General features: G+C 32.5%; 1 protein-coding gene across 1 annotated transcript; it reads right to left on the reverse strand.

Moving 5' to 3' along the window:
- Positions 1-905: 905 nt before the first annotated feature.
- LOC129231226 (sugar phosphate exchanger 3-like) lies at positions 906-65721 on the reverse strand. Its single transcript, XM_054865488.1, has 14 exons — positions 65508-65721; positions 51385-51490; positions 50059-50151; positions 46768-46851; positions 33076-33221; positions 32354-32450; positions 28226-28310; positions 23293-23444; positions 15086-15227; positions 12911-12936; positions 12744-12819; positions 8835-9034; positions 6553-6618; positions 906-3898 (listed from the first exon to the last, which is right to left on the reverse strand). The coding sequence occupies exons 1-14, from the start codon at positions 65636-65638 to the stop codon at positions 3755-3757; spliced, it is 1548 nt and encodes a 515-aa protein (XP_054721463.1). The 5' UTR covers positions 65639-65721; the 3' UTR covers positions 906-3754.
- Between the last annotated feature and the right edge of the window lie 41767 nt (positions 65722-107488).

Raw genomic sequence — 107488 nt, forward strand, 5'->3', positions numbered from 1 at the left:
AGATAACCCAGAACCTGTTATCATCCGTCAAACATCCGCGAAAGAGATGGATACGAAAGAGGCGGTGTTTGGGGTGACATCTCTTTAGATGGACGCACAGACCTCAATGTCTTTCCAAGGGGAATCATGAATACTCATGTTTATAGAGCTTATGTCCTTGATGAACGATGTCTATTTACATCCTTGATGTTACAGGAGGATATTGCAAGATCACACAGAGCTAGTATCGTAGTTTATTATCTTCAACAAGCTACAATTTTCCGCATGGAGTGGTCAGCTCAATCCTTGGGCTTGAATCCTATGGAGCACGTTTGGGATGCTTTAGGGAGGCGTCTAGCTGCTCTCAACCTGCACCCTCAAACCCTTGCCGCACTTGATACTGCTTTGCAAAAGCAATGGCTCTCGTAATTTCCACACTGCCTTAATTGTCTGATAATTTCTTTTTACATTATTTTATATCTTACTATGTGTTGCATATTGTGGGTAAGTTTCATAAAATTCTACATGTAACTTTTTGAGCAATCGTCATTTTTGTGATTTTTCCTTAATTTATGATAACCAGTGTAGTTTTTTAACCTTTGATTGATCCACATGCAGAAGTATCAGATTAGTTTTTTGTGATAAATAATATTGTACTAGTAAGGGAAAAAATGATGCCTATGAATAAAAGGTGGAAACTTTCATTTCTTATTTTATATAAATAAACAATATTTTTCCACGCTTTTCATTATTCACAACAAATAACAGAAAATAATATGAAACGCTCAATTCACATATTTAACATAACAGTAAATAACAAATAAAATCCTAACACATTAAAATCACTTCATAAACAATGATTAAAGGAATGTTTTATTATGTTTTTAACAAGATCATGAAAATTATCTTTTCCATTTTAGCATGAATTTTTTTTTTATTTAGTAAAAATGTTTTTAATTGTCTTTGAATTTAACAGATTTAAAGTAATGCAATATTTTTTGATGAAGTCTAATGTAGACTTTCTGATGCAGAGAATAATTTTGGGCCTAAGTTAAGAAAATAAAGTATGCTTTTTTTTGAAGAAAAAATTTAGCTATATGAAATCAACCCTTGCTTGAGATGCAATGCTTTTCATTTTACCTATTCAATTGATGGAAATTTTTAGATCAGCATTGAGATCTATAGGAACTTCAAACAGAGATTAATTACAAAAAAAAAAAAAAAAAAAAAATAGAGAAAAAAAACTTTCAACAAGATGCATTTTTAGAACATAATGTAATTCAAATTCAACACCAAAGTATAAATGTTTTTTCATGTAGTAGAAAAAAGAATAATTATTTACAAAATGCAAGAAAAATTAGTTTCCTTGAAAGTAGTAGAGCTGTTAGATACATACTAAAATGATATTTTAGTGTTTCAGTATTTCAGTTGAAATCCAAATGACCAACCATTTTGCGGATTTGTAATCTAGTACTTTAGGCATTAATTGAATGCATGATGTGAAACAATTCATATTCAAAATCACATTTCCTCCATAATAGGTAAAATTTACTAAATGGACTACATAATACAGTGGTGGTAAAAAAAATTGCATCACCCACGCAGCAAAGGAGAGGAATATGCAGTCAAGCATCCCGTATCCCGCATGATTTGGAGATGTATTTCTGATCAAGGAGTTGGTGGGCTTCACTTTGTGCAAGGAACAGTAAATGCTCAGGTGTCTATTGGCATTTTGGAGGAGAAATTGCTTCGTACTATCCGGGATCACTTTACTTCAGTTCCAAACGTCATTTTCCAGGATGATTCTGCTCTGTGCCAAAGGGTAAAACTGGTAAGTAACAATTTATCAACCTTTATCCTGCCATTAGACTTAAATTGACATGGGGTTAAGTAATTTTTTTTCTCTAAACTCACACGCAGGTTCAGAAATGGAAAAATGAGCATGGGGTCAGCAGTTTGCCTTGCCCCGGAAACAGCCCTGATCTACGTAAACAATTATCAGATTACTGCTGTTAAATTTTTTATTTCATAAGTTTTGCAGAATTTCACATACATTCATCGTTAATCGGTCGACCAAAACTTCTCACATAATCCCATTGTTGTGAAAATGTGAGGGTGATGCATTTTTTTACCAGCACTGTATGTCAGTTAACTAGTAAAAAAGTGGATCCATTCAAAAAAATTAACATTAACAAATTATATTTCTCTATACTAATAACATGCACAAAATTTAACTATAATAACTTGTCTTGAAAGCGTTTGACATAAAGTTCCATAGCACTGTCAGAGAAACCTTAAATAATACCTAAATTGTAAGTGTAGTTATGCTAAGTTCATACATTTTGTCATAGTTATTCAACATATATCAGTTTCAAACTTAAACAAACATGAAAGAGCTATAATGAACAAAGTAAACTCCCGATTATCCATAGAATAGGGTGGGACAGTAAGCGCGAATAGTCCCCACATTAGATAAAAACCATGCAGGTGTATGCAATAGCTTAAGAGATTGATAATACTTGCATTGTAACTAAGTTCACTTCAATTATAGCTAAAACAGTGTATGTAAAAAATGGGGGGAGGGGGGGGGAGATCACTCATTATTGCAAACCGATTGTACACATGGAAGAAAAAAAATCATGCAATTGCAACAAATCAAGGTAGGTTTCACAGAAAACGCATAGGGGAGGGGAATTTTTCCAAGAAACTGCTCCAGTCACTCATTTAGGCGCATAAGTATTGTACATTCAAAATTCAGAAAGTAAGGTTGATACAAAAATCAGCAAGTAGTATAGGTCTTTAGCAGTAAGATTAGTGTGGATTCAAAAATCAGAATTCAACTAGTCAAATTTCGGTGACAGTGGAAGGTTTGCTGCCATTGAAAATGTGGAAAAAAGAAAATGAATTAAAAAAAAAATAATTTTACACTTGTTAAGTTTAAATGTGGGCATTTATCTCGGTTCAGTTAATCATCACAAACATTTGTTTGTTTTTTTTGAAAGTGAATGCCCGCAGATAATTGGGAGTTTACTGTAACTTCAGTTTAAGGATATATTTTAAATTCTCATTTTCTTTTTAAATAAATTATGTTTCATAGAAACAGTGGAAAACAAAAATATCTCAATTTCTGAAACAAACAAACTAAAGCTGAATAATTTTTAAATTTAATAATTTTTCAGGAAATATTTTTTCTTTAATAGCTAAAATGTTCATGTTACATTATGTGTTTAATTGCTTTAAGAAACATCAACTGTTTCATCAACAGATGTTTTATTAATGGTGCACAAGACACAGAACAAACACTGAAAAGATAAATTTCTAAATGATACATATGAAATAAATAAAAGAAAATAAATTTAATAAGCTACAAACTGATTTAAAAAAAAACTATAGAAATGAAGTATATGACAATAAGATAAATTCAAATGTGAAAAGAACTTCTAGATGAACAAAAATCTTGTGTAGTCTAAAATTTCTGTACAGCAAGTGAAAACTTAACAAGAAATATCTTTTTAAAACATTAAATATGCAGTTAAGAAATAAAATTCATATTTTTGATACATTTTATCTAAAAATGAAATGAGCCTAAAGGAATTCAACATAAATGAGTATTAACTTAAAATGATATGAACTACTAAAATCCCATTTAAAAAACCTAATGTATAATTCATAAAATAACAAAGTATTTGACTAGGGAAACTTCAAAGGCACTTATATTGGGAAACATGGCATTATCCGTGATTGCAGAAGTTAAATTTATAAATCTAGTCCATTATCAATGTAAAAACTCCCTCTTAGCATTTATTATATGGTCTTCAATCTTTTCAGAAATTGTAGCTCTCCTGTAGTAAATTCTCTTGAACAGCTCTATAGTATCTCTGATAACCAGGTTTATAATGCAAAGAAGAGTCAGAAGAGTCTGGGGGAGAAAATCAATGCATTACAATAAATAAACACAGTATTTGTAATGATTGCAGGATGGCATCAGTAGTATTAGAATAAGAAAAACTATTGACCATCAAATAAAATTCTAATGTTATGAAATGTGTATTAAAATACATTTTTCAAACTGTATAATGGAAATGTAATTCTCAGTTGAAAATTCCCTTCAATACAAATTAACGAAATATCATAGGAGTTAGGTTAAACCTAAAGCACTCAGAATCTATTGTAAGACCCAGCCCTTACTGGGATTCGAAAGCTTTCCTAGGGATCACCACACATAATAGAAACAATATACAGTTGGTTTTCTATTTAACTTTAGAGGACCCCTCCCCCCCAAATCATCCCAATGAGAAATTCTGGCAAACTCTTAAAGAAAAACATGATTCTTTGAACTTTTTTGTCTGACTCTGATGAGGGGTTTCAGAGAAATCTAAGAAACTTTAAATTTCATACGCTGCGGCTATGTAATACAACTTGAGTCAGCCGAGCGATACGACACAGGTCACATGGTTTTGCAGTGAATGGTGCGTTTTCTTGATGGAGGGGTCATGTCTGGAACAATATTTTATTCTCATGGCATCGGATGTTTGATTTTCATGGCGCCGGCTGTAAATGTCAGCGTAATGTCAATGGTTTACGTTTAATTAGAATTATGAACTGTGTTGATACCTCCATTGGTAAATTTTTAATTGTTGCATTAAGATGCTTTTTTAACTAACGCACATTCAATTTTCAGGGCTCACGAGAGGTCATATCAGCCTTGTCAGAAACTAGGGGTGCGGTTCTTAGAAGGTCCCCGCTCTTGAAAACTTTTTAGGGGGATGGGATCTGGAGACCAATCTGACAATGGGTCCACCTTGACCTTCGGCAGCCCTGTTAGTTTTCCCTCGTACTATAATTAAAAATAAAATAACTGATTGAAGAATGCAGTTAATTTCTTGAAATTTCAAGCACTCATCCATCATATAGAACTTTAAAAAGTTATGTATTTTTGAGTCAGTATTTCAATTTCTCCGTAGTTATGTCCTGCATTTCTGTTTCAACCGATATATCGGAGGGATAGAAATCTAAATATCGTTACCGTGGTAATAGTTATATATCGATATATGACGATATATCAGTGTATCGCCCAGCCCTAATATGTATTCTCAATCATGAAATAAAAATAAGCCATATCAAAATGAATTGATAAGGCAGTCTTAGATTGCGTTTCTAACCATTTTGACCGGAGGGAAGTTCTCTGCTTACTTGATAACTCAGTACCTCTGTCAGCAAGCCTCTTAGTTTAGGACGCCATGGCTGCGCTTACACTACTCTGCTTGCTATGTATAGGACCTTTATAAAACCGATTATGACTTATTGTAACGCTCCTCTTATTACAACATCAGAAACAGGTATACATAGACTGGAACAATTTTACAAATTAATATACATTGTCTTGTCACTGAGGCTGTCAAGACCACACCTATTGAAGCCCTCCTTTTATATACCAATGAATCACAAGCTGCAATTCTTGCCATTTGAAACTACACTCAAGACCCTGGCTCTATGCCCGTGATGCAGAGTAGGTCCTTAATGAGAGGGCTGGGCGAAAAGTATAAGATGATTGTATTACAGTGGATCCCCTCGCATTGCTGTATACCCAGCAACGAAAAAGCGGATGCGCTGGCCAAAAAGGGCTGGTCTGTCTATCAAGCCCCATATAACCTTGCTAGCTACAAGTCCTCTTTATCTATGATAAAGCAAGCACTTAAGACGACTCATGAGTCATCATTAAAAGATCGTATAAAAGTAAAACCGTGGAGAGACAACCTTTTGAACATCCCTGATTGTCCAAGAAGCAATGCTGTTGCTGCCCTTCATCTCATAACCAAGCACAATTGCTTATATGCCTATCTTTGAAAACTTGGAATTGTGGATAGTTCTGCCAGTCCCCTCTGCTGCAGTGTTGTACCGATGGATGCCGATCACCTCCTTGTCTGTTCCGCCCTATCACAGACCTGTATTTTTCTCCCGCTACTGAGAGGTCAGGGGCTTGTTGAACAATTTGAACACTTGATTTTTATTTTGTTCGTATGTTTGCTTGTTTTGTGTTCATTGTTTCTTTTCTTTCATTGTTTGCTTAAAATTTCCCCCCTTGTTTTTGTCTCTGTATGGTGCAAGGATAATGTTTTAACCACCTGCTGCATTGGAAATAATTATAAATACCTTGAGAGAACAGTTGCAAAGTCTGGTGCAACCCAAGAGTTTATTGGTATTTTTATTGTGTTTCCTTTAAAGCACGTTTTGTCCCTATGAGATACGACATTGGTCCCAACAGACATGCTGTAATTCTTTAATTTTCTAGTGTGGAGGGCCTGGGACTGCAAAAATAATCCTTACAAAGAGATTGCTATTAAGCAGAAAATTCTTCTACTGAGAACCAAATGTATTTTATTTATTGAAAATCAACATAGAAGTATTTTGAAACTGTAACATAGCTATTATTCGTAAGGGGCTACAGACTAATTTATCAAGTAATTTTTGAAACGTTTCACTCTCAAGAAGTCATGAACTGAAAAACATTGTGAAAATACTACTGCTAACATACAGAATTATCATCCTATCAATAAAATACAAACACCTTACCATGACAATGAATAGATAAAACACAGATGACCATCCATATTTGTTCATGAAGACAGGCACTAACATCTATAAGAACACAGAAACTAAGAATACTTATGCTAAACAAAACATTAGCACAGTTAGGCAAGTTACAAAAAAAGTGATAAATTGCACATAAAAGATTATTTGCATCTTAAAGAAAGTTTTGAATAATAATCATTTTATGTACATAAAGGCACATTTCTGGAAGCAATTTACTTCAGTCTTATGGCCTGATTCTAACCGATATGAAGATGATTATGACCGAAGAATTGAATTTTATGAGTAGTAAGAAGCAAAATTGCAGACTAATGAGCTCAAAACAAGGGTGAAACTGGAGCCTATAGATGCAGGCTGTTTATACTTTTGTTTATCTCACTTCCAGATATGATTGCATCTCTTTAAAAAAATTCTCTAAATAGTTTAAAAGACACAATGTACATTTTAGTTAGTAAAAAGATACTTTTCATATTCAAAGTAAATTAATTCTTAACTATTATGACATAAATAAGAAAACATAAATTTGGTCTTTTTTGCAGCCATATTTGATTTATCCATAATACTTGATACAAAGACGAAGTCACCAATATTCGTTTTTAAGTTAGAAATTTTGAACACTAAACAATACAACTGTACAAGCAAATGGAAGAGTATATTTTAAGAAATATTTTCAAATAACATATAAATAGTACAGGATTAATGATTGCAGGAAATAATGGGAGAACCAGGGTTCGCGTTTACGCGCTATAGCGGGTTTTTTACGCAAATTCGCGGAAAAGGGACGCAACTTCCGCGAAAAATCGGGTCCCAGGGACCCAGAAAACCCAAAAGATAAGAACCAGAAAAAAAATGGGAGAAAATGCTAAAGATCTATTTAGTAAATGCTGTTAAGCTTCAAAATGACCAGGAGAATCAACAGAAAGGGACTAAAAGGACCCTATCTGTTTATCAGCTATTCAAACACACCCCAATTGTGGACCAGTCAATGGAATTTTAGTGATAAGACTGGAGCTTACAGTGACCTCCTGGGCAGAGCTCAGGGAGCAAGTTCACAAATAGCCCATTGTACTGTATTCTAAGAATAAGCTTTCCCTCAACTTTTATCTTGAGGAAATTCCTAAAAACAGAAATGAAGACTAAAAATGAGAGAGGTTTTCAATGCAATCTTCAGGATTAATACAAGACAATTGTACAGTAAAAATATTGCAATTTGGCATTCATGTAACCAGAATTACTTTTGAAAAGCATCATTTTGCATCCCCAATAAAAAGACAGGAGAAAAAAATGGCGAACATTTTCCAGATCGCGCTAAACACAAATAGTTCGGAACTTTACATTTTTCTTGTTAAATTGCTTATGAATACTTGAATTTTATACAAAAGCACTTTAACTTTGTTCTTTTTCTAGTAATTCATCTCTTTCTGATGGGTTATTTTTATTTGGACTTGCAAAAGTCGGGTATTAATCGATCGCGCCATTTTTGCGCGCCATTTTCAAAATGGCGCGATTTTAAAAATAGAACAAAAATCAAAACAGATATTTTGAACAAGTTAAAATAAAGTCAAATATACTGATTTAAGATTGCAAATGAGCAATTTTCACACTCATATGAGAAAATGTTTCGTTTTTGCGATCGCGATTTTTGCGTTGTGTTCATTCGCTTGCGATTTATTATTATTATGTAATTGCCAATGATAATTGGGAAGGGGGGGGGGGGTCTGTTTGGTTTTTTCACTAAGAAAAATTTCCAGGAAAACAAAAGTTAAGGGAGTGCTTTTTGCTTGATCAATCAGAGGCACTTGTTTTATATTTTATGGTAAAACCCATTTTTAAAGTAAATTTTGAGTTAATCTCATTGTAACTGACCAAATAGTTTCTCACATAACTGATTCTTGCAAGTGTATTATTTGAAAATAATTTTACAATGATAAAATCACAAAAAAATTAGGGCAAAAATAACCAATTTATTTTATTTCATGCCTTCCCCCCCCAAGTATAAATATTTTTATATTATTCATTTACACACTAAGATTTTCTGTTTAAAATTTAAGGGACTCATTTTTTCCACCAAAGAACCCAAATCTATTTCATTAATGGGTCCCTGGGACCCATGTTACGGATAGTTGAGCGCGAACACTGGAGAACTATTAATGAATACGTCTCTATATTTTGGAAGATTTGATAAGATTTAAAATCCATTATGAGATTTTTGAAAAAATAATAAAAATAAAACTAAATGAATTGTAAAACAAAATTATATTTACTTGACCAAGAGCAGCTCCTGCACTTCCAGTTCCATCAATGATCCCAGTAACAGTAGATAATGCTTCCTTGCTGTTTGAAAGGTCAGGATGTCGCCCTAGATCAGCTGAAACTGCAGTACTTATAAGACTTGAAACACCTCCAATAGCAATACCCGTAAGAGTCATCAAAGCAGCATTTGGAACAAGACTATCTGGAGCATCTAAAGAGAGAAAACTGATAGGTTGGTTCATGCTTGATGGAACTGTTGATACATTATCTATAACTACAAGAATTAGTTTGGTCTACAACCTGTTACTGATCATCCTGTATTTGTACTGATTAAAATTACAAAAAAAAAAAAAAAAAAAAAACCCAAAAAAAAAAAAAAAAAAAACAACTAATGTGTAACATTTTGGCTATAATTATAATTTTAGATCCTTTCAGCACATATGAGTTTTACACTTTATAATTGTATTCAAGGGCTACATGGAGTTGATGAGTGCTGCATGAAGATTATTGGGAACACACCGACTCCCATATAAATAAATTTTGCACCTCGGATATTCATTATTTATTAGTTGATTAGAAAAAAGTTTTAAAATATTTTATGTCATTTTTGGCAAATTTCATATTTTCACCCCCCAGACCTAGGGCTAACTAAATTAGAGAGATATTTTTTATATCTAACTGTGTAGAAAATTCAATTTCAATCATGAGAAAAAAAAAATCTGAAATAGAATATAACTTTTGTATTTTTTATGAAGCATAAACGTTTTACCATCTTCAGAAGAAAAAAAAAAGTTTAGAACACATGACACATGCTTTACGCACATTAACATGTCGATGGTGTCACTTCCACGTGATCTAACTGTATTCGCCTGCCTTTTCTTTACTTTTTCTCTCATTAAGGGATTTTCTTCCTTTTATTTTAATCTTTTTTTCCTCTCTTCTGGACTTTTGCTACATTTATTTTATGTTGTACATTAGTGTGCATTTTATACAATAAAAGTAGCCACTTTTTTTCTTTTGTAAATGCTATTTTCTTGCATAATATGGGGAACAGAAAAGCTTTTTGTTCAACTTTAATTAAATACATAAAACATGCATTTTTTGCATGATATTTGTTTTTGTTTGGGAATAGGATTCATAGAAATCTATAAGTATAAATTTTGAGCCATGTATAGATCGTATGGATAGATAGATATTTAGATAGACATATGTATATTGACAGTAAGAGATGAGGTACAGATAATGTTACATTCAAATTTATATTAAGAAATACAATGTCAAAAAATTTCAAACTAATATTTATAGTAGATATAGTTTGATAAATATGACCTTCAAATTTATGTAAGCAGCCGCCAAGGAAGGCAATCTTGGCATAAAAAGCAACTAAAAGAATGTGCACTTTTTGTCTCGTTCTTGCCAGTAATTTATCACATGTTTGTTGTTTAGGAGCAAAACATGTTCAAAATTTAATCACTACTTGTGCAAAAAAATGTAAAAATGGAAGGGAGGAAAACAGTGTGTGTTAAGCAAAAACAAAAAGTTTTAACAATCCAAAAAAGAAGAAAATCATTTTGGAGACTGTAGATAAAAGATGAAGAAAGGGGAAAATCATGAAGAATTGCAACATTCCAGCATCCACATTATCAATAGTATTGAAAAATAGATACAAAATTGTGAATGCCTTGTTAAATGTTTCAAACAGTGCAGGGACCCTAATGTCCCTCTTGGAGCCAATATGTTAAAATAATAGAATAGTTTTCAGAAAAGTTGGGACACAAAGACTTCAAGAATAGCAATGGGTGGATGAAAAATTTCAAAAAGCGTCAAACCATTGTTTTTCGAAAATTGTGTGGTGAGAGTTAGTCAGTGACGAATGAACTTGATTCTGATTGGATATTAATATTCTCCCCAAACTTTCAAAAGATTATTTCTCAGATGACATCTACAATGCTGACTACATGACTCTTTTTTAAAAGTACTGTCATACAAAATTGCAGTATTCAAAAACGAGGCATGTCACAGCGGAAAACAGAGTAAATATTGGGTGACTGTTAAATGGGAACACGAGCGGGACTGGTACGTTGACGTCATTTATGATTAGAAAGTCAAGAAGCAAAAGATGCTTCAAAGGAAAAAAAGTCTTTTCCTCTTCATTATAAGGTGAATTAAAAAGGCTTGGATGACAAACAATTTTTTTGCTGACTGGCAAAAGCAATTAAATAAGGACATGTGCAAAAGAAAAATCATTCATTGAAAATTGTAAGGCACACTGCATTGAGGCCCCTAAACGCATCAGCTTAAGATCAGCCATTTTGGATCTGAGCGCACATTTGAGTGGTTGTCTTTTCTGGCGAGTTATCACGTTTGGTGATTTTTCACTGCGAGGAATTATTAGCAGTAGGAGGATTGCTTATTAAATAAAGTATTATTTTTGGCCAGTTAGGATGAAAAATTCAATCCAAAATGGCTACACTTCAGCTGATGTGTTGCCCTATTCATATGGCAGCTCTACATGGCATGATTCCCGAAATGCAAGCAGTAAAGTAATTTTCCTCCTACCAAATACTACTTCAAAGCTACAACCTTTTGATCAAGGGGTATTTGGAAATCTTAAAGTTGGATACAGGAAAGAGGTAGTGAAGAAGATTGTAGATGCAATTGATAGGGAAGCAGAAATTATGCCATTAAATATTCTTAATTGCATGAGGATGGCTGACCTTGCTTGGAGGCATCATTGTTTCAGAAAAGTTGGCTTCATGACAGAAGATGAAAATGAAATGAAATTAGGTGGAAAACATTGCTGAACCTGAAAATGAAATGCAGTGTGAAGAATGGAGAAAAATTTCAAAATACTTCAGTTTTTTTGAAGCTATATCATTTGAACATTTTGCTAAGTTAGATGCCGATGTTGAAGCCTGTGGATAGTGGACTGATGATGAGATCATTTCCCAATCAATATTTTCTCCCTCGTTTGATGATGAGGGAGAAGTGGATGTTCCCAAAACAGCCCTACCGTTACTTTACCCCAAGCAAAGGATGCTGTTCATACTCTAGGGCACTTCATGAAATGATCAAAAAACATTGGAATTGTTCATATTAAACGGTACAGGTTAAAATCAATATCAGTAAATATATGCATACATATTGTATATACAAGGGGGGATTGATAAGAATTCAATAGTATAAAATAAGTTTCCAAGAAGGAAAAATAATAACAGATAAGAAGGATAAGAAGGAAGGAAATTTATCACTCAAAAAAAAAAAAAAAATACATATTGAAACTTTATTTCTCACCATAGTCACCATTAACAGTTACACATCTGTTCAATTATTCTATCCATTTCTTCATTCTGTCCATGAAGAAAGTTTCCAGTTGGCTGTGTACTTATTTGTGCACGGCTGCCTGAACTTCGGCATCCATTGAAAAATGTTGACCTTTCAATGTCTCCTTCAATTTTAGGAGCAATTAAAAGTCTGATGATGCTAAATTTGAGCTGTCAGGAGGTTGTGGAACCACTATGAATTTCAATATTTCCATGACGTCCTTTGTACGAACATTAGTCAAAGTACTCATTACTTATGTTCATCTAGGAACATTCAGCATTGAACTGAAACAACACAGGAATATGTTTCTCCTCCCACTACTAGTAACATCTCTTGGTAGGGGACCTTACTTATGAATTGTTGTATAATTAAAACTTAAACACGCATTTTTGTTTACATCAATTCTATTTTACATTGAAGTCCAATTTCTTATCAAAATTACAAATGCATAAAGTAGGCAATGACAAATGAGGTCAGGAAATTGCTGGCAAATTTTAAAATCTTACATTATCAAGATCTTAAGTAACAAAGTGAGAATAAGGAACATGGTTTAACATACAGGTAACAAAACACTCAATAAGAAAAAAAATAGTTACTTTTGTAAAGAAGCAATGCCCCTGGTGATAACAACAACATCAGTCCAACCACTGGAGAACGTGTTTCCAGTCTGTCCTTAACAACAACAATAAATCAATTACACATTGTGAATAAAGAATGATATTTTGAAAAAAAAAGAAAAAAATTAATTAGAACATCCACTTACTGACAAAAAACCAATGAGAATGCCACCTATAAAAATCCAAAGGTAATTATGATGAGTAATGAAATAAGCAACAAGTTTTAAAATTACATTATAGTAAAAATTAAACAAGTAAATAAAAATAAAATAGATAAACCTACAAATACTCGCAGCAAATTCATAGCCATCACAGTAGCATTTGTATATTTTTATTATCAGACAAGTGACCCAGTAAGAATGAATAATCTTGAAATATTATGTGCATGTTTTTGGTTATTTGAAAAGATGGACCTGATAGAAATTAGCACATTAGGTTAAATATGTGGTGTCAATGCATTTTACCAGAACTTGAATTGCATTTACACTCTTATTATCGCTTTTTCTTTGTTAGTGTGAAACAGACTAGTAAATATCAATAAAAATTGTATTGATTAACTAGCCACCAGAGTGGCTGGATTAGCCACCTTTGGTTAAACAAAACAACTTAAGTAGAACAAAAATATGATTAGCCTCATACTCTCTAATTTGGTTTTACTGGAAGTTAAAGAAGCATGTCAAACAAAACATGAAAATTTTTTTACCTTTATGAAAGACATTTCAATAATCATTTTAATAATGATGATTAAAAAAAAACATTTAAAATAAAACTTTTTTTTGGTAGTTTATATTAATTGAGCATTGATAATTTTTGTACTAACACCAAGTTGATTTCCAAAAACATTTTCCATTTCTTCCGACTTCTTTTTTTCCAACACATTCTTTTCTTTCTCTAAAGCTTTGTGATATCTTATACATGTTAGTATACCAAAGTAAATCTTTCCACATTGAAACATTAAGACAGATTCATAAAAGCAGAGCATTGTATTCCATTCTCAGGCTGATCAAAGAACTCAAAATATATTCTTATTAAGGTAAATCCATTTTCCACAGCTGCATTGCCATGTGACACAACTTCCCAAAGATCTGCACATTCCTTCAACTTCAAAACATCATGATAAAAGTCATCTGAACTTCAAAACACTTTTTCATTTGAAAATGAATGAAGCTGCTCTTTTTTTTTCAGTTTTACATTTTCCAAGAAAATTCCGACTGCACTTTTGTGCATTCGGAGCATGAGTAGAAGAAATAAGCTTCTTCAATTTAAGTCATGAATAACATTGTTTTATTTTTAGAGCTGTGCCTTTGATAGCCTATCTTTAAAACAATTATAGTAATTGACAACTTTCAGACTAAAGTAAAATTCCTTGTACTTTTCTGGTTGTTATGGAAAATTTCAAAATTCCCTTGATTATTTTTGAATTCCTTGTATTTTTCCTGTCTCTAAGGTTTTCCCTGCAGTATGGTAACAGCTAATTAGAAAAAAACTTGCATTAACATCTATACTAATAATGTAAAGCAGAAAAGTTTGTTTGTTTGAACGCGCTAATCTAAGGAACTACTGGTTCAAATTGAAAAATTCTTTTTGTGTTGAATAGTCCATTTATTGAGGAATGCAAAAGGCTATTTCTTAAAAAAAAAAGAAAAACAGATTGACCGAAATATTTGTAATGGCAAATTAAATGTTTAATTAATTGTTTAGTTCTATGAGTTCCTAATAGATGGCGGAGTAAGTTGACTCATTGAGAGGGCGCTGGCCTATAGTGTCAATAGCTGCAAGAAACCATGTCGCACGGCTTAGACGCTACGCTATTGTGGAACTGTTGTGGACAGCAAACTGATTTTTGAATGCGTTTTTTTCGATATATTTTGTTCTTATAGTTGAAGAGATTATTTAATTGTGATTGTTCTTTATAATGTTTTTACTATAGTAAGGTTTATTTGGCGAAATATTTTAAACTAAAGGAAAAAACCTGCTTCACTCGCTAAAGGGCAGGGTTACGGTAGTGTGGTTGCTTGGCGCGTTAAGAGATGAACTATACAGTTGAAGGATTATTTTGAGTTTTAATGCTACTGTTCATCTTTTTATGTGTTTTGGAAAACAGTTTCAAATTCTAAAGGGACTTTAATATGTTTTTTGAAAAGGTGTGTATGCCTTTTTGTTGAAGAAAACTGACGATTTCACATCAAAAGGGGGGGGGGATTTTTTTATTCAATGGACTTCTTTTAAACAAGTCCATTGAATCCCAAATTCTTAACACGATCAGCACTGTGCGGGTAGTGATAAAAGAAAGAGGGCACATGGACACAAATTGCACGTACCTATTATTCCTCCTACATCATACCATACTGACAGCTGGTCTGCAAGTGCTTCTCTCCATCCATACTGCTTTTGTAAATAGAAAGGCAACCAAAAGAAGAATGAATAATTCACAAACTTCAAACAGGCATACGACAAAGAGTACTGAAAGGAAATATTATTGAAATTAAAGTAGGATGGCAAAATTAAAAGCAAAAATGAATTTTTTATCCAATATTAAGAAATGTAAGTGTCAACTGTATAAAAGCTACTTATCTTTATCTTAAAATCAAGAGCACAAAAAAATACAGTTCTCCCCCCTCCTGTTTGAAAAATGGGACAGTCAAATCACTTTTGTAAATTTCTTTCAAGTGATTTTAGTTCGATTGCTTACATTTCATACTGCCTTGTACCTACACACAGGACTGCTTTGTATGTCAGTTTAATAATCACTTTTTTAAAAATAAAGAATACAAAATGGGTACATGTATTCATATATGCAAGTTAGAAAATATACTTAAAACATATTTTTTAACGAAATTTTATAGATTTTTCCCAACACCCAAAAATTATGGTAAAACTCCTTGATATAAAAATTTTCACACCAAGAAGAAGTAGCCAGAATGAAACATAATTTTACAGACGTGATGGCAATATTAATAGTACAAAAACGTTTACAAAAATAAAACAAAATGATAATTTATTGCTGGAAAAATCCCAAATGAATGGAGGTTTAAGTACCTTGTTGAGCCACTTCTAGTTTGAATGCATGAGGCGATACAGCCAAGAACTGAGGCAAAGAAGTCTTGTGCAATACCTTACGTCTTCTTGTAACAGTTACTGTAAATGCGACACTAATTCAATCAAATTCATAGGCTGTCCTATTTACTGTGTCAAGTGATCCCAGATATGCTTAATTTATAGCAATTGAGTGCATTGCACAGGAGAGGTTGAAAATGTCGAAAAAGAAGTCCACTGACACTCTTCCTGCGTGTGACCGAGCATTGTCCTACAGAAAAAGGGTTCTTGGGCACCCTACCATAAGTACCAACACATGTGACCATATATTACACAAATCTAAGGTTAGGCTGTTATAGTGTTCAATAGGGTTCCCAATCCCGAAACTTTGATCCCGCAGGATTGAGAGTGAAATCTTGTGGGATTTCCAATCACACAAAGATTTTCCATACAATTGTTTTCTAACTTTTACCCCTCATAAAACAAATATTTTCAAAAACATCATCTGAAGTTTGAATCACCCTTCTTATAAATTTGCAAGAAGAGCAAGAAAAACTTGGTCGCCTATGATGAAAAGTGGATTTACCATTTAAAAACACAATAAAAACAGAGTATCTTTTGGGATTCTCATATGAGGTTTCGGTTTTCATTCGTTCAGATATTGGGAATATGTGTAAAAAATACAAACGTTTTTGAAAACCATCATTAAAATTTGAATTCCAGAAAATTGGGCTACAGAGAAAAATTGAGAAAGTGTATTACAGATTGCAAAACTCATTGGTGTAGCCTAAATTCAATATTGGAACGCTTATATAAGCATAATGCACTCAAAACTTTAACGTACTAAAAGTGCACAACAATTACAATGAAAAACCTGACTTTATGTTATCCAACATGTAGAAAGATTCTGCCGATGTCTTATCATGGTGAAGCTCAGGCTTGGATCCATAAATTTTGGGTCTTTCTGCAACAAAATCTGCTGGGCCCCTCCCCACAGGCCATCAACATTAATAAGCGTTAGTGCTAGTATTTTTCAATCATGTTTTCAGTTTCTTGGGCTGTTGGGCCCCTTAAAGACATACACCCCCTGCACTGCGTTGTCTGCGGGTAAGCAGATCCGGGCCAGGTGAAGCAATATTATAAATGTGAGAGGTAACGTGAAAATTCTGTTGTATAAATTATCTGAGCAATTTGCAATATTTGGCACGACTCTAAAAGGGATGACTGAAATTTTGATGAGACACAGGAAGACGCGCATGCCAGTGCATACGTTAATCTGTTATGAATACTGAAGTTATCCAAAAACTTTTACTGAGGTTACGATTTGATGAAACCAATCAACATTTAACCCCTGCTCTAATAAATCAAATGGACTAATACAATGACCAATGTTAATGAAGCAACAAGTGTAATCTCAGTGCAAGTTATGTAAGATATAGTAAGATATGCAAATGAAATAGACATAGTTTTTATCCAAAATTTGCAGTTCTTGAACAAAAGCCAAACATACCTTCATTGGAAAAAGAAAATCTATTTTAGTAGGTGTTGAAGTTTACTGGGGATCTTTTGTTAAATGTCCATTTATTTAATCCCTGTAAAACCAAATGCAGTGGAGCCACAGCGTGGGTTTTCATCAAGCGCATTAGTTTTCCACAAAATTGTTTCCGATCTCATACGAGCGAAACTTTGTTAAGATGCATGGGACTTTTTCAGGGCACACTTTTGCGTGCCAAGGGATAATTGAATGGGATGTGAATTTGTAGTACTCTACAATTGACTTACGAAATTTGAAAAAAACTACTAAGTAACAATCAGTTATTCCTAAAAAGCACAACTTTTTCTATTTGAAATTTAACATAATTTTTTGAGGAATAAAGTTGGTCCCATGGGATTGGTTCTTTACAAACCTGAAATCTCACAGGACTGATGTCAGCATGGGATTGGAAACCCTTTTTGTGAATCAATATTAGGTATAACCATGTTTTGCATACGATAACACCCCATAACATCACTCCATCTGTGGGTGGGGTGTGCCAATGAAAAGAAAAGGCATTATATGGAAGTTCAATACGGATTCTCCATAAGCGTACAAAAATGTCATCTTAACCTAGATCCGATCTGGATTCATTGCTAAAGATAATGGTGCCTTTATACTTGAGATTTTTTCAGTTAGAAATGATCATTTTGTAATCACTTTCTAATATCAATGTTGTCATCATGAGTGTTAAATTTTCATTTGGACAACTCTTTCTTTGAGTGCAAATTTTTATGGCAATGAGTGTAGCTCTTTTAAATTTAGGACAATTTGATGGCCTTGTTGGAGTCTGAAATCTACAATTACAACAACTACATAGAATGTGTAAAAGAAATTCATAAAAACATAAAAGCACCTTAGAGTGAGCAGAAAAACATTCTAAATGCTTACAACCTCAATGTTATTTCGATTCGAATTTGGTAAGAATTTTGCAGACTCTCATTGGAGAAATTGCAACGATGTTTAACATGGTTTCGATGGGAATCTCCCTAAATATTGCCAGACACTTAATTTAGTATCTCATTTTTGTCTCTAACGACCAAAAACATGATGATACATCACCAGGCGATTACAAATTTAAGATGTCATTTCAGCTAACATTCAAATTAATGTTGAGTTGAGAACAAACATGAGTGCAGAGCTTTTTTGGAAGATCCAATAGTATCATAAATTACTTTAAAAAATACCCATTAACTAAAAAGCAAAAAATAACTGATTACACTTACATTCTATTTCCTACCCAAACATAGATATGAAATTTATTTTACAATTCCAGTTCAAAAATCAACTAAAATAAACACCGAATTATAAAATAAACATTTATTTAAATTACTATACCAGAATTATTTTAAATACCTAACTAATTATATACGATCTCTTAATTTTTAATAATCTTTTGAAGTCGGGGCCTCCTATAAACAACTACATAACGTAACTGACAACCCACCGAATCCTGAATTAAACACTAATTTAACTAAACGCGAAATTAGTCTTTAAAACTAAACCTACTCAGTTAAGTTATGTAGTTGGTTATAGGAGGCCCCGACTTCAAAAGGTTAATAAAAATTAAGAGATTGTATATAATTAGTTAGGTATTAAAAATAATTCTCGTGCAGTAATTGATTTTTGTACTGGAATTGTAAAATAAATTTCATTTCTATGTTTGGGTAGGAAATAGAATGTAAGTGTAATCAGTTATCTTTTGCTTTTTAGTTAATGGGTATTTTTTCTTGAAGGCGTTTTTTTAGTTCAATAGTAATGTTTTTTTTTTTTTTGCTTTTTAGTGGTGTAAATAACATGGCGAGCGTCTCGGAGACTTCCGACGACTGTGAAGAAAGGCTTTTTCAAATGCGTAACTATGTACAAAAATAATTGTCTTCATCATTAGTTCAACTTTATCAAAGTTTGCTTTTGGAAAATAAATGCACGAATCACTAAAAAAAGAAAAAAAAAAGAAATCGCTTTAAGTCTACATTTGTAAATTGTAATTTATGTTTCTCAATACGTGTCATGTAACTCGTGATAAAAGTCGCATGTTTCTTCACATGGCCCCACTATAGATGAAGATTAAAAATTCCACTAGAATGAATTTTATGTTTGCTTCAGAGAATCCTAAATTCAAAATTTTCATTATCATTACTCTTAATAATATACTTTTTTAGTACTTTCTTACTTTTAATTATAGGTAAAGAAAGTATATACCTTTGTTTTATGGCCTTTGTTTATCAATGGGTTTTATATTTAATCATTTGTGAGGGAAATTGGACGAAATTTATTGTTTTACCCATAACTTTTCCCTAAAGAACAAATAGGGTAAATCAAGGATTTGGAACCTAAGTTATACCACCCCTAAGCAAAGCCACCACTAAACAAAAAAAAAAAAAGCATAAAAACCAGTTCACTAAGTGAGACAATGTACAAAGTTAATAAAGTACAAATCGATTTAAATGCGAGTATGATATTTGAAGAGTTCCCTCAATTTCATCAAACCTGAATTTGATTACCATTAGACAACCGAGGAAGTATACCGTTTCAAAGAAAAGAAGAATTTTCCTTTTCGGTACAGGCAGGGGCGTGCACAGAAATTTTAGAGCCCATCACAAATGACTTTTCCGCACCCCTTTCCATATTGTTTACCCCTATATTTCACCCTTAGTTATAAAAATATTGGGCCCCCTTCAGGCTGGTGCCCGGACAGGTGTCCCCCCCTCCCTGTGCACGCCCCTGGGTTCATGTGTCTTCGAGTATTATGGAACATTGTACAAAGGAAAAATCAATCCGAGTTCAGAACCTCCTCCTTTTTTTTGAAGCCTGCTAATTAATATAACCCTAATTTCAAATTGAACTGGCGGCTTCGTGAAATAGTAAAGCCAGAATATTGGTCAAACTTCAGAAATCATACACAGTTATAATGATTATTATTAATGAATATAAATTAAATCGTGGGGGAGGGGTGTTCTGTATTCAATTCCCCCTCAATTGAACACTAAATATATTTTAAAACTGGAATATTAAATAAAGAACTTCATATTTTAGTGCCTAAGTAAAGTTATTTATTAGTAAATAAAATATTAAGGTAATTGATTCAACTATTAAAGTAGCAAAATATATTTAATTTACTGCTTTGCTACGCAGTAAGAAATACATTAGTAACACCGAAAATAAAAAATTAACAGGCGGAGCCGCGTTGCAAAAATCAATCATCCATGTGCCGCGAGAAGTAAAGATCATTCAAGAGAAAGCCAAAACCTTAGGCGTGAAAATACACCGATCACAGCAAAACCACATGACGGTGACGTATGAAATTTAAAGTTTCTTGGATTTCTCGGGACCCCTTATCAGTTCCAAACCAAATTACAATGGGACCATCTGGGAAGTATACCCTTCCAAACGAAGAAAAAAAATTTCAAGTCGGTCCAGTAGTGTTGGAATAATTCGAAAACACACATAAGAAGCCGCAATACGAAATCATAACCTCCTTTTTTGAAGTCGGTTAACAAAGGGAGAAGCATAACGAGTTCTAAAGGGTGTCCCAAAATTAAAGCAAGATTTGAATTTGCCACCATTTTTTTCCTAAATTGTTGGCATCCGTGAAAAAAAAAAAAAAACAATTTGACAACGGTTAGTAAAAATGCAGTGTTATGCTACCATACAGCCAGTGAAACAATTCAATTACTGCATGAGGCATTTCCTGGTAATGTATTCTCTCATTTCTGAGATCAGAATTGGAACCTAGATAGTGTATTCTAACATCATTAGATTTCTTCTTATGGGGTCATTTGAAATTAAACGCCTATGTCAACTAGCCTAGAACTGCCTGTGCATTACCCTGTTGCAATATAGAGTGCCAACAACAGTAACTACTTGACCAGTCTCAACTTTCATTATTTTTGAAACAATTGTTCAATAATGAAAACGCTTTATTGTAACGTATAACACTCCATATTTAATAACCCTAAACTCTCAGCTGTCAAATTGTTCTTTTTTCACGGTTGTCAACAATTTATTGCAAAAATGGCAGCAAATTCAAATCTGGCGTTAATTTTGGGACCCCCTTTATACTGCTTTTCATTAGGTGGTTCTTTGTGAGATATTTTACACAACTTTACACTATGGTCACTTGTGATTGGGAAATATTTTTATTTATTTATTTATATATATTTTTTTTTTTGAAAAAGTAGCATCTGAACTATACTGTATGGAAGCTTAAAACTTTAAAGAGCTACATTTCAACTTTTATGGCTTACCATTTTTAGTTATATGAGATAAGTACAAATGTCATGAGAAGGCTCATTATCATCAGCTATGGAGATTGTGAAGATGGATGGCTGATTTTTTAATCAACATCAATGGCTGTTTGAGGTTTGTTTTGTATTTGAACATAAAAAATATCATTAAAATAAGTCATACTCATGAAAATAGCTACTATAAAATATGTAGCAGTTATCAGTTATTACAAAAAGTATCCTATTGAAAAGAAAGATAGTCATCTAAAAAAGTAAACATTTCAAAATGTTGACAAACACCTTTTCTCAAAAAAATGTAAAGAGAAATTAATTACAAACTAATTAACCTAACAAAGTAATAGTTTGCCAAGTACTGTTTAGTGGCAGAATAATTGGAAAAATTTATGAGCATGGGCATGCACAGAAATTTTGGGGGCCGTCAAAAATTACTTTTATGGGCCCCCTCCATATAGTTTACCCCTACGTCTCTACATATATTTCGTCCCTCATTTTAAAAATCTGAGTTCTCCTTCAGGCACGGGCCTGGGCCAACAGGTATCTCTTCTCCCCCCTTGTGCAAGTCCCTGTGTATAAGCATGTTACTGAAGCTACATGTGGTAGACTAAAATAGTTTAGCATCAGGTAAACAAGCAAAGGGGGCTCGATGAAATTGCTTACAGTTCTGTTAGGTTAGAAGCAATGCCAATTCAAGTAATTTATAATATAGCATTTTCAATTGTTATTAATTATTTATTTTTTATGTGTTGACAAAAGTTTTGATCGAAATGAGCAAATTAATAAGATAAATGTGGAAAGAGTGAACGAGCCTTAAAAAACAAATTCCTCAAATTAAAATCCTGCAAAGTTTAATTAGCATTGTTGGAACTTAAAAGACTATGTTTCTTCTACCATAAGTCTTTCATTTAAATATTTGATGGTTTAGTTTCTGTACTATCTAGATAATAATCATTTAATAGTTGCGATCAGATTGGATTAATCATTGAAAATTGCAGTTTTAGTTTTTGTATTGTTCAGGGGAAAGATAAAAGCTATCACATATTATTTCCCGTAACTTGTGTTAATATTTTAATATTTTGTATTTGAAAAATACACATCAAGCTTTGTATTACCTAATCATACATCAATATATATTTAATCATTATTGACTTTTATTTGATAGTTCATACATATTGGTTATGCATTAATAAATACAAACTTCCAAATTTATTCATTTTTACTATAAAAGCAATATTTACAGGTTATTAATGTAGGATTATGCATTCAAAAAAAGCTTGATGTTTCAAAATCTTGAAGTAAGTTTAAACATAGATGCTCTAAACCATCAATGTTTTGTCATGGATGTTGCTCAACATTTCAAAGTTTTATCAGTTTTACAAGCTTTCTCAGACATGAAGAAATTTAATTTTGCATAGCAACTCTGCTTTCTACTTCCTGATATTGCTCAGCTTTAAAGCTCACAAGGCATGAAGAAAAACATACGCAGTTTACATAAACAAACAGAAAATGGGAGATGTCAAGCTTTTAAAAGTGCTCTACAAGAATTCATTTGAACTATTAGAGGTGCTGCATTTTAAAGTTCTGGGACTTGTTGAAAATAAGAGAAAACAAAGCAAATAAGATACAAAACCCTAAAAAAGTTCACTAAAAGCATTTCATGCTAAAGAAAATGCTTATGCATTGCAATGAAACAGTAACAAAATGTATAACATACAGCAATAACACCTGGAATACAGCAAGCATTACACAAGCCAATGGCTTTTGGTCTATCTGAAACTGATCTTTCAAAAGTTCTAGGCTGAGTCTGATCCTGAAGCAGTGGTGCTCTATCAGAAGCTTCTTCTTCTTCATCAGGACCAAGAAGACCTAATCCACAAAAACATTTTTAGTTTCACATTTTAAGCAAACCAAAAAAAATAATAAAAAAAGGAAAGAAATTGCGAACCATAAAACATTCATGCAGCATCATAAAAGTACAAATTTGCAGATAAGGTTTTTTAACATCAAGAGTTTTCCATTGAAAAGCGAGTCTTACTAACATTTTAAACAGGTCACACATACTTCAGCAAGATGGAACTTGAGTTATGTTTCCGAACATCTTACACAACAAGCATATAAAAATCTAATTTTTTGTAAATACACACACACACACACATATACATATATATATATGTTTTTTGTCTATAAATGTCTCACTAACAGGTTTGTACAAATGTAAGTGTACATTTAAACAACAACAAAAAGAAATTAACATTTAAAAATATGAATAGATAAATATTTAAAAAAAAAAGGACAATCTTCAGAAACCTGAAACTACACAGTAACATATCAACTGCTCTTGACTCTGTCAACGAAGCAGTTTACTACCCACTTTTAGTTGTTAAATATTTATCTATTTATATTGTTAAAAGTTAATTTATTTTTATTGAAGCTTAAACAGACCCTTACATTTGTACAAACCTGTAAGTGAGACTTTTACAGACAAAAACATACTTAGAATACATTTAACATTTTAGCTGAATTTTATGCTGGTTAAAATGTAGACCATTTCTTAATTTTTTTTATTCTTGCTAATTATATATTGATCTATTTTATTTAATACTAGCTTACTACCCAGCATTGACAGGGTGCTTCTTAGTACCACATATCTCTTAGATAATCAAATGGAAGAACCTCACCTCTGCTGTTCATGTTGAAAATACTGATTAAAAATAGGCTTGAAAGTTAGGATAAAACAGGAGTGACCTCAATGAAACCATGAGGCTTCATAGAACGCAATTTAAGAAATGCAGAATTGAAACATTTCTTATAATTGCAGTTTTCTCGCCAAATATTTTCCAAGCTTGTGGCTGATAAGCACTAAAATCAATTGTTAAGCATATTCTTGTCTGCTGATTATTTTTGAAATAATTCTTAGTCGTTATAAGCTGTAAACTATTTTTGCTTGCTGGCAACAAAGGTTCCCAAATTTAATAAATCTTTGAAGATACTTCATCTGGGATAGTTTTTTTTTTACTGGCTTTTCATTCAAATCAAATTTGTAACTACATATATATTTGTTCACATAGAAAAGAGCAATTTCATAAAACCAAACCTACAGCACAACAGCCAGTGAGGGCCAGGGGCTCTTCCTGACCAGGGGCTCTGGGGTGCAAGGCGCAGATGTTCCGGTTAGGTGGTCAGCTTAACCCCTAGTGTGACCCCCCCCCCCAGTGTTTGGTTCCCAAGTATGCTTAGCACTCATTTTATTGACCCACTGAAGGGATGAATGGCTGAGTCAACCATGCCCAACGAGGGAATAGAACCCTGCATGGGCGTCGCGGCCAGGGGGGTCCAAGGGGTTCGGACCCCCCCAATATTTGCGGACCGGACCCCCTCAATATTTGAAAATCGGACCCCCTCGATAATTGTAAAGATGAAACTCATTATTTTGGGGAAATTATTTTTGCTTTGAAGACTTTAAACAGTTGCATAATACATGATTTACCATGTTTAATTCATATCAAATAAAACGAAATAAACATCGAAAAAAAGAAAGAACAAAAAAAAAAAAAAAACAAAATAAGTGATGTGTATAGTGAACGGAAAGTCGGAAAGTGAACTCCAATGACAAACCATTTCTCTGCTCTCTTCACACACTAGCTTTAGTGGAGGATACTAGAAAGGGGACACCTTCTCCCGAGTGCAATGTCAATCATCCATAGTCGTGTCGCCGGCCTCCCTAGCTTGAAAGTTATTTCAGCGTATTTGTTGCTATTTAGGGGGAAACAACGGGACAACTTTAAGATAATGAAACTAGATGGACATCCCTCCCCCTTTTTTTTACGACTCTCGTGCTGATAAGTCAACAGAAGTCAGACGGGGATCTGAGTTTGTGCCCCTTTCTTTCTTATCTCGTTTCTCGGAGCTTCCAGGTTTCTGTTTTGAGTTTTGCAGTGTTTGTTTCTCCGATTCGATTCAATTCATAGCGACCCCGATGTTAGCCATACAAAATGAGACACCAGACCTCTTTGGCGGATTTTTGCAGCTGTCAACAACACCCTGGCCAAAGGATGCAAAAAAATTTAGAAGACCACTTAGCTGGTCAAAGGTTGGGGTAGAAAGGGAAAGGACGTGTCATGTGTTTGACATTATTCAACACGTGGCTTCAAAGTACCTTACCGAAGCGCGGTTTCTCAAATGTGTTTGCGGCATCTCAAATTTGACCAAAAAAGCGTTAGAGAAAAAAAAAAGAGGATGAGTCTAAATATTAACGTGCAATTTCAAAAGCAAATCGTAAGCCAGCATAACGATGGATACTGCAATGTCACTTCCGATAGACTAACGAAAAAAGAAGCGCAAGATGACCAGAAAAAAAAAAAAGAAATAAAAGGAGTTTCCCTATTTGGAAACGTTCCGACAAAAATAAAGATATGTGGTCTCTTGGTCTCCTTGAGAGTAGGTGACCTGAAGAGCCCTCTTTTTTTGGTAAAAATACTTTTTTTACATATTCGATTACGGCTATGGAGAGGTGGCTTGAAATGGGAAAATGTAGCAAACCTTCTACATCAAATAAACCTGAGCAATTTTTACTACTGAATCATCATCAACATCCACGGAACCATCTTCAAAAAGTCAAAAGACCGTGATGGGTAAGTACCATTCTGTTTAGTGTAATACATGCAGGGGCTCCCCGATTTTACACTATTCAGATGGGGTTACTTCTCGATTTTTCGAATGAAATTCCTAATTACCCACATCACTACATCTAATGAGAATATCTTTTTAATGCAATATCTCACAAAAACTACTCGAAATTTGAAGACTTGCCAGACAAAATTTTCTGAGAAAGGAAAGTTTATGAAAGTTCACAGTGACCTCCTATTGAGTAGCCCCTGAATGCCTGCTAATCAAGTATGCTTTACAGTCAATATTTTAACATTATGAGTCCTATCGGAGCTAATGCGTTCAACTTTGTCGCTCTTTTTTTTTGAAATGTTTCATCTTTTATAAATTTTAATGGAATAAATAATACTCCTTTTAGTTATTAAAGCTCAACAGAAAATTATTCATTAATAATCCTGCTTTACTGAACAAATTTTATTGAAATAACCATTTTAAAACTTATTGTCACGTGTCAGAAAAAAGCAGTTCATTTCTCTATCTCTTTCAAATCGTCTGCTGATCAGAATTCAATCATACACCAAATGCTGTTTGTTCTCTGTGTAGGCCAGTACTTTTCAATCTGTGGGGTGTGCCTCTCAAGGCAGGCCTGTCACTTAAAGAGGATCAGGAGGGGAACTTTCCCTGCTGACTTTGAGAAATCTGAAATTAATGTATTTACACGGGCATGGTTTTTGCTGTTTTTTGGTTTCATATTGAGTGTATGGAGGATTCAATAAAAAAGCAAAATTTTGGTGCATTTGTTACAAAAAACCTTAAAAAATTAAGAAAATGCTTTAAAAGGTTGCATTATTAAAGTATGCTATCATGAGAGCTTAATTATTTGTGTCTTATTTTATTTTTGTAGTTGTGTTTTTCGTAGGTTCGTGAATGTCATAACGGTGAATTATATACTTTAATTTTTTAATTAAAAAACATCAAATTAAACTCCTTCAAATCCAACTTGGGCCAAGAACTTAGAGCTACAGGGTTTATCACTATGTAGTATAAAAATTTTTCAGTTGTCGCGGTTTATATGAGTCACATTTTGTTCTAAACAGCTTTGATTCTATAAAGAGGCTGATTCAATAAAGCTGGATTTCGTTTTTGATGATTTTATTCATTAAGAACGGTTAATTCAATTGTCCACTGTTTCAAAATGTTGAAAATTTGATGTGGCTATTCTTGGTGTACCGCCCTTTGTCGTGTAAAGCTGAAAGAAGCTTCAGTGCGCTGAGAAAGCTGAAATTGTATCTAAAGTCGACTATGACACAAAAGCGGTTGAATCATGTTGCTTTATGTTACATTCACAAAAACAACTTGGACGAAATTGATCACAAAAATCACACACACACACGGATATTCGTATCCCATGTGCAGTCTTGAAAAAAATGTATTTGTTGGTTTTTCTTTTCTTATTTTGTAATATGTAAATTAATATGTACCCGTTTAAAAGTATTGTATTAAATGTAAACCCATTTCCTTTTTATGTCAAGTTTTAGTCTCATATATATATATATATATATATATATATATATATATATATATATATATATATATATATATATATATATATAAACACACAAATTTTTCTTAATGCAACTTGAAAATGATAGAGTCAGAATGGACCCCCCAATAAATTTCAGCTGACGACGCCAATGGAACCCTGGTCTGTGGCATGGGGGCGTGAAGCGCTACAACTGATCCACTGGGCTTGAGCAACTTTATATCTTAAATGTAGAGCATTTTGGATTTTAATAAAATCCCCTATGCGAATTCCCGAGGATCAAAGGACCTCTGCGCAAAATTTGGCAAAGAGCTGACGTAAACTGGGGATTTGTATAAGAAATGTACAAATACGTATAAGGAACATACACAGACACATCCAGTTTTATATGAATAGATAATATCTATTATGAATACTGAAAGAAGAATCAAATTTTAAACTGTCAAAATTAATGCAAAATTTTACTACAAAATAATAGTAAATCTTGACATATACTTACCTACATCTCGTGGTGAGGATACTAAACCAAATAGAATAACTGAACTGGCAGCAAACGTTACACTTGCAGTCACCAAAAAAGAATACTGTTGAAAAAATTATTAAATTATTAGTTGTAACACAAAAGACATCATTTGTCATGGAAACTTAATAACTAAATGTTTAAGGAACATAAATATGTACTACACAATTAGAAGCAAACACTGGTAGGGAGAAATTAAATGAAAATACCCCTTGATTTTTAAAGAGAATTGTGTAAAATCAATTTGTGCACAAGCACACACATATAGTTTATGAACATACTATTAGCATTTCAATTAAAAGTTGATGCACGAAGGAAACGTTTTGGACAACAGATAGGATATTTTATAAATTTTCTGCATCTTGCTAAAGTATTAAAACATAAAATACTGAAGTGTAAAAAAAGAAGTGTTAAAAAACTACCTAAGTCATGGCCTCAAAAATATTTTAGTCCCTTGAATACTTAAAGGTTAAGTGTTGGACTTGCCAGTCAAAGGCATAAAATTCACAGAAAAGTATAGAAAAGTCATATTATATTCACGTGAAACAAAATTTCCCATTAAATGATTACATACTGAGAGCTTTCCTTTTACCTTTTGGTAACAGAATCGATCAAAACAAAACCTACTCACAGGAACATTATCTAGCTTTTCATCAAGAAGATCAATAAGAAACATATTTTAACTCTTTCATGAAAAGTGAAAATTAAATTGTGAAACTAAATAATTGAACTTCATACTTTATTTTGTATTGCAATGTATATGCATTTACTGAACACAGAAACTTTTCAACTTATATCATACGCTGAGTAAAATTTATGTACAATACTCCTCCTAGAATTTAACTATTAAAAACATATTGGTGATGAATCTTGCAGATGCAAAAGATTTTAATAAAAAAGTTAAAAGAAAAAGTTCAATTCGTATTAGTGGTTTTTAATTTGGCCAAACTATAGCACAAGATATTGAGTGAAATGAAAAATATCCCCATCAAATAAATACTTTTTTAATTAAAATAAAGGTCGCATTACCATTAAAAGTTGCAAGTTCAGTAGCAAAACATGATTAAGAAAAATTAACAGAAATTATATATATATATAAATAGGATATGATATAATGAAAATTTAACTTTTGATGATATTTTGTGGTACAGTCAACTAAGTAAAAAGTTGAAAATTGAGAAGTTATACGTGCATAAGCACCAAAAAGGGCTAGGTATAATGAACAATGAAATCAAACATTTGAAAAATTCATTTCACTGACGAAATTGCAGCTATATATTAACAAAAGAGATTTTTATTGGTACACGGGAAACAGAAAACAGAACCATTTTGACAGATATTTTCAGTAAGACTATTTATTCATCTTTGAGAAAAATATTTCCTTCAGATTTTATTTTTTAACATCTAGCGAGAAATATGCTGAAACATTCTACCTTGGGATGTTAAAGGGCAGTATCTGCAGAAATGAGTTATTGAGATGTTTGAAGAAATGCGCTCATAGGGAAATGTAAGAATTTGAGGTTTTTTGTGTTTCATTTTCAGAGGAAACAGAGCAACCAAGATTGTCCATCAAAACTTAAGTACAACAGAAGACAAAAAGACATTTGCAGACACTGATCTTTGCCGTCTCATGGCAGCATTTTACTATAAACATTCATTTAAAACTCGACAAACCCACTCATAAAAACATTTATTTAACTTCATAATTGCATCATATCTATTTTTGCCTCATAAGCATATAAAATATTCATTATACACAAAATTGTTTCGGATTGTTACAGGATTGGGTTTCTTCCAGGGACATGGAAGAAAGCAGTAGAAAAAAACCCCCAGCAGAAATGGAAGGAACTGGACAAAACAAACTAGTTCAAAATAACAATACAAGAAATAATAAATTAAAGCATTTTCAAAAACAAAACACAGAAAGATTTCGATAAAAACATTATGCAATCTCAATGTTTCATGGTTTTTCGATTTTTTATTTTAGCAATTTTACATGGAAAATTACATTTTTCTGAATAACCAAAGTGCAAATTTTAATAAATAGCTTAAAATGTTAAGTAATGATGATTTTTTTTCAAATTCCGAGTTTTTCATTTTTTTTTTAATTTTCTGCGAAAGTTTTTCATAGTGTTGTATGCAGGGTGTTCCGTTTTAACCTGCAAGACCTTTATTTTCCCAACGGTTAGTCCTAGATGTATTCTTCCAGTTGCAAAAATGTTCAAAATCAGATGCAGAGTTAAGATATTGAAAGTTTGAAGCAAAAATAAAAATGAATAAAAAAATACAAAATTTAACTTTTTATACGGCCCTAGGTCCCCTAACTAATATTTAGGGAAATAATCTCCATTGAAAACTATTACTGACGCAAAAAACTTGACATTTGTGCGACCAAAACTCAAGGAGGTATTCAGTTCTAAGTTTTAAGGTACCATACAGAAGATGAGATTGGAACTTATCGCCCTTTCAGAAGAATGGCAAGTTGTCAAAGTAAGAAAAACAAGGTATTTATATTTTTCATTGCTCTTGAAAAATAAAAGCTAATGTTATGCCGTAATACGCAAAAACACACTACAAAGCTTCGAACAATTTGAAAAACCACTCTATGTACACATGTAATTTTAAACAGTTATTAACTGCTATATTTTCCTCCAAAAGGTGTTATTGAGGGCGAGTGAAATGTGGTGTAAGTCGCAAAATGCTGCATTTCATATCCTGGTGAATGTTATTCATATCCATGTCAAACTTTTCATGTTGGAATTATTTTTCAACAAAGATTATTTCAATAAATACAAGCTTGGGGACCACCTAGGGCTTGTATAAAAAGTTACATTTTGTATGTTTTGACTTATTTTTACTTTCACTTCAAACTTTCAATACCTTAACTCTGAATCTGATTTTGAACATTTTTGCAATTGGAAGTATACATCTAGGACTAACGGCTGCGAAAATAAAGGTCTTGCAAGTTAAAATGTAACACCCTGTATATTAATTTATACCATCGGAAAGTAGAGTCCAAAAAAAAAAAAAAAATTACTCACACAGACTTTTTGAAAAATTCAGATAGTTTGACATGAGATTTTTTGATTGAAAATCATGATGTTTTTTTAATATTAAACCACATAAAGAAGAATAAATAAACATTTTAATCAAACAAATTACAGTGAATTTGAAACATAAAAAGAAATTTAAATTCACCAATTTTCATGATTTTTTTTTGTGGGAAATAGAAAAAAAAAAAAAAAACAAATGTTGGGTTTTTGAATTTTTCGAACAAATATGAGGTTGTGTAAAAAAAAGGTGTAGATCTTTATTAAAACCAACAACTTTGTCGTTTATTTATTTATTATTATTATTATCTTTTTGATAAAACTCTTAGTTTTGCCAGAAATCGCATTAAACCATTTTCAACCCCTCTCTCCCTTCCCGATCTCCGATCGCTTGTAAATTATTTTTCCTATTTATTTTATTATATTTTCTTATTTTTCTAATGGGTATCATCCTATTCTAATTTTTTAAACTTTTTACCCTTTTCATCGGCACAGACCTATTTGCTTTAGCGTAAAAAATAGCAACTTACATAGTAAATTCGTCAAATTAGTTTCTTCCACTTGGAACAAAATGTAGAAAACCTATTTCTTCTGGCCAATTTGTTCCCACTTTTGAAGAAACTTGCCAATCCTGACAGAAAGGTCAAGTAAACATTGGAATAGATTATTTACTGACTATATTTAATGATTATTTAATAGTATTTAATGATCTCAGTAAATGTTCAATACACATTATTTTTACCCTAGCAGTTGCAAGATTAACTGATATGAGGAATGAAGGTATTTTAATACAATAATTTTTGATATCAAAAATCAACTATAAGAATCAAAAGTCTGCATCTGTTAATAAAATAGAAGTAACAGACATTATAAGTGTGTATGAGTGGAGCTATTCAAAGAGAATTTAAAATTAAACTTTCATTATGTGTGTGATTCTGATTTTATTTCTCCAAAATAAATAAATAAAAATCTAAAGCTCTGACTTTGCAATCAATTATTATAAGTCAAAATATTTTCAAATTTTATAAATAACATTAATGAGTAATTTTCTACATACTTGATATCCATAAGCCAAAACAGCTGAAACTGAATATGCTCCAATTATATTTCCAACACATGGGCAAGCTCCCCAAACTCCCATAACAAAGCCTCGACTGAAAAGAATATTTACTTTAAAAACACCATAAAAGGAAACATACACAAGTTAATTCAAAATTAGAATTCATGAATATTAAACATAAACAACTAAACTATTTTATATAATCTAATTTTAACATAATATAGTCCATTGCAAGTATCAGAGCATTTTCAAAAGGAGTTAATATCAAAACTTTTGTTTGAATACAGCTTTTATAAATTTGGAAAAACGGCCAAAAAATTAATATATAATTTTCAATACCTATACTCTGTAAGTACAGTTCCACAAACTTCAATTATAATCAATTCCTCAATATTTTCCAAAAAACAATTTCTTTTGTAACAGAAGTTAAAAAAAAGTTCTATTGAAAGACAAAATGCACTTGTATTTCAAATTCAGAACTTTTTTACTTCATGTTGTTCAACACAATTTGATGCTCACTGTTTGACCAAACACAAATTTTATCTTATAAGAAACAGTTCTGACAACAATATTAGTCTTTGAAATTAAGTTCCTATAATTGTAATGCAGCTAGTTCAAATTATGATAAATACTTTTAAAAAGATATAACTTCATAACCATAATTTCATGATTCTAGCACTTACCACAGACTTTTTTAAAACATATGAACAATGACAAACCTTGATTTTCCAAACCAATTTCCGATGATAGCAACAACAGTTGGCCACCCAGTGGATTGAAGCAAGCCTGTCAAACCCCAAAATATAACATACCATGGTTTCTTATATACATGAAGCCATTCACTCACCGTACCAAACAGAAAAACCTAAAAATAAGCACAATTATAAATATTTGAAAGTTTTTGTTTAAACAGTAACAAAGAAATCAATTACAAAATATATTATTCCTGGTCATGCAATAACTGATAACAACAACAAATGCAGCAATATACAGCATAATCTCTTCTAAGATGCCAGCAAAAAAGAACTATTTTACATGATATACAATGACAAACACACACACACGACTGGCCAAAAGTAGTGGGACACTTTAAAAGTTTCATATTTGAAAAAAAAATCTCAACGAATAAGATAACTATTGCTCTTTGTGAAAATATCCCTTGTTCATAAAGATATAAGCACATTTCTTACCAAAACATCAACTTTGCTTGCATGTCTTCGGTTCATAATACGCAGAGTAATCCCTGAAAACCTTACAAAATTTTCAGAAAACTTGACAGTAAACAAGGGAAACATTGTACAGTGGAATCTGTTTAGTTAGACTACCGGTTAATTGGACCAGCCACTTATTCGAAACCAATCTAAAAGAACCAAAACAAATCCCATTGCACAAGCCTAATATTATTCACTTATTGGAGCCTAAAATCTGTTTAATCGGACCAAGAAACATAGAACAAATTGAAAAAATTTAAAAATTGCCCACTTGGAAGTGGGTCAACAAACTTAATAGCAATAAAAACTAATAATGGTTCCTTGTAACTTTCAATTTAACCCAGCAATATTTACAGGAAAAAAAAGGTTAACAAAACTCATTCCATGGCGGCCCTGTTCCAGCAAAAATCAAATGAAATTTCATATTTCTTCAATTTAGTTAGCATGTTCAATAATATGTAATTTTTTTCAAAAAAAAAGTTTCATCGAAAAATACATAATTTACATTCTATTGGTGTTTTTAAAGATCGATTAGTACATTTTAGCACTTATTTATTCGCTGTCACATCCTTATTTTTTTCTGGTTGTTGATTTGAATCGATACTGACCGGTAGGAATATCTTAAACCGTATTGGTCTCGAACCAGTAAAAAAAATATTATTTGATTTATTTTAGTTAATTTTTTAATCGGAAAATTTTGTGAACAGCATTTTTTCTTCTTTGTACGATTACCATACATATGGGGCTCACAATAATCATAAGGGCATTTATATGTTTTGTGTATAGCATGTTCAGTCAAGCTACACAGCTCCTGTTCACTTAATCTGACCAGCCAGCAATTAAGACCAAAATGGTCCCGTCAAAATGTCGTCAAATTTTGTACAATCAGAATTGATTGCACAAAATTTGAAGCAAAAATATTGAAAATTTGATAAAATATAAACATTTCAAGCAATTATTTTCTCACTATGCATTAGGGTGGCCCTTAGCTATAGGGCATTTTTCAAAAGTTAAAATTTCATTGTTCCCACCCTCTTATCTTGTTTCAATGGACAAAAGAACAGCCTGTGCAGAATTTCCCTTCAATCGGACAATTTTCAGGGATGCCTCAAATGCCTTGAAGTTCAGTCAGTCCTAGAAATCTAGTACAAAATTTTTAAATATTGCATTCTCCTTTAACATCACAACAATTTCTAGGGAATAAATACATTTTATTAGGACTAATTATTTCTATAGAATCAAAATATAGTAAAATAATCCAATGTTGAACATTTTTTCATAAGTGAGGATTTAGTATCAGTAAGGCAGTTTTTAAGGTCTTCATCAGCGATGTGTGAAACAATTTTTTTCCCCCAGTTTCATCTTCTGTGAGAATATTATTGTGTTCCTGAATTAATGTTACACCTCTTTCTGCAAAATCATTCACAAAAATTGTTTTGTCAAGTTTTTTTATTCCTCTTCAACAACATACAAATACATCCTCCCATAACATACAAATTCATCCTCCCAAGTTAAACCTTTGTTAAGGAAATTGGAACTGATAGAAAATAGGGTAAAGAAATATTTTTCAACACATATTACAAAATATTTATCAGCTTCTAGCATAAGTTGAGTCATAATTCTCTTAACTGTGGCTGTAAAAATATCACTTAATAAAGAAAGAGCCATAGTTTCGTGAGCCAAATTTAAGCTATGGCTTGAAAATTTTTTGAGAGTAACTTTACTGATTTCTGGATCAATATCCTGATAACTGATCAGTTCACACATGAATAGAAAATTTGGATAGGAAGCTTTAACAGCTCTGGGGAGAGAAAGCAGGCTTGAACATAGACTCGAACACAAGAAAAATACATAATGTTCTTAAAACGTTCCTCTTCCTTTTAGACAACTAAAACTGACTCTAAAGTAGTTAAATCTTGTGTACATAAAGAATCTTTGACACATCTACCTAGCACTCAATGATCATCACATTGTTCTTTCTGAATAGAAAGGTGTTGTTTAAGATATCCGAGCATGGTTGAGAATATATCATCAAGTACTTTCATCGTTACTAGATACATATCTTTTTTTGTCAAATTTTGTCCTTGTTCTCTGTCACTGTCATCAAAACCATTGTTGCTTGGGTTGTTTGAAGCTAGAAGCTAAATCATAAGCTTTTGACGCAACATATTGTTATTCCATTTCTTCATAAGTTCTTCGAACTACTCCATTTTTTGCTTTTTTTTCTCCACTTTTTGTGCTAGTTTTTTGTCAGCACCAAACATGGAGCCCGGGCTTCTTTTACACACTACAGAATTCAGAATTTTCTATCCTTTTCATTTTTGATCTTTTTCAAAGCAATAATCCATAATTTCATGTCTCTCCCCCTGAAAAAAATCTTTTCTCCTCCTTTTTTTAAACCTGAAATTCTTGAAAAGAAAAAAATTCTGTAATTGTTTCGTACATCATAGAGCAGGGCTAATTAATCAATTTAGTGCTCGTCCTTCTAGAAGGAATTTTTTTTTTTTGCTAGGAAACAGAAATTCTTGAAACAATAATGCTGCACTTCATGCCTTTTGTCATTGTAAAAAAAAAAAAAAAACCTAAAACTTGCCTATTTGATGGTATTTTCACTCGAGCAATTTGATTGGAAATGTAATCGAGAAGATCGACATAAAAATATCTTCATAACTTGTGGGAAGGGCTACCCGTAGGCGTTGGTGCTATGTTACAAACCTAGTTGGATCGACGCAATAGTCAGGCAAAAGTTACCAGCAGTACAAACCACTCTTAAGTGAAAATTAGGGATAAAAGACAATGCTGTAGTTGGTTAGAAAATAAGTAAACAACGTATATTTTGTAAAAATAGAGTTACCACACAAAGTGAAAAATAATGTTAAAAGATAATGTTATACTTAGTTAGAAACTAAGTAAACCATACACATTTCATAAAAATAGAGTTACAAATTAAGTTTATCTAATCACTTGAAAAAAGTACATGGATTTATTTTGTAATATCAACGATACATTACATTTCATAATCCTTTCATAAGTGCTTTCTCACATTCACTCAACAAAAGTAAATGGTTAGTTAAAGTTACAGAAAACACTCTATGCTAATAAAGTTAATAAAACTCAAACTGCATTATATTTCTAAATAATTTTAAATACATTCATAAATTTATGTGTCCTTACAAAAATAACTCGGTTAAAAACTAACAGAGAAGCTTTTGGGAGATTGTTGTAGAAATGACTGCAAAAAGGTCATGAGTCGCGAGATTCATCTTGGCGAAAAAGCTTTGCCGCCTGAAAAGGAACCAGATGAAAAGCGGGAAAGCTATACAAAGTCACAGGAAAAAGCAGGACAGGAAATAGGGCCATCAAAAATCAGGATCTACTAAAAATTTGCTTAATTTGAAAAAATGTCTTTTCGGTAAAAATTCTATAATTTTATGCTTTTTGTGGCACACGTTAAACTTTTCTGATTGAGCTAATATTATGCGCACATTACTTTTTTATCCATTGGAAAAAAAATAAGGGGGTGAGAGCTAACTAAATTTACAAAATTGAAACATAAGGGCCACCCTACTGTGCATGCACGAAAGATAGCAATTTATAACTCTCAAAATTTCATAGCCAAGTAGATATGACAATTAAAAAAATATTCCAGACTAGAATATCATAAAAATTTAAATGTATCCCCGGCTTATTCTGCCTAATATGTACCACATACTATCAGTAGAGTCAGTCTTTTGTGAGTAGGGTTTGAATGTTAATTTTTGTGTTCTACAAAATATTTGAGGTGTGTCTTTGAAGCATTATCACTTCACTTCTAAACTCATAAGAATTGTCATAAATTAAGTAATATTTAGTAGACGAAAGTAAATAAATGATTATATGTTTTGAAAAGATTTTTGTAACAATTTATAACTGACGGAACTGTGTTATCCAAAGAAACTGAATATGTATAACTTCAATGGTAGAATAGTACTTATCAAGGCCATAGCCAGTAGGGGGGGGGGGATTATCCTTCAGAAGAATTAGAAAAGTACATTCTAATTTAGAAAAAAAGTTGCATAAACTTTTAGCTCTGCTCACTAATTCGTCAAAGGAAATTTAATTTCAGCTTTTAAATAATTGTATTTCTTCTGTTAAAACCATCACAAACAATTAATTCTCTTTTCAAGCAAGAATCAACAATCAAATGTTTAAGAGTCATTTTTTTTAAAGATAAACACTTTTAATAGTTGATGTCTTCAACTTTCGTAAAAATTTCAGGATGTGTTAGTGGTACTACAATAAGAAAAAGTGTAGATTCTTTTTCTAAAAATCGGATTTGTTTGTCCATGAATAGGGGACAAAAGTTTAAGGTTGTGAAGAAAAAGATCTAAATATATGATTGCTTTGCTTCAAAAGCAATGAGTGAATCAAGCCAAATCTTTTAAACGTGGATACTACTTGATATTAGGTATATGCTAGCATAATTATTTTGGAGGCTCACTCATGGCTTTGAGGGCGAAGGTCAATTGAAACTGCTACTTTTGAAACTTTTTTTGCCTTGTTTAGGCCTGGATATCTGCTAAAGCCATGAGTAACCATCGGAAATAAGTATATGATTAACTACTCACCACAGTAGAGGACTAGAGAAAGATATAAAATAGTTTTCATTCCTCTTGACTTTAGTAGTTAAACGGTCTCAAAGTCGATGATTTTTTAAAAATGCCCAAGTTTAGAGGTCATAACTTTAATTGCGACGAGTCAACAACTTTGGGACACAGCTGTAGTTATAGTCCGAGTAGTGTAGTTTAAGGTCCAGGTTAGAAACCCATGGCAACTAATCACCTTTTTAATTACGCAGTCTCAAAGTTGAAAATTTGAAACAAAAAAAAAATCAGTTTTAGGTCAATTACTCTAAAACGCCTAAGTCAATAACTTTGAGAAAGAGCTGCAATTATGCTCTACGTGGTATAGTTTTAAACTCATGTGTGAAAACCATGAGATCTAATCATCTTACTTAATTAAACGGTTTCAAAAATGATGATTTCAGTATAAAAGAGCGTTTTTTTCATGTGTTCTTATATGTGCTACTCAAAATCTTATGAGCTAAAACTCACATAAATACTAGAACGTATCAACAGCCAAATGTACTTTAAGCTCCCAAAATTTCATGCTTCAGTGTAATAAAGTTTTCTGCAACCTTGCTCACAACATGGCAATTCTTCTGTCTCACAAATCTGATCCCCCATTTTGGAGCACTATATTTTGGAGATCCTATATCCTCAGGATTCGGCTCTTGGAAGATGAAAATTAGCGTCAGGTTAGTTTCAAAGAAGTCTCTACGCCTCTATAAAATTTCATCCTATTCGGGGATTTTCGAGTGGGGACAATTTTTAAAATCAGGTCAGTTGACTTGGAATCACTCCGATAAAATTAATCATTATGCACATTTCACCTGCATCTTTTGCTATTGTCTAACAAACCTGTTTTTTTTTTTTTTGACGTTATATTTACATTTGTAAGCCTTATTTAATAAATTTATTTATTTATAAATGTTTATTACTAAGTAGTGTATATGCAAATTCTACTGTAATTATGAACTCAATCTCTTACCCAATTGCAATCCTCTTTCTAAAATATAGCATTGATTTTTGATCATTATAAAGTCAAAAATAACAAAAGATGCATGTGAATTGTCACAATGTTATATCAGAGTGATTCTACGCCAACTGACCTAAATTTCTCAAATTGCCCCAGCTCCATCATCCCCGAATGGGATGAAATTTTATAAAGGTGTAGAGATAGATATCTTTGAAACTAAACTATGCAAGTTTTTAGCTTCTGAGATCCAAATCCTGAGTATTTAGGGCCTCCAAAATATAGCACTCCAAAATGGCGGATCAGCTTTGTGAGAAGAATTGCCATGTTGTGGTCAAGCTTACAGAAAATTTTATAACACTGGCAGCATGAAATTTTGGGAACTTAAAGTACATTTAGCTGTTGATGCATTCTAGTACTTATGTAAGTTTGAGTTCATAAGATTTTGAGTAGCACGCATATAAACTGGTGTAAAAATGCTTTTTTATACTGAAATCATCATTTTTGACACCGTATAATTAAGTAATATGATTAGATCTTGTTGCTTCAAATTATCGACTTTGAGACCGCGTAATTAAAGAAACTGATTAGTTAGCATGGGTTTCTAACCTGGACCTTAAACTGCACCACTCGGACTATAACTAGCTGTGTCCCAAAGTTGTTGACCTCTAAACTTGGGCATTTAAAAAAAATCATCGACTTCGAGACCGTTTAACTATTAAAGTCAAGATAAACGAAAGCTATTTTATGCTTTTCTTAGTACTATACTGTGGTGAGTAGTTAATCATATAGTTATTTTCGAGGGGTTACTCACAGCCTTAGCAGATATCCAGGGTTTATACAAGGCAAAAAAAGTCAGTTTAATTGACCTTTGCCCTCAAAGCCATGAGTGTGCCACCAAAATATTTATGCTAGCATGTACCTAGTATCAAGTAGTATCCTTATTTAAAAGAATTGGCTTGGTTCACTCATTGCCTTTGAAGCAAAGCAATCATATATTTAATCCTTTTTTCTCACAACACTAAACTTTGACCTCCACTCGAGGGCCAACAAGTCAAATTAGAGAGGAAAAAAGCTTCACTTTTTCTTATCACCATACTAGTAAAATATCCTGGAAGTTTCAGAAAAATTGAAGTTGTCAACTATCAGGCCCCCATTCACTTTGTCCAGCTTTAAAAAAATGACTCTTAAACAAAGGTTTATGATCAGAAAGAGGAAAGGGACCCTATTATTAGAGCTGTATTTTTCGTTTGGAAAACCCATTTCTGTGCTGGACATCAGAAAAATCTGTCACTGTGAGTTTAGTTATAGATCACATTGTGTGATCTACTGCCTCGGTGTAGTTTTACAACCCCTCTTGGTTAATAGCTATTTGGACAGTAGAGCACTTTCACTTTCTTGGGAACTGTCCACTGCTAAAAACTAAATGGTGCAATGGAATTGCTCTTGTTGACAGAAAGGAGAGAGAAAAGCAGATACTGATCGAAAGAAATATTGAAGCAGACGGGGGAGGGGGGTCTCTTTTGGTAACATATATTTTCTTGTCTAAATTGACATTTCTTTGAATAGTAGAAGTCCCCTTATCTTGTATTTTTGGGTAGGATTGAAGATTCCGATTATACTGGTAAAATTGTCATGGAATCGAGAACCAGATTTCACTTTTGATTCAGCTGCTCTCAGACTTGATTTTAATGATTATTTCTTATGGATTATCAGAATCATGATGATACAAAACAATATAAATTAGGATTGATACCATCATATATTTTTACTTCTTGCTTTATTTTCTTTTCATTGTTTTTCAATCTCTAAAGATATCGTCACCTCAGAGCAACAGTAAGGCATCTAATCCCAGGAATAACAGTAAGATATCCTACTGTTGCTCTGAGGTGACGATATACAGAAAGGACTTTTTACACCAATTTCTATCAAAAGAAATTAAATTATTTTAATAAGTCAATTTTTCATTTCTAAAGGTACCTGTATTACTTTGGAAAAACTGCATTTTTTTTTTGCAATTTATTTTAAACATTATAATAGGTATTGGTACAGTATATTGAATAAATAAAATTTCCAAATTTTGAAGATTTTAAGCTAATATAAAGGCAGCCTCAAACTGAAAGGCTGTACAGAACAGTTAAACAACATTTCACGTAGATAACCAGTTTTAGCAATATACAACTGCAATAATTTCATTAAATATCCCCGAAAAGATAATCATAACAGCCCTCAGCATGGGCACCCATAACTATGGGCAAGAAGGTATTTGTCCTCCTTCTGGCTGCCAGGAAAAGAAATAAATATAGATGTCAGGCCTTTCCAGAAAATTATTTAAAAAACAGTTTCAAAAAAATTGCTTAAAACTATTATGTAGAAGTGGTCTAACACCAAGATTGTTTCTATATATATTGCCTTTTTACTTTTTTAAAATAGATCAGTTAAGGATTGATGAGTTATATATAAGGATTGATGAGTTAATGATTTGTTCTCTATGTGCGCTCTCACAACAAGCCAAAGTCAGGGGCTCCCGGATGGGTTCCAAAAATTTAATTATTTGATAGATTTTGTCTGACAATTCGGCACACTTTGTATCAGTATTGCAATATTGTATTTAAAAAAATGCATAATGACTCTTCTCAACAGATGTAGGGATGTCTGCATGGTTGTGTTTTATCATTTGATAAAATTCGGATTTTCATTCAATGATTGAGAATCCTCACTCCCTTTGAAAAAAATTAGGTTAGGGGGCGTCAGTGGATACAGTGAGAAAGAGCGTGGAAATGCAACTTCCATTAGGAGTCAGATTTTTGAACCACATGCTTTGAGAAGCTTCTAACCTCAACACTATGACTATGAATGCATGTTCAAACTAAGGATATTTCATTCATAGTTTATGCAAAGCAATATTAATGCTCTTGAAAAAATAATATTAAATTGTGCAAAATGATGAAAAATTGTAATTCAACACATTTCTCCTTTTTTTTCTTAGAAAATCTCTCTAAAGCTTAATCTGTGCAACATGTGAACTTACGTGGGAAAAATCACTTCCACTTTCAATCTAATGTCCAAGCTAGGCATGAGGGGGGGGGGTGTTGAACCATGCAACTTCTGTCTCAAGACAGCAAGATTAAGTGTAGTGCTAAAACCCCAAAGCGCTAATCGAAAGAGGGACATACCCCCTTGACAAGGCCCAAAAGAACAAAAAATTGAGTTTTTGTGCCATTAATTTTGGAAAATTTTTGAGTGAAAGCCCATAGTCCCTACTATCTGGCCTGATATCACTAAAAGTAACTTAAAATGGTCTTTTCAGAATTCTGAGTTTTTAAAATTTAATAGAGGACTTCAACGTCTCACCTGTCCCTTCTCATATTGTAAATTGGTCAAACATTGCCTAAAACCATGTTTCTTGGACTTTGATTGCAAATAAATGTCTTCCCTGAGGAAACTCTCTCTCTCGTCAAATGTTGTAAACAGGAGCTTTAAAATGTGTTTTTAAGGGAAACTCTTGAGAATTTCCATTTCCTTCCCCCTAACCTCACCAAAAAATAATTTGAAATTGCATTTTAAAATATTGAGAACCCTCAAATCTCTCTTCTGCCCTAGTGTATTCAAGTGTCAAGGTTGCCACTCATGTCTGGGGAACAATACCATGTGCTTAACATGCATGAATAAGCTGCATTACAAACAAGCAAACACTGATATTTGAAAAAGAACATAAATTTTCTGCTCATATAATAGCATGGTGATGAATTTGTTTAACTTGTGATTGGTGGTACACTTCATTTCAACATTCATGTCCAACTTTTGAGAACCAATTAAAGGGTCTTTAGATCTTCAGTTTTTTCCTCAATTGTGACATTCACAACACAACAGTTCTTCTTCCGAACAACAAAACTTGCAAATTATTGAATTTTGGATAAATGATATTTTTAAAATAAATTACAATCATATGAGAAATCATTTGCTGAGAAAAGCAACTTTTACTCTGTGTTATAAATAGAGATGTGCCTTCATGAACGAACGGGTCAAAAAGAACCAATCCTTAAAATGAGCGGATCTGTTCGTTCACCTATAAAAATGAATGACCGTTCTTTTGAAGGGTGAGCAGTTTGGTACATTGTATTGATGCACCTGTGATAATATTGCTTTTTTTTTGGAATTACATTCATCTTTAAATTTTTAACTTTTAATTAATCTCAAATTTCCTTTTTCACAGTGCAGTACAATTCATTTCAAACCTTTTTATTTTCTGCTTTATTCATTTGCAATTTTAAAATTAGTAATGTTTTGTGCAACTAAAAAAATGTTTTTACATTCCACTTCCTGCCCCCTGCACCTGCTAAAATACAGAGGTGATTGTGAGTTCATCAAAAAATGCCTGAAAGTTTCAAAGCGAGAACGGGGGGGGGGGGGGGGAATCTTTGGCCTCTATTACTTAAGTGCACCTTTGCCATAGTATTAAATAGTTCTGAGGCACAATATTGTGGTGCACACATTTGATTAAATTTTTAATGGGTTACAAAGTTACTTTTGAGCTGGTGTTATACAAAGTATCTTGACATTTGTCCATCTTAAGGCTCTTGCAGGTATATTTGATGAGTATTATATAATTTTAAAAAAATGTGTAGGTAGGGAGCATAACAAAAAAAAAAACATAATTCCGATATTTTTGGACACAAAAATACCGGAAATACGTCCGAAAATACCGGAAATATGTCCGAAAATACCGGAAATTCGGTAAAATACCGAAACACAATCACCCCTGTAAAACAGTTCACGTTTTCTGTCGCCAAAATTACTTCTAAAAATACCTTTTATAACTTTTCTGGCGATCCTTTTGACTTCTATAACATCCCTCCTATCAACTACCATCTATATTGATTTGGCTTTACTTTTTTAACTTGCTTGGTAACTTCCAAGTTGCTTATTTTACATTCAATATTCAGAGATTTTTAATAAGGATTATTACTTTCTACTTAAAAAAAAAAATATTGCAATTTTTTTTCTGTTCCTAATTGGTACTGAAGAAATTTTAAAAATAAATTAAGGTGAGTCCTTTTTTTTTTAAACTTATCTGGTACTCTGGCTGACCTACCAATATATTTGTAGTTACCTTTTTTGGTATGCATGGTCTACTGGTAATACTATATGTACTAGTAATAACATATGTATGTGCACAGTGCTGTAGCTGTAAAAATATGAGAAATCATTTGCTGAGAAAAGCAACTTTTACTCTGTGTTATAAATAGAGATGTGCCTTCATGAACGAACGGGTCAAAAAGAACCAATCCTTAAAATGAGCGGATCTGTTCGTTCACCTATAAAATGAATGACCGTTCTTTTGAAGGGTGAGCAGTTTGGTACATTGTATTGATGCACCTGTGATAATATTGCTTTTTTTTGGAATTACATTCATCTTTAAATTTTTAACTTTTAATTAATCTCAAATTTCCTTTTTCACAGTGCAGTACAATTCATTTCAAACCTTTTTATTTTCTGCTTTATTCATTTGCAATTTTAAAATTAGTAATGTTTTGTGCAACTAAAAAAAATGTTTGGACATTCCACTTCCAGCCCCCTGCACCTGCTAAAATACAGAGGTGGAAAGAATGCACCTCTTTCTTTTGGGTATGTGTCATGGTTGACAGATACTTTTCAAGGTCAGCTTTTATTTAGAAAGCAGACATTTTATGATTATAATACTTTTGTTAAGTTTATGTTTATTTAACATACATAGTTTTAAAGAACATTTCTTTATTCTCGTGTTTTATATTATAGCCCGTTTCTTTTTTATTTTTTCTCAGTTCTCTCTTTTATTTATTTCGAGATTTACATATTTTTAAACGCAACCTAAAGCACACTTTCAAAATTATTTCTTGTTTCATTTTTACCAACTTGAAGATATGACATTTTTATTTAGAGAATTAAGGCATTATTTCACTTAAGTTCAATTTTGCAAATTTTCCGACATCTCAAACAGTATATTTTTTTATATAGTAAAATTTAATAACTTAATTTTGTGATATGCTGAAGTGGAACCTGCGATTTTTGGAATGGAAAACATATTTTACCATTCGGCAACTGAGAAATATCTTACAAAATTGATTATAATTGCTTTTTCTAAACCTGAATAAAGTTTCATTCATTTTTCATAGGCATATTTTCTTAATTTTAGATGATTTTAATTATTTTTCCTTCAAAGAACATTACTGGTTTAATGAAACATTTCTATTGTGCTTGAGTGTGTCGTGCAGAGATCACCTGCAACTCTATTAAATGAACGAAGTAGTCCAAATGAACGAGTTGAATGAACGTATCAAAAGAATGAACGATCCTCTGATGAACGGATAATTAAAAAGAACGACATTGCTTACCTCTAGCCATAATTCAGTAAAATTGCCGTTCAAAAGAATGAGTTCTGAAAAATAACTAGTTATATCACCTGCTTCTAAAAAATCTTCTGTTTCCTGCACTGCCCTCCCCCCTTTGCCATAAGTCTAACAATGCAAAATATACTTCAATAATCATAGCAACAGGTGGTTTAATTATCCATTTTGAACCTCCCCCCCCCCTTCCTCCAAAAAAATCCTGGTTACAGCCTTGTATCTTTTATTAGTACAATTTATTTTCAAAATCAGAGAAAAGATGACAGCAGGGAGAGACAACCCTTGACTATCATAATCAAATGAACATAAAATTCTTCAAAATATTTTTATTTTCTAGCATTTAATGATAAACATAAATAAAAAAATATAGACAATAATTTTGTTCTTATTTTATCATTAATGAAATGTTTCTTAAAAAGTGGTGGGATCTGAATTTGGAGCACTTGTCTAAAAGCATCATTTTCCCCACTGTTTACTAAATTCAATAATACTACCAATTATTTATTTATTTATTTATTTTTTGTATGATGCTTATGTTTTTTGGTAGGGGCTTTTTAGTATAACTAAATGAAGCATGTTTTATGACTGAACAAGCTATTTCATTTTAAATATTAAGTTGTCGGAAGAAAACAAATCAAGGGTCCGAATTTGGTGCACTTCCTTATCAATTGAAATTTTTTTCGAAGTTGCAGCATCTATTTCGTTAAGAAAGTTTTAAATTGCTATCTCTCATGCATGTGCAGTAAGAAATTGTTTTAAATGTTCATATTCCATCATATTTTCACTATTTTAATTTGAAGTTTTAGTAAAATTATCCTCTTGTATACTGTCAAATTTTAAGCATTTTTCTTTAATTGCAAGCTTCCAAGTTTTCTCAAAGTTTAGTAAGGTCTGACAGAAAAGTCTGGGAGTTATGAGCCAAAAACGAGAGGAAAAAGTAGGTATTTTTTAAATAAATGCTTATATCTTTGTGAATGTAAGTCATTCTTTCGTGAAAAGGCAGTCTGAGTTTAAGTTATTTAAATGATTAAAATACTACTAGGCAGGAAAAAGGTTGAAAACTACAAACAGAATTTTTGGCCATGAAACTGATAAAATGAAAGATTTAGAAAAAGAAAATAAATACTGAAATTTAACTATCTTTACGTAACAAATTCTGTAATTATCAAAATTTTATTTTTAGTTATATTGCAATCTTGATTATTATTTTTTTTTAAATGTAAAAAAATATTTGGCTTACTGAAAGTGATGAAGAACACATTCCAAATGCAAGAACAAGTTTAAGATTTAATCTATCACCAACAGCACCACTAATGAACAAGCCCTAAAAATATAGCAAATATAAATATTTGGCAAAATTAGCACATGTACTTTAAATTTTTCAGATGAATAAATATACTTTAAAGCAGGGCTTAATGTACATGAGAGCTCATCTAATACAATTATTTTCAATTTTATGCATTATTTTTCCATATTTAACAAAATTTACAGTATTTACATTATATGACTTTCAAAGGCTTCAGGGCTCCCACACTTTTTTCGGTATAATTTAAGCTCTGCTTTAAAGGAAGACTTATCGCAATGAATATTCCTTCATATTAAATAATTATGTTATTTAATTATCATACATTATTGAAAAAATTCAACAAATACATCTTAAAACTGAAAAATTAAAATGTGATGATGACTTTGATTTTGTAATACAAAAAATAATGACATGTGCAGCATTTGTAAAATTGCTCAATATGGAAAGTGAAAGTGATTAAATTGTCTAGAAATGGCTTAAAAATGAGCCACTTACACATGGTAAGATATATAACATAAAAAGAGGTGGCATAAAGTTCTATCAAAACACAGTGGACTCTCTATATCTGAACACTCCCTAGTGTGAACATCCCAATGTTATGAACACATTTTGATGGTCCTGGAAAAACTCTATAGACTTAACACAGGCTGACTTCTCTGTATTACGAACACCCTATAATATGAACACCCCAGTACTAAGAACGCTATCTTTAACCCTGCTCAATTGTTGTCTCTCTATATACTGAACTTGTTCACAATCGGTACTCTGGAATTCTTATCAATCAAATTAGAAAATCTGAAATACCTTCACACAGTTTTATCACAATAATGGAAGAGCATTGAGAAGATGAAGAAAAAGAAGAAATACTATTGGCGGATATTATTGCATTACATAAAATCATTCAGCTGAGAAATATAAGCTTCATGTTTCTGCCACTAAACTGTGTATTTCAAGAATCCAACCACTGTATCAAGTAGTATTCAAGACCTTCAAAGTATGATGACCGTCGAGAAAAATGCAGCCGAGAATCACCCATTTCTCACTTGGATAATAATAACTTCCTTTGCATGAGAATCCACAATGCAAAAACAGAGATAGAAAATACTCTCTTTATTTTCAGGTATTTTACCAATAGCTGTATTGTAATACTTTATTGTTGAATGTTATGTAAAACTTTATAAATTAAAAAAAAGAAAAAAGGAAAGGAAGAATACAAAACAAGAATAATCAATTCCATGAAAAAAAAAATAACTCTCTAAGGATGAGATGAAAAGTGGGAAGGAAGAAAAAAAATACATACTATTTTGATTTTTTAACTTAGAGAATGCTTGACATTTTGAATTAAAAATGTTCAAATGTAACTTTTTGAAAATTTAATTTGCCCCCCCCCCCCCCCCGCTTTACAGGATGCCAAATTTGTATTGAAAATATGAAGTATGAAACCATACTTGAGAAAGATTTTTAGGGGGCATTTTTTATTTTCAATAGGTAAAATACCTTTGTTGAGACCTTAAAAATTAGCCTCTGCAATACTTTTAAAACACTTACAACAAAATGTTTACAATTATTTTTCACTGTCAAAAATATGAAAATGAAAATTAGTCATAAAAATAAATTATCTATCTATATTTAAGAATATAGAACCATTTTGAACATTAAGAATATTTAAAGACCAATGTAGCCCAGGAAATAATTAACAGTTTTCTATACGTAACCATGCTTTTTAAATGTATTTCTGTCAAAATATTATATGAATGGCAAAAAGATGGATCCTCAATCATATTAGAATCTGAGTACCTGTTATTTTATTTTGTATATCCATACTGTACAAGAAAAAAAAAAGCATAAATAAAATCTAATTACAAGTGGGACACAAGTAAATGTCTGGGCTCGCTCGACCAATCAGAAATATCTTAATACTATCCATATTTGAGGCAGTGAGAAGCAAAGGGATGCAAGTGGACATTTTCAAGTTTTGAGTAAAACGTGTTTAAAGATTAGCTCCTAGGTAGGCTTTCATTGAATTTTTTTTCTAAATCATTCTGTATAGCAGCAACTACTAGGGCTATTAATACTATGTCTTGCCCCAAAACAGAGGAGAGGTTCACCTACCATGCATACTAGTTACATTTAAATTTTTAATTTTGCCACTTGCATCCCTTTGCTTCTCACTGCCTCATTTGTCATTTTAACTTATGAACAAAAGATAGCACTTAGAGTGCCACAAATTTCGTAATGAAATCACATATAACAGTTATGTTGGACAAATTTTTTTTTGCAGAAAATGTTACTTCAGCAGTGATAAGAAACTTTCAGAAGTTTGTAACTTTATTTTTTTAAAAAAAATCTTGAAAAAAATGGGATGAATAATAAATTGAATTTCTCTTTTAAAGTAGGTTATTTCAGTTCACAAAAAATTGTAGTTTCTTTACGTTTTGTAATGCAGAAATAAAAGGGAAGCATTTTTTTCAGACCAAGAACCTAGGGTACGGTCAGTCCACTTACAGCAGACCATAAACACAAACGCAATTGGAAGAATTAAAAATATATATATACAATAGTAACAGCGAAGTTGATGGAGACCTAGTTTGTGGTGATTATTGAAAAAATATAGATGGTTCTGACACATATAGCGACAAAGTAAAAGTTGGCACATTAAACATTTAGTTTAATATGTTACATTGATATCTAAATGTTGTTTTTCATTTTAAACATAAAAAGAAAATAAGTTTGTTATTAAACTGGATAAAATTTATTTCTCAAATGCCAGGCCAATTGGCCATTAGGTTATTAAACCATGGGCTCTCCAATATATTAGATAAAATGTATCATCAAATTGGTAATGGAAGTTGTTTGCATAAAGCAGACCAATGTACCAAGGGGCATGTTGGTTTGTTTTGCAAGGTTCTGTTAAAAATTTAATTAAAAATTAATTTACTGAATATTTTCAAAGCAAAAAAAATGGGATAACCTAGATACTTGATGAATTTTACTGTAAAAAAATTTACAGTAGTTTGTCATTTAGTAAACTGCTCATTTAATTTTTTAATGAGATATAAAAGAAAAGTAGAAAGGCGGAACAAAGTACCCAGACTTCCCTTACTGGAAGTTAGCTTCACAACAATCATCTTGATAAAGGTAAGTAAAGACACCTATATCTTGAAGCAATAAACAAAAAAAAGTAATACAGGGTTATAATAAAAGAAACGAGAAATCATTACTTACAATAGCATAGGCAGTCATAAATACAGTATCTAAAACACCTAAAAAAAATGAAGCGTCAGATTCATCTTCAAAAAGTTGATGGCCATTCCAATTCTAAATGAGGAAATTAAAGCACATTAAAGCAAGAAAGGAAACTTTTACATTTTACCCAAAAGGTTGCAAAAATTCAAACATACAATGAAACTCAAAAAAAAAAAGAAACATGAATATAAATAACAAATAAATATGTTTCATAATCAAAAAGAAAGTGCATACTAGTACAATTTTGCTAGTTTTATAGTTTGCATAACAGTTGCATTTTGAAGAAAACTTTTGTGCTTCACTGTGAATACTAACTAACATTCAAAAGCTTTGAATTAAGATGAGAAGACAAAAAGCTATTTCAAAATTTAGTTTTTCAAAGAATTAATATGTTTATAAGGCAAAATAGAGTATTATATGCAACTGAAAAACTAATTGTTTATAGTGTTTCCACTAGGCGTTTTCAGGAGGGTGCAGCACCCTGTCCTTTTTAAGTTTACCATTGATGGGCTCTCTTGTCCCTATGAAGTTCTAAAAACTTCATCACAAAAGCAAACTTTTCTCTTAAAGGCAACAATTCATACAAGTCTGACAAAGTCTTTTCCTAGAGACATAACTTTCTTGTTTCATTCATTTAGTAATATTTCATTTGATCATCATAAATCTAATGCTTTTAGCATAATTTTGTAAATTGAAAATTTATTTTTTTTTTCATTATTAATTAAAAAAAAAATATTACTACCAAAAAATTCTTGTGTTGTGTATGCATATAGCACACAAAAAAAGTTTTTAAGAAATACATTCAATTACAAAATTTCTATCAGAAAGTGCCCTTTTATCTGGAAACTCCCTGCCCATTTTTTGGATTCGAAGAAAAGCTACACTCGAACCTGTTTTTGTGCAGTAGATTGGGACAGCATAAAAAAAAATCGCTCAAAATTACACTAGTAAGCACTCATTTTAAAGATAAGTTAGTCAATTGAGTTCCAATTTGTGTGAAATTCTCATAGAACCCACTAACAAAACCGCACAGAAAAAGGCTGCACAAAATCAGGTTTGGGTGTAGTTTACTCCTGAAAAGTTGTACGTTTTATTTGTTGGTGTTATAAAGTTACTCTACTGTATATTAAAAAATGGCAAAATACACACACACACAGATATCCATTTATATATTATATCTATCCAGAGCAGTGGGGCAACTGCCAACACCTGCCCCACATAACAGATGAGTATGTAAAGATCATATTTAGTGAAAAATAAGGGATCTTGTTTGCAAGAAACAGAGTATGTTGAAAAAGTACATACATCATCAAAAACATTAGGCAGTGATAGGTTTTGAGGAGTCCAAGTAGCTGATATTGTAGCCTTTACATTGCTAAATGTCTTTCTTGTAGCATGGAACAAAGCATAACTGAAAATAAAGAAAAATCATGAGTATCACAAGCAAACTCATCATAAGGTATGCAAGGCATGCACCATGTTTTAAGGAACACCGAATTCATTGCATAAGCCGAATTTCACAACTCAGATTTTTTTAAAATGTGAAAAACAAGCATTTAAGTGTGTAAAAATTTTGGTTCAAAGAAATTAGGATCTTCCACAGGCACTCGTTACTTTATTTTTTTTTTTTTTAAATTATTTGAAAACTACTGTATTATGCTGATCAGCTGGTTAGCTCAGCTGAATTCAACAATGACTGACCCATTCAACCATTCAAGTAATGCACGTTTTTCATTAGTTAGTAAATAGAATGGATACAGTTTACTGCTACCCTTATGAGCCAAAACTTAAAACATTTTTATCTTATACTAAATGTGTCTAATGGCTTCACTGTGCTCTAATTATTGGGGGGGGGGGGGGCTTTCATAACTTTGTTGTACTGTAGAAAATGCTATAGGATATACTGGGCTAAGTCAGTATAGTAGTAACATCGTTCCTCAGGGCTGTCACCATATCAGAAATTGAAATGGGAAGATTAGTTTGGAGGCCTCTCATTTTCGTTTTCAAACATTTATACATATATATATGAGAGAAAGAGCGTGGATCTAGTTTCTGGAGGGGGTCATAATTTGAATAGTGCACATAAATCAAAAGACTTAAAAACGTTGTAAGATTCCGGGCTGTTGTGCCGTGGTCTGAGTGTTGTTAATCCAAACGTTTCGGCCACATATGCAGCGACCATCTTCAGTGTTAGCGTGGTCGAAGCTTCCAGGGAAGCGAATTCCTAGCAACTGATGCAGAGGAATGCGTTTGCTGATGCCTAGCAACTGATGCGTTTGGAGTAACAACACTGAGACCACGGCACAACAGCCCGGAATATTACAACATTATTGACACTGGCCATGAAAGCCTTCATTCTTACATCAAAATACTTATGTTACATATGTAGAGAAAGGTAATTTGGAATGTAAGCCAAGTCATGGTTTGAGTTGCTATGCTAAAACGCAATTTCGGATAACCTTTAATTATGTGCGGGAGGGGGATGGAGTTTCTCCCCCCCCCCCCCAAAAAAAAATCACAATCGAAGTTTCAAAAAAGCAATTTTAGGCTTCCCTTTCACAATGTAAAAGAAAGGATTAGATTAGGGGGCCCACCTTGGTTGCATTCCTATTTCTTTTATTTATTTTGAATGAAAAGTAGTATGGGAAACCCTCTCTGGTTTTTCTCTCATAAAAATATTTGAGCACTACCTTTTGTTTCTCATACTGAAATTTTCAAACTGCATCCTAATGTTTTTATTTGTTTGAAATACAAAATTCTGCGACAGCAGTGAAAAACTGCATGCTTGTTGGCTCAAGCTGCTACTTTGGGTGAATTTACCACTATATTTTTTGTATCATTCATCCTGAATCTCTTAACTAAGTTTCATTTAACTTCTGTTTTTTTACCTTCAAACATTTCGAACTACTTGTATGATGTTTCATTATAATATTTAATTTCTCTCAGTATTTTAACTTTTCTTCTATTTTACTATGATACATCTCAAAAAAAAAAAAAAAAGGTCAAGGAAAATTTCTACTTTGCATTTTTTGCACAAAATTGAATTTCAAGTTAGTTTTGAATTTCTTTTCTAATCTTTTGAGCAACAAAACAACACATTTTGGGTGAACTGTTTTTGAATATAATTAAGCGTATGTGGCTAGCAAAATGGACAAGAGGTTAATTGAAATACATCAGAAAATGCATTCATTACTGATATTTAAATGGTGAAATAGCAGAATAAAGTTTTAAAATTACATCATGCATGGGAATGGGATGAGCAAAATTTGTAACTTTTTTGTAGCCCACAGAAATTACGGAATACTCAGAGACAGGGTAACACCTTTTTTGACATTTTGGTGGTACAGTAAAACCTGTGAAGTTGTCCACCCTTTTCAGGCACGGAATTAGCCCTTATCATATAAATCAACCTTTGTAAGTTGACCACCTGTTTAAATTGACCACTAAAGTAGTGCACCGCAAGTGGTTAACTTATACAGTTTCACTGTACTTGTATTTATAAATTGTCAAGCAATGTCTTTAAATGTACAAACGTTCTCATGCAATACCACAATAAAGCATTAAATTACTGTCAACTCTCAACATAAAGATTAGATTTTTAGAGAGAAATAGACTATATAGAATAAATTTAAAATTTAGAAAGTGTTTCGAGGGATGGAGTGGTTTTGGGATCCCTTTTTCTTTGTTTTCATCAATTTGAAGCAAAAATTTGGACTTCCAATGTATTATTTTTATGTAAAATACAGTGAAATCCTGTTACAACAAACTTCAAGCATCTACATAGTTTATTCATTGTAATGGAATTCAAGCAACTAAATCAGTGACTGAAAATTTGCTTCCCTGAAATAAACATTTTGTTTTTGTTTAATTAAACTTTACTGTACTGCTGGGATTTTCATAATGTTATTTAGAATTTGTTTCCCTCTCCCCTTTTAGAAATAGAAAGGGAGGAAGTTAACTCGCAAGAACTTGTGCCGTTATTTGTCACACAAGTACTTGCGCGAGGTCGGAAACGACCCAGTTTTTTTTTTTCTTCTTCTTTTTAATTTTTTATGCTAATTCTTTATTTTATTTATTTATGTTTCTCCACCAACAGAGACTTCTACAATAATTAATTTTTTATTTGAAATGCCTAAAGATTTTTATGAATTATACAATGCACGAAAAAAAATGTTTTATATGTTAAAAAACAATGCATAAAAAAAATTCTCCTAAGCTTTTACAATGTTTTTTAAGCATGTTTATGACACATTTTTCAATAACTTTTTCAAACATTTACACATTTTTATTCCTATTTCAGTTACTATTCAGTTAGCAAAAGTTATACAAAAAATATAGAATACCTAAAGAAACTTACTTACAGTTGTTGCAAAAAATATTTCGATGTTCTTTACATGCATAATTTTTGCACAATACGCAAATCTGTTGACATTTTTTGTCTTAATTTCTTGGGCACAAAGCACACCCGAATCAACCCGAAACTTTGGTCTTTTTAGTTGGGGGTTCTTCACTAACAAGACGGTTTGCTTTTTTTTCTTCAACTAAACACAATGCATGCTTTTTTAGAAAATGTCTTCAGTTCTTATATTCCACAGGAGGGTCCTTTTTGGACAGTAGTATTATCCGTGCGTTTATGGCAGCAACATTCAGAATGCAAAAAAATACTAGTATGGGCCATCGATTTGTTATCCTTGCCGTGGTTTAGGATGCCGCCATTTGATCAACAACATCCACTGCGCACTTCGTCATATTATAAAATGTCATTATCTCTAGCTTCTTTTTCTCAGTTCTCTCATCAATAGTGTCATTGTTATGCATCGTTGACAATAGTAAAACTCATTTTCCTTTCTTTGGAACATATGAGACGATTGTGCAATTTTTTTGGAATCCAAATAATGAAGAATGTATTTCACGTTTCTTCTTATTTACGAATTCAACAGGGATTTATTTTTTATTTTTTCGCAATGTTCCTACTATTGTAAGATTTTTAGAAATCAAATCTTTGGCCCCCAAAGGATAACTAGTGTACCAGTTATCTGTGGTAACGTTTCTACCTGTATTGTACAGTGGCTCTACAAGTCTTTTTACAACGTCAATCGGCTAGTTCGATTTGTTGCTATTTTTACCACAGTAGATTTCCATAGAAGAAGTATAAAAAGTTCTTGCAACGACTAGTGCAAATAGTTTTATTCCATACTTCAGGGGCTTGTTTGGTATATACTGTTTAAAGGCGCAGCGACCCCTAAACGGTTCCAGTTTTTCGTCAATGGTCACATATTCCCCTAAAGTGTAATTTTCTTTGCAGTTTGCATCGAAAGCTTCAAAGATTTCATTTATTGCAGCCAGTTTATTGTCTTGTTTCCTTGAATCTCTGGTATGTACATCGTCAAAGCGTAAACATCTCCTTAAAAAAAGAAAATGGTTGTATGACATTACACAACGAAATATTTTGATTCCGGTTCCGTCAGTAGCCCATAAGTCCCTTACAGTTAGATGAGAAGACTTGAGAAGACCTGCTAAATATAATGAGCCAAATAAAGCCTTAATTTCCACCGAATCTGTGCATTTTTCATCCCTTAGTCTTGAGTAATTTTTTGAAATGTCATGTATAAAAATATTCGTGTATTCTACTATTTGGTTTATCATCGATAAAAACGCTCCATCTCTCAAAGACATCACTGACATTTTTGGCGTTTCCTTTTGGCCCAGGAAGATGCGTAATTATAATTCGAGCTGGAGCACGGCCATTAGCTCGAAATTTTGTTTTTTGCCAAATAGTTTTTGCATCTCTTCCAACAAAGGTGTTATCTCTATCGAGATCTGCAGAACTTTCGCTTCCTGAAAATTTGCTCTCACTGTCGTGGTCACTGAAGTTTCCTTGATCACTAAAACATTCATCGTCTGGAATGACATCTTCATCACTCTCCACATCGGCTAATAATTTGCGGAGACGATCCATCTCTTGCTCATATGGAGTCAGCATGCTTTGTTTGTAATAACTATTACAAACGCAGTTGAAAAATATGGATTAGCAAGAACAAAACCAAATTATCATTGTGAACCGCACACGCGTGCACTCAAAATCATGACTAGAAGAAGGATTGCTGAAAACTACTTCCATTTCCCAACCTTTTTTCTAAATTCATTGAATGCATTGCATTGGAAATAATTCCAAACAGCTGTTCCGTTTCGAGAATTTTACTGACGCCAGTACTCGCACGGGGTCGAAAAAGACCCCACTTTCAAAACCCCCCTTGTTTACAAGAAAACATTCCAACCACACCCACACTTCAATCAAGGACACAATCCCAGCTGAATGATTTCTTTATCTGTGCATGAAAATCCAAGAAATGGAAACAAAAAATGGCTGGGGTCATTTACGACCCCGTGCGAGCTCTCGCGAGTTAAGGGCCAGCACGTTTACTTGCTGGCCTATATTTTAATTTGTAATTTTATTACATTCTACCCAAAACCACGGTTTCAGTTCACTTAGTAAAACTATTTATTTCAAAAATTTATATTCAACTAAAATACTTTTCTGTATGTATTCCACTATGTATATATATGAACAACAAAACAATAAATTTTTGCTCAAAAGTTATATTTTGGTCACATATTTAAAGAAAAATTGTGTGAAACAATTTAGCAATCTAATATGATATCCACATTAGATGTGTCGGATATGCCTAATCAATGTTGATAACCAAATTTCAGATATAAAAAATCATTCTACAAAAAGTAAAAAGCTTAACTGGTTACAAAAAAAGCAAACATCAGTTTAAGGTCCTTGTCTTTTATAACCCAGTAATATGTCCCTGCATGACATCAAAATGTAACAAAATGTCGCTCAATTTATTATTACTGCTTATTTTCCTATATCTTTTGCAGAATTTTCCTCCAAACCTAGTTCAAGTGTTCAGGCGTATTCTGCATATATATAATGGCAAGTAACAAAAAAGGAATTAAGCATTTGAAAAAGGGGGAGGAATAAAAAAAAATTATAAACAAAGCCAAAGACAAAGAAAAGCTGCTTTGAGATTGAACTCATCAGCATTGGAAATCTCAAAGTTCTTTTCGTACCAAAACTACAAAGCAACACAAATGGATAGTTAGGCAAATGCATTACAAATTCAAATAATGCATACTTTGAAGCGGCAGCCAAATTTTTAAAAGATAAAAAATGGGGAGAGAATGTAATGAATATGTATACAAATGCCTGGCGTGGAAATAATCATTTACCACCGGCAAAGACAAATTCAGGAAAACTATATCAAAATTCTCTTTTAAATTTTCCTGTCATCCTATTTAAAATTTAAAATAGTTCATTTTAAATTCTGAGTTTTTTTTTCACTAAGCCTTTAATTAAAAAAAAATTATAATATATAAATTTTTATATTTTTAATCTTCCATTTTATGGTTCATGTTTTAAAAAGAAATTCATCACCTTTTGATACCACCTTTCTTTTTTTTTTTTGCAAAATGCGCAATTACTAAGGGATTTATTTACCCTGCCTTTGGATAAATACCCAAAAAAATATTTACCTTCCCACCCAACATCACTAATTGCGTGTATTACAAATAGTTTGAATCATGAAGTACTGGGTGGGGAGCAAGTGCAAATGAGCAAGGCAACGGAAAATGATATTTTGATTTGTTTTTCCTTATTAATGTGAAAGCTGCTTCTATATTTGCCCATTATCACCTAAACAGCAATAAAATAAACAAATAATATCATAGTGTCTTAATAACTTCTCAGTTTATTCTTCCAAACATCACTCCTGCTTCCTTTTTTTTTTTTTTTTGGATATGACTAACCTAGATTGTAATTTTGAAATCCTGGAGTTCATCATTGAATTGCTTATACTCCTCCAATTATGACATTGAAAAGAAAGATTCTTTTTACACGATATGTTTCTTTCATAATTTCATCAAGTCTTTCAATAAAAAATATTATAAACTGTGTAATACATATGTATGTTTCAGTTTTACCAATTATTTCATATTTAGATTTTAAAAAAAAATCCCATTCACTTTTTGCATTTTTTTGTAAAATACCCAGTTTTTCGGTATTTACCCAGGCCTTGGGTAAATACTAGGGATGCACCGGATAGTGATTTTGCCGGATACCGGATATCCGATGCCCCCTTACCTGCCGGATTCGTTTATCCGTCATTTCAAATTCTGGTATGCATGTTCGCATATTTTTCTGCAATGCCATTTCAAAACAATAAATCAAACTTGTTCCACATATCATTTCTTTAAAAACATGTTAAGTACATTCAAATGTACTTTTTTAGAGCCTCTGTATTTTAATTTAGGAATTGTGCTATATATAAAATGAAACATTAAAATATTGTTTTATTTCGACAGATTTTTTCGAAAGAGACAAACTTTCGTCAAAAATTAATTCTGTATATAATGTACACATGGTTTAAACTTTTAATTATTCATAGTTGAAATCTTAAAGGTCGTATAATGAGTCGTATTTGTTATTAGATTTGCATGACGTGTAGAAATTTTTTTAAACGTCATCATAAAGTAATACATTTTCTTGTTTCCAATATAGAAATAACAAAAGATAAAACTTTGCTTTGAAATCATTTTTTTTACAGATAATACACGTGTAAAATTTTTCTAACATACAAGTTAAAAAAGAAAATATTAAAACAGGGCCAGTTTGTCGCAAAAAATAAATAAATAATCAACTTAAAATTTTACTTTAATTCCAGAAATAAAGGTACATTTTCTCTAAAGATGCAAATTAGCATCTTAAATACAGGAGTGCCCCCCCCCCCCTAAGAGCAAGGGCCCACCCCCTAAAAACCATAAATACCCCCCAAATAGAAAGCCCCCCTCCAAAAAAGAGAAAAGACCCCCTAAAACACCCCCCCCCCCAGGTGGGCAACCCAGTTAACAAATTAATAAACGTATGCTAAAATAATCAACTGAAAATTTTACTTTAATTCCAGAAAACAAAGATTCACTCTCTTAAAAAATAACATCTTAAATACAGTATTAAGAGTCATTCTCAACGCGTTCACTTTTTAAAAACAAATTAATAAACTTACGCTTAAATAATCAACTGAAAATTTCCCTTTAATTCCAGAAAATAACGATTCACATTATCAAAAAATGCAAATTAATATCTTAAATATATTATTAAAAGTCGTTCTCAACATGTTCGTTCTCAACAATTTTTTTTAAACATAAATAAAATTATACTTAAATAATCAACTGAAAATTTCACTTTAATTTCAGAAAATAAAGATTCACATTCGTAAATGATGCAAATTAACATTTTAAACAAACTATTAAGAGTCGTGTTAAACACGTTCATGCTTTAAAAATAAATTAATAAACCAATTCTTAAATAATCAACTTGAAATTTTATTAAATTCCAAAAAATAAAGTTACACATTCTTAATGATGCAAATTAACATCTTATATATATAATATTAAAAAATATGTTAAACATGTTCAATCTTTCTTAAATGAATTTATAAATTTATATTTGATCAATAAACTTAAATTTTACTTTAATTCTAGAAAAAATAAAAATACACATTCTTAAAAAAATACAAATTAAATTCTTAAATATATTATTAAAAATTATACTATACAATTAAAAAATTAGAAAGAAGAAAATGAAGCAATAACTTATAGCTGTTATTTCTCACTGCTATATTCACCGTCAATTTTAAATGCTAAATATCAGTTGAAAGTTTCCACACCGTACTACTCTAAACATTGCTTTGTTTCAGTGCGACTATTCTGCATTTTTCATTAGTTTCTTTCATTCTTCGTTTTAATGTTCATGAGATATAATGGCACCAAAGCGTGCATTATTAAATTATTAATACAATGTAACTATATTATTGTTTTATTTACATGTCTCTCTCCCATTGACCATTAATTTTGTACATCGTAACAGAGTTTTATGCTGAATAATACAGCTTTTTTTTATGCAAGAAACGGTAATATATAGTTAAGAAATGGTTCGAAATAGTGTGAGAGGTGTTTACAAATGCCTAAACTTTTTTAGTGTGTTTCTAAAAATCCGAATACATACATTTTTCTACTAAGCTAAATTTCAACTTACGCGAGAGGAGTAGTGGAATGCATTTCTCCCGCAAGTTGGAACTTGACTGTATTTTAATTTTCAACACGGCCGCTTCTCCAACTTCAAGCGCTTTGATATGAACCATTTCAAGGTCGACTTTTCACTTCAGCGTGTTAAAGCAGAGAAAGTGAGAGAGGGAGGGAGAAATTATTGGCAACATACCGTCAGCAGATTCGCGAAGGAGGGGGGGGGGGGGATGCGGCGGAATGCCAGAAGCTAGGTTTGAAGAGGAATGGTTGTTTTTGAAACAGCAATTAAAAGAGAAAGCATCATCGAAAAGTTTATGAAACAGTGAAAGCTTTAACTGGAATTTTTGCAGAAGTAAATTCAAAATTAAACCCTCATTTCATACCGGATAACCCCACATCAACCCTGGATATCTCTCACATTTTTACCGGATAACTGCCCGGATACCCTGCAAAAAACTGTCGGATATCCGGATCTGGAGAGGCTTGCCAGATCGGATACCTCATAGTTCCGGATAGTTAAAAAATCAGCCGGATAGGCCGGATAGTTACCGGATATCCGGTGCATCCCTAGTAAATACCCAAAAAATATTTACCTACCCACTGGGTATTTACCTGATCCACATCACTAGGTGGGAAAGAAGGGGGGACGGAGGGTTCCCCTGGTAATTTTTTTAAATCTATGGTCATAAAAAAGCATTTTAGCTTCATATTTTTAAAATTTTGCAATTCCACTTTGGATGTCCCCCCCCCCTAAACGTATGACGCCCGGGACGGACCGCCTTTTCTAACAACATCATCAGCCTTTTCCAACATCGAAGGACATGATATTGGAGCATTCTGTGACCTAGTTTGTTTGAACCACACAAATCAGCAAAGCTTTTTCCAGATCTTCGTGTTTAGCAGTCCTCAACCGTTTTCTCTCTGGCTCAAACATAACTGCGCTCAAACAATGAAGAAATTTAATCCTTGTTTTTTATTACTGTTGATAAAATAGAATTGGATATGCCAAACTCTTTACAAATTTCTGTTTAAGTCCTGCGTTTTTCATCAACTGCATTAAGCAAGTCCATCTTCATTTTTAAAGAAATAGCTGTTTGCTTCCATTTCTCAGCCACTGTGCCCACAAAACATGAAAGAGAGTTGAAACAAGAAATACAAAGTGTAGATTTTTGGCCAATATTAATGTGAAATTCAACAGTTAACATAAACCAACCTAACAAAGAAAAAAACTACTAAATGTGTGTTAAAATGCTTGGGAATTCTTTATGCTCGAACTGGATACTTCTTTCTTTGTAGAAGATAAGGATTCTATTCATTAGAGAAGGAGTGGAAGATCCTGGAAGGCTAATGAAGACGAACCAGTTTCCGGAAGTTCCATGAAACTGTTCCATGGGAAAACTTTTCAGTGACTTGTAGCAAACTGGTCACCGAAGATCTAAAGTAAATTTTTTTTTCGTGTTAAGAGATTTTTGTTTCGTGTTAAAAGAAAAATAATGTATGTATTAAATTGCTATGTACACAGTCTGAATCTCTATATCATTTCGTGTTTACAGATTTTTCATTTTAAGAGTTTTCATGTTAAACGTGTTTCACTGTAATATAAAATACAGTGGAACACCATTTATAGGTTTCACTTTTACAACGTTTTTATCATTAATACGTTTTTTAAATTGGTCCCTGTAGGGTCAAATACACATTAACATATATCTATTATACTTTTTTCCTTTATACGCTTTTTTCATACAGCCCATTCAAAAACATATAAATGGTGTTTCACTGTAATGCACGAAAACGGAATAATCATAAGTTACTTTGCATTATTTGAGAATCTTTGTGCCCACATAAACTCAAATATCAGCTGGGGGTAATTACTAAAACCAAATCTTAATGGATTTGTCATTCCCTCACTAGTCACCATTTGGAAGTTAGGGGGCAGTTGCTCCCCCTGCCCCCTACCCCTCCCGTATGAGCCACCTATGTTGGTAGGGGTACCTGAAAACCCTTGCTTTGTTAGGTTGCTACCACATTTGCCTATTCAAGGTCCTTATTTTACTGATTTTCATATTATAAAATGAAAGGAACTAAAGATTAGCTAATGATTGATGAGAGGTGGGTTGAGTATATTAATAAATTAGCTAACAAATAAGAAAAGCAAGTTTCAGTGTGGTTAGCGAGACCAAAATAATGCATTAACAGGTAGTGCACCAAATGGCTGTCAAGGGACTGGTTACAAGGGGCTGGTTTTTAAGAACAAAAAACTTCTTTCATTTGAAATAAAGACTTTTTTTCTTAGTAATTAAATGTTGTACACACAGCCTCTTGTATGAATCTTCAAGCAATTCAATTTACTTTTGCGTAAGTTAATGTCGAATAGTACAAGAGAAGCTTCAAAATGGCTAGAAAATTGAACCAACTTTAAATTCTTCTTGAGATACCATGCTACCAAATAATGCTCGTTAGTTAAATAAATGTTTAGCTATGAAAAAGAGAGGATGGGTTAAACCCCCCTCTTTCCCCTATGCACCTGTAAAAATTCGAAATGACGTCAACCTGAAACAAAATGCTATTGATTTTATTCCGGAATAGGGCCCTACAACTTCATACAAAGAAGGTTGAAATCAGTATACCAAAAAAAATAATGTTTCCCAAAAGTGGCCAACAATATTTCTTTTAAGTTATGTTACTTGGAGATAAATACTTCAAGATGACGAGGAATGTCACTTATGAGCAGGGTGCCTCCCCCCCCCCCGGCCCCTATGAGCAAGGCAATACCATGAAGACCGCTTCAAGAGCAAGACCTTTCCCCCCAAAAGAGAGAAAATCCCCCCCCCCCTCTATGCATCCCTGCTAATGAGTTCAAAAATGTCTACCTACATGAAAGAAAAAATTTCTTTTGCCAGACCTGTTTCAAATTTTTACAGGGGACAAATGCAGGGGCGGTGAATAGAGGGGGTCAACAGTGGAAGGTAATACCTCCAAATTTTTTGAAAATAATGATTCAAAAATGAGCAAATTTAATTTACATACATCACAAATCAATATTCAAAAACAAATCTTGCAGGTTCCCTAGAGTGGGTCTGGTTCTCCAGAGTGGTTGATGAAACTTAACACATTTCCAGACATAAGCAAGCGTTTTCCATTTTTTTAAATTATTAGAAATTCACCAAGCATTTACCGGCTTTTCAGAATAGAAAAAAACTGATGAAGAATCACGGTTACTTTTAACTAAAGGCATAATTTCGTCTTATAGGCTAAATATCTCGTTCTTGTGTGCTTGGTGTAACGACCGATGCAAGTGATGTGGCTGAATGATTTTCACAAGAAAATGCCTTGGTATTTTACATTCATTGTTACACTCATATTTTAAGTGTGTCTATTTAATAAGTGTTCATCACTTTCTTCTGCTAGAAATACATTTCAGCTGCTCAATGCATAGTATGCTTTCTTAGATACTCTTTAAAAATACATAATATTTTTGAAAAAAAAAATCTCATATCATCCTATTATCTTTTCTGGGGGCTCTTTAACTATGCAATCTCACCCGATACCATGATTAGTACTTGCTGTTAGTTAATGTTTTGTTCATAATACAAACATATGTTATACAAAACATAATAACTGTTTTGTTCATTGTTTTTATGAACGATATTCACAAAAATATTTCTGGGAACATGAATTGTTTTGCTGATGATGTCAAAGTTATGGGGACTGTAGAAAATGAAGAACAAGCAAAACAGCTGCAGGAGGATCTAGATCATATTACGGAGTGGGCTGATAAATGGGGTATGGTTGTTAATGTTGGGAAATGTCAAGTGCTACATTTAGGGCATGGAAATAAGTGTACAAGTTATTACTTGTAAGGTTCAGTCATTAGTCAGGCAGACAAAGTTATTGATCTGGGGGTCTTAATAAGTCAGGATTTAAAGTTTAGCCAACAGTGCAGCATTGCTAGTAACAAGGCCAATAAGATGCTTGGGTTTATCAATAGATCTATTTCAAACAAATCTAAAGAAGTTCTTTTGCCCTTATATAGAAGTTTGGTAAGACCTCATTTGGAGTATGCTGTTCAGTTTTGGTCTCCTTATCTTAAGAAAGACATTAATGTATTGGAAAGGGTTCAAAGGCGAGCTACAAGGCTAATAAATGGACTTTCTCACTTAGACTGTGATTCCAGGCTTAGAAGGCTAAAAATGTACAGTCTTGAGCAAAGAAGAGACCGAGGGGACATGATTCAGTAGTTTAAATTTATTAAAATGAAAGATGTTACGGGGCTGAAGTTTAGCACTGAAAACAGACAAGGGGTCATTGTTTTAAGCTATTTAAATCTCAGGCTAACATGGATATTAGGAAAAATTATTATTATAGCAGGGGTAGTGTAACCTTGGAACAGTTTACCGGAAGAGGTGGTAATGAGCGAGGGAGTGGATAGTTTTAAGAGGGCCATTGATCTTCACTGGGGATTGTAAATTGACTAGGACCAGTCTAGCTGGGCCCAGAGCCTGTTGCTGGTCGTCACTTTTGTATTTGTATTTGTTCCATACTGAGGTAATTCATATTTAAGAAACTCTCCCCCCCCCCCTCCAAATGAAATGCAGAAATGCCGCCCCTGGACAAAGGGTACACTTCAATTCATATTATATCCGAAAAAAAAGAACCACTACCACATGTAAATACTGCATATGCTTGTTTTCTTTTAAGATATGTTTGATTGCAAGTTGGAAATTGTTCCCACCTGCAGACTTGATAGTTTGCAATAAATGTAAATATTGAATCATCATTATTTAATGAGATAATTATTCAACATTTTCAATTGGCAGAACAATTAACATTGTAAAAAAAAGTTTTTTCAAAGTTAAAACTGCTAAGTCATGTTAATTGTACAGGAATGGGGCACATTGAAGGAAATACTTTTTAAAGATCAGTCAAGAGTGAAAAGAGGATGGGGGTAATGGCTAAACCTCTTTATTACGGATTTGATCTAAGACGCTCTAAAACAATTATTACTAGGGACAAAATTCAATTGGAAAGAGCTTCTAACTATTCAGCGAAAATTTCACCTTATTTACGATCGAAAGAAATAGGAAGAATCTGACAGTGAGAATTAAATTATATTCTCGAGTGATTAATAGTTTTAAGCGTAGGTTATAGTTAAAATGGAAAAAAATTCTGGGAATGCAAGCTCAGAGCGATGAAATTTCAGACATCATAAATTATACACAATGACATAGAAAACCGTCTTAAAGTGTAAAAATCAGCACGCAGAAACAAATGATGAATAAAGAAAAAAGTTTTTTTCTTCAGTATATTAGTAACATTACATAATAATGCAAAAATCTCACCTAATAAAAGTTAACCAAAACGCTAAAACATGATATTTGGTCCATTTAGACATTCGTTTTGGAACAACATCAGTTTCATCCAATGCTTCACAATCAGAGTCATTTTGAATCACTCCACGCCGAGTAGCCATGGAAAAGACACTTTGTCAAATTTCCAAGCGACGACACATTCAGAAGCAGTCCAATGCAACAGCCTGTCCAACGCTACCAAAACACCTGACGGTGACAAGACAACCATCAAACGAAAGAAAACACAAGAAAAGAAAAACACACGATATAAGTAATACGTTGCCAAGATAAAACTAGTTTCAAACTTTATTCAGAGCTAAGCAAAAGGTGGAGTGAAACTATGTCAAACTTATGACGTCAAACATGGCTCTGCTGTAAGAAAACATGAAAACTACGTTTTCAACAGGGACTCTAGTTTTCGCTAAGAGACTATAATAAACTTAATCAAAAGGGAATTGCGGGACATTATTTTGCTGTTGAATACATGCATATGTAAGGATAAATACTTGGGACATTAAATTATTGGGAAAATTATCAGGTCTGCCGAGAGCCAAGACGCCCCGCCCCCCCCCCCCCCAAAAAAAAAGGGAGGAAAAAGCAAGAAAGAAAAACAAACTAAAATTGCTTACAAGAAAACAATTAACTCAGTTTAAGTGCCATAGCAATGAATACCAAAAGAGTAAGTTTTAGTTACAATCAATAGTTTTAAATCAAAAATACTACTTGCTAATTAATACAAAAAGAAAACAAATGACACAGAAATTCACACATCAAAACTAAATTTGTATGAATTGAAACTATGCATATTCAAAATATTGAACTTATTTCAAAACAACCTTCCATGCTTTTTGATCTGCAAAATGATTCATAATACTTTGTTTGCATGATTAATAACCAAAATGCCCATATTGCAGATGCACGAATGAACTAATCATTTGCGCGGGATAACAATTTCTTGAGATTCTGATCGACAAACTTTTGTGTGCATCAGAAGTGACGCAGTTAGTGTGACAAAAAGTCGAGCATGCGCTCATCTAGCTTTCTTTCTTTCTTTCTCGCTATCCGTGGTCGTATGTACTGCTTTGAGTACCGCTGCTAGCTATCAAGAGTATCGATTTTGAAACACGTGTGTACAAACAACGCTTTTTGAGTATTGTTTAGTATTCTCGTTGTTTATAATAAATTTTCTTCATTTAAATATACAGTTTTGTTGTGGCTGAAACGTCTTGGCTGGGACTCAATTCGGGGTTCAAAGCTTAGCGCTCTACCGACTGAAGCCACTATGATTGTGAGCCAGATTGCGCGCTGAGCAGCAATGCGACTTGCACGATATGCATATGTATACGAAAACGGTAATTTCTGTTTTCATGAAGGATGCACATTGACACATATTTATCTAAGTTTATGTAAATGCAGTTAATTTTCGATTCCCCAGCAGCACAGCAGTATCGGCCAATGTCATAACCACGGTGTTTGGTAGATTGGCCAATATCGGGTAAAGCTGGGTCGGCCAGCGTAAAACGGCTAACTTTTTTACAATATTGGGCAATACTCGTTGCCAGTATTGGCCAATACTGGCAAATCAAAATTGGCTAATGTTGGCCGGTAATTTTCCCCCAGTATTGGCAGATACTCGGAGCGAGTTTTGGCCAATATCGGTTAAAGTTGGGTCGGCCAGCGTCGAACGGTCGACTTTTTAACAATATTGGGCAATATTTGATGCCAGCATTGGTCAGTACCGGCAGAACTAAATTGGCCAATACCGGGTAGCAATCTCTTTTGCAGCATTGGCCGATACTCGAGCCAATACTGGCCAATGAGGCCAGGTGACACTGGCCGATTATATATAGCTATTAGCCAGTGTTGGGCAATACTGCTAAAACAGAATTCAGTCTTAAAAAAAATCGGCATACAGCCTTCCATCCATCAGCTTTAGGGTTTTGTTTTACCTCTTTTAATTGAAGGATGGAAATCTGTGTGACGATTTTTTTTTCAAATAACGGAATTGTCTTTACTGAGAAGTGGCACAAAACTGTGCGTTTGTGTTTTATTCCTAGCGCACTGGTCAAAGGTCCCTCGACCTTTCTGTCTTAAAACGACATAATTTACGGCTACAATAACTAGACTAGAGGAAAATTGACGGTGTTTATCATTTATTTTATAATTAGATTACTGACAGTAATATCTTTCACTTTTCATCATTTTTAATGAGCAGCAAATTACTTTTTTTATGCCAAATGTTAAGATTGTGAGAAATTAAGATTCATTATTGTTAAGAGTAAGGATCAGATTTAAGCATGATAGTTCTTCCCACTGACCGTATTTCCATCATAAATGTTTTTGTTCGCTCATTCGTTCATATAAATGATATAATCAAAATCCTTATTTTTTTCTTAAAGGAACAATTTATATATTTACAAGTTCATTGGGGAAAAATTTTTTATTCATTTTTTTTACATATTATCAGCTAGGTAATATGTAAAAAACATACATATTATTTATAACAAATATGTTTCATTAAAACATACATATACATTGTGTTTACATATTATCAACTTTTTTGTCTTCGTTTCGACCATTCAGTGTCCTTTATTTGATACTGTGAGACCGATGATCCCAGTCTACAGCTCCAGCAAGTATATGCCGATTCTGCGGCTGATAGCATTTGTATTCGCAGCATCCCACTTAATTTTTACACTTGCTAAAGAGAGAGAGAAAAAAAGCAGTTACTTAAAATATAATTACACTTTTTTTTAAACTCTGCAATGTGCAAAGCAAACACATAGTAAGGATTACTACTTATAACCAACATGTAAATTGTAAACTACATACAATGGACTCTCGTTTTTTGCAGGGGTTACATTCCACACAAACGCTGTGTAAATGAAGACTTAACAGTAATGTTAAAATAGGTTAGGTTATGTTCCATTGATAAAAAATATGTACTAATTCCAATACAAATACACAATGGATATGAAGAAAATATGAATTAACTTAGGGAATATGAATAAGAGCTGTTTATGATATTCCTTTGGCAGTCATTTTTCTACGCAGGGCTTTTCCTTTGTGGGACATGAGCACATCCATGGTCACTTGCATCATTTCCATGATGGGATCTTCCTTTATAAACACAAATCAGAAAGATCCACTGTCAAAATATGGCTCAAAATTTAAATGTGGAAGCTTTCGGTCGAGTATCATCAATGTTGGTATTGTTCTTATTTGTCACTTCTAAAAGCTTTTTTTCAAGTGAGCTATGAATTGTGTGAGTTTAATAACATTACTTCTGAAAAGAGCTCTAAAAATGTCTCCAATGGCTCAAGCTCCCTTATAAGCATGCCAAATCATTTGTTATCTACAATCTTAGAAGTTTGAAATATGAAAATTTTGAAAAACTTGATGCATTTTAATGCTGCATCTGCATAAATCAAAACTCATCCATATAAAATGAAATAACGGTGTCAGATCTTAAACTGTGTGTAATGAAATCCGTGTAAAATGAGGGTATTGCAAATTAATTGGTAGTTAATCTGACATAAGTAGTGATGCAACAAGAATGGTTTGAAGGTCAAACTCTCCCCAGAGTTCTTAGCTTCAACATATACTGCTAATTTTATTACTGTAGAAACGGTAGAGTTAGCAATTTGCTACCAATTAGATAAAATTAAACACATCAAGACTATAGACCTCCCCTCCCATTCAGGTTAAAATTCTTGCTGCTCCAGTGGAGATGATTAAAGACATCTAATTATTTCATTGCTGATTATAGCAGTAACTAAACATTTTCCAAATCATGTCTTACTCTTTGATAAGACTCTTTACTTTGGCAAATTTATATTTTCAAAAAAATTCTCGCAGATTCCTACATTTTTTTTTCTTTCGGCTTGGGGGGAGGGAAAAGTTCTCAACTTATACCCTTTCCCCAAACCGATAAATGACACCACATACAATGGAGATATTTTTTTTACAACAATTATGTGTGATGAAATCATATGATTCCAAAAGTTTTCTTTGATAAATTTAATTTCAGCTACAAAAATGATGCTGTTCACCATCAACTAAAATGTTTGCAGATCACATGAAGATTGCTAGTGGACCACTGTGGGCTTTTAGTGGTAGCCCCCATTTACCCTTGCAATTATTAGACACTGTAAAATAACTCATATACAAACACATTATCCCTCGTATTATTTTAGCAAGTATTTTTAAATTACAAAATGAAAAAATTACGCATAACTTGATTTGCGGATATACATGATTTTCTTTGAATGGTTGTGTACTTCTGTTGTTATAAACAGAAAGAGAGAACACTTATAGGTTCAATATCAAACAAATTTATGTAGTACAATCCTAAGGTAAGTAATTACAGCAGAATATTTACAGGTGATAGAAATTCAATACAGATTAAATGTATAAGAAAATCACTTTGAAGAAATTTTTATTTTAGATTTAGCTTACCACCATTAAATTTAGATTAAATTAAATAGAAAAAATCTATTTTATCATTAAGTACTTTATTCTGCATAAATTGTTAATTTTATTACTTTCAAAAATGATCTATCAAACTACTGTTCAGAGTATGGATTTTTGAGGATCAATACATTTCTTAAATTAAGATCAGATTCCATAAAACTTCTCATTTTTGCTCACAATTCTAATTGTTGTATTTTGCAAACAAAAAGGAAAAGAAATCCTAGAGGCTTTAGATGCTAATTCTTCTAATTTTTAAAAATAATTGTATTATTATTTTATAGAAATATTTTTTTATATTCTAAATAATATTTAGAATAGAAAGATATATTTCTAGGCTTGAATAAGTTCAAAATACAATGAGTATTAAAGCAAGTCATCTATTTTCTTTATCATTCAAATAAAGATACTTCACAATCAAAAGTTCTTAATCGTGCACTATTGTTGAATTTACTAAGACAATCTGGTACTAGTTTTACAATAAACACTATTTTTCATGAAAACAAAATCTCCTCAGGGCTACTACTGATTTCAGCTATTAAAATAATTGCTTCTAGTAGTCTATGATATAAAAGCCTTCAAAATAGTTGCCAGATGCAGAAATAAATCGATGCGGAAAATAAGTTTTGAAAAAGTCATCAGATGTAGAAAATAATTTCGAAATAGAAAACAAATTTAAATGTTCAATCGATAAACAAACATACTTTTTTAAATACATTGAAAGTTATAATTTGTACACAGTACAAAATTAATTCAGACTGTCAAAGTAATTTTAATGTAAAGGAAAATATTCAGATGTTAAATTTAAAACTTGTTGATTTTAATTCATAATTCTTGTGACCATATGCATCAGCCTTACGATTACAAACTTGTTTAAAATTGACAATAACCAGGGAAAAAAAATTAATATGAACTAGAAATGAATATATATATACATATATAAAGTCAATTCATTACTAATTAACATTAAATATAAAATATGCAGATTTGAAAAAAGGAAAATACTTGGTACTCTGCAACAAAGAGAGGGCAAATTTACTAAAAATCTCATTGTTGTAGGTTAAGCAGGTCTTTAAGAAAGTAACATTAAGGTAAAAACCTGTTTCTTATTTTAAACACTACACCCTTCTTGAAATTAAAAAAAAAAAAAAAAACTAGTGCTCTTTTTCATTAAAAATATTTTCCAAGTACCAAAACTGAACTTATATAATGATAACTCCAAAAGAGATAAAAATTCTTACAACAGAAATCTAAATAGAACTTAAGAGAAGAAAAAGGTGCCTTTTAGTCCTCCCTTGTTTTGTTTATCTATCTGTGATAAAATTTGGTTGTAACCAAAGAAACATTTGCAATTTCTTAACTTAATTATATTAAACAGACATATTTTTCATATAATTTAAAATACTGCATATTCTTTCAACCTACATATGTTTTTTCTTTTAAAATTTAACTACATAGCAAGCTTAGAAACAATTAAGTCCCCTATGTTACTTTGTTGTCTCCTATGTTACCAACATCCAGGTAACACAGGGGACAAAATGGTATTAAAAATTCCCCTTGTATTAATGGAAATACTGCAAAAGTATATGATTTTTTTTCCTTTAAACTCAACCTGAAAGTTTTAACATGGGTTAAACAATAAAATAATTAAACCTTTCTATAATTTAATAGTAACACAGGGGACACATAAAAAAGACACCTATGTCTAAAGTTCTTTTTTCCTCACCTGGAACTCTTCAAAATAGCACATGTGAAAAAAATGGCTACTTTACATTAATAACTTGTAGAAGTACATAGCTATCGTTGACAATATTTAAGTAACACATTCTTATTATAATAATTAAAGAAGTAAGGAGGCAGTATCACAGGAGACAAATATCAGAAGACAAAAGATTTTCTACCATAAAATAAAAATAAATTTGAAATTTTATTTTAAAAACATGTTAGTATAATATGTTAATAATGAGTTGAAAAGAAAAAGAAACATATTTAAAAAAAATTAATAACATGAAAAAAAAAAGGTTTAAAAATAAAGTGCTGTTGGGACATGGTTTTTTTTATAGGACACAATTTCAATAACCCCATTCAAAAAGTAAAAAATGTACTTAATTTTAGTAATGTATCAATGAAAAATATGTCAGACCTATCATTTTTAATGTTTACATTTAACTTTGGTTTAAAATTTGGGAAAAGGTTACAGGGCAGTTCTCAAAAGGTGGGAGCAAACACAGACCTCAACTTTGAAGCTTCAACACAAAACAACTTTCATTTTAATTGACTCAAAAATTTTTGAGTTAAATAATAATACTGTATAGAGGCAAGAATTATGGGAAAATAAAATTATGGAATGTTAATGATAAATGGAAATAATTGTTAAATATATTAAAAATTATGGAAAAAATGCTCTTCAAATACCCTTAAAAATATATTTTCTTTGCTAAAAGGCACAATTTTGGACTTTCAAAACGTTAACTGAGCAAATGTACCATCAAAAATTTTTTTTTAAAATTATTTCCAACCAATTCAAAACAAAATTAAGGGTATAAATCTCAAACTGAATATTTTTTTGATATTTCCTACAAATTGAAAAATTAAAGACAGATTATTTATTGCGTAAAAAATTTTAAAAAAAGAAGGAAGTTGGAAGTTTCATGTATGTCCAAAAGTTACAATTTTGACAATGCTATTATTTGAGTACTAAATATATGATTTATATGTTTTAAAGGTATTTTTCGATCCTCAAAATCAATTGTTAATCATTTTAAAGTGTTTTCATATGTTTTTCTGCAGTATCTTTGAAGCAAAATCATTTTTCTTAAACATATATGTGAGATATCCAAATTGCGTTACGATCTAGACGCTGATAATTCTGTCCATATATTCAATATTATAGTATGATCTTCTGTCTTGTAACCTTACTAACTAAAGGCTATTATAATGTTAATTTCTTTAATAAATTGCTATTTTGCACAATTAATACATTATGCATTAAACATTACTTAAATAACAGTAGAAACTCAAGTTATGAAGTAACGAATAGTAAACAAAGGCAGCAAAAATTGCCAAGCAAACCCCAATTGGCGACAACTCACAGCGTACGATATGCAAAGGGTTACCAAAGAGGTATTCAGGCTTTTGCCAACAGCGCCGGTTTTGGTGACTTGATCACCTGCGCTGGCAAAATGGATGGTTTTTTTTTTCGGATTCTACAAAACCATAACAAAATTTTATTATTTTAAGACCAGTATATAAGGTCACTCATGTACTTCATAAATCCTCTATTTTTCATTGCAGAATTTAAAAATAGATAAAAATCTGTTACCTACCGGACAACTGTATGTCCAAAATCTGTTACCTACAGACCGATCATTAAATTTGCTATTTATTAAATTGCATAAATACCTGCTGTCTTTTTATGTTTGTGTATGATGTTCTAGGTATACATGCCATGCAATAAAAGCAAAATTGATTTCAAATTCCAAAATTTTAAAAATGGCTCAAAAACAAAGTTTTAGTTCCCACCTTTTGAGAAACTACCCTACAACTTAAAAGTCTTCGACATTAAATGTTGCAAACTTTGGAATGACCCAAATACAAGATTCTTGATCTATGATTGATCACCTATCAAATCATGTATCAGGAAAGAAATTATCAATTTAGATGATTTGTTTCAGCATAAAATAATTTTTCTAAACATAAATTTACTATTTTACATGGAAATGCTTTAACATTTCCAAAAACAGATAAATGTTTTCTATTTTAAAAAACTAGAAAGCTATTTTAATTTATTATTGCCAACCAAGAAGTAAATTTGCAAAAAATGTTAGGACAGATTCTGCTATAAGTGAAATTGTATCCAAAAACCAAAAAAAAAAAGTAAAGACTACACATTTTTCTCAATATTGGACAAGAGTCTATTTTTTAACAATATGTGTACATTTTAGCCATTGCTCTAATTTTATGTTTTCCCAATTGGAAGGTTTTTATCACTGCTCCGACAGAAAATTAAAAAAATCGCGGTACAAAAACTTTTTATAATTGACTTTATTATTGAGCAAACTTACCAAATCATAAATCAGTGAAGTGGACAAAAGGGTTGCGGGTTCAAAGCCAGACGGTCGAAGATCCTCTGTTGTGTGGACAAACAGGTATCATTCATCTCTAGAGCCTGATGAGAGAGGAGGATTCCCTGCTGAAAAGATCAAGAGGTCATAAGGGCGGCACAACTTGAACCTCTGGCAGGGAAAATCACATAGATATTAAAAAAGGCAGTAATTAAACAAACCTAAATAATAAACATTACTATTATGTTTCAAGGATGCATTTTATTTTTTACCAAATTACAGTGCATTCTATCCTAGTTCCAAAAATAAATATGAAAAATATCATATATAGATATACCTATATCAGCGAACCATGGCAACATACAACTGAAAGTCTTGTACAACTATTTAAACTTTTATTAAAGTTAAGTTCCTAACCTTGAACTATAATTCTTGAGACAAAATTAAAAATTATGTAATCGAAAGAGTCAAATTTTTTAACAGATGCAAACAAATCAAATTACTGAAAGATATTAATAAGTTCACATTAAACTCATATTTGCCATAATATCAAAATACTCTTCATAATTATAAATTATCTTTTTCACATTTAGATATAAAATAGCAAATATTAAAACATTTCAAATTTTGTTTTTGAAAATAAGAAAATATAATAAACACATATACTATAATATGCTATTATAGAGATTTTGTTAGTTGAAGAGATTTCTTTTTTTCCTCAAATCTATGTAGTTAGTTGAGCATTTTTCTATGCATCAAAATCTTGAAGGCATATATGCTTTTTATTTAAAATACTAACAAGCAATTACTATTCAGTAAGTTACCGCCTCCAGCTCAGTCTGTCCTATGCCGGGCTGATGTGTGCTAATAAGCACGAAACTGCAGTCCTCGGCTGGAATTGACTGAGCTGGCGGTGGATTTCAAGCAATTACTACTCCAGCAAATAGGATGATGTAATAAGTAACCTTTTAGATTATGTAATCTTTCGTGGTTATAATTTTTACAGATACAATTTTAAGCAATTATTATATAATTAAATATCTTTTCACTTCCAGCCATTATATTGCAATTATTTCAAATAACTTGGATAAGCACAAATCACAAATATATCTAATTGCAAATAAATATTTAATATTACATACAACTTTGAACAATTTAGTATACAACCGCTGGAATCGCAATAGAGAAAATACACAGCACAACAGAGATATACTATTTATGCTTACTTTAATAACTCAATACCTTTACTTTCTTAAACTGATATCAAGTGCCAACTACTGTTAAGTGCACCAGAAAAAAAAAACAGCGTCAGAGAGCATAAACTTACTACAACCCTCTTTTGCCACGGTACCTATCCATTTCCTGAGTTTGGATTTCCCTGAAAAAAAAAATGTTATATGCACTTGAACTATTGAAAATATTTGTGAATTCATGAAATTATTTTCATCAAAACATCACTGTTTAAAAAAAAAATGTTTGTAAAGAATCAAAGTTTCCATCTTTTTTCCTCGAAGCCTCAAAATGTTCAGAAATTGTACATATCTGATTCAAAACTGAATTGTTAAATATATTAACTGGTTGTTGACATAAATTAAATACTTATATTGCCTACCAAAAAAGAGTTATACTTGACAGTAAATGACAATTATTCTAACTATATTCTAACTTATTTCTTCAAGAGCACGGGAAGAATTTTCAAGGGAAAAAAAGAATATTTTATATGTTTTTATCTTGCTCGATACCTGAAAACAGCTAAAATGCAATTTCCCTGTACTATATATGAATTCTCTGCAAGATAAGGAAATATAAAACGAAGCAAAACTTCGGGCGTCCTTTTTTTTTCTAAGTGTTAGCGATAACGTTAATATATAGCTCGATTCTCAAAACGTGAAAAGGAACGACTTATAATAAAGGATAGCACATGCTAAAAAGTTTTAATTGAAATGCCTCCCCCCCCCACGCTATTGACATCATAAAACAAACACAGCACAAGCAAATTTGGAAGGTTTTTCGGGTATTCAGAACACTATGTGTATTGAACAAAGAGTGAATGCAAAAAGTATAACACATTTCAAATTCTACTTTAAAGAAATTTGCAATTGTATTCAATATACAAAACGATTTCAAACTTACCCACAGAACGAGTTAACTAAGCAAATACAGCGATGACGTCCTTCGACGGAGCGGAGCGAGAGAACTCCCGGCTCTGCGCATGCGTCATCAGAGAGCGCTGGCTGTACAGCACAATATCGAATGGAATTGGCTAATGTCGGCAAAAGCGAAACTCCATACATTTCTTTATCGGGGGACAATAGATTCCTAAATTATTTCAGAATAATTTTTATCAATTTTATCCGCTTATTAGAAGCAGCAAACATCCAATAGGAAAACTATTTTGAATGTAATTCTCTAATTCAGAATACCAATACAGCACAGTATCGGATGCGATCGGCTAATGTCGGCAGAAGATAAAAACGCCGAACATTTCAGTATCGTGTATTATAAATCCATAAATTATTGTAAAATGACTTTTTTTATCGTACCTACGTATTAAAATTCAAAATGTCTTGCAAAAAGTATGTTCTAAAAGTAATTTTCCAATGCAGAATGTCAATACAGCATAGTATTGGATGCGATCGGCCAATGTCGACAGAAGTGAACGCCGTACATTGTATCGTGGATTATATAAGTCGATAAATTATTGTAAAATGAGTTTTTTTGATTGAACCTACACATTAAAATTCAAAATGCCTTTCAACAAATATGTTTTAAAAGTAATTTTCTAATTCAGACTGTCAATACAGCACAGTATCGGATGCGATCGGCTAATGTCGGTAGAAGATAAACGCTGTACATTTCGGTATCGTGTATTATAGATCGATAAATTATTGTAAAATTACTTTTTTTCTTTGTACCTATGTATAAAAATTTATAATGTCTTGCAAAAAATAAGTTTTAAAAGTAATTTTCTAATTCAGAATACCAATACAGCGCAGCATCGGATGCGATCGGCCAATGTCGGCAGAAGATAAACGCTGTACATTTCGGTATCGTGTATTATAGATCGATAAATTATTGTAAAATGACTTTCTTTCATTGTACCTACGTATAAAAACTTATAATGTCTTGCAAAAAATAAGTTTTAAAAGTAATTTTCTAATTCAGAATACCAATACAGCGCAGCATCGGATGCGATCGGCCTATGTCGGCAGAACCGAACCTCCTTACGTTTCGTTTTTGTGGATAATAGATTCCCAAATTATTTCAGTATAATTTTTCCCAGTATTATCAACACATTACAGAACAAAATATTCACTAAAAAAACAATTTTAAAAGTAATATTTTAATTCAGAATGCCAATACTGCATAGAATCGGATAAGATCGGCAAATGTTGGATGAAACGAAAACCGTAGATTACTTTATTGTGGATGATAGGTTCCGAAGTTATTGGAAAATAACTTCTCCCAATTGTACCCACGCATTAAATTTCAAAATGCTTTGCAAGAAAACTGTTTTGAATGCACTTTAATAATTGCGGTGGCCAATGTTGCTGAGTATCGGACAGCATTGGACATTAGACAGGGAGCGTAAATTTCCAAATATATTTTTGCAGTGTTAAATTTCGTCAAAATGTCTGTTATTCATGTTATTCTTTTGGGAGGAAATTACGAAATGTTCTGAAAAGTAACTGTTGATTAAGTTTTTCTGATTTGACCAGTATCAATTGGCCAAGCCTATACAGTATTGGACTAGATCGGCCAATAGCGAGATCTGTCAGTTTCTTTAATCAGGGGTTTCAAATACCAAATCTACTGGAAAAAGTCTTAGAACAGTTCCACCTTTATGTTAAACACAAAATTTCCTTTTAAAAAACGTTTTATAAAGCCTTTTCACTTTTTCAGTATCGGGATGCCAATACTGCCCAGTATTGGCCAAAATCGGGTAAAATCGTCCGACATACGGCGACGCACGCCAGGTTTGGCCAATACTCAACCGATATTGGCCAAAATTGTTGTGCTACTGGGGTTACTCGAAGTCCAAGGGGACCACCAGCTAAAACCTTCGAGTAATCGGTAGTTCGAGTAACTGGAAGATCCTTTTTCAACCTTCTCAAGAATGATTGTTATTTTCTTTTTCAGGAAAAGGGCATAGTAGATAGATTACATCACCTATTGTTTTGTAGAACTAAAAATTCATTTTGGATAAAATTAATTTTTAGTACTACAAATTTTTTTTTTTTTTTTACAGAGAATAAGTGTTATTAAGGTACTCGGGAAAAAAATACGGTATTTTTGACTGCTTACATTTATTTAACCCATCTTAAAACGTCATTAAGTTTGTAAACACAATTCGACTTATTTACGTTTTCCGAATTTTCCAGAAACCGCTGTAAAATATTTGCTGTTTCCAAGTTTTACCTTCAGTGTACGACGTGAGTCATGCAAGGTTTGTGAGGGAGTTAATTCCGTGTGAAGGTAGTCTCATCTTGAATGAGAGGGTTACTACCTCCAACACTGTTACGGCTATTCCAGAATGTTTATGTCTAATAAGAGTGAATTTAAACTCTCTGCGCCTCCATGGCTCTGAGGTAGAAGCTTCGCTTCGAATGCCGAAAGTCGTGGGTTCAATTTCCACTGTAGACCTGGGCGCCGCTGGAATTTCCTCCGCAAAAGCTAGTTAAACAGCTTACTATGACAGATATATTCAGCAAGCAATGACTTTCATATAAAGTACGGTATGTACATACTGTACTAATGTACATCACCTATAAGTAAGTATACCTATAAATGAGTACCCTTCTCAACAGTTGACACTAGCAAGACACAAGCTACTATGGAGCTTGAGGATTTTGTGTTTTCCAGGGAGGAGGTTCTATTTCACTTGAAAAAAAATTAAAGCAACTAAAGCTCCGGGACCAGATAATATTTATCAAAAAATTTTAGCTGAATGTGCAGAGGAATTAGTGGATGTTATTTTAAATATTTTTAATGCTTCTTATAACTCAGGCAGGGACAGTGCCAGAGGACTGGAAACTGACGAACATAAAGTCGCTCTTCAAGAGAGGGTCTAAAGGTAATGCTGGGGACCTGTAAGTCTGACTTCAGTAGTTTGTAAGATTTTCGAAACTTTGATCAAAATTAATATTATGAATTTCTTAGAGACTAATAGTCTGTTGACTAGTTTGCAGTTTGGGTTCAGGAAAGGTAAATCGTGTGCTACTAATTTATTGCATTTCTACGAGAAGGTTATCTTGGCTTTAGATAACAAAAAGTGTGTGGATGTTGTTTATATTGATTTTTAAAAAGCTTTTGATAAGGTACCGCATGTTGCTCTTCTCAGCAAATTAGCTGATATAGGAATAGGAGTAAAAACTTTACTTTGGGTTAGAAATTGGCTGACTGGAAGGAAACAAAGAGTAGTTGTGAGGGGAAATCATTCTAATAAATCGAGTGATGTTTTAACCGGGGTTCCTCAGGGTTCAGTTTTAGGGCCTCCCTTGTTTATTATTTTTATGAATGACATCAATGAGAATATTTCTGGAAGCATGAATGGTTTTACTGATGATGTAAAAGTTATGGGGATTATAGAAAATGAAGAACAGGTAAAACAGCTTCAAGAGGATTTAGATTATATTACTAAGAGGGTGGATAGGTGGGGTAAGGCAGTTAATGTAGGGAAATGTCAAGTGCTACACTTAATGGAAATAAGCGTACGAGTTATCGTTTACATGGTTCAATCATTAGTTAGGCAGAAAATGTTATTGATCTGGGTATCTTAATAAATCAGGACTTCAAGTTTAGTCAACAGTGCAGCATTGCAAGTAACAAAGCCAACAGAATGCTTGGGTTTATCCAGGGTTCGCGTTTACGCGCTATAGCGGGTTTTTTACGCAAATTTGCGGGAAACGGACGCAACTTCCGCGAAAATTCGGGTCCTGGGGACCCAGAACACCCAAAAGATAAAAGCCAGAAGAAAAAAAAAATGGGGAAAATGCTGAAGATCTATCTAGTGAATGCTTTTAAACAACCAGGAGAATCAATAGAAAAGGATTAAAATGACCCTATTTCTTTATCAGCTATTCAAACACACCCCCTACTGTTGATCAGTCAATGGAATTTTAGTGATAAGACTGGAGCTTACAGTGACCTCCTAGGCAGAGCTCAGGGAGCAAAATATTGCATGTTCATAAATATCCCATTGTACTGTATTCTAAGAATAAGTTCTCCCTCAACTTTTATCTTGGGAAATTCCTAAAAACAGCAATAAAGACTAAACGTAAGAGTGGTTTCAATGCAATCTTCAGGATTAATACAGGACAACTCTAAAGTTAACGCTTGGATATTTTGCATTCATCTAACCAGAATGACTTTTGAAAATCATTATCTTGCATCCTCAATAAAAGCAGGGGTGAAAAAAAATGGCGAACATTTTCCCGATCGCGCTAAACACAAAGTTCTGAACTTCACATTTTTCTTGTGAAATTGCTTATGAATACTTGAATTTTACACAAAAGCACTTGGATCATGTTCACTTTCTAGTAATTCACCTATTTCTGATGGGCTATTTTTATTTGGACTTGCAAACTTTCAATTAAAATCACGCCATTTTGAAAATGGCGAGATTTTAAAAATAACACGAAAGCCAACACAGATGTTTTGAAATAGTCAAAATGAAGTCAAATATACTAATTTTGGATTGCAAATGAGCAATTTTCATACTCATGTCAGAAAATGTTTCGTTTTTGCGATCACCATTTTTGCGTTGGGTTAATTCGCTTGCAAATTTTTTCTATTTCTAATAAATTGCCAATGATATTTGATAATTCATGGAGGGGGGCTGTTCGCTTTTTTACACCTAGGAATTATTTTATAAAAGTAAAGGTTAAGGGAGTGCTTTCTGCTTGATCAATCAAGGGCATTTGTTTTTTGTTTCATGGTAAAATCCAACTTTAAAGTAAATTTTGAGTTTATCTTATTGTATTTGATTAAATAGTTTCTCAAATAACTAAGTCTTGCAAGTGTATTATTTGAAAATATGATAATCACAGAAAAAAGGACGAAATTAACCAATTTAATTTATTTCATACCTTTAAATAACTATGTGGATAGTTTCTTTTCCCTAAGTATAAATAGTTGTATATTATTTGTTTATAAGCTAAGATTTCCTGTTTAAAATTTAAGGGACTCATTTTTTCCACCAAAGGACCCAAATCTATTTCATTAATGGGTCCCTGGGACCCAGGTTACGGATAGTTGAGCGCGAACACTGTTTATCAATAGATCTATTTCAAACTAATCTAAGAAGGCTCTTCTGCCTTTATATAGCAGTTTAGTAAGACCCCATTTGGAGTATGCTGTGCATTTTGGTCGCCTTATCTGAGGAAAGATATTTGTGTATTGGAAAGGGTTCAAAGAACGGTAACTAGACTAGTAAGGGGACTTTCAGATTTAGATTATGATACTAGACTAAATAGGTTTAATATGTATAGCCTGGAGAAAAGGAGGATCTCAGGGGACATGATTCAGTTGTTTAAATTTATCAAAATGAATGGTGTCAATGGATTAAATTTTTGCACCGAAAGCAGGACGAGGGGTCATTGTTTTAAATTATTCAAATCTCAGGTTAACCTGGAAATAAGGAAAAACTACTACTTTAGTAGGATTGTGGGCACTTGGAACAGCTTACTGGAAGAGGTGGTAATGATCAAGGGGGTGGATAGCTTTAAGAGGGCCATTGATCTTCATTGAAGACTAATAAATTGACTAGGATCAGCCTAGAAGACCCAAGAGCCTGTTGCTGGTCGTCACATTTGTATTTGTATTAGTACATTTAACAAGTAAAAGTGTTACCTTTTCATTTGATTAAGTAAAAGCTCTCTTTCTTTAAGAATAGTGTTTTCTCACATTTTCTCGGATGGAATGACTGAGCTTGGCGGTGTATTTCATGCATTCAATAATTGTTTAAAATTTGTGGCAGTGGGGCTTGATTAGCCGCCTTCAGTGGTGCACTTTAGGGGCTTTATCCCTTTTTGCCAAATGCGCCGGTACATGAATTAGTGAGTTATTCTGTTCCCAATCTGCAGCGCTCCTGAGAGCTGACGAGAGGCCATGTTCTGCTGGTCGGAAACAAGGGGCCCGGCCCCTTGTTGCGGCTCAGAGTCGGTACAGTATGAGTTTTTTAGTTTCATGGTGGGACCCCAACGACCAAACTGACATTGGTCCGCCTTGGCTCTTGATGGCCCAGGCGTTCCTCCCCATTACCATTAATTCGAATCATTCAATCACTTCCACTTTAAACAGAAAAAGAGAAAATATAAGACGTACAAAAAGAGGCCCTTGTTTTGCAGACGCGAGAAAAACAACCTTAAAAAAGGAAGTACCGAGGGTAGGTTTTGGCAAAGTGCCAGCTTTCGTGACAGTGCTTTCCTTCCTGTGGTAGAAACGTCTTTGAGACTTTGTTTTAGTTAATAACTCCGCTAATTGTAGTCGTTAAAAGAGGAACCTTCCCAAACATGACCTAGAAAAATTACAAATCTATCGATGCCTGGTTCGACCCGCAATTCTCTGGCGTTCAGGAGAAGTTAGAGTGACATACATAGATAGGTACAAAGATTCATACACTCGCATTTTAATAAATAAGAGTCGTCGCTTACGGCGGCTCGCACAATACGCCTCCGGTGGGTTGGTGTACAACCCTGTTCTTCCGAAGTACTAAAATACAGCGCCCTCGCCTCTGTACTTCCCTTGGCTTCGCTTAGCGAAAGAAATTTAAATGACACGTCTTCGTTACGTAAAATAACCTTCTTTCAAAGGAAAAGATCAAAAAATTATCGCATCAATAAAAACACCACCTGCGTCGGTGTATTAATTAATAAACAGTGTATTAATTTTTTTCGCGGCGCAGCTCTAGAATCCATTCGATTCCGATTTATTCAATAACTTCCGCTTGAATCAGAAAAAAGAAAGAGAAAAAAAAAATCCTTCAAAATTACGAATATATCGATACCTTGTTTGACGCTCAGTTTTCTGTCGTTCACCAGGAGTACCGATGACATAGATAGATAGATAATTACATATAACAACTTTTATAGCTAAAGATTAAGTAAAGACTGGTTCGAGGACGAGGCCCTTCCACCAAAGTTTTTTTTTCAATAAAAGTTATAAAAACAAATTTTATGCTGCATTATATAAATAGAAGGGTTCAGGGGAATTCACTGTATTTTTTTTTTAATTGAAAATTCATAAACGTAGTTTTAAGCTTTAGCTGAAACGTTAGGGAAATGGATACATACTCTCCTTATGGAAAGTTTTTGAAACCGAAAACCTAAAAATGCTCTTTTAAGGTATGCTTGGTCATGATAGTAGATAGGGGAAACTAGAGAGTTCAGGGGCTTTCCCCGGATTTTTTGGAATCGAGTCTCTAAAAACGCAATCTCAAAGATGAAACTCTAAAAGTATTAATCCTAATAGCACATTTTTAAAGCTTTCTTTGGTGATGTTAGAAAAGGCAATTTTTAGTTATCTTAGACTTTCTTCCCCCCCCCCTTTTTTTTTTTTTTTGATCTCTTAATGGACTCAAAAATTCAATTAAAATCGCAGAGTTGCTTGATTCTATTAGCCCACTTTTCTCTTTTAATAAAACATGATACATTATTGGTAATATTTTGTGAAAATGAATCTAAAAATAAAAATTTGTCAAAATAAAATAAATAGGTAAAACAAGTAATTAGAATAAAAATTAAAAAAAAAAATATTTATTTCAAGCAGATGGTTATAAAATTTGGAAATGTATCTGTTGCTCCCCCTCCCCTTCCGTCAAATACAGAGTGACCACACTGATATATATATATATATATATATATATATATATATATATATATATATATATATATGCTGGTTATGCATAAAATCTCAGTATCCATTTAACAATTTGAATGCAAACTTCTTTTCTTTTTCATTGATAAAATGTTTTTAAATATTTTTCTTTTCGTCAGAGAAAGAGGTGCAGTCCGCAGCAACTTTAACAAAAATGAAGCATACATGTAAAATAGTTGCGTATATTTTTGTTGGTAGTTGATACGAGGGACGTTTTTAAAGTAAGGTCCGTTTTGAAATTAAAAAAAAAAAAAAAAATCTACCACCCTTACGCTACATTTCGACGCTGCTCCCGTGATTTTCCAAGCATTTTTCATAGCGTGGTACAGGTTTTTGTATACCTATTCGTAGAAAATTGCCGCTTGTGTAGTCAACCATGGGGTAACATGTTCTCTGAGCTCATTATTGCTGTTGTGCCAAACACCACCTAGAAAAGACTTTAAATGCCGAAACAAATGAAAGTTGTTGCGAGCGAGGTGGGGGCAGACCAGAGGATGTCCTAGCCAAAGCCCTGTAAGAATTCTCATGGTCGTCTACACAGGCGGCAAATTTCTACGAATAGGTATACAAAAACCTGTACCACGCTATGACAAATGCTTGGAAAATCACTGGAGCAATGCCAAAATATAGCGTAAGGGTGGTAGATTTTTGTGCAATAAATATCTTTGCTCTATCTATACTCGTTCATTTTTTATTTCTAAACGGATCTTACTTTAAAAACAAGCCTCGTATTCATTGTCTTAAAAATGCCCTAAATTTTTGTCGAAATTGTGGTCTATTTTTGAAAATATTCACTCTCCGATCCTTGGAAGCCTTGAAACCTAGTTTGAACTTTTTTAGGGGGGGGGGGGGTAATGAACTATCAATTGGGTTTTGGACCCCTTAAGCCTCCGAAACTTCGCCCATGGGAATGCATTTAAATTATGCATGTTATAGGTATCAGTAGAGATTTTATTCAGAAAGTCAAAGAATGACATTTTTTAGAAAAAAAAAAATGCATATTTTGCTTAAAAAAATTTTTTTTCATTGTATTTCATAGCGCTATTTTTTTCCGGATCGTACGTCCTTAAACCTTGTGGGGGTGCTAATTGCGCCACTGTTCGTAGTTGTTGGATTCAGCTTTTTGGTAAAGATTCTAGTGTACATGTAGTACACAAGCATAACTAGAAATATTTGACCTTGTGGAAGGTACTAGTGAATCAAAACTGGCGCACAAGTACACTAGTCTAAGCCGAGCCTCACATTCGTTCACATTTTTCGTTACTTGGTAATTAACCTATGTAAAAACACAGGTGGCTTCTATTTATCCAAAAATGTGATTGTGACAATACTTAATTACACCCATCATAATCAAAAATTCTAAGTTTTATATCTGAGTTCCTTACGTTTTTTTCTGCGTTGTTTTCTTCTTTAGGAAATTGAAATTTTAGTTTTCATCAGCTTTTCGGCAGCACAAATTGATGCATAATGTTTACTCAATGATATTCATTAGAAACGGTTTTCAGGCTTTAATGCGGATTGTAGTCAATTCTAAAATGTGGACAAAACTTTTGAATAGCATGGAAAATGTCTGCCCTTTTACATCGAAAAGAATTTAAAGATACAATAAAGCTGTCATTGTCTCTCAGAGCTTCATCTTGAAAGTATGTCTCTTGAGCTTTCCAAGCCATCAGTCACGAGCTATGGGAATTGAACTTTATTTATCTTCTCCATTTCCTAAAGCTGAAATGAAAAAAAAAATGTCGTTGAATTGTTCATTATTCTTTTGATCTCTTTTCAGGAAGAAAAAACAATAGCTTAAAAAAATCTTAGAAATGGGAAGTTGCCAATCGGCAAAAGACACTAAAATATTCAAGTTAATTTCGTTTCGTTCCACTGAGAATAATACTTTGATTATATATATATATATATATATTAGGTATATTGGGGTGGGTCGAAAAAAATTGAATTTCTGCAGAGCACTTAGCCTTACTGCAGAAAATTTGTGACTCCCTAACACTAATTACTGTGAAAAATGTCTTCTGCTCTTGCAAGAGACTTGAATTTTTGAGATTTTTAGAAAATCTTTACTAATATTATAAAGAGAGAGGGCGGATTTTTGTGTGTTTATATGTTCGAGGTAATCTCCGGAACCACTGCATCTATTTGAAAAATTCTTTCACTATATGAAAGGTGCTTTCTCACTGAGTAACATAGGCTATAATTCGAAAAAATCCGATAAATAGTTCTTTTTTATTCAAATTTAGGCCCAAATGTCACGTAAATGGCCTATTATTGGCTATTAAAGGGGTGAAAAATTACTTGCATATATTAATATTATATATCGTTAAAAACGGTAGAATTTTCTGCGTTTTAAACAATTCATTTCAATGCTCTAACTTAATTACGGCGGGAGTAATTTATGTTTTTAGCTCGAACTTTTTTAGGTTTAGCTGAAATTTAGGTACTACTTTCTTCATTAAATCTGTCAATAAAAAAAAGTAATTGACCCACAGTTTTCTTTTTGACAGCATTGGAAAAAGCGACATTTTTTACTCCAGGTCTCTCTCGACCTTTGGTCGAAAAAATGAGCTTCTATCTTGAAAAGAAAAAAGTTACAAGCGTTTTTAAATCAATTTCGAAATATGTCATTTTGATTCAGGTTGTCAACCATTTTATTTTCGCGTTTCCATGGTTACGCTTTTTGAATCCATTGCTTAGTTCCTTATTTTGCATCTGATTTCTTAAACTTATTTTATTTCATGTTTCCATGGTTACGCTTTTAAAATCCATCTTTCGCATTTTAATTTCTTAAAAGTATTTTAATATCTGTCGTCATTGTTTGGAAGGGTAATTTTGCATGGTGTTTTTTTTTTTCTTTTATTTAAGTTATTCTTTAAGTTATTTAGTTATTCTTTTAATTAATTGTTGAATATATGTCACTTACACATTTTTTGTTCTCAAGGTAAACCAGGCAACGCAGCTCTTAATATATAAAGATTTGAAAGCTACTGTTAATGTGATTTTATACCTTTTTGTTTGTTTGGTGAAACATTTGGGGATATTTCGATAATTGAGAATCTAGCGCGGTCGTCTCATTTTTGGCATAAATAATTTTATTTTGGAATCCCTGCTGATTTATAGTAACCCTACGTGAATAGATGTTTCCGATCTCTTTGTCTTGATTTGCAAAGAAAAATACCTCTCGCGCAGGCGCTGGAGCCAAAAATTAACGCCAATGAAGAAAGATCGCCAGATTCTCCGTTATCAAAATATCCCCAAACATTTATTATTACCAAAGAAAAAACATCCGCTTCACTCGCAAAAGGGCTGGGTTCCGGTAGCGTGGTCGCTTAACACGTTAGGAGCTAAGCAGTTCAGTCTAGGATTATTGTTTTAAGGCAACCGTTTATGTAATTCATTGTTTTGGCGATTTGTTTTGAAAGAAAAGAAACTTTTGATTTGTTGTTATCCGAATGAAATGTACGACATTTTCTTCTTTTTTTCTAACGATGATTTTTGAATGTCCCACGGGATGTTTTTTTTTTTCGTTAGACGGATGGATTATGATAGCGTGGTTGCTGGGCAAGTTTGGCGATAACCAATAGAGTTGCGGAATAATTTTTACATTTGAAAGATGTTATTTGATGTGTTTTTTTGTTTATTTGGCGAAAAATTTCAAATTGCAGTAAAAACCGCTTTACTCGCTAAATAGAGTTTTAAAGCAACTGTAAATCTAATTTGATGATTTGACGAAAAGTTTTAAATTCCAAAGAAACTTAAATATTTTTTTTTTGAAAAGGTGTGTACGCATTTTATACAAAGAAAAACGATCATTTCACATCATAGGGAGAGGGGGCGTCAATTGTTTTTTTATTCAACTGACTTCCATTAAATTTTTAGCACGGTCATCGCTGTGCGGGTACTGCTAGTCATCAAATAAAGAGAAAATTAACAAAATATTTAAAATTCCGCTGAACTTTAAACCTTAGTGCGGTACCTTTTTAACTTCCTAACACAAACTACTGCGTAAAATTTCAAGCCTGTGAGTTATTTTTTTCTGCTCTGGCAAGAGGTCTGAATTTTGAGAATTTTATATATGTTGCGGCCAAAGCCCGAAATTGGCCAGTTCGTGAATTGGCCAGCCAATTCGCGAACTGGCCAACATTGCTGAAAACTTACCGGCTAAGCCCGAAACTTTCTTCATTTCGGGCTTTGGGGCTTTGGCCAGCCAATTCGCGAACTGGCCAACATTGCTGAAAACTTACCGGCCAAAGCCCGAAACTTTCTTCATTTCGGGCTTTGGGGCTTTGGCCGGCCAATTCGCGAAGTTGCTATGAACGATCGGCCAAAGTACGAAGAGGAAAATCAAGAGCAGATTGTATTACACTGTTAAAAATGCAGCATTTTAAAATGAGTGCTTCTGTGTACTGTTTTTTTTTCTTGATGTACACTTGTTTCAGAAACGAGTTCAACTATGAGGGATTCTTCTGTGTTAAAAATGAGCTCGTAATGTATAAAAATATGATCTCGTGTTATTCTGTTTTTATATTAAAGTCATAATAGATATTATTCAGTGACAGTATATGATGTAACAACGTGATAGCGCAAAGAAGTACATTTGCGCCATTCAAATGAGCGAATTATATCTTAAATAAATGCATTGTGTAAAGTGTGCGAAGGCAAAGTAAATTGAATTAAGGACGATCGACAGTCTTTTTCTGCTCCGTAAACCTAATTTTAAAGATCCTAGATCCCACTGTACCAAGAATATAAAATTCCTTAAATACGAGTAACACATTACAAAGCAGCTACATACCTAATACACTGCAATGCTTCGAATTTTTAATCACATCAACGACATCAGTCCATCCTTTGAACCAGGTTCGTCATTTTAAATTTTTGGGGGAAGGGGGACAATGACCCCAACTTTAAAAACCATCCCTTTTACGCATAAGTGGGCGTGGTTTTGTGATTTTCCGATAAAATTTCTTTGAGTTCCCGCCCTTTATCAACCTCTCCGAATTCGAAATAACGGGCCTAATTTTGTAAACTCTTAACACACATTATTATGTAAAATTTCCTATCTCTGGGTTAATTTCCTCTGCTTTGGCAAGAGGTCTAAATTTCAATAGAAAGACCCCCCTTTTTTTTACCGAGTTACTGTTAAAGTGGGTAGAGATTCAAAATTTACGAGATCTTTAATTATATAATATAATTGCGTATATTTACAAGTTCGATTAAAAATATATGTTTTTATACGGTTACAAAAATTCTGAGGGAAATAGCAAAAAATTAGAACTGCGTTTAGATATAGATTTCTATTCATTGAAGAAAATTTTTGAAATTACTTATCAAGCTTGCAAACTATGCGTTATTAAAACTACAAAATGTACCTTTTCGAGCAATTGATGGAATCAATTAGATTGATACCTTTTTGGCAAGTATCTTGATGCAAAAAAAAGTCCCGCGCGTGCTTAGCTCCGTTTTAATATAATGGTTGGTTTTTATTCTAAACCAGGATGGAGTATATGCATTAATAAACTTGACCAATATTTGAAACTCAGTTGGTGGTTTTTATGGTTGAAGTGTACAATCTCAACATTGACCCCTTTCCCCCTAACCCCTTAAAGGAAGGACCTGGTTCAAGAATTGATCTTATTCCATTGATGTGTTCAAAAATTTGAAGTATTTCAGGGTATTTGGTATGTAGCTTCTTGGTAATGTGTCACTCGTATTTAAGGAATTTTATGTAAAATTCTCTAAATTCAGACCTCCTGCCAGAGCAAAAAAATAAAAAATAAATAAATAACTCCCAGGCTTGAAACTTAAGGCAGTAGTTTGTGTTAGGAAGTTAAAAAAATTACCACACCAAGGATTAAAGTTCAAAGGAATTTAAAATATTTCGGGAATTTTCTCCTTATTTGATGTTTTTCTAAACATCTCAAAAATTCAAATCTCTTGCCAGAGCAGAAGACATTAGCTCAGAGTCACGAAATTTTGCACAATACTTAGTGTTACGGAGTCACAAATTTTCCGCACTAAGGCTAAGTGCTCTGCGGAAATTCGATTTTTTCGGCCCACTCTAATATATATGTATTATCTTAGATATTTATCTATTGCAGTTACAAAACTAAGATGTTTATAGGATTAAATTACCCTAATTTTGAGGAAAAGAAACCGAATTACGACGTTGACTTGAATTTCACGAGAAAAAATAGTAAAATAAATTCTCTCAAACAAGAAGCAACTATTCTGCTTTACATTTACTGTGAACGGATAATTATTAAAGAACATACTTATTTTCTTTTAAAGTAAAAGTTAAAACATTAAGAAAAGTCAGTTGATGAATTCTTTTTAAATTTTCATTCTAAGCATTGCGCCTATCCGCATAGAATCAAAATGTTGAATGAGTACAAGATCATAGGATAGTTTTAATTAAAAACTAGAAAAGAAATAATCAAACTTTTTTTTTGAAACTTAGCTATTTTGCTTATTTTAGTATATTTTGCTCGGAAGTTCTGCTCACTCATTTTTTGAAAATGAAACAGGAAGTAGAAGTCGTTTAGCCATACAATAGAAAACTCTTGTGAAAGGTTGAAAGTTATCTTCATTTAAAGACATGTGTCATAATTGCAGGGGGGGAAAAACGGGTTGGTAGGTAGAGAGAGAGAGAGAAGAGGAGAGAGCAAGAAATCTTTCCAAACTGCTGCAGTAACGTTATCAGCTTTAGTTCGTGAAGGTATCTTTGATAAGCGTTTTACTTATACGAAGACGATTTTCTTTTATATTTATAAACAGTAAAACTTGTTGTTTACATTAGCAATCTTTAGTTTATGTAAATTTCCTTTTTTTTAATTTTTTTACATGAGCAACCAGGACTGTGGTGTCGGAGTCGAAGTCTGCCTGATTTTGAAGTAAAGGAGTCGGAGTCGTTAGAAAACATGCCGACTCCGACTCGGGACTTTTTATTTCTTCATTTCATTTTCACTTGTATTTATTTGAAAAACTGACTACTAATTGGTTCGATTAACATGTATAAAGGCCTACTAATAAGAAAACTAATGTCATTGGCAACCAGCTGGCTTGATTGCTTATCGAACTTTCTGTAATAGCTATCTACCCCGTCCACTGCTTTGTTTGTTTTTTAACTTTCGTTAATTATTAGCAACATCAGCAAACTGTTTTTTTCCCCAATATTTTTTAAGTAAACACTTTCAAATAAGAATAATTATGTATTTGTTACTTCGATCTCAGTTGAAAAATAGTAAAAGGAATGCATCCCTTGATCTAGTCGGGACCCGTAGCTTGGGAGGAAACTTCTGAGGGCGCTCAGTAAATTCAAATAAGTGTTGGAGCGAAAATGTGAGTCTAAAAGATCCAAAAAAATGTAGATGTTTTTTGAATCTAAAGACTATGTCTATAAGCTTGGTCCTCACTAAAACGTATGAAATGAAATAAGTATGTGATTTCTTGGTTACAACACTCAATAATTGCAGTTAATCTTAAAATCTTCATATTTAATTCTAAAGCAGACAATAAAGTAAAAGTTAAAAATTGAGCGAAGAAGAAATATAAGTATGGTAAAAGTTATTCATACAAAGCTGTATACCGCCGCATTTCGTGTAAAATTTGCGCCGGACGTACATGTACCCGTCCTCTCCCTGCAATATAGTGCCCTATTTTCGTTGAAATTTTTTGATGTAACACAATTTAAGATTTATTGGGGAAATTTTTCAGAATTAAAATATTTATATTTTTATAGACTCTGAAATTAACTTAAACGCTGAAATGTTACCCATACATGAGTATCATCAGGGGTTAAGATACTCATGTATGGGTAACATTGTAACAGGGTTGCTTTTTTACCTCTCAAAAAAGTTTTTTTTGACTAGGCTTCCTTTCAAGTTACAGCTTTCAAAAACTGAAAGCACACAATTTGATCATCTATTTGTTAAAAATTAAAGGGAAGCAAATTAATTCAGTTTATTTTTTTAAAAAATGGGATTTTTAAGTAAGTTTAGTTTTGAAATTACAACTATTGGAAAATGATTTACAAATTTAATTTCTTCCCTTGTATGCACCTTAGGTTTACAATAAAATGCAACGCAAAATTTCCATGAAAAGGAAATAATATTTCAATCTCTGTTTAGGGATTTCCCCCCTTCAAATGAGGAGGAGGGATGAAAAATGAAATAATAATTAAATAATTTTTAAAAGCCGGAGTTGGAGTCAGACGGTGTAAAATCCAGGAGTCGGAGTCGGCCATTTTCCTACCGACTCCACAGCCCTGTGAGCAACTTTAATTTTCTTAAGAGTAAAATAAAAAAAAAAAAAATGAAAATTTACCAGAAAAATTGGTTACTAAAATTTTGTTAAGGTAGATTCCTAAAATCTTTAGACAAACATCTGCAATGTTATTAGGACGTTGACAATACTATCTCTCATTAATCATCACCAGGTTTTGTGATAATTCTTTATCACCTCAAGAACGTAGCCAAGGGGAGGGGGAGGGGGCAGGGAGGCTCTCATCCCGAAAGACGGCTATCTTATTTTATAATTGATGTGCTTCGCATCAATAAAATACTTCCAAAAGCAAAACATTTTGTAAAACCGGATCTTCTCTTAAATATTCCATTATCAGCTGTTTTCCCTCGTCCGAATCAATTCAGAACACGAGAACCTCCTGTGCAGTTGCCACCGTCTTTGCTGTGCAGTAGGGTAGAACGAAAAAAACAAAGTTTTTATTTTCGAATCGTAATAGTGCGGAAAAGTTGCGATTGGTGAAGACTTACAAAACAAAACAAAGATTTTTAAAATCGGATAATATCTTCCGATCCCGCAACGAGCCTGAATATTTGAAAAAATGGAAAATTTCGTGTTTTCTTAGTGATTTTTCAAAAATTTTGTTTTATGTTTCTGTTTAAGGCTCTAAGACGGAAAAGTTACGATTGGTGAAACCTTCAGAAATAAAAAAAATAATTGAAATCGAATAATACCTTCTGATCCAGAACCAAGCCTAAAAAATCGAAAAAGTTGAGAATTTCAGGATTTTTCCGAATTTTTAACATTTTTGGATCAATGTACTTTTTCAGGCTACAGAACGGAGAAGTTACGTTTAGTGAAGACTTCAAAGCGAAAAAAAAAATATCTTTTTGAAATAAAATAATATCTTCCGATCGCGCAACGAACCTACATGTTTGAAAAAATGAAAACTAAGCCCTTTTTCAGCTTTTTTTTCTTTTAGTTTAACGATCCTCATAAGTTCGGTATGAAATACTAATGAAAGAACGTTTGTTTATAAAACAAATGTGATATTTTAGTATTAGAGCCTGCCTGTAAATTGTCCACATGGCCCTTTAATCCCGGGATACTCATATTTGTTTATGCCGCTTACTACAGTGTATGCATCTAATACGCCCCATTAGCGAAATAAAGAACCGCAAAAATTTCACAGACGGTGCCATTCATGTTTACAGAACAATTCAAATCTGTCGATACTTACCTGACAATCTAAAACAAGTTGTTTACCCTGTCATTGAAAGAAACTCTTTCTTTACGCATCCCGAAAACTTATTAATGGCAATGGTGTTTGATGAAAGGAGGCACATAAGAGAACTAGCGTTTAAAAACGGCTTAAAAGCTAGAGAATCTGTTTCTAAAGGCAAAAGCATTAGAAACTTTGTCATTCCATCTCTAAATTTCGAAGCAGAAGGTTACACAGAGATTATAATTTGGAACACGACAAAGCTATCTTATCCACCTTTTCTTCGAAAAGTTCCTAACAAAGACATTGAAAATTTTATTGTAACAGGCACTATACCCGACTGGGATATAAAATTATTCCCCTGCCATATGCAAGCTGTCGAAAGATGTGTGATGCTAGTGACGGAGGCTTCACTCAAAGTGTGTGGATTTAAATCAAGAGATGGCTACATAAGAGCAACATTGAAATCCAGACCAATTATGCCCGAATTTTCCAAAAAATCTGATTATAAATTAGCTTCAACAACTAACACTTAAAACAATAAGACTTGTATACTGGATTGTAAATTTGGTAAATATTTTATAACTTTTTATTATTTGAAAATGTTTCATTGTTCTAAAGAATGGTAGTTTTGCATGTTTCGAAGATACCTTAAAAGTCAAGAAATAAAATTAATGTTTATGTGTAATATAGGGGTTTTTAAAAGGCTTTTCAATGTAACACCGGGGAAAAAAACAACGAGAACAATTTTATTTTTAATCACTAAGAAAAGATGAAATTCTCCCTTTTTTTACTTTTCATGCTTGTTCCTGGATCAGAAGGTATTATTGATTTCAATATGTTTTTTAAAATTTCTGAAGGCTTCACTAATCGTAACTTTTCCATCTTCGAGTATGAAAAAGAAACGTTGGAGAAATTTTTTTAAAAAATCTCTAAGAAGACATGAAATTTTCCATTTTTTCAAATTTTTATTCTCGTTGCGGGATCGGAAGATATTATCCGATTTTAAAAATTTTTGTTTTGTTTTGTAAGTCTTCACCAATCGCAACTTTTCTGCACTATTACAATTCGAAAATAAAAACTTTGTTTTTTTCGTTCCACCCTACTGTGCAGCTTACTTTTGTTCCCCGTCCAAAAAGAAGAAATTTTATTTTCTTCTTCCGATTCAGCTGGGCCGTGACCTTAAGATTCAGCCCTCTTCCCTTGATCCACCAGATTGTCAGCAGCAAATTAAATGAAAACAAATATTCAATGTCACTTTCGCCCCCCCCCCTCCTCTCCCGCCGTTGACCCTCACCAGTGGCGCACGTAGGAATTTTGTAAGGAAAGGGTCCAAAGTTAAAAAAAAGTCTCATTTTCATATCATTCCCCAATATGAGAACAAAAAACAATAAAAAATAAATTATTGAATAAATAATTAGCACTAATTAGTAAAAATTATTAATAACAGATACTTAATTAAACCATCAGAAAGCACTAGAATTTATGCCTTTACTTTTCTCATTATTCAAAATGAAAACAGCGAAGCAAATTCGTTTATAAGAAGCCCCAAATCTGAAGACAAAGAAAAATCTAATTTTAATCTGTAATTACAAACATGAGTATTCTAGCGTATTTATTTACAAACAGCAATCTGCCTTTATTAGCTTACAAAATATCGTTGAATAAAATCTAGTTTTCTTGTTCTTTTTCGATTTTATTTATAACTTCCTCAGTGTGTGACGGTGATATTGCTTGAATTTAGCACTGCAAGAACCCATTGAACGTCCATCATACATAGTTCTCCTTAAATATGTTTTTAGCCTTCTCAAAGTCGAGAAAGATCTCTCGCTTATGCAATTCGTAAAAAGAAAAGTGTACATTTTTTTAAAAAAATCTTTTAACAAGATGATTTTATGTTTTCACTTATAAGAACTGAAATTTTTGTTTTCTTTGTTTGGAATTATTTTACATGTAAAATACATGGAATTATAATCAATCGAAAAAAAAAATGCAAGAGCAATGGGAGGGGTCCGGACCCCCTGGACCCTTCCCTTGTGTGCGCCACTGACCCTCACGTTAGGGCGTGATTTGTACGGAAGTTACAGCCAGAGTGAGGTGCGTCCAGGGATGAATACAAGGGGACGGCATATGACTATAGTTCAATGGGGGACGGTCGTGGGGGGTCATGACCTCCCTCCCCCCCTAAACAGTCGGCAATAGTATCCGTCCACATTGTGTTCAAACACTTTATGAATAAAATGTAAATGATTTATCTCAGTAGTCTTTTCAATACATTAACTATTTTTAAAGTAAATATTTGAAATACTACTTTTTATTGCTTATGAAATTATTCGTAACTTTTATGCCGCATTGAGGCCTTATTCCTGGTCAGTTTGGTGCTTTTTTTTGACATCCAAGCAGTTTCAGAATTTTTTCCTACTCTAAACCGTAGGTTCGTTTGGTGAGAAGGTCATTCTTCAGTATGACCCCCCGCCCCCTAATGGTAGTCTGTCCACGCCCCTGGGTGTGTCCGGGTATTTTCTGTTTGAACACACACAGTTTTTCTATCCAACTTATATCTCAGTAGGGCATAGTCAGTCAACATATCTTGAACAAAATTGCTAAAAAAACTAGGTAAGTTGTAGTATAACTTTTAAACTGTTAACTTTTTTCTAACAATAGGAGCGATTTTATGTGTTACTTTATTTTCCCATTTAAAAGTTCACAATCTGCGACAGGAATGAATAATTAATTCTGTGCATTTCGTTTGTTTGAGGATGAGAAAAAAAAAAAAAAACGCTATTTAGTAATTGTTTTTACCCTTTATATTTTCAGTATGATTCATTCGTTTATATTTTGATTAAAAATTTTATTTCAACTTTTAGTTCATTTTACTATTTTTTTTTCTTTTTTTTTCTTTGACAATAATGGCTAACTTATGTCCCCGGATGCTCGCAACTTTTGAAATTGATGAAACGCCTTTTAGCAGGCCCGAAACAGGTGTGAGTTTTTCATATATATATTTTTTTCTGTTGAAAATTATTGCTTCAAATTTTTTTATTACCAATGATCTTATTTTTAGCAAAACATAACATTAAGCTCTCTCTTTCTGAACAAACAAAAAAATTTTTTTTCTACGGATGTTTTTTCCCCTGATATTTAACCATGACCACAGAACATATTAAATACATAAAAATGGTCTTTGTGTTTAAAGATTAAATAAATAAAGAACTAAAACTCGAAGTTGATGAACAAAACTAGTTTTCACTTTTCACTGTATCAAAATTTTATAAGGCGCAGAATCAAATTGAAAATTACTTGAATTTTTTACTGCGTTCAGTTTATAAAATCGCAAGTTCGGCATTATTAACGCATGAAATTCAAAAGTAATTTATTTAAAATTATTACTTTTAAATCTTACTGAATTATGATTCTATGGTCCCAAGAGAAAAAGAGTTAATCAGTCTTAATGGGAAAAAAAAAAAATAGTTTCTTCGACGTCGTTCCGTTTTTCAGGTAAAACATATTTGTATTTCTCCATTCGGATAAATTTTCTGATAGTTATTTACTGCCGGTCTTTTTGTACTGAGGAATTATTTAATAAGTATCTATGCGTCTATCATTAGCAAATGGAGAAGATGGCATTTAAGGTAATATAAAACAGAGATATTCACTTTTCTATTAATTACTAAGTGAAATTATCCGCTATTTATTGCGTTACAAGTAAATAATTTAAAAAAGATGAATGCGAGGAACATTTTCTTGAGGTTTTCATTTCTACATTAGAATGTTTAAAGTTCTTATTTACTTTAAGTTTTTATTATTATTATTATATTTTCTTGCTATAGAGTGGGATTTACTAACATCACATGAAATACCAAAAAAAAAAAAAAAAAGAAATCGTTCCTTGAGCTATATTATATATATAAAATGCTCTGGAGAATAAAAGATGATGGTTACAAAAATTGCTCCCAAAGTAGAAGTTTTACCAATTTGAAAATAAAAGAATCAGAAGTGTTTCGCTCAGTGAAAAAAAAAAAAGAAAAAACTCGTCTCAAATCGGTCAGTGATCTACGTATCTACTATAAGCCGGCGAATAAAAAAACTTAAAAGATGGTGAGGAAAAAAGGGGGAGGAGAGGCGGGAGTTAAATTGTTTTCAAATGCAAAAAAAAAAAAAAAAAAAATTCTTAGTGTTATTTAAATTTTACAAGATTGGCTTAAATCATAACTGGATTTCTAACCTTAATAATCATTCTAAAAAATTTACAAAATATTCGTCTTAAGCTTTTAGAACTTTTAGATGACTTCAGAGCAAAATGTTTGCAAATCGAGGCAATTTAGAAGCTTTTTATGCTCGATCCCACAAGGTGGCTGACTTTTTACTTACATGTTGTTGAAAATGCATCTATTTTTAACGCTGCTTTATTACGGGGTGAGACTACTTTAATGATCAAAACTTGACGTTCGAAGACAAATTTGGAAATTTCAAAATCTGATACTTGCATACTGCTAGTAAAATAACTAGGTTCAGAATCAAATATTGTCACAGTAATTCGTAATAGAGCCTATCGTCATTCTCCCTGTAGTTTATTAAAAGTACATTTTCAACTAAAACAGAACTAATTTACTGTCTCTCCTTCACGAGAAAAGCTCCCGTCGTAAAGTCTGAGCCCGTCTAGAGCTATAGGAACGGACTTAATTCATTTTCTGCAAGGGTTAGCAAGAGGGTTTTTTTAACGCTATTTCGCCACTCGCCTTCCCTCTTTTGTGCAGTCGTACGGGATTTTTCAGCATTACGTTTCCCTTGGAATAATGAGACACGCCTCGTTGCTATAGCAATAGACAAGCACAGACATTTCGGTGGGGGCTTTTCTCGTGATGTCCAGACAGTAGTACAGAAGTTGTTTTGAATCAACAGAATAAACAAAACTCGTGTTTAGTGGTGTGTAGAGATGTAAAATTTCCGGAAATTTTGAAGTGGGAAAAAATCCCCGGTTTTTTACCGTTTAGGTCGACATACTTGCAAAATTAAAGCATTTAGAAGCACGGATTAATATCGTCTATCTGCACTACTTAAATTAAAACACTATTTTTACTCAAATCGAATCTTAGTTATAATGCGTTCGGATAAATTATGAGGCATTAGCATTCTGTGACTCTAATTGGTTTGCAAAGTTCAATGCTAAGAGTATGTTTCATAAATAATAATCTGCAACCTCAGAAACAATACAAAGGTTTTGGCGATTCTCACGCTACCATTGTGATACTTACTTCTTTCACGTGTTCCCAACCTTCAGGATGCAGTTCGAAGTGAACCGTCATCAATTTTTCCAATGTGGATACGGGATAGTCTAGGGGAAGTTTTTACGTATATAAAAACAAAACATTACGAAACAAAAACTGGTAGCGAAGACAAACTGTTGGTTTAAAAAAAGGCATGAATACATATATGCATAAATTATAGCCTATGTTACTCAGTAAGAATGCACCTTTTATGTAGGAAAGAATTTTTTAAATACAGTCGACTCCCGCTACAACGCGATCCGACTTACGCGAAATGGCTATAACGCGATTTTTTTTTACCAGTCAAGATCTTTAGACATAATACGAATTCCTCGCCCGCAACACGAAACTTTTCGGAAGGGAATCGTGGTGGCGGTATTGACTACTAAAAAATGTTTTTTCGTGAATAGACTTTCATTCCTTTAGCATCACTGAGAGTGAAAGTTCCCACACCGTACTAGACTGATACATCGCTTATACAAATAACTACTCCTCATTTTCCATTTTTTTTTTCATTCTAAATGTGAGAGTTGTTGAAATATAATGACACCTAAGAGCGCTGTTTCATCTTGTGAAGATAGAAAGAAAATTTCTGACAATTAAAGAAAAACTAAATTATGTGATTGAACAAATGCGTCGAAGGTAGCACGACAATTAGGCATTGGTGAATCTTCCATGTACAATTAAAAGTTAAGAAAAGGAAGTACTATACCGATGCGATTCCTCCACTTGTTTGCTATTTTGATTCAATGTGTGGGGTCGGTCTAGAAATTCTTTCCCAGACCACACTCATCGTGAGAAAAACATGTTACTCGGGTGTTTTATATCTGTCACCAGAATGGGAGCTGGATAAATATAAGACCACACGTAAATACGGCTTTTGCTCCTCTTTTCTGAGAAATGTTGGAAATGAGATCTTCAAAATAGCTGAATTTTATCCGAAGCTGGACATTTGTTGTGCACATAAACCTTCTCCGTTTGGTGTGATATGATGTCTGTGACACTATAGGGAACATTTTTCAACCACCTTGTCAACATCGTCTGACTGTTGTAAACAGGGGTGCATTTCCCGCCAAACGAATCCCCGTATATAAGAGAAAGTAAATAGGTCAAGGGGGAGACACTCGTAGAGCGGAGAGCTGGGAAGTCATAGAAGATGACTCTCATAGTTCAAAATATCTTTGTCACATTAAATAATCTGTAATTTGTAATATAGCTGTAAATATTCATCACATTAAACGTCTCTAAAAGACCATGCATTCTCTTGTCATCTTTACACAAGAGGTGGAAACAGTACAGTACGTCAAAGTTCACCAAGTAGTATCTAAGCAAAATTCCAAAATTATGAAAATGGAAACTGCTCTTGTACTGTGAATTTAAGAAACCAGGAAGAGGGGTGTTGCATTGCCAATTTCATAGATGGAAAAGTTATAAAAGAACTAGTGAAGCAACTGTATTGTGTATTTAAAAACATATAAGAATAACGGTTTGAGATCACGCAGCATAAATCATCATCATCTTCACTTTTTTAAGTTGCAAATATCATTACTGGATCCATTGTCCAGTAAAACTATAGTGCATTTATTTTTCTTATTACATACTGTATGTAGTGCATTGGTTTATTTTATGTCTTTCTTTCCCATCGATCATTGATTTAGTGCATCGTAACAGTATTTTATGTTGAATAAAACGTTTTTTTTTAATTTAAAATATAAATAAAAATTAAATTTTTTATGTAAGAAATAGTACTGTATAGTTCAGAAATGGTTTTTAACACTTTGAGGTGGTGGATATCTTTATAAAAATTTTTACACATACCTTTTTTCACAACGCATACCTTTTTTCACAACGCGAAATTTCGACTTACGCGAGGGGTCTTGGAACGCATCCCTCGCGTGAGTCGGGACTCGACTGTAGTTGCAGTGGCTCCGGAGATTACCTCGAACATATAAACACACACTCTCTCTCTTTATAATATTAGTATAGATCTGCACTACTTGAATTCAAAAATTAATTTACTCGAAGCGAATCCCAGTTATAAATCGTTTGAATAAATTTTGAAGCATTGACATTCTGCGAGTCCAAATGTTTCGCGATATCCAAGGCTAGAATTCTATAGACATTATCCTCTGCAGCCTCAAATACATGTATAGGCTATGGCGGTTCTTATGCAGTCATCGTTATTATTATTTTTTTACTCGGTTCTTATCCTTAGCATTCAATTCACAGGGAATCTTAAACTATTTTGTCAATGCAAGTGCGAGACAATCAGGGCTTGTGTTTACATATATAACAATAGATCAGTATAAAACATAAACTGGTAGCAAGGACAAACTATTGGTTTAAAAAATTAGTAAAAGTACATATATGCATAATTTATAGCCTATGTCACTCAGTAAGAATGCATCTTTCATATAATGAAAGAATTTTTCAAATAGCTTCAATGGTTCCGGAGATTACCTCGAACATAGAAACATGCTTAAGTCCGCCCTCTCTCTTTATAATATTAGTATAGATGATTAGAACTGATAATTAGAAAATGGATAATATTAGAAATATCATTCTATTTCGTATCATCGAAATAATTTCATAAAGTTAATAAATTAATTCAAGCTTTTTAAATGAAACATTGCCAATATTTTTGTCCAGAGAATAGTTTAATTTTGCCTGAACTCTTGTTCAAACTGGACATGGTGGTGGAGTTACGTTATATAGCATTCATCCTGCAGGGGGCAAGTAAACTGCAGTATCTGCAGAAATTAGTTTTCGAGATATCGAAGAAACGCGTTTTGGATTCAATACCAACAGTACAGTAGAGAAACGTTGGAATTAGACGCTTTTTTTGCATTTTTTCCAGCGGAAACCAAATAAGCAAGCTCGTACAATGCACAAAAAATAAATAAATAAATAAATAAAAAATAAATAAAAAATAAATAAATAAAAAAAAAATAAACAAATAAAAAAATAAAAGTAAATAATAAGTAAATAAGTAAATAAAATAATAATAATGACAAAAATAAAAATAATAAAACATTGCAGTTTAGAAAGGGATAGTAATAGTGTTATTTAAATATTACAAGATTGATTGAAATCATAACCGGATTTTTAATCTCAATAATTATTCTAAGAATTTTTACGAAAGATTCGTCTTAAGCCTGTAGAACATTAGATGACAGAGCTAAATGTTTGCAAAAATGGGGCTATAAACAACCAATGAGTTTTTCATGCTTGATTAAAAAAAGTTGGGTAAGTTTTCACTTACATATAGTTGAAAATCTATCTAAATTTGGCCCGCTGTATTATCGCAACCAGGGCGAGACTACTTTAATCCTTTTCCTACCCACAGAAGCTATACATTCGATTCCATTGGTGTAGATTTAGTTCGTGTTTTTTAAAGAATAAAATGAGCATGAATATACGTATAGTCGTATATATTTTGTTGAAATATATTTAAGTTTTAATGTTTTATTATAGTATCACCTGCATTTTCCTAGTTATTCTTATAGAGCAGAGAATTTATGTTTTTCGATTTTCTTTGATTGTGAACTTTTTATTCATAAGCTTATATAACATTCATTTTCGAAGCATCAGAACAATTCAAAGGAAACTTATGTGATAAACCTTTTTTCTTCATGTTTGAAAACTTTGTATGGGATAACTGTTATTAGTTTAACGTTAGTTTTTTAAACAAACAATAATTAATTTACAGTTTTATAAAATTTTTTAAAACTAATTTTAACTAACGGCTCTATCAATTTTAAATATTTAATTATTTTTAGCTAATTATCATATTTTAATAAGTTTTAATTTGATTATTCTTAAAAAATGTAATTTGTAGCTAATACTTCTGATTTAGCATTTCTCTCTTTTTGAAGTTCGTGACACCTCAGACACCCCAAACCCCCTCCCTTAACAAAGTTCTAGCTACATGCTTGTTCACTTTCAACCATGGAATCATACAGGAAGTATGAAAAGTAACGTTCTTTTAAAAAGTTAGCGTTCTTTTTTTCTTCATAATTTAAGATAGATATTGATGGAACAAAATGCACATAAATATTTCAAATTTTTTTGAAAATTCTAAATTGTTTTTTTAATCCAAGATGAAGTTTTTTTTCTAACTTTAAACAATGATACAATAAGAAATTTCCTTGTTTCCGATTTTATCATGTTGACAACCCTTTTTCAGCAAAAGAAACACGTAAAATTGTCCGGACGCCAAGCTTTATACTTGTCGCAACCTACGCAGTTAACGGATATGCAAATATTTTTGCTACTATTCAAACTAACATTAAATGAATTTATTGTTCTAATTTTTTGATCCATGTAAAAAATCAACATTATTTTCAAATGCGTTAACGATCCTTAAATTGTTAAAGTATTACAATAAGGGTTGTTAAAAATGTTTTATTCATTCATTAATTGCATGTTTTTATTTATTTAATTAGCATGCATTTGGCTCACTGACAAGTTTTTTTGAAACAATTCTGATATTCTACTTTTTTTGAATTTGGGTTGCATATACTACGTGTATATGTGTGTGTGTGTAATATAATCTGCACAAGAAGCAATTTGTATTTTCTCACGCAAGATATCCACAGCTGAATTAAAAATTTAAAACTTCCTCACATCATAAAACAGAAAAGCTCTTTAGTCAACTGAACAATTGCGTGCGGTAATGTGTTAAAAATGAGTGAGGTCCCAATCGGCGCACACAACTTGATAAGGGCGCATTTCTTACTTCATTTCAATTGGAGTACATTCAATTTTACGAAGATCATTCGATGGTTAACTGCATTTATCAAAAAGTTTAAATACTTAACGGAACGCGAATTCTTGTCCGCTTGGACAATCGAATTGTACGTCTTGATGATAGAAACTCAACGCAGTAATCAACAGCTCCTGAATTTCCGAAAGTTTTCTCTTAAGTAATGAACTTTAGAGAGTCAGGATAGCTGCTAGAGTGGGAAAGAAATGCGATTAGCATCGGCAACCTACTTAGCTCAAGGGTTATTGCAGTTAGTTTGAGCTTTTTTTTTTAAATATTTTTTTCTTTCCTTTGAGTTTTATTGCTTTGTGTACTTTTTCTTTAAGCAGTTGATTTTCGCAAGTCGAACTTCACTCAGTGCATTAGGATTAAATACGAGAATTAATAAGTTTTATCGCAATATATTACACCTCTGTAGACATGTACTCGCATGTAGGCCACTCCACGAAAAAGAAGACATTTTGGTCTGCATGTATCAGCTCCTCTGTATTTCATTTAAAAAGTATTGCTCAAAACGTTTAATACTGTAAAAGCACTTACTTTCTTGAGCCGAAAATGAAGCTAGCGGTGATTTCGCGAGCTAAAAATTTGCGAGTTTTATATGAACAAAACCGAAAGTTGAAGAAAAGTATATGTCACGAGAAAAAAAAATCACGAGACTTAAATTTTTGCGATCACGACGGACTCACGAAAACGAGTGCTTTTACAGTAAACAAAATATTTTTACCTAAGAAATCCTTTATATGCATGTGATTTCTCGAAAACATTTTCTTGTTTCTTATATTTTGCAAATATTACTTTAAAAAAAAAAAAAAAACCTAGAGCTGTCAGGTGTAGGAAATACTGTCTGCCTTTCTGAGAAATGCGTAACCATTTGCATCTTTTAAAAACAAAGACTAAAAAATAATTTGTAAGCACAAACAAGAAAGCACAGTATATATTTAAGAAAAATGGCAACTGTATATCCGGGTGATTTTTTACTAGGAATAAGAACTTCAAATCTGAGGTCCAAAAATGTGTGTTTATCACTTCTTGAGATAGTGAAAAACGATGGAGGCAGTGCATCCCCAGAGATATAAATATTCATTAATGCTATATTATAAGCATGCTTAAGTTTATTTTCATAAGATCTGCGACGCGAATCTATGCAAAAAGCGATGCTTCCAATATTAAAAAAAAAAAAAAAAAATACAACGGGAAATTTTTTTCGGACATGAGGCGAGTGATTCCTATACTCTAGTTTTATGCCAAAAAATAAAAAAAAAATAAAAAATAAAAATAAATAAATAAATAAATAAAATAAATAACAAACAAACCCTTAGAAATGATCATTCTTTTGAACTTTGCACCTCTCTAGTCCCTCAGAAAAGTGTTAATGACTAGTATAAAGCTTTATTTCCCTCCAAATAAAAATAAAAGCTATTCCAAAAAGTGAGACGGGGGGTGGGGGACGGTGGTCTGACTTGGATTCAGGGGGTCATTTTAAATAAGACTCGGCAAGAATTATATCAGAAGCATTTTGAAACTTTTTTCTTTTTCTACCGCACAGTATTATTGATAGTTAAGATTCTTAACCATTTCATTTCTGGTTTTGGTAGCGATTAAAAATCGTGGATTACAATTTGAAAGTATTAATATATTTTTGATCGTTTGGAAACGGTTAAAAATGAAATTCCGTTTTAGTAAATGATAATTTTATTTTCAATAGTATGTGGGTCAAATCTAGTGCCTTTGTATCGTATAAAAATCGTTCTTCCTCTATTTTACTATTTTTTTCAAACCTAATCCGATTCCAAATTTTTCTTCGGTTGATTTTTTGATGTTTCTCACTTGCATATTTTGATTTTCTTAATTTTGTATTCTTTTGTATGAAAGAAAAAAAAGTAAAGGGACATGATTTTTACTTTTTGGCCTCCAGATTAGTTAATTAAAGACATTGGTTCATCCGCTTAGACAATATTGTAGCAACAAATGTTAACTAAAATTTAAAATCAAATATTTTTCAAAACGTTCATATGTAAGAAAACAAGAAACGTTGTTGTAACAGTCAACAAACTGTTTCGGGACGCCCCAAGGTATGGTATGTTGAAACATTGTGTACATCAAGTTGGAAAGCAACTTTTTTCAATAACGATTTGCTAGTTGAGTGATGCGTATGTTATTTTGTACAACAAAAATATACACCCAACATTATTTCCACTTAAAGTACAATTATATTACACGAAATTTTCTTAACTCAAAGAAGATACTATTGATTTACATCAGTGACTCTTTTCTTTCTTTTTTCTAAATAAATTTTTTTCTAATAAAGCAATTGGTTTAACTCAAGCTGATTTAAATTGGCAAACCAGGCAACTAATACTTCAATAAAGATATTAACAAAATAATATTTATACGCTAGGCAGGAAACAATAAGCATCTGTTATTTTAGGCCTAACATAGCAGTGGTGGCATGTAAATGTCTTATACAAATTTAATGCTTAATTTTAAAGAAATAAAGAAATATGACAATATGACTTCAGATCAGATAAATATCACAAAGTAAAGGAATATCAAAATATTTTAAGGAATATGAAAAATCAACTTACCTAGCTTCAAATTATAAATAGCTTTTTGACCAAAAAGATTTAAGAACTAGAGTCCTGAAAAAAAAAAAAAAAGAAAAGTTAAATGAAAGTTTGTCTAAAAGTTTGAAAGAACAAACTTGATAACGTATTTACATTAACTCAATGTAGAATCCATGTCAATTAAAGCAGGGTCTTAATAGTCTTGAAATTTCTTGAATCTATCATGTGTCAAAAATCATGAAAAAGTAAGATAATTGTAGATTTTGGTTTTAACCAAAAACATTCCTGGGTCGCAATACAGACCGCCGAAGATAGTGCGCCAAGCGTCATTTCTCCTTCGCGGTTTTCGACAAAATCTTAAAACGGTACCGTTAACACGGGCTACTTTGTGTGTGAGCCACATTTCGTAACTTTCCTCATCTTATTCTCAATAATTTTGTAACTATTCATATTTCAAAGATGTGGAAGCCTGTTGAACACAGCTAGAGCTCTCTTAATTTAATTTTCAAATATTGATCACTTTGTGTTAAAATAAAATTACCCTTCTTAAATGTTTTTAATTTGGGCCAATGTTACCCTTACGTGTGGGTTACTTTGGCCCAAAGTGATTTTCTATTTAAAATCAATTTAGAACTAACTAGAGTTGAAGAAAGACGTGTGTTCACAGGAAGAACTGTTTATTTGAAAGAAAAAAAAAGTTTTGTTGACAAGTCACAGGAAGAACTTTATTTGAAAGAAAAAAAAATTGTTTTGTTGACAAATTTGAGTCACTCATTTTTGTTTTTTTTTGAAAAAAATATTATTATTATTATTTTAAATGCATGAGCTAATTATTGTCTCAGACATTACAGACGGACAATAGTCATCTTTTCAACAGTTTTGGAGGTTGAATAGTTTTGTTTAAGGTAACACCATTCATAAAACAAAGGATCCTAAATTTTCGGTCACTTCCAAACTTTTTGTTGCGTTCCATGTTCTGAACAGTTCCTTCTTCTCTCGCATAAATAGTTATCCCTAACAACCCGAGCTCATTCCATTCCACAATAAGAAAATTCCGTAAAAATTTCAACAAATTTAACATTTAACAAAATTTTTAAGAAGTAGATGCCCAATTGAGTCAACATTTTCTAAACCTCCAGCAACTTTTAGCTCCTCTTCATCTTCCATAATAAAAGCCATGTGACTGAGCACTGAGGATTTGAGTCTACAATCGCTCTATTGATCCGTTGCTGATACATCCTGGATTTTTCTGGTGTTTTCCAGTTTGGAGTTTTAGCTTTTCTTCTCTTTTCCAAATCTCTCTGACGGATTTTTTCAAGTTTTTATGCTGGGACAATGTAGGGCGTAATTTTTAGGCTAGGAGATATGTTGTAAAATTTTAAAATAGAATATTTTAACAGAAATGAGAAGAACAACTGAGCTACTACATAAAGTATTGAATAGGGTTCATAAATAGGTACTTAAACTTTTAGCTGTTATAGAACTGCTTCTACAGGT

This window comes from Uloborus diversus, chromosome 10 (genome assembly GCF_026930045.1).
Source record: "Uloborus diversus isolate 005 chromosome 10, Udiv.v.3.1, whole genome shotgun sequence".
Taxonomy (NCBI): domain Eukaryota; kingdom Metazoa; phylum Arthropoda; class Arachnida; order Araneae; family Uloboridae; genus Uloborus; species Uloborus diversus.

Excerpts from the sequence above, each read along its gene's own strand:
- LOC129231226 (XM_054865488.1), bottom strand. The coding sequence starts at position 65,638 with ATGGCTACTCGGCGTGGAGTGATTCAAAATGACTCTGATTGTGAAGCA. Across the intron at positions 23,445-28,225 it reads ATCCTCACCACGAGATGTAG|GTCTTCTTGGTCCTGATGAA; the intron begins GTAAGTATATGT and ends TTTGTGGATTAG. Across the intron at positions 9,035-12,743 it reads GGCATTGCTTCTTTACAAAA|ATGCTCCAGATAGTCTTGTT; the intron begins GTAACTATTTTT and ends TTCTCTCTTTAG.